The sequence below is a fragment of the Lodderomyces elongisporus genome, chromosome 1 (assembly GCF_030384665.1).
Source record: "Lodderomyces elongisporus chromosome 1, complete sequence".
Taxonomy (NCBI): domain Eukaryota; kingdom Fungi; phylum Ascomycota; class Pichiomycetes; order Serinales; family Debaryomycetaceae; genus Lodderomyces; species Lodderomyces elongisporus.
In genome coordinates this window covers 1-118,592 of record NC_083673.1, presented here as the reverse complement: position 1 = coordinate 118,592, position 118,592 = coordinate 1, and the positions used below count along the sequence as shown (strand labels likewise).

The 118,592-nt window shown below is 37.0% G+C and overlaps 34 protein-coding genes across 34 annotated transcripts; 17 read left to right on the top strand and 17 right to left on the bottom strand. All coding sequences in view use genetic code 12, as the record gives it.

The window, feature by feature from the left end:
* Nucleotides 1–2,636: 2,636 nt before the first annotated feature.
* Nucleotides 2,637–3,926, bottom strand: NAP1 (histone chaperone; the record flags this gene model as incomplete). Its single annotated transcript, XM_001527460.2, has 1 exon — nt 2,637–3,926. The coding sequence occupies one exon, from the start codon at nt 3,924–3,926 to the stop codon at nt 2,637–2,639; it is 1,290 nt and encodes a 429-aa protein (XP_001527510.2).
* Nucleotides 3,927–4,690: 764 nt separating this feature from the next.
* On the bottom strand, nt 4,691–7,150 carry PXA1 (ATP-binding cassette long-chain fatty acid transporter pxa1; the record flags this gene model as incomplete). The annotated part of the gene is made up of 1 exon (XM_001527459.2): nt 4,691–7,150. The coding sequence occupies one exon, from the start codon at nt 7,148–7,150 to the stop codon at nt 4,691–4,693; it is 2,460 nt and encodes an 819-aa protein (XP_001527509.2).
* A 2,495-nt stretch (nt 7,151–9,645) lies between these two features.
* Nucleotides 9,646–10,887, top strand: NMA1 (Nicotinamide/nicotinic acid mononucleotide adenylyltransferase 1; the record flags this gene model as incomplete). Its single annotated transcript, XM_001527458.2, has 1 exon — nt 9,646–10,887. The coding sequence occupies one exon, from the start codon at nt 9,646–9,648 to the stop codon at nt 10,885–10,887; it is 1,242 nt and encodes a 413-aa protein (XP_001527508.2).
* Nucleotides 10,888–11,079: 192 nt separating this feature from the next.
* On the bottom strand, nt 11,080–13,368 carry LEU1 (3-isopropylmalate dehydratase; the record flags this gene model as incomplete). The annotated part of the gene is made up of 1 exon (XM_001527457.2): nt 11,080–13,368. The coding sequence occupies one exon, from the start codon at nt 13,366–13,368 to the stop codon at nt 11,080–11,082; it is 2,289 nt and encodes a 762-aa protein (XP_001527507.1).
* Nucleotides 13,369–14,477: 1,109 nt separating this feature from the next.
* PVL30_000030 (uncharacterized protein) lies at nt 14,478–15,151 on the top strand (the record flags this gene model as incomplete). The annotated part of the gene is made up of 3 exons (XM_061119139.1): nt 14,478–14,497; nt 14,655–14,886; nt 14,990–15,151. 3 exons carry the CDS (start codon nt 14,478–14,480, stop codon nt 15,149–15,151), a joined length of 414 nt encoding a protein of 137 aa, XP_060975122.1.
* Nucleotides 15,152–15,193: 42 nt separating this feature from the next.
* Nucleotides 15,194–15,683, top strand: PVL30_000029 (uncharacterized protein; the record flags this gene model as incomplete). Its single annotated transcript, XM_061119138.1, is given in 3 exon segments — nt 15,194–15,198; nt 15,215–15,222; nt 15,436–15,683. The coding sequence occupies 3 exon segments, from the start codon at nt 15,194–15,196 to the stop codon at nt 15,681–15,683; spliced, it is 261 nt and encodes an 86-aa protein (XP_060975121.1).
* Nucleotides 15,684–17,767: 2,084 nt separating this feature from the next.
* On the top strand, nt 17,768–20,596 carry PVL30_000028 (uncharacterized protein; the record flags this gene model as incomplete). The annotated part of the gene is made up of 1 exon (XM_001527455.2): nt 17,768–20,596. The coding sequence occupies one exon, from the start codon at nt 17,768–17,770 to the stop codon at nt 20,594–20,596; it is 2,829 nt and encodes a 942-aa protein (XP_001527505.2).
* Nucleotides 20,597–20,939: 343 nt separating this feature from the next.
* Nucleotides 20,940–22,898, top strand: SWC4 (swr complex subunit; the record flags this gene model as incomplete). Its single annotated transcript, XM_001527454.1, has 1 exon — nt 20,940–22,898. The coding sequence occupies one exon, from the start codon at nt 20,940–20,942 to the stop codon at nt 22,896–22,898; it is 1,959 nt and encodes a 652-aa protein (XP_001527504.2).
* Nucleotides 22,899–22,957: 59 nt separating this feature from the next.
* Nucleotides 22,958–27,910, bottom strand: PVL30_000026 (uncharacterized protein; the record flags this gene model as incomplete). The annotated part of the gene is made up of 1 exon (XM_001527450.2): nt 22,958–27,910. One exon carries the CDS (start codon nt 27,908–27,910, stop codon nt 22,958–22,960), a length of 4,953 nt encoding a protein of 1,650 aa, XP_001527500.2.
* Nucleotides 27,911–28,892: 982 nt separating this feature from the next.
* Nucleotides 28,893–30,149, bottom strand: PVL30_000025 (uncharacterized protein; the record flags this gene model as incomplete). The annotated part of the gene is made up of 1 exon (XM_001527449.2): nt 28,893–30,149. One exon carries the CDS (start codon nt 30,147–30,149, stop codon nt 28,893–28,895), a length of 1,257 nt encoding a protein of 418 aa, XP_001527499.2.
* A 1,182-nt stretch (nt 30,150–31,331) lies between these two features.
* PVL30_000024 (uncharacterized protein) lies at nt 31,332–32,921 on the top strand (the record flags this gene model as incomplete). Its single annotated transcript, XM_001527448.2, has 1 exon — nt 31,332–32,921. One exon carries the CDS (start codon nt 31,332–31,334, stop codon nt 32,919–32,921), a length of 1,590 nt encoding a protein of 529 aa, XP_001527498.2.
* Nucleotides 32,922–33,502: 581 nt separating this feature from the next.
* Nucleotides 33,503–33,754, bottom strand: PVL30_000023 (uncharacterized protein; the record flags this gene model as incomplete). Its single annotated transcript, XM_061119137.1, has 1 exon — nt 33,503–33,754. One exon carries the CDS (start codon nt 33,752–33,754, stop codon nt 33,503–33,505), a length of 252 nt encoding a protein of 83 aa, XP_060975120.1.
* A 423-nt stretch (nt 33,755–34,177) lies between these two features.
* Nucleotides 34,178–38,002, bottom strand: rga1 (Rho-type GTPase activating protein Rga1; the record flags this gene model as incomplete). The annotated part of the gene is made up of 1 exon (XM_001527447.1): nt 34,178–38,002. The coding sequence occupies one exon, from the start codon at nt 38,000–38,002 to the stop codon at nt 34,178–34,180; it is 3,825 nt and encodes a 1,274-aa protein (XP_001527497.2).
* Nucleotides 38,003–41,642: 3,640 nt separating this feature from the next.
* On the top strand, nt 41,643–44,408 carry OPT2 (OPT super; the record flags this gene model as incomplete). The annotated part of the gene is made up of 1 exon (XM_001527446.2): nt 41,643–44,408. One exon carries the CDS (start codon nt 41,643–41,645, stop codon nt 44,406–44,408), a length of 2,766 nt encoding a protein of 921 aa, XP_001527496.2.
* A 1,046-nt stretch (nt 44,409–45,454) lies between these two features.
* Nucleotides 45,455–47,149, top strand: PGM2 (Phosphoglucomutase-2; the record flags this gene model as incomplete). Its single annotated transcript, XM_001527445.1, has 1 exon — nt 45,455–47,149. One exon carries the CDS (start codon nt 45,455–45,457, stop codon nt 47,147–47,149), a length of 1,695 nt encoding a protein of 564 aa, XP_001527495.1.
* A 257-nt stretch (nt 47,150–47,406) lies between these two features.
* On the bottom strand, nt 47,407–49,857 carry PVL30_000019 (uncharacterized protein; the record flags this gene model as incomplete). Its single annotated transcript, XM_001527444.2, has 1 exon — nt 47,407–49,857. The coding sequence occupies one exon, from the start codon at nt 49,855–49,857 to the stop codon at nt 47,407–47,409; it is 2,451 nt and encodes an 816-aa protein (XP_001527494.2).
* Nucleotides 49,858–54,324: 4,467 nt separating this feature from the next.
* Nucleotides 54,325–54,933, top strand: RHO1 (GTP-binding protein Rho1; the record flags this gene model as incomplete). The annotated part of the gene is made up of 1 exon (XM_001527443.2): nt 54,325–54,933. The coding sequence occupies one exon, from the start codon at nt 54,325–54,327 to the stop codon at nt 54,931–54,933; it is 609 nt and encodes a 202-aa protein (XP_001527493.2).
* Nucleotides 54,934–55,633: 700 nt separating this feature from the next.
* Nucleotides 55,634–58,114, top strand: APL4 (clathrin associated protein complex large subunit; the record flags this gene model as incomplete). The annotated part of the gene is made up of 1 exon (XM_001527442.2): nt 55,634–58,114. One exon carries the CDS (start codon nt 55,634–55,636, stop codon nt 58,112–58,114), a length of 2,481 nt encoding a protein of 826 aa, XP_001527492.2.
* Nucleotides 58,115–58,662: 548 nt separating this feature from the next.
* On the top strand, nt 58,663–59,037 carry PVL30_000016 (uncharacterized protein; the record flags this gene model as incomplete). Its single annotated transcript, XM_001527441.1, has 1 exon — nt 58,663–59,037. One exon carries the CDS (start codon nt 58,663–58,665, stop codon nt 59,035–59,037), a length of 375 nt encoding a protein of 124 aa, XP_001527491.1.
* Nucleotides 59,038–59,286: 249 nt separating this feature from the next.
* Nucleotides 59,287–61,119, bottom strand: RPC82 (RNA polymerase III subunit C82; the record flags this gene model as incomplete). The annotated part of the gene is made up of 1 exon (XM_001527440.2): nt 59,287–61,119. One exon carries the CDS (start codon nt 61,117–61,119, stop codon nt 59,287–59,289), a length of 1,833 nt encoding a protein of 610 aa, XP_001527490.2.
* Nucleotides 61,120–63,777: 2,658 nt separating this feature from the next.
* On the top strand, nt 63,778–66,525 carry ATG13 (autophagy protein 13; the record flags this gene model as incomplete). Its single annotated transcript, XM_001527439.2, has 1 exon — nt 63,778–66,525. One exon carries the CDS (start codon nt 63,778–63,780, stop codon nt 66,523–66,525), a length of 2,748 nt encoding a protein of 915 aa, XP_001527489.2.
* A 555-nt stretch (nt 66,526–67,080) lies between these two features.
* On the bottom strand, nt 67,081–67,908 carry AQY1 (Aquaporin-1; the record flags this gene model as incomplete). Its single annotated transcript, XM_001527437.1, has 1 exon — nt 67,081–67,908. The coding sequence occupies one exon, from the start codon at nt 67,906–67,908 to the stop codon at nt 67,081–67,083; it is 828 nt and encodes a 275-aa protein (XP_001527487.1).
* Nucleotides 67,909–73,376: 5,468 nt separating this feature from the next.
* Nucleotides 73,377–78,776, top strand: PVL30_000012 (uncharacterized protein; the record flags this gene model as incomplete). Its single annotated transcript, XM_001527436.2, has 1 exon — nt 73,377–78,776. The coding sequence occupies one exon, from the start codon at nt 73,377–73,379 to the stop codon at nt 78,774–78,776; it is 5,400 nt and encodes a 1,799-aa protein (XP_001527486.2).
* A 257-nt stretch (nt 78,777–79,033) lies between these two features.
* Nucleotides 79,034–80,065, bottom strand: PVL30_000011 (uncharacterized protein; the record flags this gene model as incomplete). Its single annotated transcript, XM_001527435.2, has 1 exon — nt 79,034–80,065. One exon carries the CDS (start codon nt 80,063–80,065, stop codon nt 79,034–79,036), a length of 1,032 nt encoding a protein of 343 aa, XP_001527485.2.
* A 577-nt stretch (nt 80,066–80,642) lies between these two features.
* Nucleotides 80,643–81,203, bottom strand: PVL30_000010 (uncharacterized protein; the record flags this gene model as incomplete). Its single annotated transcript, XM_001527434.2, has 1 exon — nt 80,643–81,203. The coding sequence occupies one exon, from the start codon at nt 81,201–81,203 to the stop codon at nt 80,643–80,645; it is 561 nt and encodes a 186-aa protein (XP_001527484.2).
* A 661-nt stretch (nt 81,204–81,864) lies between these two features.
* Nucleotides 81,865–84,246, top strand: PVL30_000009 (uncharacterized protein; the record flags this gene model as incomplete). Its single annotated transcript, XM_001527433.2, has 1 exon — nt 81,865–84,246. One exon carries the CDS (start codon nt 81,865–81,867, stop codon nt 84,244–84,246), a length of 2,382 nt encoding a protein of 793 aa, XP_001527483.2.
* Nucleotides 84,247–84,470: 224 nt separating this feature from the next.
* MKC1 (mitogen-activated serine/threonine-protein kinase) lies at nt 84,471–86,129 on the bottom strand (the record flags this gene model as incomplete). Its single annotated transcript, XM_001527432.2, has 1 exon — nt 84,471–86,129. One exon carries the CDS (start codon nt 86,127–86,129, stop codon nt 84,471–84,473), a length of 1,659 nt encoding a protein of 552 aa, XP_001527482.2.
* Nucleotides 86,130–97,526: 11,397 nt separating this feature from the next.
* PVL30_000007 (uncharacterized protein) lies at nt 97,527–99,287 on the bottom strand (the record flags this gene model as incomplete). Its single annotated transcript, XM_001523993.2, has 1 exon — nt 97,527–99,287. The coding sequence occupies one exon, from the start codon at nt 99,285–99,287 to the stop codon at nt 97,527–97,529; it is 1,761 nt and encodes a 586-aa protein (XP_001524043.2).
* A 2,739-nt stretch (nt 99,288–102,026) lies between these two features.
* Nucleotides 102,027–104,474, top strand: PVL30_000006 (uncharacterized protein; the record flags this gene model as incomplete). Its single annotated transcript, XM_001528805.2, has 1 exon — nt 102,027–104,474. The coding sequence occupies one exon, from the start codon at nt 102,027–102,029 to the stop codon at nt 104,472–104,474; it is 2,448 nt and encodes an 815-aa protein (XP_001528855.2).
* Nucleotides 104,475–104,745: 271 nt separating this feature from the next.
* POT1 (3-ketoacyl-CoA thiolase B, peroxisomal) lies at nt 104,746–105,963 on the bottom strand (the record flags this gene model as incomplete). The annotated part of the gene is made up of 1 exon (XM_001528804.2): nt 104,746–105,963. One exon carries the CDS (start codon nt 105,961–105,963, stop codon nt 104,746–104,748), a length of 1,218 nt encoding a protein of 405 aa, XP_001528854.2.
* A 2,248-nt stretch (nt 105,964–108,211) lies between these two features.
* PVL30_000004 (uncharacterized protein) lies at nt 108,212–108,667 on the top strand (the record flags this gene model as incomplete). Its single annotated transcript, XM_001528803.2, has 1 exon — nt 108,212–108,667. The coding sequence occupies one exon, from the start codon at nt 108,212–108,214 to the stop codon at nt 108,665–108,667; it is 456 nt and encodes a 151-aa protein (XP_001528853.2).
* Nucleotides 108,668–109,300: 633 nt separating this feature from the next.
* Nucleotides 109,301–111,151, top strand: PVL30_000003 (uncharacterized protein; the record flags this gene model as incomplete). Its single annotated transcript, XM_001528802.2, has 1 exon — nt 109,301–111,151. One exon carries the CDS (start codon nt 109,301–109,303, stop codon nt 111,149–111,151), a length of 1,851 nt encoding a protein of 616 aa, XP_001528852.2.
* Nucleotides 111,152–111,805: 654 nt separating this feature from the next.
* CHT1 (Chitinase 1) lies at nt 111,806–115,557 on the bottom strand (the record flags this gene model as incomplete). The annotated part of the gene is made up of 3 exons (XM_001528801.2): nt 111,806–113,265; nt 114,539–114,556; nt 115,521–115,557. 3 exons carry the CDS (start codon nt 115,555–115,557, stop codon nt 111,806–111,808), a joined length of 1,515 nt encoding a protein of 504 aa, XP_001528851.2.
* A 361-nt stretch (nt 115,558–115,918) lies between these two features.
* On the bottom strand, nt 115,919–116,671 carry PVL30_000001 (uncharacterized protein; the record flags this gene model as incomplete). Its single annotated transcript, XM_061119136.1, has 1 exon — nt 115,919–116,671. The coding sequence occupies one exon, from the start codon at nt 116,669–116,671 to the stop codon at nt 115,919–115,921; it is 753 nt and encodes a 250-aa protein (XP_060975119.1).
* Nucleotides 116,672–118,592: the final 1,921 nt, after the last annotated feature.

Genomic DNA, 118,592 nt, shown 5'->3' with positions numbered 1-118,592 from the left:
CACACACACACACCCCTTTCTTCTTCTTCTTCTTCTTCTTCTTCTTCTTCTTCTTCTTCTTCCTCCCCGAGCTTTTTTATTTGTTTGATTTTTATCACAAGTATCAGACAGAATGAACTACCAACTTTTTTTCTTCTACATCTTTGTTGTTGTAGTCGTTGTGATTGCAATTCATACCCTTAACTTACCTTTACCTACCCCTACCCCTTCCCCCCCTTTTCTCTTTTACTGTGAATGCGCAATTTGCATATTACCACTATTATTATTGTTTTTTTTTTTTTTTTTGTTCTTCTCTCTCTTTTGTGGCTCTCCAAAGTTAGCCAGATCTTTCTAATTTTACACGCACTTGTGCTCCATAGTAGAGAAAAAAGGCCAAAAAAAAACAAGAAAATAATTTCAAATTGTTTATCATGTGAAAAATTTAAGATTAGGGTGATATCGGAATAAAGCTGCTTATCAAATATTTAATGTAATAATACAACTCAAAATAATAATAATAATAAAATAATGAAATAAAATAAAGAGCAAAAGCAAAAGCAAAAGCAAAAGCAAAAGACACATGGCATAGAAAGAATAAAGAAGCATAGGATGACTCTTGGATGTTTTGGAATGGCTCTTTGTCTTTTTTTCTTTTGCCGAATGGGCTGTGTGTTCTATACTACAAGTGAAATACCCAGAGAACGTTTGGTATCATGATCAATATGGACCATGGCCTGTACATCAATCGTATGTTGTCTTTCCTCTGCTCTTCTTCAGTTAGCATTGCTTTGTCAGAGTTTATTCTCACTATGAGAAGACTCGGATGTATATGTTTGCAATTCCCAAAATCTGCATGTGATTTTTTTTTTTTTTGTTTTGTGTTGTCTTCTTCTCGCATCTTCTCAATCCTCCTCATAATCTATAAGAGCCACCTACACCTACACCTACACCTACACCTACACCTACACTTACACCTACATTTACACACATACAACATTAGTAACAAGTTACCTAAAAAATAATACATATAAGAATTAAATTTGGTAACCAAAGAGAAGTATCTCTATCGTCATACAACTTTCTTTCTTTCTTCCTTTTTTTATGTGTTATGATTCTCTTGAAATAACTTCTCTGCGGCGATTGCTATTGTTTTCCATATCCACTTCAACCAGAATAGAATAAAGATTGCAACATAGTAGACCATCCTCCCCCCCCCCCCCCCCCCATTATTATTCCAAAGAATCTTGAACAAGAATCTTGAACAAGAATCTTACATCTCAATATGCTCCGATGCACCGTAGTATTACCAGCATAACATAAGTAAATGCCACCAGTACAAATAATGTGCCATAAAAAAAAAGAGCTATATGTCAAAATAGTGAAAAGCCAAACTTTTCCAAAGCGGTGTATTCACACACACAGACGCTTACACACACACACACTCTCTCTTTTCTTTCTCTCGTAACCAAGAAGATAAAATGATAAAGAACATTAACAATTTGTTTACAAGTCCATATCATTTTGACTTACCTATACCTTTTTTCCTTGACATACAAGATTGATCTTTTTTTAAAACCAAAAACATCTCTTTTTTTTTATTTTCTTAAAGAAAACAATCTCACTATGTAAAACACTATTCTTCTTTTTTATATTTTCACATTTTTTATTATTCGAAGTTTAATAAACATAGAATTAGGTTCAATGCTTCACCTAAACAGTAATAAATTAAGGAAAAAAAACTGAACTACTTTTGTTATTGCTTATGTTCATATTCGGTAAGCAATAACCCCAATTAGGGTACTAAGTTCTTGTCACCTACTTTACCTACTTCTCTAAGTAAAATGAATATAAATAAATGTAAAGTATAAGACAGAGGGAGGGAAAGAGGGAGAGAGAGAAAAGGAGGGGAAGGTCTTTTGCACACAAAATGGTACAGATTTGCCAATACTAAATGCAACCTTTGCATATCACAGTTGAGTGTCACAACCAAAATGGATATTGCCAAATGCCATTCACAGTGTAGCTTCCATAAGACTCATCACTTGTGGACATATGCATCTTGCAGTGTACAATAAAATAAAGCCAAAGCTAATAAACAATAGCATTGCATCTGCATTGAAATGTGGACTAAATATACTAAGGAAACTAGAAACAAAGGTAGAAAGTTTACTCTTCTTTTTCCATGTTATTATCCATTTAAGGTTGTCTTATTTATCGAATTTTTCTTTATTTTTAGTTTTCCTATTTTATGGTTATCCACATACACTTCATTAAGCATTCAGATCTATTGTAAATCAGTCTCAAGTACATTTACACAAACAAGTTGAGCAAAAAAGACTTCAAAACATACTTCAATATGTACTTTAAAAAAAAAAATAACAAAGCTACTGACTTGCTCCATTCTACACTTCTCTTGATTCAATCCTGTTTCTTTATTATATTCTTTCGGTCTGTCAAGTATACTTTTAAGAGACAAAGAATAAAGTTAAAAAAAAAAGAGAAAACATAATTACATAATTACAAACTTGTTTGAATCTACATTCATTATTTCCTTCCAATCTGTTTATTGTTGTCTCTTATTTACGGAAAAATAACTCTTTCTTTCTTTCTTTCTTTCTTTCTTTCTCTCCTATTTTTCATTTTGCTCCCTCACCAAATTATTGTTGCTTACATTCAGGTGGAGGTTGTTTCTGACCAGCTCCTGCATCACCTTCACCATCGTTATCATCATCATCATCATCATCTTCGTCATCATCTTCATCATTACCATCCTCGTCAGAATATTCACCATCCTCCTCACCTTCAAATTCGTCAGGGTATGCAAAATCAACTGCATCTCCAGTAAACCAATCAACTGCACGTGGAATCAAACGATCTTTGATCTCTTCACCCAATTGATAATCCAACTCCAATCTAGCTTCCAACTCTTCATCTTCCTCTTCTTCATCATCATCATCGTCTTCTTCGTCATGTTCTTCTCCCTCTTCTTCACGTTTTGGTGGTTTTGGTGGGTCAAAGAAATTGAAAAACGATTCAGTAGGTGTCAACTTTTCAATTGTTCTTGTTTGCTTAGTGGTCTTGTTTCTCTGTTTCCTTCTCTCAATGTTGATGGTTGTATTGTTTTCCTTTGATGTCCACTCAATATCGCAACCAGTAGCATGATCATATACAAAGTCACCACTGTATCCCAACTCAGCTTGATAGTGGTATGTCTTTGTAAGCTGTTTGTTGGTGAAAAATGGGTTTTCCTTGTCATCAAACTCAAAAATAAGTTTAAAACCAGGGGTAGACAAGTACTCCATACGGATATCGGTCAAATATTGCAAAACCTCAGAGTCACGATCAGTGATTGTTTCAGAAACAGTAGTGAGGTTTTCCAATGAAGTCAACCAGAATCCTGGAATACCCTTGGTGCTGCTATCTTCATCACCTTCTTCTTCTTCTTCTTTCTCTTCCTCTTCTTCTTCATCCTCGTCATCCTCATCTTCCGCATCCAAGTCATCCAATGCCTTACCTTCTTCAACTTCAGTCTCAGTTGGCTCCTTTTCACCAACAATTATTTCTCTTCTCTTTTGATAAAGTGGTTCGTACTTTTTGAAAAACTTCTTTTCCAACTCCAATAACTCTCTTTGGAACTCAGCCTCTAGTTTCATTTGTTGTTGTTGTATACTCTTTAAGCCATAGATTCTGTCCTTAACAGCCAGTGGCAAATTAGCAACATAGCCACTGCTTTTACCGACTAAATCATTTAGTTTACCTTGCATCATACTGAGCAATGCTGGGTTGTTGGCCAAAGTTTGACCAATCTTGTCTTCATTAACTTCATCGATGGTGGACACCGTGGGTGGTTGCGATTTCAAGTATGAGTTGGTCACACTAGCGGGAGTGTTCTGAGGCGTTGGTGCTTTGGAGATGTCTCCGTTCTTGGACTTGATTGGGTCTGTCATCTGTGTGTATGTATTTTATTTATGAGTGTGTATAGGTATGAGGTGAATGAAGTGGTTGAAGTGGATGAAATGGTTGAAATGGTTGAAATGGTTAAATTGGTGGTTATTAATTTGTTGGTTGTTGGTTGTTGAGATGCTTTGATGGAGATAGCGGGAAAAAAGAAAAAAAAAATTAAGGACGTGTATGTTAAAGTTGAGCAGATGGAATGCGTTTTTTTCCTCTCTCTCTCTCTCCCCCTCTCTCGCTCTTCTTCTTCTTCTTCTTCTACTACTACTACTTTGCTTTGACTGTTTTATTTCAAAAAAAAAAAAAAATTATAATAAAAATAATAATAAAAAATATGTGTATATAAAAAGATGTCATAAATAACATTTATTCATTTATTTCTTTTTCTGTTTTTTTTTCTATATATTTTTTTTTTTGGTGCACATATTTGTTGGAGACTTTTTTTTTGCCCCAAAGAGTTGCTGGTGTTTTAAATTAAAATTCCAAATATAAGTAAACGTGTTCAACTATTAAAATACGTGTTTAAATATCACCTACTTTCTCTAAATATTGAATTTAACAGATCAACAACTTAATTGAGTTGTAATCCGATACAACGTGAAAGACAGGGAAAGACTACCTATGTTGAAACCCTCTCCCCCTCTCCCCCTTTTCCAAAAAAAAAAAAGAAAAAGAAGAGTAGTAGTAAATATACATATATATGTTTAAGTTTAATTTTTTTTTTTAGTGGGAAACATTATTGCTAACATATTTATCTCTAGGCTGAACCTACTTTAATATCTTTCCCAGAAAGATCAATTGAGCTTTCCATTGAAATATCGTCAAAATGACCATCCAAGTATTGGTTGATCTCATCTTTTCTCTTTTCCCATTTCTCAGTCTGAGCAATCTTCTCTTCAATCTCATGGATCTCATTATCAATACTCTTCAAGTTCTCTTCACTGGTCAAATCGTGTAATTTCCAGTTGCCACCTTCCTTTATCTCCAAAATAAAGTCATGATACTTCATAAGCAATGGTCTGTGCGAAAGTGTAATAAATGGAATCTTCTTCTGCTGAAGCAATTCAAACAAGTAATCTTCCACATCAGTACTCACGGCATTGGTACTCTCGTCCAAAACCACTAATTTGGGATGCTTAAACAATACTCTAGCAATACTCATTCTCTGCTTCTCACCACCACTAAACACATCCTTCCAATCCTTAACTACGTTAAAATTACCTTCTCTTTGCAAAAGATATTCAAGCTTTACTTCTCGTAAAATATGGTACAAGTAATCGTCATTATAGCCCATTTCAAGCATTTCAACATATGTGTGAGGGTAAATGATTTGATCACGCAAATTACCAGTTGTGAAATACGTCTTTTGTGGGAGATAGAAAATGTCATCATCATTTGGTTTCGAAAGAAGACCCCTGTACAATGGCCATAAACCAGCTATGATTCTTGCTATTGAGGTCTTACCACTACCATTGGATCCCAAAATCAACATGTTTCGATTCTTGATCTGGAATTTCAAATTATCAACCAAGGGTGGATATTCAGAACCTTCGGCAGTAGGAATAATCACAGGAATATTTTCAAATCGTAATCCATCGGGATAATTATTTTGTATTGTTCCATGGATATCAGCAATACCCATCTTGTCACCATAATCAAATCTTGGTGAATGCACACGTTGCAATTGTGTCAACAAATCAAACACCCTATCAGTGTACCCAGTTAATGTATTTACATCTTTAATTGAGTACATCAATCTTGATCCAGCATCGGCCAAGGATAACAAAAGTCTTTTGTTTGTGATAAACTGTCTCATATTCTTCCTTTCGCTAGCCAATTCGGAAGCCTGGTTTTTCCCACTTGCTGAACCAGAACCAGAACCAGAGCCAACTTCTTTCCCACCTGTTTCAGTCGAAGCCGCTGGCCAAAACTCATCTAAAAATACCGGTAAACCAGCAAAAAAGTAACCCCATGCTGACCAAGTATATTTCAAAACATAATCTTCAATTATAGAATACCAAAAACTCGTGTTGATCTCCTTACTCACATGACTCATCAATTTATCAAAGTTTTCCTTCAATTTTGTTTTTTCAATCAAAGAACCTTTATAAAAGCCAATTTCTTCACAGTTGGTCATGATGTTGAGGTGTTCATTAAAGTAAACACCTTCAAGGTGTGTTCTTTTAGCAGACAATTTACCAAATGCAGGAGTTGCTTTTTTCAACATGATTGCAGTAGCAAAATAATTGGCAAAAATACCGAGGATGGCTCCGCTTCCCAAATTATCTCTCAAATACACTGAAAAGAATATCAAGTCAATAAATGGCTTACCCATGGAGGAGAACAATGAGGTCAAGGATGAGCAAAACTTGGTGACGTCATCTGTGATGTATTGATCGATGTTCTGAATGTCGCTACTTCCCAATCCAATCTTATAGTATGCCATGGTCTTGTCAAGATACATGTCATGAATGTACCTTGTCAAATTGGTTCTAAAGCCAAGTGCTAATCTTTGATCCAAGTACTTTATTGCAGCATTAGTATAGGATGCTGGGAATGCAATCAATAGCCAATAAATCAAATCACGACTAAACTTTTTCCCATTTGCTGCAATCAAGTTCTTGACAATCTGACCATCTAGTTTAGCAACAAGCAAAGAAAGCCATGTTCTAAAGATTAAAAAAAAACACTGTGAAAGCAATAATGATGTATTTTTGCAATAAAATTTCGGAATCAATATCCGCCAAATGATGGCAAGCTGGTTCAAGAATCTTGAGCTGAAAAGTACATTTTTCTGCAGTTGCTGCAACAATTTTTGATTCCGTTCAAAGTCCTTGTACAAGTACTTGTCTGCAGCATATTGGTCGTTATTGGGTTTAGGGATGATGATCCTGGTTACTCTATCTTTGCCTTTATTGATAAAAATTTCTCTCGACCCATTTTTCAAGATATTGGAGGATTGTCTTATAAGACTAGGACGTCTCATTCTCCTATTGAGGAGGTACTCGTTATACTTGGATATGACATTTCGGATAGTGAAATAAAAGCCAAATCCAGCAGTGGCAATGATTGTACTAAAGAATAGGATCACGGGCCGTGATTGATAATTAAGCTTGACCTTGTTGTCCTTGTACGTAATGACAAACTCCTGTAACAAGAGAAGGATATTTTTGATATCCTCCTTGTTGTATCCTGCTAATCGCGAGATGTTAATCATAATGTGATTAGAGGCAAAATACAGAAATGGGACTGCAAACTTTAAAACAATCTTTGGTGACAATCTTTGCTTGACTATATTCTTCTTTAATTTCTTTTATTATTTTTTATTTTTTATTTTGTTAACTCTATTGTTGTTAATGCAGTTATTGGAACAATATTATCGTATTTTCTCAGGTGGTGGTGTTTTTTTTAAAGAAAAAGGTAGACTGGAATAGAAAGGAAACTGGATCGAATGATGTGAATGTACAAGTTGCATGTGAATCTCGTTGCAACGGTTACGACTTGAGAGAAAGAGAGAATGAGAGAGAGGGACAGCAAAATAGTGAGGAGTATGTGAATTATACACGACCTGGGGAGGGAATTGAAAAACCTATCTATTTAGCCGAAACGTGGGGAGTCGCGCGATGGGTAGGTAAAAGAAGAAGGGAAAGGGAAAGAAAGGGAAAGAAAGGGAAAAGAAAGGGAAAAGAAAGGGAAAGAAAGGGAAAGAAAGGGAAAAGAAAACGAAGGAAAATAAGGATAAAAGTTTTATAACAAATACTAATTAGATCTATAATAGTAATATTTAACCAAACTTGAACTTCAAAGAAAAACAAGGTCTGTTTTTTTGTCAAGTGGCTCATTGATGTCGTCTCTATTCTCTTTTAGCTAAGTGTTTCTTTGTCTAGTGTGAACAACAGATTGCTGATGGCAATTCAGCATTTATTGAGAATCGTTGATTGATTTTGGGGACAATAAAGACATTATTTTGCGTAAAGCTTAGCTCAAAGCGTTGATCCAAGTTAAAGTTAGCAATGCTTGGTGAGGATGAGTGATTCTGTATGAGGCTGGATGAGGATGGGTAATGCCCAAAGATTATACTGCATCGCTTTGTATTCTAATCCGTTTTTCAGTGTAATTCTATCTTTTTGCCATGTTTTCATTTACACAAGTTTTGAACCTTTGAAATTCTTGTTGGCAATCACCATTCTTTATCGTCTGGTACTTTTGTAAAACACAATTACCGTACTCTATACCATATTGTGAGCATTGCGAAGCAGCCGTAAGTAATTTTCTTGCTGGTCTAACTTTCTGAACCTTAGTCATTACACCTATACTTATAACAAACTTTCGGAGTTGATCTGTGTTTGTAAATTTCCCTCAACTTCCTCTTCTTTTTTTTTTTCGGGAGGGGGGAGGGGACTTTTGCCAAAGATGTGATGTAGAAATTCAAAGTGGAGAAACTGATTTTTTTTGTTTTTTTTTTTTGGCTTTTGTTTTCCGAGCGTTTTTTTTTTGAGAAAGAGAGAGAGAGAGGAGTGAAATTTGTTAGTATTTTTTTTTTTGGTTAATTTGCGTGCGGCATTCTCAAGCCCCACTTGGAATTTCCAAAGTTTTCAAAACACTTCTTTAGTTAATTGCAGTTGAACTTTGAAGAGGACAAAGATAAAAAACTAGTAAGATTGAATGTTGGATAATGAACTTGAGTAAATTTGTAGGAAATTTAAAACTTTAAGTTTACCAAAAAAACATTCTACAACAGTAATAACAGCTGTCCGATTTCTCCTAACCATTATTACTTTTACAAGTAGAAGATTGTTAAAAGGAACTTTGAATTATCCAAAATTCACATCTCCTTATATAATTGAAAAAAAAAAGAACACTCTTTGGAACACCAATCTTCTCATACCCAAGATCTTTTATTTTTTTTAGTTGTATCCAATGGCAGACTATAAAATGGTTTGTGGGGTTTGATTTTGATGCTGGTTAATGATTCTAGTAATGATGGGGCGGAGTTCGCCTTGTGTTTCATTGTGAGTGGGGGTGAATAGTTTCAATGTGTGTATGTGTATATGTGTGTATGTGTATGTGTGTGTGTGTGGTGATGAGAAGTGGGGGGGGGGTCTCGTGAGTTTCTCGTGAGGGTCTCGTGACATGAGTCAGAAATTATTGGTGCTTAACATTTCTTTTTTTCTTTCTTTCGCTTCCTTCCTTTTTTTGTATTGTTCATTTCTGTGGAGACAACAAGAAATTTTGTAAACAAATTGTGTCTTCTGCTGAAGAGGGGAGGGAGGGGGGATCCACAGCATTCCGAAGAAAATAAAAAATAAAAAAAAATAAAAAATAAAAATATAAAAAAAAATTAAAGATAACGTTTTATTATTGTGAACAAGAAGTTTACTACAAAACAAGAACAAGAACAACGAAAAAAAAAAAAAAGAAGTGAAAAAGGAGGATACAAAATTAAAAATTAAAAAATTTAAAAGAAAAAAAAAACCCTCAACCACTTCACTTTCCACGCGGATAAAGGGAAGCACAAGCTAAGCCAGAGCTTTATAGATACCCACAAACATTCAAAAGATTGGTATTTATTCATTCATATATATATATATTAAAGTATATATACATATTCATTCGAATTTACTCACTAACCATTCCTTTGGCGACTTCAATTTTGTAAAGCAACTTAAATCCTAGCAAAACCAATTGTTTTTTTTTACCAAGCTCTGGCAGATGGACCCAACAAACGATCCCAACTTCACTCCACCGTCACTAACTAAAAACTTTGAGCCTACTGCTCCACTGCACAAGATCCCCCACAATACGCCAATACAACCATTTGTAATGGAAGACTTGGGAGAGGCATTGGATGATCCAGCGCCACACCCGGCTGCCACTCATACAAGACCCAGCGCAGCCTCACACAAATCCTTTGATAGTGCATCCTACGATGCCGACTCCAAATATATTTCAAAAATACCTAGGAAACATACCGAGTTGATCAACTCGTCCTCTGACGAAGAAGAAGAAGAAGTCAAGAAGAAAGTTGACGCAAAAGAAAATGACGGAAAAATTTTTACGAAATACGAAGCGGATCGCCCGGATAAAGAGATTCTCCCACCTTCGATTCAAGTGAGATCTTCACAGATTGCCGACTTGGAAGAAGTGCCACACGGAATCACAAGACAAGCAACAGAGTTGAGCAATTACCATTTCCCAACACACCGGCTAGCCACTACATTGCTGGATGACTCCAAATCACCATTGGTGATTGTTGCGTGTGGTAGTTTCTCTCCAATAACATATTTACACTTGCGAATGTTTGAAATGGCATTGGACGCAGTAATGGAACTGACCAGATTTGAAGTTGTTGGTGGATATTTCAGCCCCGTATCATCAAACTACAAGAAACAAGGCTTGGCTCTGGCGCACCATAGAGTACGAATGTGCGAGTTGGCGTGCGAGCGAACATCAAGCTGGCTTATGGTGGATGCCTGGGAATCTTTACAACCAAGGTATACGAGAACTGCATTGGTTTTGGACCACTTTAATGAAGAGATTAATATTAAGCGAGGCGGTGTAATGACCAAGTCAGGCCAGAAAAGAGGCGTCAAGATTATGCTTTTGGCAGGCGGCGACTTGATTGAATCCATGGGTGAACCAGATGTATGGGCAGATTTCGACCTCCATCATATCTTGGGCAGATATGGCTGCCTCATTGTTGAACGCACAGGGTCAGATGTAAGAAGTTTCCTATTGAGTCACGATATCATGTACGAACACAGGAAAAATATCTTGGTTATCAAGCAATTGATCTACAATGATATCTCCTCGACCAAAATACGATTGTTTATCAGACGAGGCATGTCCGTACAGTACCTTTTGCCCAATTCTGTAATCAGATATATACAACAGCATAACCTATATGGCGACTCCGAGCCAGTGAAGCAGGTTATGTCCGATAGAGTAGAATAAATTTTATAGAAGACAAGACAGTGTAATAATAATATATATATATGTATATATTTATATATATGTATATACATTTGTGATATTGAAATGAGAGTGTGTGCAGTACAAACAGTATAAAATGAGACTACAAAAAAAAAGGGAAATATAATATAATGACATTAAATAATTAAATAGATACACACTTCAATGAATACATTACCATTCTGGAGTCTTGAGACCAAACTTGCTCTTTTTAGAACCTTTGATTGGCTTCACCAATTTTGATCCACCTTCAAGAAAAGAAAATTTGTCTCTTCTCTTGGCTTCATATTCCACAATGTGTTTTTCTTTTTGCAAAGTCAATCCAATATCATCCAAACCATTCACTAAACAATGCTTTCTAAACTCTTCAACTTCAAATTTCTCAACCAAAACCTCATCAGTAGTACCATCTCTAATTTGTTGATTTGGCAAATCAATGGTCAATTTGTTTTCGATATGTGGGATCAACTTCGATTCAATAACTTCTTGTGGCAATCTAATTGGGAGCAAAAAGTTTTTGAATGAGTTGTTGTAGAAAATGTCACCAAATGATGGTGCAATGATTGATTTGATACCAAAGTCCTTCAATGCCCATGGTGCATGCTCTCTAGAGGAACCACAACCAAAGTTGTCACCAGTAACAACCAAAATTTCGGCTTTCCTGTATGGTTCCTGATTAAGAATAAAGTCGGTTTCCACATCTTTACCATTGGATTTGACAAACCTAGCCTCATAAAACAAACCATCCTTTAAACCAGTACGTTTGATGGTTTTCAAAAATTGCTTAGGAATAATGGCATCGGTGTCCACATTAGCCTTGTGAAGTGGAGCTGCAATACCGGTGAATTTGGTGAACTTTTCCAATCCAAACCCACCAGTAGTTTCTGGAACATCATTTATCCTTTCATCCTCAACCGAGAATGAATCGTCGTCATCACTCATGGGTTCCTTTTCGTGGTCGTAAACTGCATCTTGTAATTCTTTATCTTCCTTCTCGTCGTTTTCATCATCACTAATAGCAATGTGTGGTTCATCATTACCAACATAGTCAAATTCACGGATATCAGTGAAATGACCCTTGATGGCTGCAGCTGCAGCCATTGCTGGTGACATCAAATGTGTTCTTGATCTTGCACCTTGACGACCTTCGAAATTTCTATTCGACGTCGAAGCACATCTCTCTTCTGGATCAAGAATATCTGGGTTCATTCCTAAACACATCGAACATCCAGCTTCTCTCCAATCAAAACCAGCTGCTTCGAAAATCTTGTCCAAACCTTCCTTTTCAGCTTGTGTTTTAATAAGACCTGATCCTGGAACAACCAAAACTTGCTTCACATTGGGCGCTTTGTGGTGACCTTTAGCCACTTTTGCCGCAGCCCTCAAATCTTCTATTCTTGAGTTGGTACACGATCCAATGAAAGCTTTATCAATCTTGATATCCTTCAATGGTGTATTTGGTTCTAAACCTTGATATTTCAAAGCTCTCAACATACCTTCTTTCTTAATTGGATCACTTACATTTGCTGGATCTGGTACCTTGGCACTAATTGGCAATGCATCTTGAGGTGAGTTACCCCATGTGATTGTGGGAACGATATCTTTAGCAGCAATCTTTATATCGTAATCGAACTTTGCACCTGGGTCAGAGTACAATGTCTTCCAGTACTTTAAAGCTTTCTCCCATTGCTCACCTTTTGGAGCCAATGGTCTTCCCTTTATGTAGTCAAATGTAGTTTGATCTGGCTTGATCATACCGGCACGAGCACCAGCTTCAATGGCCATATTACATATCGACATTCTTGCCTCCATGGACAAATCTTCAATAGCCTTACCTGCAAACTCAATAACACATCCAGTACCACCAGCAGTACCAATGACTCCAATAACATGCAAGACAAGATCCTTGGAAGTGATACCCTCACTCAATGACCCGTCAACAAATATCCTCATATTCTTGGATTTTGTTTGAATGATTGTTTGTGTTGCCAAGACATGTTCAACCTCTGAAGTACCAATACCAAATGCTAGAGCACCAAATGCACCATGAGTTGATGTATGCGAGTCACCACACACAACTGTGGTACCTGGTAGTGTGAAACCTTGTTCTGGTCCAACAACATGGACAATACCTTGCCTGTCATCCCTCATTCCAAAGTATGGAATGTTGAATTCCTTCACATTCTTTTCCAAGGTCTTCACTTGAAGTCTCGAATCATCCTGTTCAATAAATGTATCAACGTTTTTGAAATTCTTTCTCGAAATTGTTGGAATATTGTGATCAACAGTGGCAAGAGTACAGTCTGGACGACGCACTGTACGTCCTGCTTGTTGCATACCTTCGAATGCTTGTGGCGATGTCACTTCATGAATCAAGTGTCTATCGATGAAAAGCAAATATGATGTGTCCTTGAGGACCACATGATCATCAAAAACTTTATCGTAAAGAGTTTTTGCCGACATTATCAACTGTTTTATATTTTTCTTTAATTTGTAATGAGAGTTGTTGAAATAAAATAAGAAAGAAAAGTAAAAAAAAGTTGATTCACTTTCCTTTTCTTTTTATATTTTTTGGTTTTAAATTTTGTTCTCAAAGACTTGAAAACTTACTTTTTATATGTAAGATCTCGAACCGGGGAAATTTTCAATGACTTTGAATGAAAAAAACCCGTTCCCCTCACTTTACTCTTGTTTGCGTACTTTTGTTTTCTTTTTTTCCACAGGTCAGCAACGCCGGTTCCGGTGCGAATTCGCAGGTGACTAATTTACAAGCTATCATTGGAAGAGTGTATTATGCGACTTAATAAACGGCCCGTTCAAAGTCATTGGAAGGAAAAAGCGAAAAAGAAAGAAAAAATTAAAAATAAAAAAAATAAAATACAAAAAAAAAGTGGGTGGATAAATATTGGTATGTGTGCGAGTTTCTTTATATAAAGCGAATACCGGTAGACAGCGGTTAAAGACGGTCTAGTAAAAAGCGGAACTTGCAGCCATTCGAGAAAATGTATTTACATTGACATTTGTTCTTAATTGTACACAATTATAAGTTTAGCAGATAAAGTGTTATATAGTTGACTTTGAAAATCTTTTTTGAAGGATTTAGCATGGGTAGAGGAACAAAAGATTTAAGCAATATGTCGTATCTCAAACCAAGACACTAACTCATGGTCAGAGATGGATAATTTGTAAACTTCTATATTGTCTCATTCATATACTTTTATTTTATATTTCATCAGATTGTATTGACCAAGTCATACTTCTTTGTACCTAATTTATTTTCAATATTTTAGACACTTGAAATAAAGGCACAATGTCACTAGTTCATTGCACGTTGTGACTGTGAGACATCAAGACCAAATGGTATGTTAAGAATGGAGAGTCTCTAAATTGACAGAGTTGGTTGAAAAAAATAATCAAGTATCAGTATAGAGACACAAAATTAGGCCATCCAAAGTATAGTACAGGGTCGTGCTGATGAGCCAGGGATTATGAGAAGAATGATTTTTGAAGCAATTGACTTGAAGCTGCTAGTATTATGTAGATTCTAAAGAGATAACTCAGAAAATCATGTAATGTTGGGCTATGCTGCTGCGTATAACAGTAGAAGATATAAACACGAATAAGTTATTTCAAAATTGTTTAAATAAAGAGTCAGGAAAAGGCTTGTAGCCTCATTAATGCGATTAGAAAGGAAATTGCTGACAATAACAGCGTTGAGAACTTGTCCTATATTCAAAACTCAAGTAAAGAAATCGAGAAAAACCTTTATTTGCTGTCCATAATACATCAGCCACAAAGACTGATAAGTCACCGGCGGATGAGATGGTGTTGAGTAGGTATGATATGCTGAAGTTCTCCGGTCCTAAATCTAAGGATATCGAAGGTTTCTTTCATTGGTTAAAGAAACTTATTTGGTATAAGCATGTGAATTATATCCCTGATTATTTGTTAAGAAAGGATATCATATCAGCAGCTGTACAGGTTCGTAATGAGGGTTTGGAAAATTGTTATCCGTGATGCATGTAGGAAGCCTGATGAGATTGAATATGGTCCTATCAAGTACTACAAAATCCTACTGATGTAGCAAGGTAAAACAGATGAAGATGTATATGTTGATTTAGTAGGCGAGGTGAATAAGTTGAAGAAACTGGGGTGTGACCCCAGAAGTATTTTGATCACGATTCTGATTGAAGTTGAAAATTATTTGACTTACAATAAAATAGGTGATTTGCCTACTATCACATAAGTCCGGATTTTCAAAGCTTTGTTTGGGAATCAACAAAACATAATGCGGTAGATATTAAATCAGATGGATACGTGAGTGAAAATGAGAAAATTGACGGGAAGAGGAAAATTTGAAGATTCCTATCTTGACGGGAAGCTTATACGTCAATGTTTTTTTGACAATTGAAACCAGTGGGTATCAGGAGTTGTTGGGGAAAAAAATAAGTGCCACCTATGATGATATATGAGCAGCCACAAATGCCACCTTGAACCAGAAGATGTCAATGATAAGTTTTTGAAAGATAGGTCCCAATGCAAAAAAAGTCATACCAGTAAAATGTGACGTTTGTGGCAAAGCAGGTCATTCCATGGAAGTCTGTTTTAAGGTTAGGAACGCGGTGCAACGGAAGGAGTTAACTGCGAAAGGAGGTAAACTCTTCACAGCGGACAACATGGAATTGCAGATAAAAGAAGGTGAGACATACTTCTTAAAATACCAAGACTTATTTCCTACATTTGCTAGGCAACGTACGCAAACCTCAAAACAAGAATGAACGAAAGTGGTTTCGTGTGTGATGGATTTTATAAATCATCATTTTCAAATTTTGTTAATTCTTAAAGAACCCTTTTTTCTTTTATAATCTTCGATTTTTTATTTTTTCAATTCATGTTTGGATCTTCAATATTAGTCCATATAAGCAAAAGCTACGTGAAAAAGAAAAAAAGTTTCACAATTAACACTTAGCTAATTGTTTCTTTTTAAAGCTCGGCTCATTTTATTCCTAATCGTAGTATCCTTTCCTTATGATTAATTTGAGACGTCCTAATAGGAGACTCCACAATTTTATTTAATATTCGCGAGAAATGAATCGTACGATTTTATATTTTTCATTCTTGGTGTAATCACAACACCACGATCATTATCCAATTATCTGATCCTAAATCCTTTTGCTGGTTGGATACCTGGTTACTTTATAGTGATCCGACGATTTTGTTCAACATCAAGTATAAGTTTAAATCATATCATCTCTTACCTTTTGGTTCATTGGACTATGAAGCACATTAAAAGTGGGCCAACTTTTAGATTGCGTGACTTTTTACACATACTTTACTGGAAAAAAAAACTCACACCTCATGTTATTTTCAACTTTTATACTCCTTTGTGTTTACAACCTCCCTTCAATTATTTGAAAGATTAATATGGAAACTTAAAGTTTTTTTTTTCCGATTTTTTGGGAAAATGTATTTTATTCGGGAGGTTTTCATCTGTCAAAGTTAACCTCTCCGCATATAGCCGTAGCATGTTTGTAGTGTGAGACTACTACCCTGCCAAAGCTGTTGCTTCACTATTTTGTTAGTGCACATTATGATTTATGGGACTTCCACCCAATGGGAGTTTCCCCTCCACACTCGTGTAATTTTAAACACATCCCCCTTATTTTTTTTCTTCAGATAGGGTACTCTGGCTATATTATACTGAGTCGAATCCATTTTCGCGACAAATGTCACTCCTCAGTTTTTCTGTTTAACACTATGACACTAATCATCGCTGGATATCCATCCAGTTCGTGTTGGCATGGACATAATGTATAGAATTGTTCGGAAGGTAAAAACCTTCCTGCTAGGGACCACCAAAATGTCACATAATCACGGTATTTAACGTAAGTGTGCGACTGCTGTGTTCACAAAATATTGCTTCTCGCTCATTAGAAACAGCGATTACATTTATATGCTTAAACCATACACATTCTGAGAAAGTGTTCCAGTATCTGAAGATGCTGTAATAACAACACAGTGTTTAAGTGTGAGTTGTAGTTTTGTTTAGCACAACCTATGAGTGAAGAGATTCAGTAGGCTGATCATTTCCTCTCAATCTCCACTAGATTGTGCTTAACTTTGTTGTGACCATATAAACTGATATTTATTGATAATTCTACATAAATTGATACAAGTCTACAGAGAGTACATTTGTCTCATTTATATACTTTTTGTTTTCACTAAATTATAATGAACAAGTCGTATATTTCATTACCCAGTTAAAAAATAAGAAGGAAAAGAAAAATATTTTTTTTTTCTTTTTTGTATCGAATTCGTACTAATTTTTTTAGTTTCCACTCAACAAGTAATAATAAATCAGTAGTTTTCTAAGCAAATGTTTATTAATCGGATATAAGTATTAAATGATTTCCTTTTTTGCGTGGCCATGTTTTTAACTTGAGCCAAGAAGGTTTGCTATAATTTTTTTTTGGTTTTCCTCTAAACTAAAATCTTGGTCTTTGTTGTAAAACTTGTGACTATGGGGGAAGGGGGACGGGGGAAAAGCTAAAGAAGGGGGTCGGCGAGAATTGGGAACAGGGACGAGTGCACCAAGCTTTTGCGCCCGTCTCATTACTACTAGAAAGTGGCAAAAGGAAAATAATTAACGTTAGAAAATTTGAAAGAGACGCATTGAGGGAGGACTCATCTAAGTCCGCGCGCCTCAACCACGACTTGCTTCCCGATCCATCATCAATCAAGTACCCATTAAAAAAAAGAAACATCATCATCAGCATCAACATCTCTATCAACACCACTTTCACTGTTGTCACTATAGTCACATCTTTTTTTAATTAATCCATTGTTGAAATCTGATTCAAACATGACTCCGACAGGTACTAGGCGATCGAAAATTAGACCGCCAAGGAAATCATTGGCTAGTTCATCTACAGTTTCAAGCTCTACAGAAGCTGTAGTGGACTTTGATAAAAATTGGGAAATATTGCAAAACGCAATATCACAAATCCAGAATAAAAATGTATCCAACCTATCTTATGAACAACTTTACCGAAAAGCGTACCTCTTGGTGATACGGAAGCATGGAGAGCAGTTGTATGAAAAAGTTGCCGAGACCGTAAAAGAGCATCTTTTGCAACAGAGAGCCAATTTGCTTCAAACATCGGTAAATGCAGAGGTGTTTATGCAAGCACTTTTACAGGAATGGGACGAGCATTTGCAAAGCATGAAGTTTGTGGGAGATGTGCTAATGTACTTGAATCGAGTTTATGTTAAGGAACAAAAAAGACTACTAATATATGATCTCGGTATTCAACTATTCAAAGACAACGTCATAATGTACAACAACAACGAAGTCGGCTCTAAAATGACTGAGATCATTTTAGATGAAATCAGAAAGAGCAGAAACGGCGAAGTTATTACATCAAATATGTACATCACCAAGTTGATCAGTATGATGGAGCTGTTGATTGAAAACAATTACGCGTCTGAAATTCCATTTGGAGATAACTACTACCAAACAATTTTTGAACCTGTGTTTTTATCCAGCTCTGAATCGTATTTCACCGATCTTGTGAGAGAATTTGTTTCGCTTAACCTGGGCTCTAAGTATTTACACTCAGTAACACAATTTATCAGAAGCGAGGAGAATAGAATCAAGATGTACCTACCGCTGTCGTCACATTCTAAATTGACAAACCTTATGAACAATATTTTGATCAAGGATAAAATTGATGGAATAATGCTAGCATCCAATGAGGGCCTAGATTATTGGTTGAAACCTATTTTGCACAATGCTTTACAGAATAGAGGAAATCCAGAACTGTATCATTTCACCGATTTGAAGATGTTGTATCATTTGGTTGGCAGAATTGATGACGAGTATCAAATACTCCGACTTCGACTAAAAGACGCCATAACTGCACAGGGAGGAACATTACCAGAATGGGTGAGAAACTCACTTGATTCATCATCATCATCCTCCGTATCATCATCATCATCATCATCATCATCATCATCATCATCGGAAAGAAAGACGAGCTCGGCTAGTCAAACGCAATTTGCAATCAAATGGATAGAACTGGTTTTGAAATATCGCGCTCAAATTATGGAAATGTGGAATCGTTCTTTTGAAGTGAATTTCATGATTGAACAGACATTGGCGTTTGCTATAAGAGATTTTATCAATGGAACTAATAAAAGAGGCAAAAACGAGATAAATGCTCCAGAGTTGCTTTCGGTATATATAGATTATAACATCAAACAGCTTGGAAAAGGATCAAATGCAAATACCAAATCCAACACCAACACCAACATCAACACCAACACAACCACCACTATTAGGACCACAACCAACTCCGGTATCAACAATATCGGAACAGGTATTTCATCGCACTCGGGTGACGAAATTGAGAATTTGATAAACAATTCTATCCAAATCCTCCGTTTTGTAAAAGATAAAGATGCTTTTGAAGCATATTATGCCAATCATTTTGCAAAGAGATTTTTGAACTCAAAGAGCACTCTGGGCTCGGCTTTCAGCAAGGGCAATGACGTTGAAGAGATGATATTGTCGAAATTGTGTGAGGAAATGGGTACGACATCGCTCGATAAAGTGATTAAAATGAGTAAGGATATCAAGATCTCAAATGATACTACAAATGGCTGGAAACGCTATTTGGCAAAAGCTAATATTCCAGTTTCTAACTTGATTGATTTGGACTTGAAGATTTGTAACGTTGCAGTATGGCCAAAATCCTTAACAAAGGACTATAAAAGTTTTGAGAAAACAGAGCGAGCAATTGAAGATGGAACAGTAGCAGGATCAGGAAATAGGAATGGAAATGGAACCGAAAATGGAGGCGATACGGGAACAAAGTTTGTGTGGCCAAGACAGCTTCGAAATACTATACAAGAATTTGAAGAGTACTGGTCTTCTGGAAAAAAGAATGATAACAGAAGCTTACATTGGTCTCCAAAGTTTGGGTCAATCGATATGAGGATAACCTATCCTTCACGAACTTATGACATTAATTTACCAGTATTTGCCGCAATAATTATGCTCTTGTTTGCACCACAATCACTGTTGACGGATAAAAATGGACCTTGCAAACTGGCCTTTGAAGAGCGCAAAGTATTGTCTTATACTGAAATCGTAGAATTAACAGGTATTCCACTGCAAGAACTCAAGAGACACTTGCAATCAATTGCAGTTGCACCTCGACTGCGTTTATTGGTGAAGAGTCCAATGTCGAAAGAGGTTAATGATTCTGATACCTTCCGACTCAATGAAAAATTCAAATCACCAACACCTAAAGTGAAAGTGCTCACAGTGTCTTTGGCCTCTTCTTCTTCTTCGTCGTCGACATCATCATCATCAAAGATGTCTTCATCTTTGGCGACTGTCACAGCTGGCAAGAGTAACAAAAAGACCGAACAGGAGGAAGAAACAGCCGAAGTAAACGCGCAAATCATTGAAGGAAGGAAAATCGAATTGAACGCCGCAATTGTTAGAATCCTTAAATCTAGACGCACAGTGTCACACAATGAGTTGATTGAAGGATTGATCAGACAGTTGAGCAATCGTTTTCAGCCTACAGTGGTAATGATGAAACAAAGAATAGAGGATTTGATTGAAAAGGAATACTTGAAGCGAGACGATAATGATAGAAATTTATATCACTACATAGCTTAATCTAGTTGATTTAAATTTTACATAGTTGAAATATGTATCTTTTCTGCTTGTTTTGTTTGTTTTTTGTTTTTATGTTTTTTGTTGCTTTTTTTTTAAATTTTATTTTACATTTGTTGTGGTGGAGTTTTCCTTATATATTAAAGTATGAGGACGGACACTTTTGTTCACTAAAAATAAATTTTGAATAGATTAAAAATTTGGAAAAAGTCAATTTTTTTTTTTTTTGAAAAGCGCATTATTTTGGTTATCAAATAAAGTACAAACAATAAATACGTTTTAAACTCTTTCTTCCTTTACCCAATCTTTTTCATCCCTACTGTTCTTACGATTCTACTTGTTTACGATGTCAGCGAATGATGTGTTAGATGTACTTGATATTCAAAGGGACGATAAAGGTCCTGCTAAAAAGCGTCAGAAGTTGGCTTCCCCCGCAGTCGATGCCAATCAAAAACCATTAACTGGAATGGCTCGTGAACTTTATAATCTCATGGGGCCAAACACAGCACCTATTAGCGTGACCCCCTCAAATACTAAGGAGAAGAGGAAGTTTAAACCCAGTCCATGGACTAGAATAAGTTTCAAACCCAAAGAGCTGGATGTTGAGTTTCGACATTGGGTCAAAGGGTCAGAGAGTTTACTTACTCAGGAAGACCAGCTACTGAAACCATATTTCTTCGATAAATTCAATGTCGAAGTCGAGATTCCAGAACTAGTTGAGGAATCAGTTTATGAAGAACTTATGAGGATTGATGCTGAAAAGGAAAGTAAAGAAGTGGAGTCGAGAAAGGAGGAGGATAAGAAAGAAGAGGAGAATAAAAAAGAGGTAGAGAATAAGAAAAAAGAGGAGAATAAGAAAGAGGTAGAGAATAAGAGAAAAGAGGAGAATAAGAAAGAGGAAGAGAATACAAAAGAAGAAGTGAATACGAAAGAAGAAGTGAATACAAAAGAAGGAGAGACTAGAAAGGAAGAGGAGGAAAAGAAGAAAGAGGTGAATAAGAAAGAAGAAGAGACTAAGAAAAATGAAGAGAATAAGAAAGAGGAAGAGAATACAAAAGAAGAGGAGAATACAAAAGAAGGAGAGACTAAAAAGGAAGAGGAGGAAAAGGAGAAAGAGGAGACAAAAGAAGAACAGGAGAGTAAAAAGAAAGAGAATGATGAAGCAAAAGAGACTCCAGCCGAAAAGAATGAGAACTCAGAGTTGAAATCTTCGAAAGACACAGATACTCAAGCTTCTTCTACAGAAAATCCCACTGATAAAAATCTGCAAACAAATTCATTGCAAACAGAATCAAATACAACGAAATTGACAAAACCGTGGACATACACAGAAACAAAAGAGCTATTTGACCTCTGTCGAACATTTGAACTAAAATGGCCAATAGTCTATGACCGTTTCCTGTCTACTGGTCGCAGCTTAGAAGATTTAAAGCAACACTTTTACACTGTTTGCAGCAAAATTTTGCAAAGATCTGAAACTCCGAATAAAAACCTTTTGGATAGCTTGCAGTCTTTTTCCAAAGAGAAGGAGATTGAGCGGAAACAATACCTCGAAAACTTGTTACTCAGGACACCTGCAGAAATTGCCGAAGAGGAATCTCTCGTTATTGAAGCCAGACGATTTGAGTTGGCAGCTAAAAAGATGTTGATGGAAAGGTCAAATTTGCTTGTATTACTCGACTCACCGCAATCGGCGCATAATGTTGCCCAATACCAATCTTCGCAAGGAATCACAAATCTTTATAATAACCTCATGTTATATGATAAACAACAAAAGAAGAAGCAGCTGCAAAAAGTTTCTGCACCTGATCCGGTACCTCCCCCAATTCCACCAGCAGCATCATCGTCATTTAAACGTGAAAGAACATTCCAGACGCTGTTACAACAATACTTGTCGAATATGCTTAAACAGAACTATCACACGACCGCTGCAATGAAGCAAGAGGCAGGCGCTATTCACGACCTTTTATTGAGAAAGTTGACACAGAAAGAGGAAGAGGCGTATGGATTACATTATCATGGAACCGAAAAGTTGACTCCCGGGGTTTCGCTTCGATCTCAACAACGATTACCGGGTTTGCAACAAAAACAGTCTGTGTTGAAACTGGTTAGTGCTTTGCTTCAAGAGCTCGATATACCAACAGGAGGTGGAAGCGCAATGCGACCAATAATGCCAACACGAAAAACCATGGCAAAGTACGACGAACTCTTGAGAGCAATGGTGACTTTGCTTGACTTGAAGAAGGCAAGAGATAAGCTTGAAGCAGAAATTGGATTGATCAAAAGTCAGCGTGATTTACAATAATCGTTATATTTACAAATCATATATACATACATATACATATATACATATATATATATATATTAGTAGTCTAAGCAATAGACACTTTCGTTATTGATGTCGCTGGTGTTTTCCGTGATATCAACCGTAACGTTCTCATTGTTAATATTCTGATTTTGACCAATATCCAGTAATTCAACTCTTTCTAAATCATCAATAAGCTTTTCAACACTGAAGCTCGGACCAAAGTTGACGTTTACGTTTAATTTCAAGCCACGAGTAACGAGAAATGTTTCTAAGCCTTCAAAATATGCTGGTTCAGTGTAACCTTCGAAAAGGATGTGCTTGCACCAAAGTGCAAAACCGTAAATTGATCTTAAACATTTCTGATAATAAGGATTCATATACTGTGCGTCTCTATCATTTATTGACCAAAGAATTTCCAGAATCATTCTAATAAAACGTCCAAAACTCTCGTCACGAAAGTTATAATTGTACCCAAAAGCGTTGGTGACAAATGCTCTTAAAAGAGAAAAAACAATCTTCCATTTCGTATTTTGATTAGTTTCCCTATTGCGCTCCAAAAGAGTGCACAAAACTGCGAGATCACGAGTCTCCTCAACTAAAGATGCACCTACAGGTTCGTCTCCAACCTGAACTGTATTTAGTAAATTAATGGAATCAGCTTTTTGCTCAACTGTTAATTTGTCGGATCCAAAAGCGCTAAGATTCGTCATTCCTAAAAGCAAGGCAACTTCTTGAATAACACTTTTCACCGCATCGTTCAACTCGAATTTGAAATTTAATAGATTGGTGATGATAAAACATGAAAACTCTTTATAAGATGAATCAATGTTTTGAAGAACCTCCTGTCTAATTTTTTGTACTACTCCTAGCACTATCTTATTAAATGTTAGTACTGCTGAGTGAATCGAACATGCTTGTAAAAGGTTAACAATGAGTGATGCTTTAGATTTGTAATCAAAATGCAAAGGTAAAACGACGTTTGAAGACAAAACTTGCCAACCAGAATGTTTTATAGCACGCAAAATCAGTAAAAGATACTTTGAAGAAGATGGCAATGACAAGTTTTGCAACACTAACGCCATTATGTGCTCCTCATGGTTTTCCAATTTATCATGTTGCAATATTTGTGAGTAAAAGTGGAACGAGAAAATGTCCCTGGCATATTCATTTCCCATAAAACAAAAAGTCTGCAAAATGAGTTTGTCCCAATTGACTCTTAATATGCCATATGTATTCACCCAAAACTCAATGCACAACTCTATTGTGGAATCTGTCATATCTGAACGGTTAGTTACATTATATGACTGCATTCTAGAATTTAAATGACCAAATATAAAGTTGTTTGCATCCTTAAGTATTTGCAAAGCCCATTCCAGGTTTGCAACTGCCGCTTTATGTTCACTTGATAGTTTTTTAACAACTTTGCAACACAACAAAATTATATCTGCATAGCACTCTGGTTGCAAGTTGTCTACCTTTACCAAGGAAACAAATTGCACCAACATATAGTCATCCTCATTATCTATAATACTGTTGAGTTGTCGAATCAAAAATTTCCAAAGTTTATGGGCCCCAGGTATGTCAAACACTAGTGACAGCACCTTTGTGATAATCCCGTTTAAAGCAGTTACCGGTATTCTCATGCCCTTTTCCAAAGTGACCCTAGTAACTGACAATACCGCATACACTGCCAACTTCACAAATTGACGGTCACTTACTTGAATTAGTGATTGAATCATTTTGTCCACTTGAGATCGCAAGTCAATCTTGGTGATACGGTAAAGAACCAATATTAGATTAAACTTGTTAACAAACTTGACTTGATCTAATTGACGGTTGCCGTATTGCGTGTCATTAGAATTGAAAAACTTTATTGCAAGACGTTTCATCTGAGAGGCACTCTCTATGGTGGAAAAAAATAACACCAATACTTGCAAAAATCCTTCAAAAAAAGTAGTTCCAGGAATGTCTTGCCTTGTTCGAAAATCATCTAATAGAATAGGAATGTCCATCTCATCTTCAAAGTTTGCAAAATCTCGCGATTGAATTATTTGGTATAATTGTAATAATATCTTTTCTTCAAGCGGCCAGTCGAAATAAGTGTTCATATAATATATGGCTTGAAGGCAACGATTATACAAATCCAGTAAATTGTTTTCGTTTTCGTGAGAATCCTTTAGCCTGTCCAAAATTATTTGCAAGGGTTCCCAGCTACTTTTTTTCTTTGCTAGTCTAATAATACAGTATAAAGATTCCACCAATCTATAGTTGTCGTAAGGTTGATGAGCTCTTAATGCCGACGTCAAGCTAGCTAACCAAAGTCCTTTGGAATGCAAGATTGTATTAAGGATGTAAAATGATTCTGCTTCATAAGACGTGCTGCCATTTAAGTAGTTCATGGAGTAGTAAATATCATGGTCGAAATTCAAAAAGTATAAAGTCCAGAAGTACCTAGCAACTTCGAAAAAGCTTCGTTTGTTATTTTGAACCTCAACCCCATTTATTTCGCCAATAATCTCCATAACATATTGAAGAAGTAAAATATAAGGCGTTCGAAACATGATTTCAATTCCGTTTGGTTGCTCAACCCATGAAGAGCTGACTAATCCTAGTAATGAAAACTCCCTAGTGGTTGGCTGTTTCTGCAGTAGTAAATACCACGAAATAACGCCACGGATCAAGTTGAGAAATGCTTGCCTTGTATAATGCTTTGCTTTAGTTACTAAACGAGATAAAGCCTCCTCTATTACTGGACTTGAAGCTTCAACATTTAACAATGTCAAAGTTACCAGTTTATCGCCAATATTGAACTGAACAGGTTCAGTAATACCACTAATAGCTTTTCCACTCTCTAGAATGTGCCTTAAATTCTGCAACTGGATTTTATTCACAAAATTATCTACATTGAAAGAAGGTGCACTGTGAAGTGCTCGATGATCTCGAATACTAGACGACAGAGCGTATCGATGTGCATCTTTGAATTCTTCTGCTTCCACATCAGTAGTAAACGAGCTGGGGTCTCTGCTCCATAATTTACGCAAAGGGCCCCTTTTGAAGCCAATAACATCGGAACGCTTGATATGCTTTGTTTTTTCTTTCCTGACATCTTTTGGGTCTTTTGGGTCTTTTGGGTCTTTTGGGTCTTTTGGACCCGCCAACTTTGTATTCGGTGGTTGCGCAAATTGTCTTTGCTCAATAGAATCAGCTATTTCAAAAGATTCCGGCAAATAGTCAAACAGGAATATATTTCTCCTTCTAATACCAGAATTAGGCATAAATATCTCGTTTTGTTTATAATTCATAAGTTTTCGTCTTTTACTGATTTCTCCTCTACCAACACGCGATGTAGAAGTACTCTGGCGACCAGCACCAGAGAAAGTCCTAGTTCTCCTACTTTCGATTGTTGTATTTCTTTTTCTTGTCCTTGCTTTAGCCGCTGACACTCTTCCTAAGAGATTTTCCCTATTTAATCTCCTCTTCTGAGGACGAGTCGCGGAGACTTGTCGAGGATTGTGTGATAACATACGGTCAAATGAGTAATCCTCTTTAGCTTCATCTCCATCAAAATAATCAGTAGCATTGTATAGTTCATTTTGATAATGCTGCAAATGCTCCAAATCCTCCTCTTCATCGTCATCATCATCATCACTGTTCTTGTGATTGTTGTCGTTGCTGAGGTTGTTGTTGCTGATGTTGTCATTACCATCTCTGATAATTTCCAGGGTGCGAGTCCTATCTGCTACATCAACCACATTGTCGTCATCAAAGTCTCTCGTCAAATCCACATAATTGTTAGGTGATGCAAGTAATGGATTGAAAATGGGTTCATCGATATTAATTTCAGTGTTGTCATCAACAAATTCAGATAAAGTTTCCATTGGAGCAATTCTTCGAGTTCTCTTCCGAATTGCCAATCCTTTTCTTTTTTCAAGAGGTTGCTTTGAGCTATCCACTTTTCTTTGCTTCTTAGGTTGATAAATGGGTAAATGTTTTGCAGATTCGGGTAAGACACCTCGAAGTGCGGACTTTTCTTTTCTGTACCTCCCACCGACTCTGATGAATAGTTCATCCTCCGACCCAGAGTCTGATTCGGCTTCACTGTCTCCCGCACTCTTTGCAGCTCTCTCGCTCTCACTTTCGCTTTCGCTTTCGCCTCCACTTTCGTTTTCATTATCACTGTTGCCACCAGCAGCAAGATCATAATCAGACATATCTGAGTCCAGGCTATTGTATGCGACATCATCAAACCGTGCAAACGCTTCAATATCACTTTGTGTGTTTTGGCGCAGTCTTTGGCTGCCATGATGATTATCCAGTACTCCATATCCACCATCATCCTCATCATCATCATCTTTATTATCTTTATCTCCTCTATGAACTTCACTCTCCTTCTGTTCTTGGTCCTGTGCGGCTTTTGATTGCATTCCCAATATTGAAAGAAAACTTTTGTGTCTATACTTGTCATCACGAGGATACTTTCTCTTAAGTTCCATGTAGTTGAAGTTTAGTAACTTAATGATTGCCTCCAAATCTTGTCCATTCTCTTCATACAAGTCATTTAAATATTGCACATCTGAAAGCCCCAAATAGTAAGCTTGGTCGGCAATGTATGGGTGCGTACTAGCAAACTTGCGCCGTCGTAGGCTTCTCCTGGAAAATAGACGCGTGTAATAGGCTTGCAAATTGTGAATGTCATCATTTTCCACCTCGGCGTGAAAATCATTATTAAGATGATTAGAGCCATGATTGTGGTCATTTAAATGATGGTCAAAAGTGGCAACGGAATCAGATCCCGCTGTGGCAATAACATTATAATTGCTGATCCTCTGGTATTCCTCATCCTCTTGTGGGCTCAAGAAGTTAGCAGGAGCATTGAGGAGGTTTTCCAACCGCTCCTTTAGATCTTCTCGAAACAAAGACGAAACTTTCGAGAGTCGGTTCCGCAACGCTGTTGAGGAAATGTATTTGTAATCCAAAGTGCCCTCATCCTCAGAATCAGATATTTGCATACTATTGATATCACAGGTCCAGCTGGGTATCGATTTTAAACTTTAGATCTAGTATAGTGAAAAGCATGTAGTTGAAAGAAAATATTGTAGATATTAGATCGAGGTGTAAGATCTAGGCCAGGAAGCTTCTGATTTTCTACTCTATTCTTTCTCCGTTTTGCCTTTTTTTAATCTTTCTTTTTTTTTTCCCTTGTTTCAAGCGAAGGCTATTTTTTTTTTTAGAGGAAAGAGAAAACAGATGCGTACACGTCTGATTTATATATTCAATATAAATATATATCTATATCAAGCTCTCCCTCTCACACATACTTGCTCTAGTTCTTTATCGATGTCTTTTTTTTTTGTCGCGTAGTAAACTCACCTTTTATCAGTGTGAGGATGCTGCACATTACATTCTAACCACATAGCTTCACCAATACTAACAACATAGTTTATAACCAAATGACTATAATCTGGAAAAGCGGTATCATATTTGAGTACAATAGTATCACAGAATAGTATCTACCTGTAAGCTGTGAATCGATATATGATGCAATTCATAGTTGGAGAGATGTCGTAGAGTCGCTATTCTTTACTTCGATACACATTCAATCACAGTGAACTTTATCACTGCAAATAATTTCTTATTTTCAATTCAATTTAATTCAATTCTTAATTTCGATCTTTTATTATCTTTTCTTTTTCTTTATTTTTCTTTTGTACATTACAAATCTTTTAGAATTATGTGATGGATGTCTAGATTACAAGTCCAGTCCGCTCTTTTGATTGTCAACACCCTACTCACGATGCTTGATTGTTTTTTCAAGACGAGCTAATCCAATTTCAAGTGATAATACGATTCTCCATTTTATAAAAAATTAAAAACAAAAGGCTCAATAACGACAAATTTAATTTATGATGCACAATGTTATACGCCATATAAGTATGTTTTTTAAGCAATTGTCTATGAATTAATTTCTACTTATTTGAAACATTGTCACTTTCAAGCAAGGGGCACGCCTTCGCGATTCAACTCGCTGTCTGTGAAAATCAAGCGATTTGAATCCAATTGTTCATCTATGTAATCACCATAGGTCAAGTACCCATTCAACAGGTGGGTATAGAAAAACTCTCTTTGATAATTATCCAACTTGAAGTTTTTTCGAAGCCTCTCAACAAGGTCTGGGTTAGAAGTAAACGGCCTTGAGAACGCAATTAAGGTTCGGTCATCGCTATTGACATGTTCAAGAAGCGAGGTGTTAATAGTATTGACTTGAGCTTTATAGTTGGTTGCGTATCCACCTGCACGAATAAGAATTCCGCTCCATCGATTGATCAATGGCTCATTTGTATGATCCTTCGGGTCCTGATCAGTTGATCCTGATACTCTTGGCTCTGAGATGGAGACATATGCAATTTCGTCACCTTTATTTTTCTTTTGCTCAAGGTATTCAACAATGTAGTTACAAAAAGTTAATGGCGGGTGATCAGTATAAACATTTTCAGGATAAACCATACCAAAATGCTGGGACCATGCGCTAAGTCGTAAGCCAATTCTTGAAGCACCAACATGTTCAATCAACTTTTCTACAATTTCTATAAGAAATCTGCACCTATTTTCAACTGAGCCTCCATATTGATCATTTCTGGTATTGGAAATCGGCGAGAGAAACTGTTCTATAAGGAAACCTGAAGAGCCATGAAGCTCAACAAAGTCAAAGCCTGCTTCTTCAATGCAGTTTATAGCAGCTTGTACAAAATCGTCTTGGATTTCCTTAATCTCCTCGATGGTTAGTGCTCGCAAAGGATAATTGTGTGTTGTTGCTTGTTCTTCCTGGGTTTTGGAATGGTAAATGGAAGAAGGTGCAGTATAGGGAAGATTTTTTTCCTTCATTTCTTCGATATTTGCTACTCTACCAGGAGCAAATATCTGACACGAAACGTATGATCCATTTGCGTGAATCTTGTCGGTAATTTTCTTTAACGCTTTGCAACGATTCTTGGACCATACTCCTGACTTATAAGGAACAAGTCCACTGCGTGGGGACACTAAACAAGATTCAAATATGATGAGGGTACCTTTACTTCTTGACCTTGAGTCATAGTACTCAAGCATCAAATCGGTCGGGAAATGACTTCCATCGCCTGTAGATCTAGATCTAGATGTTGGAGCATGTACAACCCTATGATTCAAAGTTATTTTCCCGTCACCCACTTTGATTGGTTTAAACAAGTTGCTATCACTAAATCGAGGTGACATTGTAAAAAGCTTAAAGTTAAAAGTACCTTGATTCAAAAAGGAAAAAAAAAAAAGAAAAGAAAAAAAAGAAGTACTATACTTATTCACCAAGAATGTAAAATATAGAGCATACTCTGTAATGATATATGTATAGAGTATATTTTGTCATATAGTTTCAGGAATATATACATATACATATATATGAGAATATATATATATGTGTGTGTGCGTGAGTCTATGTGTATATGAAATATAAATTCTTTAGCGAAACCAATAAAGGATCCCATGTTAGACAACGTGGGTAAATAAAGTTGTTGGTCTCTCTACGCAAATCTTGTAGAATATATTTATTCTTACGGGCCGCGTGAATCGATCCGAATTTTCAACTACACCTATCTGTCTCGTTTGACTGTCTCTTATTTTTGTTTTAAAATTTTATATTTATCAAATTTTGGTTCCTACTTTTTTGATTCTTGATTTGTGTCTTTTTTTTTCAGAGGACAGAACAGAAATGGTTCCTGAGCGGAAAACTTAAAGCCACGTCTGAAATTTTTTACTCCTTCTCATCCCCCCTGGATCCAAAAGCCATTCAGATCTAGTCAACTGTTTTGCGGGTGTTTTTTTATTTCTTTTCTTTTGGAAAAAACAACAAGGTGCTCCTTTATGTTTTGATTGAAATAAAAAAGAGAAGAAGCAAGAACGAAAAAACGAAATCTATTCCTGTTCAAGACTAAATGAAAAGAACTGGAAAAGAGAAACAGTAGTAGAAAATGAAAGATCGATTGAGTTCGAAAAGTATTCCTTCAATACAGTACTCTACTGCTCTTAACTATTAAAACAAAAGATCTATTAGACTGATCAATTCGCATCCCTAATTTATCATACTTATGTATTCTTGCGAGCTTTTACCCATTTCATTATTAATTCCAAATTTTTTCTTTTTCTTTTTTTTTTTGCTTCGTTTTGCTTTGTGAAACTCCCAGTCGCTTTGTTCCACTCTATGCACTCATCAATCCTCCCTTGTACGGAATTTTTATCAGATCCAACGCAGAGCGATTAAAATAGTTCGTGTAGACATCACAATAGTATGTATAGTTGCGGAATATATATTAATACACTCCTCGATATTTGTTCATTGGAAAAAAAAAATCTAATAAAGAAGATGGAGACCATGTTCTTCTTTTTCATAGCAAAAAGAGCAATATGAGCAAGGATCAGCTAGCCGATATCAATGTCGGAGTTACCGATGGACTCTTGACACCCGATCAACAAGATTACGATCATGAAAATGAACACCAAACCCAGCAACAACAAGAACAACTACAGCAACAACTAAAGCAACAGCAACAGCAACAGCATCAACCATCACATGTACCAGTGGGTCTCGTTGAATTTGAGGGTGAGACCATACTGATAGATAGCGTCGATTGGAGAAAATCAAAGTTACTCATAATCCAACTAACAGCCTCCTTTCTTGTCTTTATCTTGTTTGGTCTTGGTGACCAAGCAATAGGAACCTTGATTCCAGAATTGCAAAAACACTATAAAATCAATGATCGAGAGATTAGCTATATATTTCTTATGAATGTCACCGGGTATTTGGTGATGGCAATATGCAGCAATGTTAGCCATGTGAATTTGGGTGTTGGTGGGGTAGCCGTTATGGGGGCAACACTCATTACATCAGCCTATCTTGCTGTTTCCATGAAACCACCATTCGCTGTCCTATTGATTTCCTATTTTTTTGCAGGATGTGGCTCGGGATCTTTGGACGCATCTCTAAACTCATGGATTGCTAACCTCGTTGACTCTAATCAACTATTGGGTATATTGCATGGATGTTGGGGGATTGGTAGTCTCATCACTCCAAGTCTCATTACGTTTTTGCTCGAAAAGCCCAATAACCCATGGAAATGGAACACCTACTACATACTCCTTGCAGTTATTGGAGCTTCAATCTTAATATTGATTGCATACACATTTCGACTCGAGACCCCTAAGAAATACAAATATCTTTCGAAAATTCGCCACGAAACTTCCAAACACGAAATAGAATTGGATGATTTGCAAGATCTGTCTTCAAGTCAAGATGACTATGACTTAAACGAAATGTCTTCTTCTTCAGGGCTGGAAGATCTTGATAACAATAGTGATTCTGGTGAAGACGATGTGCACCATGTTTCATTTAGCGAGGCACTCAAGCTGCCTCTCATTTGGGGTTTTGCATCCATTTTGTTTATATATGTTGGAGGAGAATCAGCGTTTGGCGCCTGGTTGGTGACCTACCTAATGAGGCTGAAGGACTGGAAATACACTGCTTCATCGCATATGGCTACAATGTTTTGGCTTGGATTAACCGCTGGTCGAATTGGTCTTGGCTTTGTTACTGCTCATTTTTTCAAAACTGAACTAATAGCAAACATGGTCTACATTGTGTTGTCTTTGCTTGGATACATTGCATTCTATATGCTTCTGTTCACTCATGCGGTGATTTTATTATTTATTGTGGTTTTTGTTACTGGTGCGGTGGTTGGTCCTATATTCCCCACCACAATCGTCGCTGCACTGGCTATTTTGCCAGCACGTTTGCAAACCGTTGGTATTGGTTTTATTTGTGCTTTTGGTGGTGGTGGGGCAGCAGGGATCCCTTCTTTAATTGGATTATTGGCGCATTCGAGTTTGGGCTTGGCTTCTTTTCCAGGAGTGATTATCGTTATGTTTGCCTTGCTCACAGTGCTGTGGTTATTAGTGATGCTTAGATATAGAAAACAGTATAAAAGGACATTTATTTAAAGGGCAATAAAATGATTGTGAGACGGATAATTTTAAAAAATATTTTGTTTTTTTTTTTAAAGAGGAAATTGGTGGAAATTGGAGAAAACTCACGCTTGAATGTGCGAATAACCTTTAAATCTGTTGTTAAAGTATCCTGTAACTGATTTTAACAGCTTATGATAGATACATATATACAAATATATACACATGCAGTTCTTGCTGATTAAAAGCGGACCATGGAATTCGATATTTTTGTTAGTTGTTTGAGTATTAAGCTTACCTTGTATATCTTATTCAATTCCACAACGTTAATGAAAACAAAAAAAGAAGCAAAAAAGAAGAACAAGGAAAGGGTGGTGGAAAAAAAATACGAAAAGAAAAGAATGTTAACCTCTTTTATTTCGATTTGAAACTCGTGCAAGACTTGATGAGCAAAATACAGATGATATCTTTTGCCGAACTCTTTACTCCCTCTCCCTCTCCCTCTCCCTCTTTCTCCCCCCCTTCCCCTCTTCCCCTGAAATAGAACTAGAACCTTGCTTCCTCTCTTCTTCGCATCTTTCCAGTGGTCATCTTCCATCTCCATACTTTGACATTTATCAACTACGCTCAGCTGCTTCGTACTCTTCTGGGGTATAAGTCTTTTGTGTAAATGCATGAATAGCAGCAATCTCTTCCTTTAGCTCCGAATTGACCATTCTGTGTCTTGCTAATTTATTCTTTCCATTAAACTTGTTGGATACAATCACTACTGCAAATGCTTGACCACAACCACCCGACATGTCCTGCACAAGCACCAAGTCTGCACCGAGTCTCTCCTGTATTATCTTCTTGAAATCTTCCAGTTCCATTGAATATGTTATTGTAGAAGAGCTGTCGTTGGTGTTATTTGTTACCTTGTCGCAAAAGATTAAGAACTCAAAAGAGATGAAGAAGTCTGCTAAATGTCGTTGTGTGAGAGATTGTGGGAGATAAAAAAATAAAAGAAATGTTTGAGCACACAAAAACGTCGAAAAACAGGTAATGGAAATAATAATCAAAAAAAAAAAAATAGAAAAGAAAGAGTACTAAATTTTTGAAAATCGTGCACCAAAACATTGATAGAAATATTGTTAATATCCTTTCCATGTAGAAATCACATCCATATTTCTCATTTATTTTTTGTTTTGTTTTCTGCTTTTGCCAAAAAAGTCAAACAAATTTATATGTGGTCACAATAAAATCCGTCAAGACCTACAACAGTGAACACTTTATTCTCATTGGATTTTATTCCATTACATCTTCTCTTCCTTATATAGACTATCTAATTGAGCAAAAATCTCCTTTGATGATAACAGCTTATCATTTGCATCAAATCCGCATGCATCAAATGTTTGTAAAATATCTGTTGGTATGATACTCAATTCCTCATGGTTCTCAATCAACTGATTAACAACTTCAATGGCGAGAAAGTAATTGTCTCCTTGCTCAGTTTGATTCGAAGACTGTTTAGTAAACAATATATTTGGAGCGATAACCGTAGCGAGATTGTGGGTATCCATTTTCGAACCACTTTCCTCGTCGACTTCGGCAAATGAGGCAACCCAACTGAAAAAGTATAAAAGAACTTCTAGTAAGTTGCGGTGATCACGTGGTAATAAACAATATGCCAATTGCAAAATTCTTTTGCGGCCTTCTGCTGTAGGGTTTGATTGCGACATGATCCACAAGTCATTCAAATCATATGTTAGTAATGGTGTTGGAAGCTCACGCAACCATTTCTTCATCAACGCTGCAAGTTGAACAGCGCTTTGATTGCTAAAATCCGGAGATTTGGCAGGATTCGAGTTTATTTGCTCTGTGAGCTCACGCAACTTCTTGATGTTACCATTCAACCTAAATATACCCTCCACAGACATATCCTTTTGCTTTAAAGCATTAATCACATCATCAATCACTATAGGTATCCTCAATTTAGAAGGTCCCACGCCTAGATCGGAATCCACCCCAAACTTTTTAGTCAAAACACTCAATTCAATACCAAAAACTCCGTTGGTTTTTTCTTTAGTATTTGCCCCACCTATTCTCAATTTTTCCCAAAATGTAAGCTGTTTTCTGGTTTGAATATGAGCAACTAAGTCATCCTTTACCAACTCTTTATTCATCTCACACAATGCTTCGATTGCAATATGCCTAATGATGAAATGGTTCCTTTTGGAAAGTTCTGAGTAAAAAATCTGTCTATCGCTGGGCTCTTCTTTTTGCTGCAAACTGGTGTTCAATATATGATTCAATGCACTACTTGGAGTTGTAGCTGTTGATGCACCTGCTCCGCCTGCAGATCCATGGCCTCCGCTTTTCAACATATGGGAACTACTTCTTTGATACAATTTATTATGGTGTTTGAATGCATTGGGTCGTTGGTCCCTGGCTTGTTCTGCAGCAACGATTCGAGGAATATCATCCAATGTCAATGATTTCTCATTTTTCAATAGGTCTGAAGTCCTATCCAACTGCACCGACGTTAGTTGGCGTTGTGGCTCGTCTCTAATTTGCAATTCTTTTCTCGCAACAAATGTCTCTTCTCCTTCGAACGAAAGTTGAGACGCTCCACTTTCTTTGCGAGTGAAATTAGTGTTGTTGTTGTTGTTATTGTTTTTGTTGTGGCTACTCAAATTACTTTTGCTGTTGCTATAGGCTATCTCCAAAGAACTTTGTGGAGAACCATCCTCTTTTGTACGAATTATATCTTCTTGCGCATAATTTGCTTCGGGTGCAGTAATTATAACTGATTTTCTTGCCCGCTTCTTCACAGACTTTGAAAGCTTTTGGCTCAGTCGACTGCTTCGTAAACGAGTGACATCGTCTAAAGTTTGTACGTAGGTGGCACGTTCAATATCTGGTCTTGCTTGCTGCTCTTCGCCTAAAGGTGCAGCAGCTTTGTCAAAGTCAATGCACATTACCGACTTGGATCTTTGCAATGCAATCTTTAGTAGATACACTAATTGACTAAGGTCTGACACGTGTGAAAACCCCTTTATACTAACGTTTTCGCCGATACCTTCATCAATACAGTTTTTACACAAAATTTGATTATCGCGAGTCCTCCGACATTCGCTTGCTTCATGTGAAACTTCCCTGTGGCAATGGTAACAAGTAAAGCACTTCAAATGCCATCGATCGTTTTGAAATTTAATGCATGCCTTTTCTACACTCTTCAGACACTTGATACAAGCATCTGTAGATCCCAGTGGAACAGAAAGCGATTCAATAAAATGTTTAGCATCTCCCACATTTTCCGCACTCACGTTGGCAATCTCCTCGTATTGAGATATATCATTTAAGAATTCGTCTAGTGCCTCTGAAGTGCCGTATGTCTTGTTCAATAATAGCGCGTCCTTAAGACCAATTCGAATCAATAGTTTGAGGTAATGTGCACATCCAGTAATTACTGCTAGTAATTCTGCAGACAAGCTACCAGAGCTTGAAATGTTGGTTGATTTACGTAAAATTGCCAAGTAACTCATGATTTTCCCGGTGATATTCCTAGGCTCTTTTCTCAATTGCTGAAAAAAGGACGACTCGAGTGAGTCTTGAGTATCGGCTTTCAGTAGAGTAATAGAAGCTTGCAGTGGTGTTTGTGCTTGCATATAAGATTGTGCCTTTTGGCATCTTTCCATAACTGAATCCAAAGCATTAAATAAAACCTCAACACAAAGCATTAATTTCCCAGTAACCACTAATCCGCTAAACTTATTGGCAGTGCAGGCATTCAATAGCATATCTGAAATGCATCCTGCAGTGACTTGCTCATACCCAGAAAGTCGTAGCCAGCAGCTCATAACCACTTGCTCAATATGTTGCTCCATTGTAATTAGCTGGTTGGAATCGATAGAAGTATCTGATAATTTGACTTGCCGTAGATTGGTGAGCAATTCGTTTGACCAGCCATAAAGCTCTTGAAGACCCACTGAGTCGGCTGTTATATTCACGTTCCAAAACTTATGAACCATAAAACATTCAGGATGCCAATGTTGGGTTCTACCGCCACGGAAAAGTTCAACAAATTGCTTTATTATAGATGACTGACAACCCTCACAATGTGAAGCATATAGTTTTGAATAGTGATAATGGCACAAGATATTGTTCTCGTGCTCATAGTAGCTCTCATCCGTATCAAACACATGTTGACAAACTGAACATTTAAAGTGCTCGAGGTGGTATTTATTGCCCAAAGCAGTGATATAGGGTCCTCTTAAAGCACTGTCGCAATTAAAACAAATTAAATCCAAGCGCTTGAAATAGTCATATTCGCAAAGTGGCACTTGTATAGCAGTCTCGCTGCCATTTACATTTGCTGGGATTTCATGTGGGAAAAACTTTGCAGAGCATTGCACACCACACTCGTGACAAGTGAAACACTGCACGTGAAAAGCGTTTTGCAAAGCTCTCACAAATTGTCCTGTAATTTCAAGCCCACATTTCCGACAAACTTTTCGTGACTTTTTTCTAGGAACGGGCAATACAACAGGGTCTTTATCTTTTGGAACCTGCCTTGCCTCTGGAGTGGGTGATATTGCAATCGAATGTCTTTGCGAAGGATCGCGGCTCAGCTTGGTGCTTTGACTTGACGAGCTATACACACTAAGTTCATCCTTTTGTTTTGGGTTCCTATTGGGTAATGGTGGAATTAATGTAGTCCATGGCTGGTTTGGGTTGGGGTTTGAATTTAGATTTGGGTTTGGGTTTGGTGGTTTCGATTTCAATTTAATGTCCCTCGGCGACTGAGGCGGTGCAGCAGACGGAATTGGTGAGAAAGTTCCTCGTTGATACAACGGAGCCGGTGAAGACAACAACGGCGATGGTGATGACGGTTGATCATGGTGTTGAGGATAAAATATTCGTTGCCTCGAAGACAGATGTAAGTCATTATTTTGTGACCTCGACCGCGAGTGTCTACTATAGGATGAGTCGATTGTGGCTGCGGCAGTCCTTGGTAACACTGGCTCTGGTGCAACCACCTCCGTTCGATTCAAAGTCCAATCCTGTTGTCTAGATGGCAAATGAAACTCTTTGTTTCGGTCCGGCTGAGTTTGTTGTTTTCGACCTGGGTGTTCCATGAGCTTATAAACGTGTAATTAATTTTATTTATATATATATATATCCTTCTCTCTATTTTTGAATAGTTTTGTTTTTACTTATTGTTACTTATTTGAAGTACCCTTTTTTACCAATTGATAGTTGCCCAAAGTTTATTTTTTATATATTTTTGTTTTTTATTTGATTTAATTTTGCTTTTGCTTTTGCTTTTGTTTTGTTTTGTTTTGTTGTTTTTGTGAATGAAAAAAGAGTGACTGAAAGTTGGATTCTTTGGGTATTAACGTTGGAAAAGAAAAGGGGTTGGTTAAATGTAATCAGAAGTAGCACATGAATATGACTCTACTCTTTACGAGCAAATAATTGATTAGTATTCAAATATGTGTATATATAGGTGACAATAGTAGTGGTGAGAGTCTTAATGGTCTTAGTAGTGGTTGTGGTTGGTGTGGTGGTGGGTGGTGTTGTTGTTGTTGGTGGTATGGGGTAACATGTAGAACATGACATTCGTGTATTTTCTGATCTATTTTTGTTTGTAGAATTTTCGTTTGTTTTTTTTTTGTCTTTTTTTTTTTAATATTGTCTCGTTTTTTTGTCTCATTTAATGTCTCATTTCTTGTCCCGTTTTTTTGTCTCGTCTACTGTTTTTCCTGACCCTCTCTTAAAATTTAAATCAGCATTTTTTGGACTAAGAAACGAGGGATGATAAGGAGGAGAAAAGAAAAGCTATTTGTGAAGAATTGAGAGGTGAATGTCTACGAGGAGCTGCAGAGCAACAAGCAAATGTTTCGTGTATAGAGTAAATGGATTTAGTTCATAGAGTGGATACAACCCCATTTTTGATACTACAAGTTGTAAATTAGACTTGATGAGGGAAGGGGGGGGGGGGGGGGGGGTTGGGTGATGTAAAAATAGACTTTTCTTTCAAGATCACCATTTTTTGTTCTCATATAAACTTATTTAACCTAGAGGTCGTGTACTCTTGCACTCTAATTTTGAAACTCTTGCAACACAAATGATAATTGTAGGTCCTTATTTTTTCATGCCCTTGCCGCCACCTTTTAACTTATTGCAAACGTGTCAGAGTTTATGGCAAATGATCAAAGATTGTTCAAAAAATAAAAAACAAGTAGAAACAAAGGTAGTAATGTTTCTTTTTTCAATATAAATGGTGGTGATGAAATAATCACTGCATGTCTAAACCATCTTGAAGTTATTGCTTAAACACTTGAACTCAAATGCTTTAACTATTGAAATTGGACGATGAGAATGGAGCTTTTCCAGCTCCACTTGATACTCATTAGTTCTTAATTTAAGACTTTGGACTTGTGGCTTGAGACTTGATGCTGGTAATGTGCAATAAAACAATGATACAATAATACAATAATACAATAATGCAATCACGCCGTACCGAAATGATTTACTATTTCAAATCAAAAGAGCTTAAAATGCTCATGCACTTGTTATTGTAACTTACTCAATCCAATATGTATTGCTTTTCTTTTGAAGAACAAAAAAAGAAAAAGAAGAAAAAAAAAAGAAAGACAAGTACAATAAAACAATAAATTGAGGGTAAAGAGGGTGGGTGGAGTTTGGTAGTATGCGCAGAAGAAGGATTTTCATGGTGAACAACTGCTAATTTTGGAAATGAGACATTATTATTGTGAAAAGGTGCTGCCGAGCGCAGAAGGCATGGTAGAAATTAGAAAGGTGAAATTGACGCATCAACAACATCTGATTTCCTGAACCGGCATCTTTTTCGTTCGTGAATATTATGCGAATTATAAAAAAAAAGATACAAAGTTTTTGTTATTTGTTCAATATTGCAAATGCAATTTGATAAAAGTTTGCAGTGATTGTACTCGGTATTTACCGTATTTCTCAAGAAATTGTTTATATTCATTTCCATGTTTGTGTCCCAAGCTAGTGGAGAGGAACAATTAAAGAAATGGAGAAATGGAGAAATGGAGAAATGGAGAAATGGAGAAATTGAGAAATTGAGAAATCAAGCAAGTGAGAAAATGAGAAAGTGATACAAAAAGTGAATGATCAAAGGAAAAAGGAAACAGGCAACGAAGAAAGAATGTCAAAGTATTGGGGGGGGAGAGAAATTCATCAAGAGAATCGCCTTTAAAGTATCAGCATAAGTTTATTCGAAATCAAGTATCTAAATTGCTTATCGCAAATATTTGAATGGCTTATCAAAAACTGTGGGTTATTGTTGCGGGCAACCAACAGGAGGGGTCATGAACAATAGCAAGTTTCGCTATTGGACTAATCATTTTGGGTAATAGAATGTTGTACACACGATGGAATGGCACCAAAATTTTGACAGGCGCAAAAGATAAAAAAAATAAAAAATAATTAATAAAATAATTAAATTTAAAATTTTTTAAAACAAAAAGAAGAAATAGAACAAAAAAATAGTAGAGAGGGAAGGAAAGAGGGAGAGAAAAAAAAAATAAAAATATACATATTTTTCTCCTCGCAAATACGCTATTTCAATTTTGCGCTCTTACAACAACAACTGTGATCTTTACACAATATGAATTAAAGAGGTGTAAGTGTGTGTGTGTGTGATTCCCAACACGTTCTCCTAGCCCACTATTATCCAATCAAAATCAAGAAAAGTAAGTTTGAAGAATTTTTTCGAACTAGAACCCCGCTGAACTTCACTTCTTCTTTTATTTCTTCCCCCCCCCCACAAACACCTTTCCAAATTAACTTCATCCTGAGGGGTTAGTTATTTCTTCAATATTTTGTCCTTTTTTTTTCTTGTCTTGAGAATATCCATGCGGCACCAATTTTTTATTCAATTATGGACGTGACAAATTGTTATCTTTGTATTGGACTGATAGGATGTGGCGCCGATAATTAATTGACACAATTTTATCACTTTAGCATTGATGCATGCTTCAAGAAGGTGGCTGCGAAAAAAAGAAAAAACAAAACAAGAGAGAAAACTAAGGCAATCTTTTTAACCGAAAAATAGCAAATTCCCTCAATTTTGGTGACACTACCCTTTCACAACACAATACAACTCAATACAACTCAATGCAGAAAAGCGTAGCACAGCATAATATCAACTTAACAAAACTAAATAGTTGCAAATAAATTATTGTCTGTTGTGGTGTATGTTCTCCTCACAAGTTAATAGATAGGATGCAACATCGGGCATAAGAAAAAAGTATCATGACCAGATTTCAATTTCAATTCAAAGTGCATGTATTGTACTTAATCTTTGAACCACACTGATCCTGAAGCGGCTCAAAGTCAAAATTGTTATTGTTGTTATCGTTGTCGACGTCGTTGTTGTTGTTATCGATTAAAGCACATATACACACATATACATATACACATATACATATACACATACAAACATACACATACAAACATACACATACAAACATACACATACAAACATACACATACACACATACATACAAACAGATCCACAATGAATCTGGTGCCGTGTGTTTTTCTTGAGTATAAAAGTTGATGGTCTTTCCTTTCTTCTTGGCAGAGCATTATTGAAAGTCAAAAGCCTGTTTTTTATTTCTTGTTTTTTCTTTTCCTTTTCCTTTTCTTTCATCTATCTTCCTATCTTTCTTTCCTCGTCACTCACAGTTTCTTTTACTTTTTCTTTTCTTGGACAATAACGCCATGAGTGAAAAGAACCAAGCAAACGTTACATCACTTGCAAGTGTAGGAAGTCACTTGTCAGTCGCTGATCATGAAGTTAATCTTGATGCTGTTTTTTCGAATCCATTATCAATCGGGGAGGTTGGTACTACTTTGAGTAATGCTCAAAAGGAATTTGTATTGAAGAGATTGCATTTCGATGTATTGGACTCTTTTACCGAGTTGCCTCCACAATGTACATTTATCTTTGAAAAAATTGAACAAATGTCTACAGAAGAAGCTGTCCAGATTTTGAAAGATGCTATTGAAGAGCACGACCATGACGTGAATATTCCTCATCAGGATTTTGAACTTTGGAAAGAGTTGGTTGCTGCCGAAGGTTCACATGGGAATCATTCATTACCGGAGTTTAGATCTGGATCTGGTGCTGGATCTGGATCGAGATCTGGATCAGTTGATTTTGACGAGAAAGGACATCCGGTGAAAGTTTCTGCATTTTCCAAGACCAGTGATGAGTTTTCCAGTGATGGTGAGCATGCTATTTATGATTGGGATTTACAAGTTAGATTAGAGGCGGTGTTGATTGCTTACTGGTCGCCATACCCTGAGGTCAGATCTGTTACTGATCCTTTTGATGACCCAACTGTTTATTGTGAAACCATTCGTGTTTACATTCTTGGAATTGTTTGGACCGCTATTGGTGCAGTTATTAACCAGTTCTTTACAGAACGTCAACCAAGTATCTCCCTTGCCATGAGCTGTGTTCAAGTGTTTCTTTACCCATGTGGAGTGTTGTTGGAATGGATTTTGCCCAAATGGAAATTCAAGATTTGGAAATTGAATGTCGACTTGAACCCAGGACCATATAACTATAAAGAGCAAATGCTTGCTACTATTTTCTGTTCCGTCACTGGAGGTTCCACATCGTATGTGTCGTACAACATTTTGATGCAAAAGTCAGAGTTGTTTTATGGCAACAAGTGGGCTGATTTTGGTTACCAGGTTTTGTTGATTCTCTCCACCAATTTTATGGGTATTGGTCTTTCGGGTATCATGAGAAGGTTTGCTGTGTATCCTGTGGCTGCTGTTTGGCCAAGTATTCTTCCAACAATCAAATTGTCGAGAGCATTAACTACACCATCTACAAAGGAGAAGATTAATGGATGGTCTATTTCCGGTTACAAATTCTTTTTTATTGTATTTGCAGCCTCGTTCCTTTGGTTCTGGGTTCCAGATTACCTTTTTGTTGCCCTTTCTCAATTCAACTGGATGACCTGGATTAAACCAGATAATCTTAACTTGGCAGTAGTTACAGGTTCTTTTGGTGGTTTGGGATTGAATCCAATTACCTCATTTGATTGGAATATCATCAACTATAATGCGCCATTAAATTATCCATTTTACAATCAAACAAACATGATCACTGGTATGTTTATTGGATTCTTTTGTATTCTTGGTGTTTGGTACAGCAATTACAAGTGGACAGGTTATCTCCCAATTAACTCGAATGGTTTGTTTACAAATACTGGTGAGCCTTACTCTGTGAGGGCAGTTGTTAATGAAAATAGTCTTTTTGATAATGCAAAGTATCAAGAAGTTGGCCCACCATTTTATACGGCTGCCAATTTGGTGGTTTATGGTGCTTTCTTTGCACTTTACCCTTTCCATTTTGTTTATGAATTTGGAATGCATTCCAAGCAAATGATTCGTGCTTTCAAATCCATGTTGTCTTTATTCAAGAATTGGAGATCCTCTACCTATGAAGGCTTCAATGACCCACATAGTGTTATGATGAGAGCCTACCCCGAAGTGTCTGAGATTGCATACTTAGTGGTGTTGATCATTTCGATTGTGTTTGCAATATTGTGTGTCAAGTTGTATCCAGCAGAGACACCTGTTTGGGGTATTTTCTTTGCCTTGGGAATCAATTTTGTGTTTTTGATTCCATTAACCACCGTTTATGCTAGAACTGGATTTTCATTTGGTTTGAATGTGTTGGTTGAGTTGATTGTTGGTTATGCTATTCCAGGTAATGGTCTTGCTCTTGCCTTTATTAAGGCTTTGGGTTACAACATTGATGGCCAAGCTGAGAATTTCATCAATGATTTAAAGCAAGGTTTCTACGCCAAGCTTCCACCAAGAGCTACATTTAGAGTTCAAATCTTGGGTATTTTCATTGCCTCGTTTATCCAATTGGCTATCTTGAACTTCCAAATTACTGGAATCAAAGATTACTGCTACCCAGATAATAAGCAGAAATTCACCTGTGCTTCCACGAGAACTTTCTATAGTGCTTCAGTGCTTTGGGGTGTTATTGGTCCAAAGAAGGTGTTTGACCATTTGTATCCAATCTTGAGATGGTGTTTCCTTATTGGCTTTTTACTTGCCTTCCCATGTATTGCTTTGAAAAAGTATGGTCCAGAGAAGTATCTTAGAACATTTGAGCCAAGTATCATCATTGGTGGTATGCTTGGATTTGCTCCTTACAACTTGTCTTACTATCTTCCAGGAGTTTACGTGTCCTATGCGTTTATGTACTACATCAAGAGAAAGTATGAGGCTTGGTGGCAAAAATACAACTACCTTCTTTCAACAGGTTTGACAGCTGGTGTTGCATTCTCATCAATTATTATTTTCTTTGCCCTTCAATATCATGAGAAGGATCTTCTCTGGTGGGGAAACAATGTGCCATACGAAGGTTATGATGCCAATATGGTTGGTAGATTGAATGCAACCTTGCAGGCACCAGACGGATACTTTGGACCAAGAATAGGCCATTTCCCTTAGTTTGAAACAGAGGGAGAAGCAAGAGTTGGTATAGGTGTTTTGTGTCGAAATAAAAGATCATTCAAAAAATGAAAACAAAAACAAGAAGAACAAGAACAGGAACAAGAAAGTTTGTTTTTTTTTTCGTGAGGTAATTTGGTAAGTTGATGGTTTGGTATTTGTCTTTTTATGTATAGTTTTTGCTTCTAAGTTGATAATTAATCTACAAACGTTTGTGTGATGAATAATATTTTTTTTTGTCTGTTTCTATAATAAAGCCTTGCAAGATAAATCGATAATATCCTGGTAGTTTGATATATTTTCTGTTATCACGTGACCTTACCATTTAAGTATATTTGTTCATTTCGATTCCTTATATTGCTCTTTTGTTCCCTTCTCGTTCTTTGCATCCCCCACCTTCTTTCTTTTAACCTCCACCTTTATTTCTAACTTTTATTTCCAATATACTCTTTGGTATTATGACGTGAAGAAAGTGGAGGCACGCAATATAATTTTTGCTACAAACTCCTCTTATTATACTCCCCCTCACCCTCCAATTAATTAATTCACACAGTCAAAGCGAATTTGATATTAAAAATAAAAATAAAAATAAAAAATAAAAAATAAAAAATAAAAAATAAAGAATTTTTGCTACTACTTGGTTGTTCTGATTTTAAGGATCAATATTTTTGTGTCACTCCACTCTTGCTCCCTTTTAAATATTGCGCTGGCATTGCACCACGCTCAACACCAATAAAACCCACAACCCGCGCACCCACCACCCACTATTAATTGCGCATAAAATTTTGAATCAATTTAATTGAAATATCAAAACATCCTCCACCCAGTTTGTCCCATAAATCCACCTCACCTCTCACTTCTTATATAAAAGAAAAAAAATAGCATCTACAGTTGTTTTCTTTCCTTTTTTTTCATCAATTCAATTGAATCAATTGGGATCTAAACAATACAATTCTATTGATCACAATCAAAACTTGAGGATTTTACATTATATATTGCCAAATTAAACACAACCTTTTTTTCTTTTTTTTTTTCGATTTTTAAATATGTCAGACTTCAAGGTGCAAACTATTGAAACCACGCCATTTTCAGATCAAAAACCAGGTACTTCTGGTTTGCGTAAAAAGGTCACCGTGTTCCAACAGCCACACTATACCGAGAATTTCATCCAATCAATTCTCGATGCCATCCCTGAAGGTGCCAAGGATGCAACTTTAGTTATTGGTGGAGATGGTCGTTATTACAATGATGTAGTTATCCAACTCATTATTCAAATTGCCGCAGCCAATGGAGTGCGTAAAGTTATTCTTGGCCAAGATGGAATCTTGTCTACTCCAGCCACGTCCCATGTCATTAGAAAATATGGGGCTACTGGTGGTATTATCTTAACTGCAAGTCATAATCCTGGTGGTCCAAAAAATGATTTAGGAATCAAGTACAACTTGGGCAATGGTGGACCAGCACCAGAATCCGTTACAAACAAGATTTTTGACATTTCAAAGACTTTAAAGAGTTACAAGATTGTGGAATTGCCCAAGGTTGACATCCACACAATCACACAAGGTGAGGAAGATGCAAAGAAAGTTGGACCAATTGAGGTTCAAGTCATTGACTCCACAAAGGATTACGTTGATATGTTGAAAGATATTTTTGACTTTGACTTGATCAAGAAATTCCTTGGTGAGAGTGAAAAAACTGGATTCAAGGTCTTGTTTGATGCATTGAATGGTGTCACTGGTCCATACGGATACAAGATCTTTGTTGAAGAGTTGGGTTTACCTGAGACATCGATTCAAAATTATGTCCCCAAACCAGATTTTGGCGGATTACACCCAGATCCAAACTTAACTTATGCACACACCTTGGTTGATAGAGTTGATAAGGAAAAGATTGCATTTGGTGCTGCATCAGATGGTGATGGTGACAGAAATATGATTTATGGTGCAGGTACATTTGTTTCGCCTGGTGACTCTGTTGCCATTATTTCTGAGTATGCCGATGCTATTCCATATTTCAAGAAACAAGGTATTTATGGTTTGGCGAGATCGATGCCCACTTCAGGTGCTATTGACCTTGTTGCCAAAGACAAGGGACTTGAAGTGTACGAAGTGCCAACTGGTTGGAAGTTTTTCTGCTCATTGTTTGATGCAAAGAAATTGAGTATTTGTGGTGAAGAGAGTTTTGGCACAGGCTCAAACCACATTAGGGAAAAAGACGGGTTGTGGGCCATCGTTGCATGGTTGAATGTGTTGGCAGATTACCACTCAAAGAACCCTGATTCCGATACATCGATTGAAATTGTGCAGAACTCATTTTGGGACAAGTATGGAAGAACTTTCTTTACAAGATACGACTATGAAGAGGTTTCTAGTGAAGGTGCTAACCAATTGATTGACTTGTTGCAAAACATTGTTGATACCCACAAGCCAGGTGATGAATTAGCTTCAGGTTATGTCATCAAGCAAGCTGAGAACTTTTCGTATACCGATCTCGATGGATCAGTTTCTGCAAAGCAAGGTTTATTCATCAAGTTTGAGAATGGCTTAAGGTTTATTGTTAGATTATCGGGAACTGGTTCAAGTGGAGCCACTGTGAGACTCTATTTGGAAAAACATTCCAACGACAAGTCGCAATATAAACTTTCTGCAGATGAGTTTTTCACTAAAGATGTCAAGTTTGTGCTTGACTTGTTGAAGTTTAAAGAATTATTGGGTAAAGATGAGCCAGATGTGCGTACTTAAACCAATGAGTTGAGAAGTGAGTATCAAAATTTATTACATATTCAGATAAAATTCATATTTAAAACTAAAATCTATTATTCTTTATTTTAATAGTATATCGCATTTTAATGTTATATTACATTTACAAAACAATGGGGAAAGTAAAAAAGAAGAAGAAAATTGTTTGTAGTTTTTTTTTTTTTCTTTTCTTTTCTTTTTTTTTACTTTTTCTTCCAACTAATTTGTATATACTGATCCTAAGTATCTAGATTCTAAAATCAACTAATATTTTTTCTCTTGTCAATAGTGTTTCCTTCGTGATCACGTTTCAATGGTGCAAGCATAACTCCATACTCATTTTGGTGATTGTACGATGCTGGTGTTGTGCCAGATTTGTTTTGAAAAGAGGGTAACTGGCTTTGGTGTGGTTGATGATTGGGTGATGTTGAGTCAACGCTTTGTTCCTCTAGTCTTTGTTGCTGCTGCTGCTGATGTTGTTGCTGTTGGTGTTGTTGATGTTGAAGCAAGGTACTTGCTTGTAAATTCATCACTTCATCTAGTCTTTTCCTCATTGAATTTTCTCTCAATCTAGCAGCCTGTTCCATTGCCTCAAGTTCCATTATTCTTGTTCTGTACAAGTCATTGACCAACTCCAACTCAGAGATTCTTGTCTTGAGTAAAGTAATCTCATGTGTAGATGTAAATGTTTGATTAGATGAAGGTGGCGGCGGTGGCGGAGGTGGTGCTTGTTGTTGCTGCTGTTGCTGTTGTTGCTGCTGCTGTTGTTGTTGCAAAGTATTATTACCGTTATTAGTATTGTTATTATTACTATTAATACTACTTCTGTTATCGTTGTTTCCATTATTGAACGAGTTGGAACTGTTTTGGTTGCCTTGATTACTGCTGTTTTGATTTGTTGCACCATTAGAGTGCATCGACATGGAAAGTGAGTCAAATGGCTTTGAAACACCAGCATTTCCTGAAGTAGATTGACCATTGGCCATTTCGTGCAAGGGTGGTAAAGTTGGTGTTGATGCTCTACTAATACCATTGCTGGTGTGGCCGTTGTGGTCGCCATTAACGCCACCAAACACAGGTGAGTTCTTGTTTAATGGTGGTAATCGAGGTAAATGTGGTGCTGGTGTTCCTGTAGTTGAAGTAGTTGTTGGTACTGCTCCAAACAATGAACCACTACCATTTTTCGAATATTGTTGGTATGGTTTGTTACCCTTTTTGTTGAGTAATGAGACTCCTCCTTTGAAGGTAGCATTTGGTCCCAACTCATTTGACATGTTTGATGAGTTAGACAAATTCTCCAAAACACCAGCTGCTGCTTGTAATGAATTCAATTGGTGATCAGCCTCGTTTTTCACTGCTGGTGAGGAGAGTAACAATGGAGATGTAATTCTTCTCAAGCCCGGTGCAAATTGTGCTGGTGTTGAGGATGGGTAGTGTAATGGAACTTGAGAATGCATCAAGTGATGGTTTTGCATACCCATGTTAACAGGTAAAGCAGAAGAAGAAGAAGAAGCAGTAGTAGTGGTAGTATTAGTGGTGGTGGATAATAGGGAAGGATGGTTGTGATGGTATGATTCCTTATTGGTGTTTGGCAAGAGTGGAGTCAAGTCAGACTTGTTTCCGCTTTTAAATTTCTTCAATTTTGGCGATGTTTGTTTTTTGCTCTTTGACTCTTTAGCATCTCTCGAGTCTTTTGATTTGAGTTCTGGAGTGTTTGCGCCTGAAGTTTTTGCTGAGGAAACAGATTGATGTTGTTGTTGCTGTGATTGTGATTGTGATTGTGAATTATTAGTATTTGATCCACTATTGGAATTTCCTCCTGCTCCGCTGTGTTTAACTCTATTTCTCGACTTTATGGTGTCTGTCTTTAAGCTAATGGGTCTTGGTCTTCCGTGTAATTTAAGAAATAATCCACAAGCGTTACACAAGACCTGTCCGGTCTCGTCTCTTCTCCAAAGTGGTGTAGTTTGAGTTTGGCAATTTCGACAAACTGGTGATGACATTTTTTCTTCAGAAGAGTCGTTTTGGCTCAAGCTTTGTTGTTTTTGGAGTTGGATAGAAGCATTTGGCTGACGTTGCTTTTGTTGTTTCTCCTTTTCCTCCACTTCCTCTTTTTGTTTTTGTTTTTGTTTTTCTTCTTGTTCTTCCTCATCTACATCCTCTTCGTCCTTGACTTTGGTTGGTGGTGTTGGTAAAGAGGTCAGTATATCGTCGGGGCCGCGGCCTATAATACGATAATTTGGGGAGTTGACTGTACTCGTAGAAGCACTAGAGTCACCAAGTACATTTCCATTTCCATTAACATTTACACTTCCTAGTTTGGCTTTAAAAGTAGGAGTGCAGTACAGCGGAGTGTAGTTCTTTGGGTCTGTGTGGTTTATAGAGTCTTGTGAAGAAGACACCAACTTTGCTACTCCTGGTAATTGAGTTGAATTCATTTGGGAAGCCAAGTTTGGTCTATTGTGGTCATGGATATTCTTTCTTGTCTGTTCAAAAGATGGTAAGCTGGTATTAGTGGTAGTAGTAGGAACAGCAATACTATTATTGTTGTTGTAGTTGATGTTGGTACCAGAAGAGGTGGTATTTTCGTTAGTGGATACAACAGATGGGCTGTTTAATCGAACAGGTGCAGAAGATGTTGGTGGTGGTGATGGTGGTGATTGTGGTTGTGGTTGGGGGTGTGGGCGTTGTTGAACTTTGATATCAGCCATTATGTTTTATCTTTTTTTTTTTGCCTTCTTTCTTATTGATCTTGTTGTTATTCTTTCTTTAGCTATATACTAGGTTGGTGTAATTTTTCAAAACAGAAAAAAAACCTTTCAAAGATAGCTAAATCAAATATGAAATCAAAAATGAAATCGAAAGACAAAAAAAAATTTTAATTGTGTGTGATGGGAAAGAATAGTCGTTGGTAAAAAACTTCTATCTCCAGTGTGTAGGTTGATATGTACAATGTGTAGTGATTGAGGGGAAGAGTTTTTAAAAGGACATGTAAAACCTTTATGTCTCTCTATATATGTGTTGTGTATTTGGTTGTGAATACCGTGTTGTTGGTGGATAATGAGTGTGTTGGTGAAAAATTAAGAGCTATATATATATATATTTATATAGATAGATAGATAAAAGAAAGAGAGTGAAAAAAAAAAAGAAAAAAATTTTGGGAAAAAGAAGGGGGGCAGAGAGAGAGAGAGAAAGAGAAAGAGAGAGATATAAGTCAATAATAGGGTTTATTTATCTCTGTTTGTTATCTAATCAGTGCTGACTGCTGAAAAATTTTAGCGAGCGTGCAAACGAAAAAAAAAAACAAAAAAAAAAAAGAAGAAGAAGAAGAAGAGGGATAGGATAGGAGAGAAGAGGATAGAAGAGAAAGAATGGAGAGGAAGAACCAAAGGAATGGAGAGAGGCTCAAAAGTGTTAAGGTATCTTCTACTCAAGAAGGACACGATATAGGGATACAGATAGTGGATAGTGGATATAGAAAAAGTGAAAAAGTGAAAAAGGAGAGTTTTAGTCTAGTAAGGATGTAGAGGGGGGGGGAAGATGGAGATAACCAATGACAGTATAAATGTATCAATGTATTTAAGTGTGTTTGTAGTCGTGTGAAATGTGTGAAATGTGTGAAATGTCTTGTCGTTATAGTCGTGTACTTATGCACAGATGAAATGACTATCAAGCTACCCACTGTAACTGTAACTGTAACTGTTGCCGTGTTATCTGATCTTTGTCTCTCTCTCGCCCTCCCTCCCTCTCTCTGCCTCACTTTTCTGATTGTGAGACAGAGCAGAAAGATTAACTAATCGGGAAATAATGAATGACCCAGAACGAGATAGAATGCGATGGAACAAAGATAACGATAGTACAGAATATATTCATATATATATATATAAACAGTGGTACTAGATTGGAATGTATAAACTACAACACGTTAGAAGCACCATCCTTACTACTACTCTACATCCTATACTTCTATCAAAAAAAAACAAGATAAGATAAGAAATTGGGGGGAGAGAAGGAAAAAAGAAAGGTAAATAGTGGGAAATGAAAAGAGAAATATTAAAGAGAGAAAGATATATAAGAATAGTATACTTCACTGGGTAGTGCAGTGCTCAAAATTTATAGAGACAATAACAATCTTGTTTTTTCTTTTCTCTGTCTTTATTTTCTTGGAAAAAAAATGGTGGGTCGTGCACAATAGTTCAAATATATATTCAGCAACAATACTTTGTTTTCAATTGTTCATTATAGTAGTATTGAAAGTGTTACTATGTTGGAAAAGAGAGCAGTTCAAAAGAAAGAGAAGTAGATGATGATGAATATAGGATAAATTTGGCTAAGCATTATAAAGGATGGTGATAGGACAAGATACGCAAATACTTGAGGGTTGACTTTTCTGTAAACCCTGTATTTAACTTCAAGTTTTATGCTTTTTTTTTTGTCTTTTATTTTCAATAAAATTGTAATAAATCTGTTTGTATACCATTATAATGTTTAAACGATTTAAGACATAATTTTGGTTGCAAAACTAAGCAAAACATTTTATTTTTTTTTGAAAACACCAGAGAATGTAGAACTATATATATATATGTAGATACATATAATTTTATTTTAGTTTCAAGAAGACTCAGTCCACATTTAAACACTTGGTTGAACTTTCGGAGTGAGTACTTAAGGGAAAGAGAGCAAAAGGGAAAAAAGTCTCAATTTAAAGCACACGTATACCACAATTTGGCAAAGAAAGGAAAAATGTCTATTCATATTTGACTTTTTAAAATTGCGCTTTTCTTCTTCTTCTTCTTCTTCTACTTGTTCTTCTATCTACATACTTAAGATATACATATATACGTGTGTGTATATATATATAAAGATATGATCACGTGACTAAATTACACTGGAAATTCCATAAATGTTGTTTTTATCAACACTACCAAATATCCAATCCTAATTTAACTTTCTCTACAAATAAAGTTGTGAGAAATAGTTATATAAATTAAGATGCTATGAAAAGAAGTGAACTTAAGTGAAGACAAGAGAAAAGGAAATAAGAATACAGGTGAGATGGGAGTAAGGGTTTGAGTGATTGAGTAGTCGAGGAGGTGCAGGAGGAGGCTATGCTTATTTGATTCGCGTACAAAGTGATGAGGAAAATTAAAACTGTGTTGATGGAAGAATTTTTTTTTATTTTTATTTTTTATTTTATTTTTATTTTATTTTTATTTTTTATATTATATATTTTATTATATATTTGTCGCGTGTGTGTGTCTCTCACTGTCTGTCTCTCACTCTCTATCTATCTTGTGACACTTTTATCATTTTGGCTCATCATTTTTCCTTCCTCTAACATTTTATTTTATTTTATTTGATTCTTCCTTTTGTTCAAGTTTCTTGTATATATATATATATATATATCTCTAACGTAATATTTGGTAATTGAAGTATATTCCCATGACGCGTGTACAATTGACGTGTAGTAAGAGTAGCAGTGGTAGTAGTACTATTAGTAGTACTATTAGTAGTAGCTCTTTGTTGTCCAGATCATCGTGTAATTGTAATTGTAATTTATGCATAGTGTTGTTTGTGCAAGAACAAACCACTAACTAAAACTAACAAACACACAGTTAACCAGACAAACAATTAAGAGTAAGAGTAAGTGTAAGAGACGGAAACGGAAACGGAGGAAGAGATTTGAACAAAACAATCAGCCTCCTTTCTCTTTTCATTTCATTTTGTTTCCCTCTTTTATTGTCCATAGTTTTAATTTTATTTATTGATTCTGAAATTGAGTTAGAATACCTGGAATTATGTTGCCCTCAGAACAAGAAGGAGGTTAAAATAAATATATGGTTCAAGTTTAATGGTATAAATCAACAACCAAACGATGTAAAAATACACGTTTTCTTTAAAGTACAAATACAATACATGTATATATATATATTCATATATATGTATAGTTGCTATTGAGGATCATGTGACTTTTTGTAGTTTAACTTATGAACTAACTTGGAATATACATGTTTAGTGATAAGAGTATGAGTGTTTTGTTTGTTGCTACTGTCAATAAGGCACAGTTTATTTAGATGGTGTATACGGCACTAGATCAGTTTCAGATATACATATATATATATATATACATGTATATACAAAACACCACTATTATAGTCTATACGATTGAAAGTAAAGGAATTGCTAAATATAGAGGATGGAACGAATAATGAGAAACAGTGCGAAGTGAAAGAAGTAGCTTGCACTAAATCAGTTTCACAATTTGGATTTTTTCTTTTTGGAACAGGCAAAACAGAATTTAAAATAAATAAAGAAGACAAAATTCAACACACAATACACACAATACACAATATACACAATACAAGATACATCCCATATACAAATATTGATTTGTTCACTTTTCAAACGCAAATTCTTTTTTTTTTATTTTTATTATTTTTTATTTATTTTTAAAAAAGGAAAAACACAATACTACTCTCTCTCTCTCTTAGTGCAAGAGAGAAATAACACTGTAGGGGAAAAGTAAGAGAAAGAGAGCGAGAGATACTGAATCAAAACAACAAAAAAAAAAAGAGACAAAAAAAGAAAAAAGTTGGTGAGATTGTAATATCAAGCACACACAACAACAAGAACAACAACAACAACTACCACTATTACTCCTTCTTCTCCTCACAATCACACAATACCTTATCCAAAGTCAATCCATCAGACAACTACACATACACATCCATCCAACTATATCTAGCATATACAATCAATCAATCACTTACTTACTTACTTTCTCATCGTTTATCTGATTCTTAATCAACACACAGAAGAAAGTATTGAATACCATATCGCTGGAATTTAGTAACATCAACAATAAACAACAAACAACAACTTACAGTCGCCTACTAATACATATATATATATATATATACAAACACATATATATATATATTTATATACAAGTATTACACCCAGAAGCATTTACAACATACATACAAACTTTGTTTCTGTCTGTTTTAACCAATAAGGCAACAAAAAACGCTTTAATACCTATCTTTCACCCGTTTATTTCCATTTCATTTCCATTTTCATTTATTATTATTTGTTTTACAATAAAAAAAATAATAATAATAATAATAACAAAATAGAAAAAGATCAATCAAGCTCAAGTCATATTAAATCAAAGCAAAATGGTTGTTAACGGTCCAGCTGAACTTCGTAGAAAGTTAGTCATTGTAGGTGACGGTGCTTGTGGTAAGACATGTTTATTAATTGTCTTCTCCAAAGGTACTTTCCCTGAAGTATACGTCCCAACAGTTTTCGAAAACTACGTTGCTGATGTCGAAGTCGACGGCAGAAAAGTCGAATTGGCCTTGTGGGATACCGCAGGTCAAGAAGATTACGATAGATTAAGACCATTGTCTTACCCTGACTCCAACGTCATCTTGATTTGTTTCTCAGTGGACTCCCCAGACTCATTGGACAATGTGTTGGAAAAATGGATCAGTGAGGTATTACACTTTTGCCAAGGCGTACCAATCATCTTGGTTGGTTGTAAATCAGACTTGAGAGACGACCCCCACACCATCGAAGCATTGAGACAACAACAACAACAACCAGTCTCAAGCTCCGAAGGTCAATCCGTAGCTCAAAGAATCGGCGCTGCTGACTATTTGGAATGTTCCGCAAAAACCGGAAGAGGCGTTAGAGAAGTCTTTGAAGCAGCAACAAGAGCAAGTTTGAGGACCAAGGACAAAAGAGAAGGTAAGAAGAAGAAGAAGAAGTGTGTCATTGTTTAGAGAATCTTGAGTAATTATTATTATTATTATCAGTATCAGTATCATCATCATCATTATTATTGTTATTCTAATCTTTTTTTATTCTTCTCTTTTCTATAATTAAAGAACCATTAGTTTTAAATTTTTTGAGTTAATTTTTTTTTCGTTAAATCTAATTTCTCTTTTGATACTACGAATATGACTCGGTATTCACCCAAAGTTTAAAGTTGAGTACTTGAATCTCTATGGATTGTACATGTATTATTAAAGACTATTTGTTTTCCATTAGCTGAAGAATAAGTTTTCACTTTTTGATTCCCTCCTTTTTTATTTTTCGCCCCCCCCTTTTAATTCCTTCTCTTTTTTTTACGGCGACTCGTTGTGTTGTTCAAAATCAAAAGTTTCGGCAAAAGAAAAAAAAAAAAAATAGAAGAAAAACAAAGGAAAAAAAAAAACAACACTAAACACACACATACACACACACATTCTCTCTTACTTACTTACTTACACAACTAGTGCGAGTGGATTGGGAAGGACTTTGAGTGTGGGTGTATGGAAAATTAGATACTCGTATTTGCAACACAACAACAACAACAACAACAACAACAACAACAACAACAATTACTACTACTACAACGACGGGAAGCTAAATAAGAAACCACTATTTAACACACTAACTACACAATCCCTCACCCCCTTTTTTTGTTCAAACTTCATCTCCATGGGCTCACTCAGATCATTCATCAAGGCTGTGAGAAAAGCCAAGACCATTGCAGATGAACGTGCAGTCATCCAAAAGGAATCGGCCTCAATCCGTACATCCTTTAGAGATGTACAACTCGACCACACCAGCAGACGAATAAACATATCCAAACTCTTGTACCTCTACATCATGGGCGAAAAAACACACTTTGGCCAAGTTGAATGCTTGAAATTATTAGCTTCTCCAAGATTTGCCGATAAACGATTGGGGTACCTTGCATGTATGTTGATTTTGGATGAAAACCAAGAAGTACTCACATTGTTGACCAACTCCTTGGATAACGATATGCAACACCCCAATGCATATATTGTTGGATTGGCATTGACGTGTCTTGGTAACATTGCATCACCAGAATTGGCGAGAGATTTATACACCAATGTGGAAACGATTTTGGATTCAAAAAATACATTTTTGAAAAAGAAGGCATGCTTTGTTGCTGCAAAATTGGTGGAAAAAGAACCGGACCTTGCCGAATTCTTTGTTCCTAAAGCATTAAGCTTGATTAATGAGAAAAACCCTTCGGTGTTATTAGGTACTCTCTGCTTAATTCAAGCATTATACAATAATGCATCCGATGAATTTGGAGACGAATTGGTTAATGTTTTGCCCAAGGTTGTTAACCATTTAAAGAGAGTTACCACTAGTGGGTACCAACCAGATTATGATGTTATGGGCACCACCGATCCATTTTTGCAAGTTAGTTTATTGTCGACTATAAGAACTTTGGCTGTGGGAGGAGCTAGTTTAGGTTCAGGTTCATATTCAGGTTCAGCACCCAGTCAGAAAATCAATGAGGAAATCAATGATATTCTTACTCAAGTTGCTTCCAATTTGGATAGTGGCAAGAATGCAGCACACGCAATACTCTACGAATGTGTCAAGACCATATTTGCAATTAATTCTGACCAATCATTACGTATTTTGGGTGTCAACATCTTGGGTAAATTCCTTGCAACAAAGGACAACAACACAAGATACGTTGCATTGGATACATTATTAACGATTGTCGCTATTGAGCCATTGGCCGTGCAAAGACACAGAGCAACCATTGTCAATTGTCTTACAGATGGTGATATCTCCATTAGGAGACGTGCGTTGGAATTATCATTTGGTATAATCAATGAGCAAAATATAAGAGTATTGGCAAGAGAAATACTTGTGTTTTTGGAAAATTGTTCCGATGCAGAGTTGAAGACGTATGTCACGTCGCAATTGACAATTGCTGCAAACAAGTATTCTCCAAATGACAAGTGGCATTTCGACACTCTTATCAGAACATTAAAGGCTGGCGGGAGCTCGGTTACTCAGGATATCGTTTCAAATATCCTTGCATTGATTTTACAATGCAATGACTCTGAATTAAGAAAACACGTTGTCTCGAGCTTGTTATCGCATTGCTTGGATGATCAGAACCAGTTTGGGTTGTCATTGATTACTATTTGGTCCTTGGGTGAATATGGTGATATAGTATTGGGAACCCAAGTAGAACTAAATGCAAAACAACCGACAAAAGACTCATCAGTAGTATTTGTGGAAGAGTCGACTATTAGCGGGTTATTTGACAAGATCTTGGATAACTCTGTTTATACCGAGCACGAGCGCATTCAACTTACTGCATACCTCTTGACAGCGGCATTGAAACTATCTGTCAAGTTCAAAAATAGCAAAGTGATTGAGCATTTGAGACAGCTCATCAATTCAAAAACTTATGATTCGAATTTGGAAATACAGATTAGAGCAGTAGAGTACCAGGAGATTTTTGGTCAAGATGCAGCATTAAAAAGAGGTCTTTTAGCAAGAATGCCACCACCTCCAGTAAAGATGAGGCAATCGCTTTCCTTGCACCTGACCAATAATAATAATAATAACAACAACAATAACAGTTCTACTAGAAAAAGCGGTGCTACAACTGGTGCCAAAACTGGTGGACTTGCAGGTAACGCGTCACAACAGGATAATTTGCTTCTTGATTTAATAGATACTGGTGACGACGATGTCCCTGCTTCAGCTCAAAACGATGTGCTATCGGACATTTTTGGCGATAGTACACAATCGTCTTCACACTTTACTGCTTCAACACCACCCAAAACGGCAATACATGCATTTGAAAATACCAATATCAAGGCCATGTTTGTGCCACGAGAGTTTTCTGGTCAAGGCGAAGCCACAATTGAAGCAATCATCACCTCAACGAATCAAAGCACCAAGATTGAACAGTTTCAGCTTCTAATTGCAGTACCGAAATCACAAAAGCTAAACATCACTTCGACTTCTGGTGGAGATTCTCTTCGTTTTGGCCAGGACCAAATAAATCAAATTTTGAAAATCTCGGGTAAACCCGGCGCCAAATTAAAACTTCGTGTAAAGCTCAAGTATAGGATGAACGGCAACACTGTTGAGGACCAATTTGATTTTGCTGGGTTCGAAAAGACTTTGTAACTAATGTTATTGTGTATGAAATTTAATATAGAAAAGAGTGGACTATAAACTCGGTGTAAAAACTTAAGCGCAATTTAAGAAACTCCCCTTCTCCCCTATTTGCAATATGAGGTAGAATATGACATAATATGTGACAAAGTTATCCGCGCTTTATTTCTTCCATTTTTTTTCTTTTTTTTTTTTTTTCTTCTTTTTTCTTTTGCAACTTTTTTTTTCAGCAATATTTTACCCCTTATTGCATCATCAATTATTTCTTCTACTGGTTCTTTAAACTTCTCGAGCATAGCAATTATAGACTTTCGTTCACAAAAACTTTTGCAATGACATTTGCCAAAATTCCCCATCCCACCATACAGTTAAAAACAGAACCTTAACCGTTGTCGGTGTTTAAGTTGATTTATATATATATATATATATATATATAGAAAGTCCCCGTAATTTGGTCTCTCTCTATTTACATATTCTTCTTCCTTGCTTCCTCCAAAATCAACTCTTTACCATATTTGAATTGGAATAGAAAGAAAGAAAGAAAAATTGAAGAAACAAAAATGTTTAGATCTTCTGTTAGCAACACATTACGTCATACACGCACTACACCAACCCTTCAGTTTTCTCGAAACATTGCGTCCAACATTGCTAATGGTCAAAAAGGTCAAAAGACATGGCCCAATGCTCAAACAGTCAAAAATGTCTTTGTCCGTGATATCAAGGCCATTTTCGGTTGGGGCGTTGCCTTTTCTGCGATCATGATCTGGGGTCCATACTTGAATGTCAAGACATCCGATTACATCGATGATGTTCCAAAAGAAAAGGGCGAACAAGTTACATTGAAAAGAACCGGTTTGGATAGTTATGAGACCAAGGTTGATATTCCACAAACGTATGTCTCATTCGATAAGGAGGAGGAAGATGATGATGAATAAGAAAATAAGAAGTTGGGATTCTGCTTCCTATTTTTTTAGTCTTTTTGGTACGGGTTACCCAATTTGAAAAATTGTATACAAATGTGTCTTTTTATATATTAGATTCAATTAGAAAATAGTATACAAGTGTGTGTGTATAAGGATGTAGCACCCATACAATTGATTACTTTTGCAGCAAACTATGTCGATTATGTTTAATGGTAAAACTTTTGCTCCTCTTGCTTCCTAAATTTTTGTAATGGTCTTATTTTACAAGGTAAATATATCCCAGAGGGATCTTGTTCTATTGAACCTCACTAGATTCATCACCTCGCGGTTTTGCAACCCATGCAATGTTTTCAACTCAGAGTCAAGCAACATCTCGTCTTCGTTACCTTCAACGTCAACACGGTTACATTTATCCAACAAAATCTTATTTTCCATCTTGAAGTTTTGTATATTTCTCACAATCTCGGCCATATTGTATACTAGGCAATTGATCAAGCTTTCAAATCGATGGTACTCTTTATACTTTACCAAATAGAATGTTTTCGATGCAGCACGGTCAACACTTCGTGGAATTTCCTGGATTTCAACCACATTGGCCTTGATCAATTGATAAACTTCATTACGAACTGTTTTCTCCTTGAGCAATACCGCATTGGCAATTGATTTCTCATCTGCAAGTTTGAGATGCTTGATGCATCGCAATACACGGAATGCTTGGTCCTGGAGTGTTGACTTTACGAGCGATTCGTAATGGAATTGCTTGAGCTCATTCGAAAGCTTTACAAATGGGATTGCGTACCTGCCAGGTGAAATCTCATGAACAAATTGTGTATTTGTTCCCGCAGCAAGAAGACGAAGATGCTGTTCAATAATGCTCATCCGATCCTCATCGGTAAAAAAAGATGATGCTGTAAGATGATTATTACTGTTGCTGGTATTGGCACCAGAGGCGCCGCCGCCAGTGTTGAATGCATTGCCGTTTTCGAGCTTGATCTTTTTATTTGAGGTTTCGGGATTGGCATTGATATCATTAAATGACCGCTTGCTATTCTCTGTGATTACAGAGTTTTTAATATCGAGGAGTTTTGGGAAATACCGCATCACGTCCTTTACCGTAAATACAATCTTCTTTTCGGCAGTGAGCGTAGTTTCCAATGAGTCTTTGAAATCCTTGACATCAGTTGGATTGTTAATGAGACCAGGAATCTCTAAAAATGGATGAGACAAATCAGGAGATCCATTTTCCACGGACTTCAAAGCGGCTTCGTATACCTTGGAAGTAATCAAACCAATCCGCGATTTGGCCAAATTGGTTAAGGCCACTGTGCGGCTACGCTTTTGAAACCTTGTTAAATTAAAAGTTAGCACCAAGTTTGGGTTAAGTTTCTTATACCCATTTTCAGTTATGTACAAGTCCAGTGGTTGTTTTGTCTTTTCCAACAATGCCATAAGCTTCTCTTTACATACAGATTGCGCCTCTGCCAATCGCTTGACTTCTGAAGTAGTTGATGACCTTGGCGTGTTTCTTAATGTATCATCGAATAGCTTCTCCCAAATGTCGTTTATATGGTGGAAATCATTAAGACTCAATATCTTTATCCATCCTTCATTGTATAATTTCAAGAAAATCTTTTCCTTTTCCAACCTCAGCGACGCCTCGTCACTTTTCTCGAGATCATTATCATATTGTCGTAAATAGTCGTCGAGTTTCAAGTGACCATTCATGATTATATTTTGGATGATTTCCGCTTCTTCATCACCGTACTCTTGTGTAATGTGGTTCAAGATATCTCCACTATAGACCAACGTTTTTAATCCTGTTTCATTAACAGAGTAGTAGAATATTGTTGGGTTCTTGTCATCTTGCCAGTAGTATAAACAGTTTAGTTGAATAAGCGAGACAATTGCAGATTTGATTGATTTGATGGCTAGTTTGGTCTTTACACTAATTTGCTTGATGTTGAGCCTACCACTTGCGAGTAAGGTAGTGATGATTACTGAAGCAACCTCACCGAGATGCGTTTCTGCTGTTAATGCATACAAGTATGTTTTTGGTGACTGCGCTCGTACTGCGGAATAGTAATCTTCGTCCATGGTTAATTATGATGAAAATTATTATTTATTGGTCTTTTCTTTTTTTTGTTTATATATATATATATATATTCTTCTTTTTAGTTGAAAAGGAAAATTGAAAAGACCAAAATTAAAGAAAAAAGGGATAACAAAGTGAAATGGTTTTGTTCAAGAACTGGTGTCTCACCCTTTTTTGTTTCTTTGATGACAGCTAGGAATGAAAATGCGGGTAGTATTTCACCGAGTAAGGTGGAGGGAAGGAAAGAAGTGTTGGTGTTGGTTTGAGGGTAGATGTGAGCAATAGACTAGGTATATGTATATGTAAATATGTATATATGATGGGTTGTTTGTGGGTCCAACTAAAACTTAGAGATCGAGATGAACATGGTAGCTACGATGATTAGAATTTTTTTTTTTTTTACTATTCTTTTTGGTGCGGTTACAAAATCAGAATAACAACTAGAGGTGGAAGGTATTTGTATGTATATATAAGGAACATAGAATAGGAATGTATCCATAAGAAGTACAGAGTGCGGCTTTCAACCTGAATGCTTCCAATACGTTACCGGTATCAGTTATTGTATAAGTTACGTCACACCACTACACTTTATCACCACGTTGGCCATTAACCCATTTCCATCTCCTCCACCTCTTACTAATTTTTTTTTTTTCCAATTTGGAGAGTTAGAGAAAGAAGTAAGAAAAAAAATATACATACTCGACTTGGAAGTTGGTGATTGAGAATGGAAAGCTTCAGTAGAATTGCGGGGATATTGAAGTTACAGTGACTGAATACTTAGAGTAACAGCATATATATGATCATTAGAGAAAGGTATTAACCAAATGACTTTAGGTGACTCAATGTTTACATATACGTCATCGATGTTGAAATCTCGGTCAAACGGTTCTCTTCCTAACCGCTACATCCCAACTTTTTCTATCTCTCTTTTTCCCTCTCTATCTCACTCTCCACTATAATAAGAATGCAAAAACAGTATACTAAATAAACAGAATAGAGATTGCTATCATTGAGTTATAGATCGCATTAATAAGAGCAACGACAAAAATAAAATAAAGAAAACAATAATAATCATCAAAGACATATTCATGCGTAACCCCACCATTTTATTTGTAGATGATGAGTATTTTCTAATAACTGAAAGCGTAATTATGCTGTAACATATTATTATTATCCAAGAGTCAAGATCAAGTCACAGATTCGCACTTTGTATTTGCGTGAGTTCAGCAAATGTTTATGGCCTCTCCTCTTTAGCCAAAACACGATTAGAGAGAGAGAGAGAGGAACAGGTAAAGAGACTATGTGTGTATACGTCTCTTTGTGTTTATGTGTGTGTGTGTGTGACAGAGTCAGTAGTAGTAATAGCCCTGATACACTCAGGATAAACTCAAGACAACCTCAGAATGAAGTCAAAATATTCGTGGCTTCAACATAATAAAGTAAACTTGTTCAATGCTGCTGCGGTTGTCGATGGTGCCGTTGGTTGTGCCGTTGTTGATTAATAAAGGCAAAGGGATGAAGAGGAAGAACAAAAGAAATCGTTTTTGCTGAGACAATCATCTAGTGTCTCACTTTCCTATTCTGTCACTACCAAATTCTATTATAAATTTCCTTATCTATAAATTTGTTAACTAGTTACATAGTAGAGATAGCAAGAAGACACGCCACAGTCATCTTCCCCACCCCACACACCCCCCCCCCCACACACATACCAAGACTGTGTTTACTCTATTTATTGAACAGTAAGAGTTTAAAAAGTCTTGAATTCAGCTTCTATACGCAGCTAGTATATAGTGCTCTAAATTCTTCTATATGTATACTTATATACCTTTCACATTGGTTTTGTTGTATCAATATCTCAATAAAAAATTAACATCTGATAAGGAATTGCTTTATACGTTTCATACACGTTATCAGACAGTACAGAGAGGATAATTTCTATTTTATCCGGAGCAAAGGGAGGAAATCATAAAAGATTAAGATATTAAATTATTATCAAAAAAACAACAACAACAGGACAAACTCAACTTTACAACCAAAATAACGCTTTGCTTTTAGCCACACACAACTTTACACAGGACAAAAGTAACGTATCAACCACCACACCTTACACCTTACACCTCACACCTCTATTGTCATTACCAGTACTATACAGATCATAGTATAATATATATTCAGCACTGACTCACAAGTTTAACCACTATTTCACCTACAATTTCCAAACCCCCCCTCCATTATTTTCAACCGAAACTCGCATTTGAATTAGTCAGAGACTAAATTCACATATATACATATTAATATAAATACAGAGCATTTTGACTCACACTCATACTCACACACCAATACTCACACTGAAAAAAAAAACAAGCCAATACCGTTTTGCCATCACCTTAACTATACTATGAACTTTAAAGTGCCCTAGTGATTGGCAGTATTCTACTTTAACTTATTGCTAAATCGATCAACTCTCATTTTGCCTGCCACTGCTTATTCTGAGGGGCTTTCCTATTTTTTTTTTTTCTTCCGCGACTCAAAATATAGATTTGAATCACAGAAAACTCGTTTATCTCAATCACGTCTTTTCTGCTCACCCTGCTTTCCCGCTTCCTTTTCACTTCCCCCTTCCTCCCCTTCCCCACTCCTTTACGCGCCACAAACCAATGACATCAGATCAGCTATCTTACAAAGAACAAGGACAAGGACAAGGACAACTCCATACTAGTGCTGATGCTCAGACTAGAAAGCAAAATGCCAAGTTAGCACAAGTGTTGGTCAACTTTTTCACTAAAGCTGCCAATATCATTTTGGACTCGCGAACGGGCTCTGATTGTACATCATATGGAGATATCCACACCATTCCGTATAGTCATGACAATACCAACACCAACACCACCATTCCTGGCACGGATAATACTACTAGCGAGGAAACAACCGTTCGAATAAACAAATGGTTCAATTTACACATGCCATCTACACTGATACTGATACTGTCCAAAGATGATTTAAAGTTGTGGAAGTCTGCAGATTTGGGGGCACTACCACCAATGATTATTGAAACATACTTGGACTTGAGACAATTACCTGCAAACCAAACTTTAGTTTTATTTGATGATGAAAAACATCCATGGACAGTGGTCAAGTCACCAAATGGAAAAACCAAAAAACAAGAAGTTGTGTTGGAAAGATGGTTGATTGAGTTTGACCAATCTTTGCAACAACAAAATCAACAGAACCAGAACCAGAACCAGAACCAATTGGGTGCAGATGAGTTGCCATCAATGTATAAACAGGCAATTGTATTATTTCGTACCATTTATGGATTCTCAAGACTACTACCTGCTTACAAATTTAAAAAGAGAGCATCAACTAAATTGCCATTGGGCAATAAGATCCTAGATGGTAATCAACCCATAAGCTCCAAAGGAAGAATAGGTTTATCCAAACCCATAGTCAATAACAATCAACCAGATGAACAAGATCCACACATGACTCAAAGGAGTTTTAAACCAATACAAACGAGTTTGGGATTACTCAAAATCTCAATTGCATATAGAAAACACTATGATTTTGCATTGCAAGAGCAGGAAGAACTCTTGTCTGATCATTTCAGTAAATACGACGAAGATGCAAAAAAAAAGTACCTGGTATCACCAACAACTTCACTACCATCATTCAAGGATAACAAAGGTAATAATAATAATAATAACAACAACTTCAACAACAGTAACAAGAGTGGCAATGATACTGCCAGTTCTTTACAGTCAATGAATAAGGAGATGTCGACATCACCAAAGAAGACTTCTTCACGTAATACCACTTTCAAAATTGGGTCAATTGGAAACTCTCCTCCACCTTCCCTTCCTCCACAACACCAGCAACAACAACAGCAACAGCAACAGCACCAGCAACGACAAGGCACACCAACTGCATCAACAGGTACTGGAATACATACACAACAACCACAATCTGTTCCCATACCACAACCTATTCCACAAACTACCCCTCAATCAATATCATTAGAAAGAAAAGTATCAACCACCAGCAACAAATCCATTTCCAATGTATCCTTGGCTGCATTTTTACGAAACCCACGTGGTAGCACATCTTCAACCTCAAACATACCAATTGTTGGAAGTAATCACAGCAATAGCAACAACAACAACAACAACAACAATAATAATAATAGTAGTAGTATCAATAATAATAACCCATATGGGTCGTCATTCCCTAGATCTATTAGTTCTTCAATTGGGCACGATGACAATTTTGCTAGTCCGGATAGTGCTGATAATACACCAAGGTTTTCCTCGTCGTTTGGCTCAAGAGCTAGTAGACGCTTTAGCAATACTAGTATTCGACAGCACACACCACAATCTGATTATTTTGCACATGGAAACAATAGCGTTGATGCTGCATTGAGTGGGTTATATGGAGATGATGATATCAGTGAATTCGTGAGGATGATTGATAGCACCTCCGATCTCAAACTTGGTGGTGCTAGTGGTAATGTCATTTCTGGTGGCCAAAACTTGCATGAATCAGAGAGTAGGATAAAGTCTATTCCCGAAGATGAGACAAGTGGCGGTAGCAATATCCGTCTCGGTATAGGTAGTAGCAGTGGTATTGGCAGTGGCAGTGGCAGTGGTATCGGTATCGGTAGTGGCAGTGGTAGCGGTAGTGGCGAAGACGGTATCGGCAGTGGAAATGCAAGTGGTAGTCGATATGAATTGAAAAAATATCAACTGTTGAGAAGTAGACATCAGCAAGTGAGCGATAGTGTCAATGCCAGTATCATTTTGCAGTCGAGACAAAGCAGCCGCAAGAGTTCCTTGACGTCACCTCCCGGCTCATATGACCCAGGTAATATAATTATATCTTCGAGAAGAGATAGCTCGTCGAGATCTAATAGCTATGAGCCTAATAAGCCATTGATTGTTTCAAGATTGAATTCAGTAAATTCCGCAATACCATCATCCATATCACCAGCTTCAGCATCAACTACTGCAGCGTCGCCAGCACCTTCGGCAGCACCATTACCTGCAACACTAGCACCCACCTCAAGCAAAGTTGTAGCAGAAGCTACCATGCAACCAAACAAGTTATCGTCGATACACTCTATCGCTACCACCAGTAGTATCAATCGAAGCAGCAGTGTAATGCCAACAATAAAGAGTGGCCCAACAACGGTTGTTTCTGGTTTAGCTACGAGTCCTTCAGCATACGACTACAAATCCTCCACTCCAACCTCATTATTTAGACGCGGAGATGATCTCTTTCAACACGAGGACCATCACGATTGTGATGAATTACAATCTTTGCTGCAGGGCAAATCTAGAAAGTTAAAGAGGGATGTCGACGAGGATGAAGATGATTTATTGTTCACAATGAGCGATATGCATCCAAAGTGAGATTGCCTCGAGATGCCATGTATACATGTATATATATATATATATATATATATAAATGTTTGTTAGTATGTTTGTTTTAGCTTTGGTTTGTCTATAAGTGTATAGTTAGAGGACTTTATTGATATTGTGAAATGAGATAAATTCTGTGAAAGAAAAATAAACTTTTAAAATGTTTTCAAATTCTAGAGGTTTAGAGGTTTGAAAAGTCACAATAATGTTGTTAGCTTCAAAATTGTTTAGATTATGATTATTAATATTATTAATATTAGTATTATTATAATTATTAGTATTATTATTATTATTAAATATATATATTATACGATATTAAAACGCCATAAAGGCATCGGGGATTGTACCAGTCTGACTTTTGCTTCAATTCAACATGGTTTTGAATTATGCTTAAATTGAAATTGACGTGCTGTTGCCCCTTTTTATTTTCTGTTTCTGCCTCTTGTTCCTTCACCGATATGTGATATTAAGCGTTAAGTGCAGTTGCAGTTGCAGTTGCAGTTCTTGTTGTTGTTGTTGCTTGGTTCAAAAAAGGAAAAAGCTTCTTTACTCGTCAGAATCTTGGCCTGGGTTACAGTACTTGTATCCCAAGAATGTCAACAATCTCCAAACACCCCATGCCAAGACTGCACCCAAAATAGGTCCGACCCAGTAGATCCAGTGGTAGTCTGGGAATGATTTAGCAGCGATACATGGACCAAATGATCTGGCTGGGTTCAAGCCTGCACCAGTATAGTAAACACAAATCAAGTGTCCCAACATCAACGAGATACCAATAACAAATGGGGCCATAAATGTAGCTCTTGACTTCTCAACAGCCATCATCAACACGGTAAAGCACAAGATAAAGGTACCAAACGCCTCTAAAAACACACCTCTTGATCTTGAAGCACCGCCGCCCAAGCCATTGGTGAATTTGATTTCACCTGGGGTCATGGCAGAAGCGGCACCAGCAGCAGCCATACCGGCAATCATTTGTGCAATCCACATCACTACACCACGAACTGGAGGCACTGCACGTGCGAGCATCAAGGTCAAAGTGACTGCGGGGTTGAGATTACCACCGGAAACTCTAAAAAACATAAATACACCCATCATGACACCAAAACCAAAACCAAATGAAATCATAATGAGTTGCATTGGGTCCGAGCCTTGGCCTGGTTCTGGAATAGTTGGGTCTTCATTTGCAATTTGGGCAATAACAAAGGCGGTCCAGAGGAAAATAAAAGTACCAAAGAATTCACCCAAGAAAGCAATCAAGTGGTTCTTGAGGTCACTGTTTGTAACTGTTCCGTCGTACTCTGGTTCATAAAGGGGACGTTGTGCCTCAATTTCGTTTGGGGTGGGTTCAGCGATAGATCCAGCAGCTGTCATAGTTTATTTATTATTTATGCGAACGAAAGTGTGTGTGTGAGTGTGAGAGTGTGTGTGTGTTTGTGTTAGGGGGTGGGGAGAGCAAAAACAAAGAGAAAAAAAAAGTGGGATGGGAGACAACTATGAAGGTGGGACGACTAGTGGTAGTTAAGTAGATTGTAATTGAAATTGAAATTGTCAATGGATACTAAATAATAATCAGTAGTTATTCTTGAGAAAAAAGGGGGATGGGATGTGGTATTTATACTGTTAAGTTTCAGGTTATGTATTATAACGGGGGAAGGAGTTAAAGAGGAGGGGGTAGAAGGGGAGCGGCCGGTTGAATACAAAACAAGAGAGATGTGCTGTTTTAAATATTGAGTGGTCTGGGCCAATGGGCTTTTACGTTACAAAATAGTATGCGATTCATACTACTTACTAGTACATATTGGTACTAAATAGGAATATTCCAACCATTTCCTTTTTGCAAAGAGTTTTTTTTTATTTTAATTTTTTTTATTTCTTTTTCTTTTTGTATTTCTGGTTAGAACTGAAATAACCTAAAGGATGAAAGAAGAAGTAGAAAGAAGAAGTGGAATAAGAAGGAAAGGAAGAGTAGGAGAGGTGGTGGTTTGGATACTTTGTTTGGTTCTTTCTTTTTTATGCCATTGGGAACGAAAAAAAATTGTAACTATTCTGGATTTAAGTACGAGTACATGCAAAAACATGTAAACACATTTATCAATAAGGTGAGGTGTGCAAATGCAAATGTAGTTGGTATTAAATGCCTCTTGTACATTCAATCTTGTTCTTCGTTTTGTATTTGCATTTGTATTTGTATTTGTAGTACTCTCTTTCTCTATAAATTCTGTATTGGTTCGTTGCTCAATTGTTCCTAACCATTACTGAAATTTCATCATGCACATTAGGGCCAAGGTGGAATGCAGGTAATTAAAGTTTGTACTCTTTTTCATTTTTTCTTTCTTTCTTTTTTCTTTTTTTCTTTCCTTCTGCAAAATAAAAGATGGAATACAAACCCAAGTTGAAAGTTTCATCTACAGTATTGAGTAGACTGCTAGTGCTGGTTCATTTTAAAATAAAATAAAACAGAAAAGAAAAGAAAAGAAAAAGCTTGACAAACAGCTGGCCATCGCATGGAACTAAGAGACAAGAACCAAAGAATCTTGAATAGAAAAGAGATATACCAACCTTAAAGTCAAACTTTGTGGAGAAGTAATATAGAATAATAGTCATGTTCAATTGAGCTAGACCTATAATTGTTAAATGGGAAGAGGAGGAGAAGGGGGAGAAGGGGGAGAAACAAAGAGCTACAAAGGATATAGTATAATGCAATAAAAGCTATTGTTTACTTCTTACTCTTTTCTTTTCTTCCTTTCTTTGTCTTTGTTTACATTTCATTTTGGTTTTGAATGACCATCTACAAAGTTAAATACAAGAACAAAGGGTAATAAGAATGGGAAAGAGAGAGGGAGAGAGTACCAATTGAACTTTGGATATCTCTCCTCTTTTTTTTATTGCCTGATGATAGAACGCATGTAGGAGCCCCCTTTGAAAAAATTCAACTGCGTTTTCTAGTTATATATGTACCTCTATCTTTCTTTGTATAACTCTTGTACAGTGATGATGAGGATGGGTAAGTTTTTTGTGTTTGCAAGGCGAGACGGATTTATTGTGACACCTTCAGGGAGAGGTGGGGGGAATTATATTTTTACAACTTGTTTTTTTTTTGTATGATCTGTTTTCTCTGTTTTTGTTTCTTCAATTCTTTGAGAAAGGAGGACTTGGTGGGATGTAATGGTAAATTAGGGAGTGTTTTTATCCAAAGTATGGGTATGGAATATGATCCAAAAGGTTATAGATGGAGCACAGGGTATGGAGTTTCTTAGAAGAACCGGAACAAATGAATAAATTAGAAACAAAAAACAAAGATAAACATTACAATAAAGCAATTACATAATCACCATTTCATGTAATGTTTAAACTCAGGTGTACAACAATAGGCTGTGCTGAGAGGACAAAAGAGCAACTTTTATTGTTCATAGAGAAACAATGTAAATAGAAAATAGAAGAACAAAGACAAGGAGAATTAGAACGATGATAATAGGCACAATTGAAAACTATGAGATTGAGTGAAGGTTTTTCTCTTTTCTTTTTTTGTATTGGAATTCGTAATTTAGGCAAGAGACTTGAGCACTTCCGGTAATTCCCATACTGGACTATGCGTTTGTGCACACTCTTACGCACACTTCTTTCTTTGTTTCTTTGTTTCTTTGTTTCTTTGTTCTATTTTATTTTCCTATTATGTCTATGAATGTGGCTGTAGAGACGCATGCTCTATATTGCTAAATTGCAGAATAAGAATTTCATTAATGTGTAAAATAGCATGTGTGTTTCTCCTCCTCCTCCTTCTTTTTCACCTGCTTCTTTTGAATATCGAACCCAAGCCTTCAATCCACATATGTGATGTATACTCTCAATTGAATTGTTAAAAGTTTTGGTACATAACTGTATATATGTTGAAGAATAAATCAAAATTAATCAAAACTAAAAGAAAGAAAAGAAATTCCAAAATTCAATTTGGTTTTTTCCTTCCCAAAAAATTCGACTCTTGCGGCGGATTCCAATTACTTTATTGAGAAATCTTATTGAATGCATTGTCGATCATACTGAGATTTCGATCCCCCTCCCCTCCCCCTCCTCTCTCTTTCTTTTTTTCCTTCTTTTTTACTTATTTTACAAAAAGAGAGAAAAAAGAGCAAAAAAGAAAAATTAATTGGCTGGTGCTTCGTAATTCACTGTGAATAAGCAATCCGGACAGAGATTAGAAAAAAAAGAAAAAGAGCAAGAATCGCTAAATGGTCAAAGGGGGAAGCGGCGGAGGAGGGTATTAGAGGAAAAAAGATGAACATACTGACAATTACAATCTTAAGAATCTGCAGTCCAAGTGATGCTCAAACATACGTTTCAATCTTTTGCTTCCTCTTCTGTTGTCTTTTGTTTGTCATCCAGATTCTTTTAAAACTATGTGGTGGCAACAATTTTTCTTTTTTACTTTTTCACTTTTTCACTTTTGCTTTGTTTTCTTTGTTTCCTTTTCTCTCTTGTCCAGTAAATTTCCTTTTGTTACGATGTCTGGGACAAGTCGCCTTTGTGCATGGTCCATATTTCATGTTTTGTTTCTTTCTTTTCAGTACTTTTAAATAATTTCAAGTAGGTCGTAGAGGTGGGCGGTGTTAGTGGCGAGAGCAAATGTACGTAAAAAAAAAATTCTTTACGGAAATGTGCACATGACTTTGTACTCAACACACACACACAAAGAGGTAGAGGCAGACAGAGGCAGACACAAAAGAAGAAGGAAAATTCTCAAATTTTCAAGAATTTTAAGACGAAACAACAGAAATGAAAAAGGAAAAACAACTACAAAACTACAAAACTACAGAACAACAAGACGACAGAAACTTGAAACGAAGAAGAACGATTCTTTTTTTTTTCTTTTTTCTGTTGGTTATGAGGGTTGAGACCTTTGAATTAGTCGTTTCAGGTTAGTTCATACTCATCCTTCTATTCAGTAAAAAAAAACAAGCAGAGGAGGGTTGCTGATGATTCATCTAAAAATAGAATTGAGGTTGAAATTAGAGAAGACAAACAAGTTACTAATATTAACTCACTTTGGGATGTAGGTACAGGATACTTTTTCTTTTTTTTTTTTACTTTTTGGTCTGTGCAGATACAGATTCTGAGGCGTGATTATACCATCCTTGTTTTCTTTGTATTATTTCACTATTATTATTATTGTTGTTGTTGGTGGTAGTGGTGTTTCGTTTTTTGCCCTTTCCGATGGTAAAGGTTGACGAATTAGTCAAGAGTTCTGGGTCTAGACACAATCCACAAGTTCCCTGTCCCCGTCTCTCTATTTCTCTATCTCTTTCTCCTTCTTTCTGCTTATCTTCTGCTTTTAGCCAGCCGCATATTTCCGCATTGCAACCTTTTTCTCTTTTTATAGACTCCTTTTATTCCCTATCATTCTTACCGTCCTTAGATAAACCTACTCGAACGAAAATGTGCAAGAAACAGCTTATCAAAAAAAGATATTGACCACAATTTCGCAACAAACCAATTGAATTTGTAGTTTCCTTTGTTTCTTTCTTTCTTTCTTTTTGACGTGCGTGAAATTCGATATTGCTAACCCAACTCATAACTCATAACTCACGTCGATCGACAACATGAAACTCGGACAAACAATACGTTGAATTTGAAATTGGAAAACCAAAAAAGAAAAAAAAAATTATGTATGAATTTCACTAGAATTGTTTATTCTAAACTGCGTTTGAAACTTTCTTCTTTTTTTGAAATTGCATAAACTCCATTACCTGCAAAAATTGTTTTCTTTTTTTTTTCAAATCGCAAGCATTTGTGTGGAATGCAAATTATGGTGATGAGATACCAATTGGTTCTGTTCCAAACTTTCATAGGATTGGGGAAAAAAATAATAAGATAATCAAAGAGTCACAACTTTAGCGAATGTAGTTTCGTCTAAATACACCACAGAAAAAGGAATGAAGAACCAAAAATAAAATAATATTCTTATGTCAGTAGCGAGGCTTGTATAAAGCAGCAGGGATATTCTTTTAGATAAGTGTAGTCTTTTCTAAGTTTTCATTATTTTTTTAAGTTTGTTTATTTCTTTTGCAGCTTTACTTTTCTTTCCAGTAGATCAGATGCTTCATGCAATGATATTGGACCCTTGATCACTGATTTTATGTTTCTGTTTTCTTTATAATATATTTGATTAAGAATTTTCAGTGTTATAAAGAAGATAGATGAATTTTGTAAAATGAATTATGGGACAATAGGTCTGAAACACAATTGGTTGCAGAATAGGCAAGCTTTTGTTTGATCATTTATATGAAGCCTAATATGTAAACTAGAACACAGCTCTAAGTGCAATCACTCAAAATTTAAATGGATTATTCAAAAAAAGAATAATACCAAAAACTAATATGGTTCTGGCCTCAGGTTTCAATGTGCCATATCGAGCTCTTGATTGGAATTATATTTGAACTTGTACAACTTTGCAAAATACTAATTTGGCTACATCTCAAACTTATTGTCTCAAATTAATGTCGCATAAAGAACTGAGACAAATGGGGTAATTCACGTGATGTTCTTTTTTTTTGTTCTAATTTTCAAACGATTTTTTTTTTTTGTTTGGCTTTGCATTTACGCGGCTAATTATCAAAATGATTAATTCTTTTGCTTTTCAAAAACAACCACTATTGGTATTGTTACTATTCCTGTTGTTATTATAAATTTATTGATTTATTTGATTAATTTTTTTTAATTTTTTAAATTTTCTCATTATTGATACCATTGATAAATATCTCATTGCATTGCAAGAACCAAGCAACTACATTTAGCTAGTCACTACATCTACGTTTTTGTCTACCCTTGAATTGGTTACTTTTTAAATGAGTTATAAGAACCCTTTTTTAAATAGCAAGTTGCTGCAGAGTCGAACAGCAAATAATGATCAACTGAATAAGAAACAGAATGGCAACACCAGTTTTGCCAAAGGTTTTGTACCCCAAACATCACCAGCGTCAGTATCGTCATCATTCATCAATGGAAGAGTAAACAATAGCATCACCAGCAGCAGAAATGATACCAGCTACACTAGAATATTTAGGCAGTCACATCGAGAGATGAGTTCAGGGGTGAATCCTTCAACACCAAATGCCGATGAAGTAATAAACAGGATCAATAAACTTCAAAATCGATATAGAAGCTTAATCTCGCACCAGGAGCAAGAGATGACTGCCTTGAGAGAAAAACACCAAATGGAAAGGAAAGCGCAATTGCAAAAAGATAAGATGAGAAAAGTGACGTTTGAAGGGGAAATAGTCAATTTGGGGAGGTTATTACAACAACAACAACAAGTTGAAACCGAGGGCCTGAATGAAATAGGAAAAGAGAAACAAGAACAAGAGCAAGTAGAATATGAGGATGATGAGAGTGATGAGAGTGATGAGGACGAACAAGAGGAGGAAGTAGCAGAAGAAGAGTATCTGGATAATGTTAAGCAGGAGGAACTGAATCAATCTGCCGAAGATAGTGACATTGAAATCATCAGTATAAGTGATCTGGACAGCGAGGAAGAAGACCAGCCTGAATCAGTACAGTCTAAAATTGAAAAGACCGATGAAGTTAATCCACCTTACAACCATGTAAACTCAACCTATACAAAGAGCTATCAACATGACGACGAAAATGAACACGAATGTGAAAGTGAAGACGAAGATGATGATGAAGTTGTCGATCTAGACATGGATGAATACGAGGATGAAGAGCCAGAAGAAGAAGAAGAGGATGAAATGGACGAAGAAGATGAAGATGAAGGAGAAGACGAAATGGACGAAGAAGAGGATGAAATGGATGAAGAAGATGAAGAAGAAGGAGAAGATGAAGAAGATGAAGAGGATGAAGAGGATGGTGATGATGAACAAGAAAGAAATAGTGCCATCAACCCTTATGACGGACTCGGTCCTAATAATTCCAATTTGTTTGCTCAGAATTTGGCTAGCTATGCAATTGGAGCCCATAATACAGAACACGAGAATCTCAATCAGGCTGCTTCTTTTTATAATCCATCAGCAAACCTCTTTGAATCCAATCTATACCAATATAGTCCAAATGAACAGCACACAGGATGCGACTCAAAACCAGCATCTTCTCAAGAGCTCCAAGAATTGATTAAAGATCCGTCAGCCGGTGATTATGATAAACTTAATCAGAACTTTAATCAAACGGTTAGGAAACAAGACGAATTGAGATATCAACTGATGCATGATCCATATGCAAACCATGGTGAGCAATTGAAATTAAGGTATTCAGAGCAGCCAGCATGGAATCTTCAGTATAGGAGTGAGTATCCTATTCAACCTTTACATGAATACGATGATGATGATAATATAGGCAAAGATGTAGATGAAGAAGTTGATGAAGACGAGGACGAAATTGAAGAAATTGGCGAAGAAGACAGTGGCACTAGAAGCGAATCTGAAATTGAAATCGAAGAAACCAGCAGAGAGCAGGAAAATGCTAGCGATACAAATAAATTCACCACTCAATCTCAATCCCATCATGATACAGGCAATGCAACAGGTGGAAATAACGACGCCGAGGGAGAAGCTTTGAATAAAGTAGAATATACCACAAAACCAGAACAACCTGTTAAATTTGAAAATTCAGAACATTTTCAACCATCTACATCGGAAATTGAGGTAAAGTACCCGGTGCCACTTTTCTTTGATCAAAAAAACGAAACTACGCATAACAATTCAAATTACATTGATTCCCAAGAAGAAGACTATGCTGACCTGGAAAAGGAAGAGGAAGATGAAGATGAAGATCAAGAAGCAAACAAGGCAGAGGGTGTATATAACTCGCACTTGGTGTCCACATTTCCCGAAAGTACATCAAAAATCCTGCGACGATTTCATGATTCAAATCAACAATCTGGTTATATGGCAGACTCTGAATTTACAGATAATCCAACTTCTTTCAAGCATACTTTTAAAGAAGACGAGCAAGAAGGAGGGGAACAGGGGGGAATAAAGCTTGGGGATAAAGAAAAAGTTGAACCACTTGAAGAAATGCAAGATGGCAATAATTTTGGCGCAAATTTTGCACCACTACCAGAAGCATTTTATGCACATGAGTTGAACAAGCCATTGAAACCCCGAGACCGAGATGATAATCACTCTGATGCATCATTGGCCGATGAAAGTCAATTTGAATCTGCCAAGAGTGATTATTACAATCTCCCTGTTATTAAAGACTTTATACTGTTTACACAAACTTTACCACAAACAACAGAAATCAAGATGGACGAAAGCGAATTGAAACAAAATGACAGTTATTCAGATTCTACGTCTACTCCTCAATCCGAGAGTGAATTACCACCTGCACCAATTTTCAGATCAATTACCCCTGAAGAACCAGTTACGACATTGAAGAAATTGAAAGAGGCTGAGAAGAAATACAATATCAAAATTGAAGCAGTAGATGATTTGGAGCGGAGCTTGGGAATTTCCTGGGATGAAAATGATGAAGAACATAAAACCAAGAATGAAACTGAAGGAAAACAAACTGAAGAGAAACAAACTGAAGGAAAACAAACCTTGAATTTCTTTGAAATACTATCAGCTCACGAGCAGATTGTAAAGCCTATACTTGAACCAATCGATTCTGACCTGAACATTGAACAGGAGATGGAGCTGGATCAGGACACATCTTTAATGATTTCCGAAAACCAGTCCTCAGAATTGGAAGATGAAAGTAGAGTTGAAGTAGAGGCCATACCTGCTCCTGAACTTTTAGATGTTGAAGTTAATGGTTACGATAAAGAAGATATAGAAGGAGATTCAGATAGTTTTGATAAACATGATAATGATGTTATTGATGTTGTTGATGAAAGTGATTACGATACGATGACACTTGACTCTTTAGCCAGTGACGATAACCAAAACCGGGATGCCGATATCACTATGGAGAATGAAGATTCTAAAGTGTTTAAGCCCGAAACTGACGATAATGAGACGACGGAAAATATCGAGTCAGATGCAAGTACAAATTCGGATGTTACAATTCAAGCATTTGAGACTTCTCAAAATGACTCAAGATCATTGTCTGAGTCTATTGCTGATTCCAACAAGCAGGACATTTTGAAGAGTAGTACCCCAGTACCAATTGATACTAGTAAAGTGTGCAATGATGATAACAGTAGCATCGAAAAAGATAACAAAAATGGTATCGATATTGATATTGATAACATCGATGATCATTCTATGAATCAAGTTTATCCAACAATAAGTGAAGATGTGCAAAAAGATTTTGGCAATTCGAAGTTGAATGAAGCAACTGAAAGTGAAGAACCGAACTTGGTAACTGATATTGAGGTTGCAGAAACCAATGAAGACGCAGAGTCTGCTGCTGAGGAGCCTTTTAATTTTGAATTGGAAAATAGTAACTTGAAAGTGCTTTCACAATCGATTCTGGCACCAGTTTTGGATCCGTTGAGCGAAGAGGAGAATAACAGCAGCAGTAGCTGCAACTCTTCAATAATGTCAGAGGACTCTCATTTGGATGTCGTAAACTCAGAATCGAAAGAACCTGAGCAAGCTGCAATACAAACAACTGATGAAAGTGGATCTGATGATAGAATGGCAATAGATGTCCTCAATGTAAGTGAAGATCATACAGAACCTCCACTTGAAATGGAAACTATTCAAAGAGCAGAAAGTAAAGACTCAGTTAAGCCAAAAGTAGAAGGACTGGCTTCAAAAGAGGAATTTTCAAATGAAATTGATAATAAAATTGATAATGAAATTGCTGTTTCAAATCAAACATCTGCAAGTGTCGACGAAATCAATAAAAACGACCCTAAAGTTGAAAATGCTTTAGCTTTACCAGAATCTTATGAACAGTTTGATAAAGCGACAAATGACATTGTAGAAAAGAGCTTTGAGGGTATTGCCTCCAAATACGAAGCCAATTTTGAAGAGTCAGAATTGCCAGTAGAGCATGCTTTACCAGCTTTGATTTGTGAAGATGGTTTAAAATATGCGGAAGGGAAACCTGGGGAACAAATTGAAAGTGATAAACAAATATCAGTAGAAGAAGATAAACAAGAAGAACAGAAACAAGAAGAACAGGAACAAGAAGACACAAACACAGAGAATATGGAGAAGGACAATGATTTATTTGAGGAAGTTGACCAGGAAAAATTGGAACCGCTGGTCAATGATGTCGCATCAAAGGGTGAAGTGGACTTTAAAAAGGAAAGTAAATTAGTAAAGCCTATTTATAATGCGTTTACACATGTTAGTAATATCTCGCAAAGTACAAGAGATTACTTATACCATGGGAAAAATTATGTTGCTTCAACTTACCAATCCGTTGGCACTCAATATGCCTCATCAAAGAAATTAATGTCCAAAATGTGGCAGAGTATACCTTCAATAGAATTACAAATAAGCAAAGAAACTCCTGTTGTTGAGATTGAATACAAGAGACCCTCAAGAAGAAGGAGACGGAATAGAAAGCATGCTCATTTGTTATTGAAGAAAGCACTTTACAATTTTGAGGCCCCAGAGACCCAAGCTGCACTTCAAATAATCACACAAACGCATTTGAATAGTGATGGAAATGATGAAAAGAAGCATTTGAAATCTAGTGATTCTGAATCTTCAAGTGTAGAAAATGATACAAAATCTGTTAAAGATGGGTCAGAAGTTGCATTAACAAAGCCAGGTTTTGAAATGGAAAATATCGAGTTGCTGTCAATTAAACAGGAGCCAAAGTCCACTCGACTTGCAAGGAAATCCTTACCCTCACAATCTGTTCAAAAAACTACTAACGTAGTGGGAAGTCCTTCAAAGAAAACTCCTCACGCTCGTCTTTCTACTTCTTCTGGTCATCATAACCAACAACAGCAACAACATCATCATCGTCGTAACTTGTATGGCCTATTGGCTTCTGACATAGAGCCAGTCGAACCTATTAGAAGGCTACGTAATGGACATGTTTACGGCTTAGACAGCCAATCGCCAGCTCCCGTATCATCACCAGCTTCTCCTTCTTTGTCACATCAAAGTCTGAGACGGTCAAGCTCGCAACAGGAGGAGCAATTGCAAGTTGATCATCCCGCTTCGCGAACAAGATCAAAATCACCTCTAAAACGAACGCTTCAAGAGTTGGCTGGGCCAATTGAACAAAATAGACATAAAAAGAGAAAAGCTTCTGACACTGCATCACCGGCACTTACTTCTGCCAATGAAGAAGAGCGAGGAAGATCAAGGGAAAGGTAGCTGTGAAGCAAATTAATCAATTAATCAATTAATCAATTATTAAATAAATGAATTAATAAATAAATGAATTAATAAATAAATAAGTACTCTCTAATAATATATATAATTTGCAAAAATGCAGAGAATAAAGTGTAAATTAGTGGAAAAGATATATATAGAAAAGAAGAGAAAGCCAAAAGACAAAAGACAAAAGACAAAAGACAAAAGACAAAAAACACAATAGACAGAAGAAAAAAAAAAGAAAGTGTTACCTATGTCTATGCTAAATACGTCATTCCCAATTCGTATACACCAAAGAATACCAGATTGGTGACAAAAGATCTTGCAATCGATACACCCAACCCCCTGTAAAATGATTTTTGCTGCGAAGACAAATTCGCAAGCTTTAGCAGCCCGCTTCCAAGTCCAAACCTCTTGCGCACAATCTTGTCAACTGCATCCTTTTGCACTAATGATTTTGCCGTGTCAACAGGGAAAATCATTATCCAGCTAAAGACCCCGGAAAGTCCACCGGCAATTAATACTGATAATGATTTTGTCATGGTCGAAGTCGAGTCCATTGCTGCATTAATTGAGTATTTCATTGTCTCGTAGAATGTATAGTACAAACCTGACGAGAGCGAGTCTCGAAGAAAATGTTGTGGAAACCCCGAGTATAGACTAGTCCATCCACCATGTTTTACAATTGTGCGTACAATCCTTAAAGTAGACATATCTCGCAACTTGGATGCCGACTTTAGTTTTGCTGCCTCTGCACTTGAGATGACCTTGTTTTGAACCAATTTTTCCAATTGTGCAAAAACCTTCATAAATTCAAACGGACATGCAAATATAGAAACGCATCCACCGGCCACGAGCCCTGATAGAAAGCACACGGGGACATTTCTCCATAGAGGATTCCTTTGATCATCTTCTATCCATTTTCCAAATAATGATTCGTAGACATGTGGCTTTGTCCATGTAAATATTGAAACGCTCATTGATTTGGAAAATGAAGTGGATATCAATGGAGCCCATACTCCTCTGAAAAACCCCTTTAAACCTTCTCTATGGTATGTTTTCGAAAAGCAGTCAAAGTAACTTGTAAAATGTTTATGTGTTTGCATTCGCACCTTAACCGTATCCATTGGGTACCCTACCAATGTTGAGGCCAACGAAGCACCATATGAAAGGATACTGGAACGCAACGGTTGAAGCAGCTGTGGAAAGATGTGGATCGCATGGTTGGGATCAATATCACCAGTTATCGCTGGAAGTCCTCCTCCATTTGTCAGTGGCTTGGCGGACATGCAATAATCCTCTTGTTTTCTGAGATGTAAATTATATAGTTGTTAATTGTAGTGATAACCAGTTAGGTTGGTAGTTTTAAAGGGAAGTGTAAGGTGAACTGTGAGATGTGAGATGTGAGATGAGGTGTGAGATGGTTTAAAGATTAACTAGGTGAACATTTTATATATTGTGAAAAGTGGAGAAGTCAGACATGTGGGTGGAAGTGAGTGAGAAAATATATGAGAGAGAAAGAGAGAGATAAGCATTTTTCGCATCCATCAGTATACAAAGGAAAATTATGGTCCGTATTAAAGGACAATTGAAACGAAACAATAACCAACTCAAAAGTTTCATCAACACAGAAGATGCATAGTTGTGACGACTTGATTTGGAATAAAAATATATAAGAAAGTAAAACACCAGGTTCATTATACAAAAATTGTTTATCAGATTAAAAACTAAGACATGTTGACACACACATATAATTATATATAATTATATACATATATTTATACATACATATATGTATGTATATATAAGTGTATATACACACATGTGCATACACAAGTAAACACTATTTACAACTTCGTGCCCAGATTAGTAGCCTCTTCTTCTAGCATCATTGACTTGGCTAAGCATATCCCTGAACCCACTCTTGAAATGTCTTCTCCACCATTCTCTTCTCAATTGACCCTTGTACTTTCCTGGACGGATAAATCTCTTTTGTACTTTAGCCAAGTATCTAATCTTATTTTCCTTCACGAGTCTTCTGTTCATTGCTAAACCTTGCGAGATATTGTTGAACTTGAGATCTACTATTCTTCCTGCATTGTGGTCGTTGACTCTCATACGCTTAGCAACTAATCTTGGATCTGCCTCGACATCTAGGAGAATATCATCAGTATTGGCCTTTTCAAAAGCAAAATCAGGAATGGAACTCCTCAAAAGCTCGTCAATGTCAATCTCCTTCTTGGCTATAGAATCGTTTGAGTCCAAGGTTTGCTCTTTGCTAAGATTGTTTTTGTTTCCAGTTCCCTGTGTACTAGCTGGACGCTGAGAATCGTTTTGGAAAGTTTCATTATTATTTGATGTTGAATTAAATCTGTTCATGAGCAAAGAAGATGCTACTGGACGCTGAGCACATGGCCTAAGAGGCATCAGTATTTGTCTTGAAAAAATCCGCGATAGCATTGATAAACTTTTATTTAATGATCTGTGTATAGTGGTATTTGTGGAAAGCAGGTTCTGGAATACACGAATATTCTGTCTTGATCCTTTATTGAAAATTCAAGGTTTTAGGTTTTCCTTTTGGTTTTGGTTGTCCTTTTTCTTTTCCTTTTCCTTTTTTTTTCTCAACTCAAGGCTTGTCTAGGTTTTGTTGATGAAGGGGGAGGAGGAAAAAAAAAATTGAGGTTTTTCAAATTTTTTTTTTTTCTATGTGATTTTTCATTTCTCGGTTTCTATTGTGGTGCACAAATGGCACAAAACTGGACTGGAAGCGGAGCTTTTCAGATAACCGTTGGTATATTCATACACAAGTGAACCATAACCAATTGGGGTAACAATTTCATCAAAGTGGAGAACAACACACTTTACGCAAAAAAAAAGAAAAGAAAAAATCGTTTGCTTGAGATATAATTAGACTATATTAGAAGGGGTTTGGTAAAGAAAATCAAAAAACGAAAAGGATTTCAGAAAAAAAAATAAAAGACACTTGTGAATGCAGATTGAGCAAACGAAGCAGAACTGATAGAGCTTACACATTTTCATACAATTGAATTAAGTTTCCCACTTTTTATTTTTGGTTCTCACTTTGAAAATGACTGCTAACCCATTAACAAATGTGGCACCGTTTCTTACTTCAGTGTGTCCTGGATATACTGACCTTGAGGAAAACATTCATCATTCACTACAGCTGTTTTCGATTCCAGCAGCATCCAGTAAGATCAATTGGCCATTGAACCATAACAGCAAGGGACATATAACGTCAACAAATTTGGAGTTGGACCTGACATATTTGAATATCGCTCGTCCACCTTTGGCCAAAGTTGAATCAAATACTTATGTGTCATTGCCACTTCATGTTGTAGAGGAGTTTAAAAAAAGAATCAAGACATGCGATAGAGTTCAGGAGGGAAATATACACATTGGTGCAAATATCAACCCTTTATTACAGGACCCTTTCCGAAACGTATCCATGAATCCAGGGTCCATCACTCAAGTATTAGAGTTACAAAATATTAAATTCCTGTCCAACAACCCATTTGCCACTGCTGAATCTGTTTCAAGGGGGGTTGTTTGTGACAAGTTCCCTGGCTTTCAGGATATTCACAATAGTCTGGATATACGGGTTTTAGCATACAATAAGGATGTCTTTGATCGATGTCAAAAACTCGTTATAACATCGCATGTTAATGTCTTGAATGTATTGGGGTTGGACAAAGAGTCCAAGTATGCTAATACAAAGCATTACAAGCAGGTGGATATGTCAGGAAATGTTGCTGAAACTTCTGTTGAAGTTCCACTCCTTCGACTTCAGTTTGACGAGTCGACTATTATAACATCGATGCATGCTTTTGTGCTACACAAGGAACCCATCATTGTTATTGGATTACTGTCGGGAAACATTGTGGTTATTGAACCGCGAACTGCAAAATTTAGGAAATTCGATTTGGGACTCAATAATATTGCAGGAGCACTTGAAGTTATATGTGTATCGTCCCTCAGTGTGATATGTCATCCGCAGTATGACTTTTTGATTGTTGCTGGGTATTCTAATGGAGAAGCGGTTATTATAAATCCCCTTGGCTCTAACGACTCAACATTGTGCGTCAAAAAAGATAGGAGTGTTGTAATTAGGGATACACACGGTATATTTTTCAAAGTGACCGATTTGAGTGCACCAGCACTGCAAAAGCAAACTGCAACTATTCTTTTCCATTTCAAACTCAGCCATCATCCAATCACAGCCATTACCTCGACGTTGGAGATACAAAATAAAGCGGCTGGAAGAGCAACAAGAGATAAAGTTGCAAAAGGAGGAGAAGGTGAACCCAGTAACCAGCCGCATATTATTGCATTTGCTTCTGCAGATGGGTTTGTCAAATTCCTAGATTTGATGTTTTCGTATGGTTACGACGATACTGAGAGAATTGTATCTGATCACACAATAATTACCGATATAATCTCTACATACTTCAATACTAGTGTTACAGATGTTGCATTTAGTCCAGACTACAAGTTCTTTTGCATGCTGGGCAAAGGTGACTTGATTGAATTGTTCAAGTTGGCATACTATAATGTCGATGGAGTTTACAAAAACAAGAACCGTCCATCAAGTGGACGATCTAGAAGTGGTACTATTAGCAGTGGCTACCGTCGTCAATCAGATGCTGGAGCTGCTCTTGCTTCTGAAGTTACTGAACTGTTTCCACCAATGATCAAGAGTATGCAAATTGTGTGTCGTTTCAAAGCCCACACTAGCTCTATAAAGTCTCTAAGGTTTTGCACAGAGCAATGCGCATCACCATTAGGGACATATAGAATATTGAGTTGTGGCAACGATGGGAGAATTATACTTTGGGAATTTGACCATAAAGCTATACCAAAGATAAAAAAGCCCACTACAAGTAATCAAATTTCTAACCAACGAGGAAGAGAGCCGCGTAGATCTATCCATGAACGGAGACCAGGTGCCTCACCAATGGCCACAACGTCTTTAACAGCAACGACAACAGCTGGAGGAGGAACAACTACAATTATCGCACATAGTCCCAGCCCTATTCGACACCCTAGATCATCTCATCGAAGAAACAAGTCGGAAGATCCGATCTTCAAAAATCCATCGCTTACCAACCTTTTATCAGTTCAAAACATGAATTTGAACAGCGTATTGAGCAATGGCGAACAGCAGCAGCAAGAGAAAGACCTGCAACAACAAACGGAAGATATTGTTGCATTATATAGAAAATTGCAAAATCTTCGAAATAGAAAGAACCCACAGCGGTACCATCAACAATATGGCACAATCATTGCACCCATAGTAAATGATAAGTTGGTACCTACCATCGGTATCCCCTTGGTTACGATTGATTTGTCAAGTCTTATCCCCAATGGTAAAATTGATAGTGTTGAAGTAGATCAGAACGCATTGTTTTGTTTTTGCAAAAACGGCGATATCTTTCGGTATAGCATTGTATAGAATAGAATAGAGGAAAAGAGAAAAGAGGGAAGGAGAAAGAGGGAAGGAGAAAGAGAGAAAGAGAAGAAGAAAGAAATAGAATCAAAAATACAAGAGTACAAAGAATAAAGGTATTTCAAAAGTTTCAAAATCCAAGTCTAGATAAAAAAATGCTTTGATGCTTTTTTTTTTTGTTTTTGTTTTTGTTTTTGATTTTGTATTGTTTTTCTTCGTTCTATTCTACGCTAATTAAAGTCAAGAGTATTTCCATCAAGACCAAACCCGAGATCTTCTTCTAACTTGTAGTAGTCTGCACCCAATACCGAAGGATTGAACTCGAAATCTCCTTGGTCGTATTCGTCATGCATACGCAGGTCATATTGATTGTTATTGAGATTGGAATGATTTTGATGATGATTAATACCCCCGATACCACTACCAAGACCACTACCACTACCACCACTGGCAATACCAGCCAGTTCTAAGTTGGAGAATGAAAAGTCAGTCAATTCCTGTGGTCTAGGGTATGCATCTTCCTCTCGTCTCTCTGCTTGTTCATAACCATCTCTTCCCCTCGACTGGTTCGAGTTATTAACATCGATTGAAACATTACTATAGGAAGGTTGCGTTTCTTGGTTTCTAAATCGTTGAGATTGTTTTCTTTCCTCTTCTTGTCGCTGTTTTTGTTTCATTTGATATTGCAATTGGATTTGTTGTTGTTCTTCAATTGGTTTCCGTACAAATTCCCTAAAGCCTTTGACTTCCTCCATTATTAATTGTTTCATATCGTCCAATTCTTCAAATGTTTCAAAACTCTTGAAATCAAACTTGATTTGACACTCGGGTTCATCTCTTGGATCGTGCCATATTTCGAGGTACTTGTGGTTTAGTGCATCATTAACACTTATTCTTTCATGTGGGTCTAGGGTTAACATTTTTTCCAATAAATCGAGGGCTAGTGGGTTGGCATTAGGAAACAATTGTGAATAGCTAATCTTTTTCATGTATGGCAACGAGCGCACATAATTCTGTGCCCTTTGTGAACCAATTTTGACCAAAGTATCTTCTGGAGGTGTACCCAAAATCATCAATATTTGATTCAACTGGTCGACATAGTCTTTGCCTCTAAACAATGGCTTACCGCCCAAAAGCTCGGCGAGTATACATCCTACTGACCATACATCGATTGCCTTGGTGTAATTGCTAAAGCTCAACATAATCTCGGGTGCTCTATACCACCGTGTAGCAACATACTCTGTCATGAATCCTTGATTCTGTTCAGGGTCTTCAGAAAACCCTCTTGCAAGACCGAAATCACCGATTTTTAACTCGCAATCGGCATTCACCAATAAGTTACCCGGCTTCAAGTCCCTGTGTAGCACATCGGCCGAGTGTATATATTTGAGTCCACACAAGATCTGGTAGATGAATGATTGATAGTGCAGATCTGTTAATGGTTGTCCCGATCTGATGATCTGGTGCATATCGCATTCCATCAATTCCTCGTAAACGTAAATTTCATTAAACTCTCCTGTTAATGGGTTAGGGATAATGTCCAAGTCATACAAGCAAGTGATGTTCTTGTGGCCTCTAAAGAATTGTAGGAGTTTAATTTCTCGCAATGCTCGTTTGCATAGGATTTTTTTGCTAAAGATATTGGTGATCTTTTTTATGGCGACGTAGGAGCCATCTGCAGAAGATGACAAGTTGCTGCCATCACCTGCGCTGCTAGCCGAGGCTGTTGAAGAGTCTGTTGATCCGTCATCGTATTTAGCAGAGCACACTATACCGTAAGCTCCGTGGCCTAGTTCCTTGATGATTTTGAATCGGCGGTCGATTATAAATTCTTGATTGTATACTTTGTTGACTGTGCGGCCATAATAAACAGGGCTTTCTTCATTCATTGTGAAAGGTTAAAAATAAAAAAAAGATGAAAAAGAAATTAAATTTGAGAATAAATAATCTTATGATAGAATAGGAACAGTAATAATAATAATTCAGGAAGGAATGAATGAAGAAAAGGAAAAAAGAAAGGGGGGTGGGGGGGGGGGGGGAAGTGGCAACAAAAAAATAAAGGGTGGTGATAATTTAGTGAAACTGATTTAGTAATGATTTGACAAAAAAATAAAAGGAATATAGATGGCAAGTGGGTGGGATGTATCAGCCGTATTTATAATGGTGCCCTCGAAAGTCTTTGTAGTAGCAGTAGTAGTAGTAGTTGTTGTTGTTGTTGTTGTTGTTGATATTCTTTAATTAGGATCAAGAATAAAAGGGTCTCTAATTTATTTAATTTTGTCTGTTTCAATGATGGGGGTTTTGTTAGTGTAGGAATGTATGTATGAATATTTTTTTTTGGCTCTGGAGAAGATTCGAAGGGGGGGCTTTACGAGAAGATCCCCTTCCTCTCCTTCTCAGTCAAAATGTTTTGTTTTAAAAATAGCAATATTTTATTTATTTATTTATTTATTTATTTATTTCAACTACCAAACACAAATACAAACACAAACACAAACACAAAATGTATAAAGATTCACACTTGCACTCACAAACAATAGACAAGTAGAATGTGAAAGAAGAGATGGTCATACAATAGCCCAGGAGCTTCTTCCCCTTTTCTAATTTTTATAACTTCGCTTATTCATCATCCACGGCGTTTTTCTTTTCTTCCGTTTTGTTCTTTATCCTTTTGTTGTTTTTTTGCAAAAGGGTACAGGAACCAATAGGAGTTTCATAACGGTTTGCAATGTGTTTTATATCAATGCGATGGAAGAGGCATTTGTTACTATACGGCTCAAAAGAAAACAAAAAACATTGTTTCTGTTTTGTCTCTGTTTTGTTTCTGTTCTTTGTTCTTTACTTGCTTCTAAAATTTATTCCGTTCATCTCATTTCACTTTAAGGAAGAAGATGTAGAAGAAGGAATTGATTAACTACTGGTAATCATTTGTTATGCTAGATGTGGTTTTGTTATTGTCTAGGATATGTTCTATTTTTGGCCCTTGCCATAATATTTATTATCTGCAAAAGAAAAGGTGAAAAGGTGGAAACAGAAGTGGAAACATACTATAAAGAAGAAAGAGATGTTTGGTATACGTGGTTTCTACGCAATCTTTGGGTAAAATTTTGCAATCTAATTTGTTGTTTCATTTTTCTATTTATCTTTGGTCCATCTCTAGATTTAATTTCTTGCTGATAATTAAGCATTTGCTAAACTATTTAAAAAACATGTTTCTGTTTAGAATGTTTACAAAATAGCAAAATAGCCTTGAATTGCAATAGTGGTTTCTCTTCTTTATTTAAATTATACGAGAGAATAAAAAGGAATGATTGATATATCGTGATAACGGTATTATTCGATATGTATGTCAGTTCCTGTGGGGCCATTCCTGTTTTCACACTTTTGGGTCGTGTCTGTGTCTACAAATTGGGTCTGCACCTATATTTTGTTTCAACACAATTTTTGTTCAAAACAAAGTCAAAAAATAAAAATACATAGAAAAAAGAATAGAGGAATCAGGTAAAAATGGGGCCCTCTATACAGCACGACGTTTTCAAGTCGTACACCTTGTTTATTTACCTTTCACTATTTTCAAGCATTACATTGCATCAAAGCCTTTGTTATAATGCTTGTCAAGTACTAGCACCTTAAAGCCTTGTGTGGCTACGACACTGATATAAGATGTACATAAGTATATATTTTTGTATCTGCAATTTTTTCTCTAAAGTGGTAGCGTAATTGGTGATGATTAAATAAAGAATAGGTTTTATAAGCGATGATGCATGGAATAAGCTTATCTCGTGGCTGAATACATATAAAAGATGAAGAAATAAAAACACATAGACAGAGTTGGAAACGTAGAAACCACCAAAATGTTTGGTTAAGGATTGTGAAGTATAAAAGATAAACAATAAGTTCACATGGAGGACCACAATCATGTGGTATTTTGTTATATCTCCGTTCAATGCCTATAATGGTACATACATATTCCAAGAGATGGTTATAAAGAGAGGGAGCTGGGGAAGAGGAAATATACTTAAATTGCAAGGTCCAAAGTTAGAATTGTAGGAATTTAGCGCTGTGTATAAAATCACGGAGATATCAGTCGTCACAACAACAACAACATTATCAATCATTACAAAGCTATCTATTATAGCCAATGACAAACAGAAAAGAAGAAAAGAGGAGTTTTGAATTTACCAAGAGCAATGATAAAACTGTGTTTGAATCGACCGCCGTGCTTGTCTTTATACTTAGAAAAACAACTTTCCTTCAACTTTTTTCTTCTCCTTTTTTTTTTTTTTCTTCATTTTGAAACTTTACTCCGTACCGTAATGTTTGAAATACCAAGTTTACTTATCTATTATTATAATTACTATTGATTTTATCTTTACCTTTTTTTTTTTGCTTGTATCTTTTCTTTTATGTTTAACTTGCTTTAGCTTGTATCAGCCCCACCTGGGTTTAGCAAAGAAAAGCTATTGAAATGGAAATACCCCTGTTACTTCGTTTGCTCTAGACTAAGCTTATTCTGTCATTTGTTTTCTTTGCCTTTAGACAGAAGAATAGATCCAAGTGCATTGCAATAGTTTTATACTTTAAAGTAAAGTGTCAGGTATACATTTAGGCTTAAGTTACATTCCATGGTTTATCTAAAGTAAAGTTTTCATTCTTTCCAATACTAAATGGTTTTTTTTTGTTCGGGCAAAAGTAGGTTTGTCATGTCAGAATTGGATAAATGTACTTTGATGCAACATGATGCAATCGAACAAAAACGTCTCTTTCAAAACTCAAAGTATAATAAAACAGTTCATACAGCTTCAAAAAAAGAAGGAAAAGGAAAAGGAAAAGGAACAAAGAAGGAAAGGAAGGAAAAGAAGGAAAAGGAGAAAAGAAGGAACAGAACACGTATGTTTATGTATATGCTTCTATGTGCTAGTTGTAGTGCTGGATATGCTTACTTTGGTTTCTAGTATAATATTATGGCCAGAAAAAAAAAATAATTTGAATATTTCATTTCATCATCCTCAAATTATTCTGCTTTCTTTGTTTATTTATTCTTTATTAGTATTATTATATCTTAAACTTTAGCAAGTAATAATAAAGAAGAAGTTAGAGCTTTAGAATAAGCAAGGAGTATCAATTCATTCATCTTGGCTTTCTCTTTGAGCATATTGCTGCCTCCTTTACTGGTTTAAACGATTATCCGACGTTAAGAAAAGAGAGAGAGAGAGAGAGAATGAGAGTGAGAGAATGAAACAAAAAATCTGGTAAACTATAACAAGTCTATAGGAGTAAGTCTAATGAGAATTGAGATAACGGGCAGATGTTTAGTTCATTGGTTATCAATTTTTTTTTTCAATCTAGAGACCGGAAACCCAATTCCTAAACATTCAGGACCCAACAGGATGCAAAAAAAAGTTCATACTTCAACACTGGCGAGTTGTGATTGATATATAGCCTCTGGTGCATTACTCTCCTGTGACATTGTCCTTTTTAATTTTTATTTTTTATTTTTTATTTTTTATTTTTTATTTTTTATTTTTTTATTTTTTTCAACCAAAAGGAAGCGAAACCTCCATTTTACTGCGATTAAAGGAGAACAGGTGATAATAATAAACGGTGCTCGATAGTTATTCGCCTAATTGTATAGGACAGAAAACCAAACAAAAAAATACATTATTATTCATCATTTTCTACCATGTGCTTGCTTAAAAGTATTTGGCTAGCAAATACTAAAGGACTGAAAAGTAAGAAAAAAAAAAGCAAAAATCAAACTCTTAAAAGTCATCCAAGAGTATCGTATTAGGAGACTTGTAGCCCAGTAATGGTTATTATTGTACTTTTCTTAATACTCAACAAACAAGACTGAACATACGCTATACGTTATGCTCTTTTTTTATGATTTTTCTGTTGGTAAACTCCCATGATCTCAAATTCAACATTTGCACGTAAACATAAACACACACACACACACACACACACACACACACACACACACACACACATGCACACACGCTTTTCTTGCCGATGCCTGACAAATGATATTGTGTAGGTATGTTTGCAAGAGTTTATGAGTTATTGTGAGTGACTATGTGGATATATGAATACATTTGGTATATGTTTGATCAAAAAAAAAAGTGTGTGTCAGAGCATTAGCTTGGCAGGAAAACGTATTAGTCTAAGAATTTTTCATTCAACGCCGTATTGGCAAACTGCAGAGACTGATCAACTTGTAACAGCTGAAACCCACACGCACATGGGTACTTACACCGATTTGCTGGCCAGAAGACATCTCTTTCCACACAGATAATAAGAAACATGAATGGAAGACATTTTCATCAGTTTGCCTTATAGGTTCAATCTACTCTCTTTGCCTCCTAATATTTCTTTTTTTCTTTTTCCAGATACAGCAAAGTTGGGAAATAGTCTGATATCATAACCCACAATTTAAACTAGATGAAACTAAATGCAATTATTTAGACACATTATTGTTGATTTCGATTCAAAACTCGAACTCGAACTTGAACTCGAAGAAGAAGAAGGAAAAGAAACTAATACATTTTTTGCTCAAATTTTTTTTGGGTTTTTTTTTGCTTTAACACTTTCAGCATCTACGCGGACCAATACCCGGAATCCAGACTAAATATACAAAGATTGATTACCAACAAAAAAAAAGTTTTAAATTAAAACTGATTCAAGCATTCACATTGTTAAAAACAGCATTTGCAGTGTCAAATACTTTGACGTGATGATCTTTTTATTTCTTCCTTTAAGTCGATTTGCAAAAAAGAAGTTTTAGCCTATTCAACTTGTTATAAAAAGGCAATTTGTTTTTAATATGTCGAGAAAGCTGATACAACTATCTTGTGTTTACTAAAGCTGAAACCAGACTTGAAGAATATAAAAAAAGTGACAGTTTTGTGATTTAACCTAAACCATACTCAAGTCCATTTATCCTCTTTTTTTTTTCATTTTAGTTACTTTGTTACTTTGTTTCTTTGTTTCTTTGGCATCTCACAGTAATTTCAAGGTTAAAGTTTGGCCATTTTAAAAGACAATAGTTGTTTTTTTTTTTTCTTTTGTCCACCACTGATTGCTATCCAATGGTCTCGATCAAAGCGCAATTTGTTACAGATTAGACTAAGCATTTTGGTTTTTGTTTTCTTTTTCTTTTTCTTCACTTTTCTTCAATTTTCTTTACTTTACTTTTACTGTCTTTAGAATTCTTGTATCCAATTTAGCTTCTGCAGGAGCTATTGTCTTCCAGAACCTTTCCGTTGTCTTGTCTTCCCCCCTCCTTCCCCACTTCTACATCTTTACATACACACACACGCATCAACACACGAAACAACAAGCTTTTTTTTTTTTTTGCAGTTTTGTCACTAGAGACACACTAGCATAACTTAACTTTTATTGATTCTATTGCTTTGACAAACAAGTAAACAAGTAGCCCACGAGAGCAAGAGTAATAGCAGCAGCAATTGAAAACAGGAAAACTACCTTAAAAAAAAGAAAAATTAACCTTTGCTCATTCTTGAGTTGAGTGAGCAGAGTCCCTAATCTATTTTTTCTATTCCAAAACACAGTAAAATAAAAAAATATAGAGTCCTTTTTCTTTTTAGCTTCTTCCCTGGAAACTATACTTTGCTTGCTTACCTAGCTAGCTAACTGACTACCTAGCTAACTAAACTAAACTAAATCATACCACAAACACACCCTGGAAAATCACAAATCAGAAAAGGATTGGAATGAAAGCAGAATGTAAATGTAAAGTGAAATCAAAAGAAAAAAAAGAGACGGAGAAACTTCTTTATTCTCTATATTATTAAAAGACAGGTTTCAGACACACACACACACACACACAGACGTCATAGCTATTTTTCTTTTCCTTTTCTGTTTGGTTGGACTCAAAAAGGAATTGTCGAATCACCACGGATTTACGCATCGTTTTCTTTTTTTTTTATTCTGCTGCTCGATAGTATCTGTACTGGTGCCTAAATAAAAAAATAATTAATCATAAATTAAACATTAAAACAAAAGCCAACCAATTCAACTTTCTTGTCTCGTATCCATAAAAGGTCATCACAAAGCATCTCGCTATAATATTCATTCTCTAACCTTTTTGTTTTGCACTGTTAGAATAAAAATAAACATCCTATTTGTCGCATAGCACTGTCACAAGTAACAAGTGTACGACTGCTGAGCATCGGTTTGAGCTGGTAGCTCACCGATACCAGCGGTTTGAGTTCGTGACTTGATAGGCTATATTCCAACTAAGTGTAATTGTCAATGATCGCACCTATAAAGGTCTCAATGCTCATAAGTTAAGAGAGTAAATTGTCTCATACAAAGTCACTAGTAAGGAGAATCGTGAGAGTATACACTCTGCACGTTCACCTAGTGATTTGTGTTCAATGTAGTTGACCGTATAAAATCTATATTTTACCGATATTTCTATATAATAGTGATAAGTTAATTTTACCACTTCTCGTTCCTATTTATATAAACTCATCTTGTTTGAAGTTTCAAGTTTCCTATGTCGTGCAATATTCTCCAAATATTCACTTAGCGGAAACGAGGGCACAGAGCGTCCAATGTGTGTCGCACTGTGACATCCTCCCCCCCTTCAGAGTCTGAATGAGCGATACGGCCTTATTTTCATTGCATTTCGGAAAAAATTGATTTGAGGTAAAATAACTGTACAAATTGATGATAACCGTTGTGGCCTCCCCCCCTGCAAAGTAGAAAATCATTTTGTAGTACTAAGCGGAGCGGCAACAAACGGTTTCAACATCTCCCTAGTATACTGACGTTTCATGGGAATGCCTTGGAGGTTACTAAGATAGTAAATCCTCGACAGCACCTTCCGGACAACGAAAGGACCCGACCAATTCAAGCCCATCTTGTTGGTAGCAGCATCGTAAACTAAGACTAAGTCTCCTTTCTTGATCGGTATATTAGTGTCATAACGTTTGTCAAAAACTTCCTTCTGATGATCCCGATCGCGGCGTTGAGTTTCCTTAGCAGAGTCTTCCTGTTGTTTACGGAAATAAAACTGACCAACGCGGAACTTGAATAGTTCGTCCTCCGTGTATTGTTGTATATCAGATGGTGTTTGCATCAATGATTGGAGCAGATTATTACCTTCAAATCCAAAAACCAAGTATTGTGGTGTGAATCCCGTACGTTTACGAACCGTAGTACGATCCACCCACAATGCAGCATTCAAAACTTTGCTCAAATTCTTATTCTCTGGAACCAGTTTGATGAATCTGATAAGTCGTTTGTGCGACGCTTCGATCATCCCATTCCCCTGCGGATGGTACGGTACAGAATAAGATGGAGAAATGCCATAATTTGAGAGCAATTGCTGGAGGACCTCATTGTGAAATTCACGACCATTGTCGGTTTTCAAAACACTAAAGGTTCCTACACGAGCAATAAAGTTTGAATAAATAAAGTCGGCTACTGCCTCTGCAGTAACCTTTGGTAAAACCTGAGCTTCGGGCCATCCCAGAAATTCGTCACGTGCAACGACAACAGTAGCGTCACGGAGCTTAACGCAGTCACAGACGATTGTATGAAACATACCAGCCGGGTAGTTCAAGTACAATGGATCCCGCTGCCTAGTTGCAGGTTGGTCCTTTTGACAATAAACACACCGTTTGATATAGTCGGCAAGTCTGCGATAGAGGTTCGGAATGTAGAATCCAGTATTTATTAGATTGAACGTAGTCTCAACTCCTGGGTGACCACGATCTCTATGAGCAAGATTGAATATGTGTTCAACCTGATTGTTCTCATAAACGACGCGTCGAGTGTATGAACCGGTCCGACCTAACTTGTAAAGGATTCCATCATGTAAATAGAACTCTAGTGCGCGGTTGATGAAACGTCTGGCGTCAGCAGGTGCGTTGTGCGAAACGGGAATGGTACGTGCCTCAAGGTACTTTCTAAGCGCTTGAAGTGGGATCTTCTTATAACTGTTATTAGGCTCAGCTTCAATGGTAACAACATTAACTTCTGCTAGTACTTTAGGATCCAACTTCGCCCTAAACTCGGCAATAGCTTCTCTGACCTCATAATGATCAGTCTGCGGAGTAGACGTGTGGCATCGGCTAAGAGCATCGGCAATGATGTTTTTCAGTCCATCAATGTGATGGATCTGATAGTTGAAGGTCCTGATGAAGTTCAACCATTTGTAAACCCGATTTACAAAGTGTGAATTATCGAGTGGTTTATTCATCACAAGGACAAGAGCTTTGTTGTCACAGTACAAATGAATGACCCCAGTAAATCCAAACAAGAGTGGATGGATTGCATCAAACGTCTTATAAATACTGAAAAGTTCCTTTTCGTAAATAGTATAGTTCTTTTCAGAACCATGGAACTTTCCAGAATAGCACAGGACTAGTTTCGATTCTCCAGCCGCATTGGTGTTTTGCAACACACCACCCCAAGAGTCTGTCGAAGCATCAGTGTGGACAGTAATGAGGTCCTTAAAATTAAGGGGTTGGAGAATCGGTTGGTTGGTTAGTACTGTGATGATTTGGTGGAAAAACCGCTTAGTTGTAGGATCCCAATGAATCTGATGCTTGGGTTCCTTCCTTGCTTGATTGACTAAGTTGTAGAGGGGAGCAGTCAACTCAGCATGCCCTACAATCAACTGTCGGTAATAATTGACCAAGCCAAGGAAACTTTCTAGCTGTTTGACCGTGTTAGGGAGTGGGTAATTCAATAATGCATCCACTTGACCCCTAATTAACGTTTTCCCTGCAGGTGAAATATGGTATCCAAGAAAATCACATTCAGGTACAGCGATCTTTAACTTCGCAGGGTTAATCTTCAAGCCAGCATTGGTTAGAAGACGGAACACTTCGACAATCTTATCTAGGTGTTCTCGAACCAGTGAGTCGGTAAGTTCATCTACTTTGGGACCCACGATGGCAATGTCGTCAATAAAACACATCACATCCTTCGCAACTGGGCTCAAAATCTTTTGTAAGATAGAACTAAACTCACTTACTGAATTGATATATCCTTGAGGAAGGACAGCATACTTCAACAAACCTAACGGGCTGTTAAAACTGGTAACATCGCTAGTAGCAGCATCCAATGGTATTTGAAAATACGCATTCTGCACATCAATAGTACTTATAAACCAACAACCACTAATCTCTGTAGTGAGATCATCCACGGAGAGTGGGTGACCCCCTTCCAACTCCACATTTTTGTTGAGTTCCCGAAGGTCAATCAACAATCGATGCCTTCCATCCTTCTTACTTATGAGAAACCATGGGTTCCGATAAGTCGCATCACTATAGACCAATTGCCCCTGTCGTATCATTTCTTGGAGAATCTCTACTGCAGCGGTACGTTTAGATCCTAATGGGATCGATTTCATCCGCCAGTGAACATTCGGATCTCGCAAGTTGATACGAACGGGAGGGTGTATTTCAGGCTTAAGTCTGCCAGGGTCTCCACCTTTAATGTAGAAGACATCAGACACCTCAGCACATTGGTCCACGAAATACCGAATATCATCTTCGCTCGCCCTAGACCCGGTAAATGCAGGTCGAAGCATCTCTGAAAGGGGAGGAATGACGACGGTTTGACTCACTTGGACAGTTGGAAATGAATCGATGTGGTAGTTAGAATCCCCATCGTAACGAATAGGGAATTTATGAATGTTGCCATTCGCGCGGAAACGTAACTCTCGTTTATCACCATCATCAGTAAACCCAATGGAGAGTTTGTGCGCATCTTGGAATGGCAACCCGAGTAGTACCTGACCAACAGGAATTTGCTCGTGCAAATAGAGGATTGCAGGTAAGGAGATGAAATGGACAGTAACATCTAAAAACACTCCCTGAGTAATTGCTTTGGTGTCATTATTAACACCTTGAACAAATACTGGCTGGCTCAAGGGAAAAGGCTTAATTGGTAACCCTTTTAGTGTTTGCGGGTTGATCAAACTCAACTGGGCCGCGGTGTCGTATTTCATTTCTATCCTACGGCCATGTATGGATGCGGGGAAACAGAGTAGTTCTTGAGTGACCCCTGGTTGGTGGTAGCCTGTCGAAGTGGTCGTCAGATTTACTTCAGTAACAACTGGTTTCTTCTTGAACTTGGCAATACCATCCTTAAGGGCTTTCTGCAAAACATCTCTGTCAACCAACATAGCTTTAGTACTTTCTCTCATCATGGCTCGAGCATCATCGTGCATTCCCAAATACTTCGAAAGATCCATAAACACGAAGAAGTTATGTTTCATGGCATCTTTGAATGCAGCCTGTTTGTCTAGTATGGTCAATTTACTAGTACGTACTCGGCGCTGACTTTTCCGCTGTGGATCAGTGGAATCGTCAGCAAGGTGGTGTGGTTGGTCGGACGTTGCACTTAATTTGGCAAGCTCATCTAGCTGATTCTCTCTCAAGATGTCTTCGACACTAAAGAGTTTAATTGAATCGTCAGCCACTGGGGAGTCAACTCCATCATCAGCGGTAGCATTTGCCTGTTCCTCATTAAGTGGTTCATTAACAACAACGTCAGATTTCACCTTAGGCACTTCTTCTTGAGGGTGACTCATCATGTTTCCATTCTCCGGTGGCGTAGAAGTCTGTTCAATTCCTTTTCCTTCGGATAGGAATAACTTTAACTCTTCATCAGGATCTACGGTGTCCTCCATGGCTAGGTTTTCTAATTCCCTATCCATTGTCAGTGCGGAGGGTTCGAACCGAATACCAGCCGAGCTAGGTTCTTCATACTCGTAGTCTGGGTCTACGTCTATGTTTTCATCTGGAAACTGGAGTTCCAGGAATGGTAAATGTGAGTCATAGGGTGGAGACTGCTCTCCGATCGGCGGGGACTCAGTGTCTAATTCCCGTCGGGACTCCTGCATAGATTGCTCTGTTACAGGGCTAGGTGCGCTTTCACGCTCCACTCTCTCCATCTCCTGCCGTTGTCTAACTGCTGCATTGAGTTGCTGTTTCACCTTATCAGCCTTCAACTTATTGTGAGCATCTTTTCGCGAGCTAGGGAGATGGGCTTTCTTCGCAGTCCAATCCTTCACTACCTTCTTAGCAGATTGAGCATTGGCTGCGTGCACCAAGTAAACCGGGACGTCATCAATCATGATGGGTCCGGGTTTAATCACTTCATCTATTGAATCAGACATTATATGAGAATTAGATTGCATCACTTCTGTCGGTAATCGTTCGTGGTGGGTATTTTCTCTAGAGTTACTAGTGACTGTACTCTTAGGAATAACCTCTACCTCCATAACTTGTGCTGCCTTGGACTTACTTTGTTGGGGGCGTGCGATGCCTCGCATTAGAACTTAGAGATTTCAAGCTCAGGTGTTTTAAAAGGGGACACTTATAGAAATCCATGACCAACGGTTCACCGTTTGCTAAGTAATACTTCCCATCGACTTTCTTTACCAACTTTTCATCCAAAGCAGTCACCAATAAGTGGCAACTATCAACAGTGTGTCTGTACTTTCCACAAAAATTACATTTAGTAGTCTTTTGTGATTTGTCACCTTTAGACACCAGTGTAGTACCGGCATCTTTTTCTTCGTCATCTGAGATAAGATGCATCCTCGTTTGAAATGTTGCATTAACAGCATCCCAGATCCTCTCAAATGTCAAATCGTATGATTTGACACCTTGAATGATTTTATCGTTAGGTTTATTCTTGAGGAGTCCAAGGCCAATCTTTATGATCGACGCATCTTCAAACGTGACTATTGGTCCAGTCCTTCCCGGCTTTTCGATTTTAACTTCCGGGGTCATATACATGATTATTTGATCCATGACACTACCCATCCTTTCGAAAAGGGTCTTAAAGATTGAGATCCATGTTTCCTGTGCTAGGTGAGATGTATTGGTGATCCTCAAATACTTTTTGACAGCAATACCAATAATGGTCATTTTCACTCTAGGATTATGTTTCTTTTTCAAAGCATCATGGATAGCAGTCATAACATCAGTAACTTGGTTCGTTTCTGGAGGAGTGCCCCCATTGCCCAAGATAGGTAAGTAATCAACCACCGGTTGTTCAAAGGGGCCCTCACTCTTACATGACATCTCAATCATGTCCTTCAACGACTCTGACTTCGTCAAATTAGCTCCGTTCCTTAACTCATTAATGATGAGCTTATCAGGAACACCGTAGGTGTGTTTGTGCCACAAAACCGACTTTAACCAGAACATGAAACCTTCCTCATCGGAGAACTTCAAAGGGACACGTTTTGCAATGTCATACTGACCGAGTGCCATATTGTCATTTTGAGTTCTCCCTTGTTTGGCAAGGAGTTTGTCGTAGTACGCCATGAATGCCTTTTCGACAGCTATGTCTGGGACTCGAATGTATGGAATTACCCTGACGTCTTCCCCATGAGGGTACCTCTGTCTTGCCTCGTTTATGATTTGACAAGCTTCTTCATGGCCTTCAACCCAGAATCCGCTATGGACTACTTCTCCATGGTAAAGGATACCATCGTAAGATGCAACAGATCTATCAGATCCATAAGCACTAGGAGTACCACTTTGACGGGATTGGTGAGTCAAGGGTGAAGCGAGTGAGTGTGGCCTCGAGGTAGGGAAGTTACGTCCTGGTGAAAATGTGTGTTCTTCCGGATGAACTTTCATTTGCACGTCAGTTGGCAGGGTTATGCTGTTGTTATCATCCGAAATCTGGGCCTTGTTAGCCTCATCGTTCCTAGCTGGTACAGGAGTGCTAAGTTGCGGGACTGTTTGAATCATAGCGGCTTTAAACATAGCAGTCATTTGTTTCATCTGCTCTTGCATCATCATCATCTCAGATTTCAAGTCTAAGATCTCGTTAATCTCAACCTGATTTATTTGAGGAGCTTCTGTCCTTTTCAAACCAGGAGATTCATCTTCACCTTCGCTCATATCGGCTCTTCCCGAGGTAGAAATAGACTGCCCGGAAATTGAAGATGAGTCGACACCAGCAAGGTCTGGTTTACTTGGACCAGGGTTGATACTCCTTGGAGTAGGATTAGAGGTCTTAGAATCTTTTGTTGAAGATGACATTTGTAGTAGAAGTTTTTCAAGTTTTTGGAATAATATTTTGCTTGAATGTAATATGTGATATACTTGGTGTTAAACTTTTTGGTGAAATGTTTTTATGGTAGATAAACCCTTTGTTCCAAATTATCAAGGGTTTCGTTCAATCAATCTCGGGAATACTTATAGTTCTCGTCACGCGAGTAAGAGGTCGTGGACAACAATTTTTGTTGAGTAGGGTGAAAATTTTTCACCAGCGCATAGTCGTGTATCCTGGCCTCATCTTAAAAATTTTGTCGACAATAAATGAGTGCCTCGGATTTGACTCCTCCTATATAGCAGGCGCTAAGTCAGTATCTCTAATAAAGTGATGATTGAACGACCTATTGAAACACTGTAGTTTCATAATAATAATTGGTTGCTTCTTTCGGGATGCAATTCTGTCTTTCTCTCAAGATGCTATATAGTCTTTCTTGCGAGATGCAATTTAGTCTTTCCCTCGGTAGTTACCATCTCCGCCGTTTTTATCTGGTGTAATTCTACCTCACCGATAACCCGTGTAGTTTGTTTAGTCTGCTACCATCATACTCAGATGAGTCCGTAGACAGTAATGATGATTTCTTAAACGCTGCTTTAACGGTGCTTATTTACCTTCTAGAATGTAATAAGTCTTTTTTAAAAAAATGATATAAACCCAAATTAGGGATGTGGTCATTATCCTAAAAATACTTTCCTCGATCTTTGCACCAATTGAGGGTAGCCACCTATACCCGTGCAATCTTCGGTACTCGTTTCAACGCCATGCCTATCACACGTACAGCCTTCAAACTATAGCCAAGTCAGCAGACACGACTCTATTCGGTCTATAGTTGCACTCTGTCTAACGTCTACAACCTTCGCCCTTTGTCAACTGATGGGTGAATATTCCATCATAAAGTGTTGACAGTATACGCTATTTGATATTTTCTGGTGTAGTCTCGGATACGTCCCGATGACTACGATGCATTATGTTCCATTGGACTAAACTCGCATAGTTCTCCAATGAGGAGTAGCTCCTCCTTTAAACTGTAGTTCACAATAGTGAAGCTATTAATTCGTGGATAGGAGATTTACTCTTCCACAGGTCCTTCTCATAAATGATATTGACCAAATGTTGAAATGCCAAGGTATTGAAATGTCATGATCATTCAATATCCTGGTCGACAATACTGCTTAACAGTAGCCTCAACCAATGTATCAATTACTTGAAATATTAGGTAACCATATCAAATCATTCAAACAACATGATTTGCAAGGATTTGAGGTCCTCACTCTGGTCGCCATTCTGTCGCATAGCACTGTCACAAGTAACAAGTGTACGACTGCTGAGCATCGGTTTGAGCTGGTAGCTCACCGATACCAGCGGTTTGAGTTCGTGACTTGATAGGCTATATTCCAACTAAGTGTAATTGTCAATGATCGCACCTATAAAGGTCTCAATGCTCATAAGTTAAGAGAGTAAATTGTCTCATACAAAGTCACTAGTAAGGAGAATCGTGAGAGTATACACTCTGCACGTTCACCTAGTGATTTGTGTTCAATGTAGTTGACCGTATAAAATCTATATTTTACCGATATTTCTATATAATAGTGATAAGTTAATTTTACCACTTCTCGTTCCTATTTATATAAACTCATCTTGTTTGAAGTTTCAAGTTTCCTATGTCGTGCAATATTCTCCAAATATTCACTTAGCGGAAACGAGGGCACAGAGCGTCCAATGTGTGTCGCACTGTGACACTATTGAAAAATTTATTATTTTCAATCCAACATCCTCCCCTCTCTCTCTCTTTCTCTCTCTCTCTATTTCTTTTCCCTCTCCCCCAGCCAAAAACATTTGACTGCTTCCGCTGTTTTTTTCACTACCTCTTTTAGTGGGTGGAATTTTGGATTTTATTTTATTTAATTTTTATTTTATTTTATTTTTATTTTCTTACGGCGTAATTTATATTCTTTTTATTTTTTATTTTTTATTTATTTTTTTTCAACACTGCGAGAAAGTTTAATCTGGAGAAACACAGATCTCTCTGACACAGTGGAATTTATAATATTATACACCAAACTACTTATATATATATATATATATATATATAAACAAGCATAGAAACATAAGGTATAAAACATATAAGAAAGAAAGAAAGAAAAAAGGAGGAGAAGAAGAAGAAGAAGTAGTAGAAGAACAAGGAGAGCAAAAGCATATCTTCTACAACATTCCCTTTCCTTTTTATACTTCATTACACTGTCTTAGATTAGAACTAGTTCTGGTACATCAACCACCAGCACTAAGGTTTAGAGTTGGCATTGGCATTGGCACTATCATTTGAATTTAAGCAATCCACTTTAGAAACAAAAGCTAGAAATTAGCATCAACCTTCGCAGTTAATGCAAGGGATATAAAGTCAACTTTATTCATTACTGGAGCTCCAACAACAACTTTAACAACAACTTTAACAACAACTTTAACAACAACTTTAACAACAACTTTAACAACAACTTTAACGCCATTTTTAAAAAGCCCTTTCTATAAATATAAAAGAAAATTTCTACTACACCCCCAACCTCTCCACATCTGGCTCGTTCAACTCATTTACTAGTTACATTATACACTAATCTTTTTATCCAAACCCCCTCCCCCCTTTTTATTTGATTGATTCATTGTTGATTCACAAGTCATCTTTAGATTTTACATAAATAACTTTTTTTATCCCGTCTTTTTCTTCGCCAATAATGAGCTCATTGAACAACAAGAACGACCGCATTGACGATTTGACAGCATTGTTTTTGCCAGACACCCTCCAGACATTACAGAATACACCAGTACCCCATTCCGACCAGCTCGGGAGTTCAAAGCAGTCGAATGGAGACTTTATGCTACCCAAAGACAACAATAACGGTATCACCAATAATGGTGCACTGACAAACTTGGAGGAAGACGCAAACAGGGGAAATGGAGCAAATATGGACCTTTCTACCTCGACGAGCTATCAAGACTTTTTGAACAGCAATAATTTCATCAACAGACCAACAACAGATATTGAAAATGAGCAACTACCATATTCACACTCAAGCAGCAGCCACTATGCACCATACTTGCCTTACGAAACAAGTGCAAACAACATACAGCACTATTCAAACTTTCATAATCCACTATTCCAGCAATATTTTCCCCAACAAACTTTTCAACCACAATTAATGCAGCAACTGCAACTGCAACCGCAACTGCTGCAGCAAGTAGTACCGCTCCCAATACAACAACAACAACAACAACAACAACAACTGCTACAGCAACCTCTGCAATACATGGGTGAAGTGCCACTTCTGCAGTTTCAATCTCCACAAGGATTCTCGGGCCTTCTGCATACAAATAGTAGCAGTTACTTGCGAGGGTTTGGCGAGTACGGCGAGTGGATTAATAACGGGTATACCAATAATCAAACACCTCAGCTACAGCTACTGCAACAGCAACAGCAGCAACAACTATTACTACAGCAACAACAACAACTGCTACAACAACAACAGCAACGGCCGATTGAATCTGCTGGAGAACTGTACCAATCCACTAGTACCCCCAATAGTCCAAAAAAGAAGAAAATAAAGCACCGCAAACGCGATACTAGACAACCTTTTGATTTCCATATTGACTATACTCCAGCAAACATCCGCAGATTATTAGACTTTCAACAATCTGGTGCTACGAGTATCAATGATTACAAGATTATCGATAATAACAACAATGAAATCGCTGTTGATTTTTGTGGCTTCTTAAATGGCCGGTTCTTTACCAATGACACTGATAACAACAACTATATCTTCACAAAAAACGAATTGCAAAGAACAACTGGAGCTTTAACAAAAGAACAGAGCTCCAATATTCCAACTACAGAAAACCCCAAAGTTGTCTCGTGCTATAGAAGAAACTATATCCAGATATTGATGAATATGAACCTTGCAGGGTTGAAGAAGGGGTTCAAGTTGTTGAAATTACAAACAAGTGAATATGGTTACACTACAACGCGGGTAATCAAATATTTCAAGATTGAAATCCATGCAGTAACAAACATGTCCAACTCCAAGAATGTGCCTATAATTATCCGCAATGACATTAAAGATTTAGAAAGAGAACGTGAAAAGGAAAAGAGAGTTGCTTCGAATTACCAAATGGAAACTAAGGATGATATTGTACAGCCAAATGTTGTATCAGCACAGGAGCACGTGGTTGTACTAAACGAAGTGGTTCCAACGTATTCGGATGATGTAGCAGATAAGTTTTTTGTGGTAAAGAAGCTACAATTCAAGAATGCTACACCGAATAATGGTAATTTGACTTTTCAAAACTACTACCATTTGAAACTAAAATTAAGCTGCATTGTTGCTGACATTTATTATGATGATTATGTTGATGAAATGGAGGTTGCCACTGATTTGAACAAGGGAGCTAACAATGAATTTTTATTAGCCGAATTGGTGAGCGAGCCCATTATTGTTCGTGGAAGAAACCCTAGTTTCTATGCTGAGCGAAAGGATATTTTGATCAAGTGTCGTAAACCAAATTCACGCAAGAGTTTCAAGATGGCATCGCAAGGAGCAGAGAGGGATGGAGGTGGCCAACAAGATGATCTTGATGATGGCTTGGACCACGGTGGTGATAATATGGAGGACGATTCTCATACCGACGATGGTGAAGGCGGTGAAGGTTTTGGTGGTGGCAGTGTTGGTGGTGGAAGAAGTCATGGAACGCGTGATTTTGCAGATGAAGATGATGGCGATGCTGATGCTGAAGATAATCTGCAAAAGCGTGGGGACTTTGCCTATGGAATGAGGTATACTAATCAAGCACATGAAGGTGGCGAACTACAACAACATCGACACCAACCTATAACTGTAAATGGACAGGAATCACCCTTGGATGAAGCTAAGAAGAAGCAACAAAATGAGCAATCACAATCACAATCACAAAACCAGCTCATGTCAAGCTACTCTACATCTTCGCTTGATCTAGAATCAATGGGTAAATACAAGTATTTTCCAATTTCAAGTCATTACTATTTACCACCAGTCAATGTTGTTTGGTTTCCTCATAGAGCACACCACCCAATAGATAAAGAGGAAGGAGAGAGTGGTTCAAGCATGGAACCCAAGATTGAGAGAAAGAGCTCCAACGTTTATTTCAAATAAAAAAACAAAACAAACATTGGACATTGGACACTTAACGTTTTGTTTCCAATTTTTTTTTTAATTTTTTCAGTTTGGCCATGCTAATCGTTGTTATTATTACTATTATTTTATTTTTATTATTATTAGTTTGCGTCCATTTTTTATTGAATTTATAGCCATGTATTTTATAACAATCTTTTCAACCATTTTAGTTTCCCCCGAAAAGATAAAATTTTACATTTAAAGGTGAACTAGATACTTAATAATTTTTATTAAAACTAAACTATGTAATTTATTCTCTCACCAAGACTGATGCTGCACCCATACCAGTACCGATACACATCGAAGTCACACCAATTTGACCTGGTTCTAACAATCTCAAGATGGTAGCGTATTGTCTTGCTCCAGTCACACCCAATGGGTGGCCAAGGGCAATGGCACCACCGTTCTTGTTCAACTTCTCCTTTGGAATGTTACATTGTTCAGCACTGTAAAGACATTGTGCGGCAAATGCTTCGTTGATTTCGTAAACATCAATGTCTTCAATGCTCAAGCCTGTTCTGGACAAGACTTCTGGGATGGCGTATGCTGGACCAACACCCATGATTTCTGGTGGGACACCAACTGAGCTGCATGCAACAAACTTGGCAACAATTGGGTATCCTTTAGATTCAGCAAGTGATCTCTTCATCAAGAGCACACCGGCAGCACCATCACTGATTTGTGAGGCGTTACCTGCAGTTGTGGTACCGTCAAATGCTGGTCTCAATTTGGAAAGACTCTCGGCAGTGACACCTGCTCTTGGACCTTCATCGGTGTCAACAATGATTTCCTTTTCAACGACATTACCATCCTTGTCTTCGGTTCTAATGATAGATCTGATTGGCAAGATTTCATCTTTGAACTTGCCCTCCTTAACTGCAGCTGCAGCTTTTTGGTATGACTCGGCACTGAATGCATCTTGAGTTTCTCTTGAAATGTTAAACTTTTCAGCAACATTTTCGTTGGTGATACCCATAGGGATCATACATCCGGCAACGGCTTCGTCGTCGCCCAAGTGTGGGTCGACGGAAGGCATAGCCTTCTTGTAGTATTGTGACATGGATTCGATACCACCACCAATACCGCAATCGATTTCACCAGTGGAAATCTTGTTTGCGATATCTGAAATGGCCATCAAACCTGAGGAGCAGAAACGGTTGATACCAATGAAACCAGAGGTGTATGGGATACCAGCAGCCAAACATGCACCACGATGTTCCATTGCACCAATAGCTTGGTTACATACGTTACCCATGGCAACATCTTCAATCAAGTTAGGATCAACTTGGGTTTTCTTAAGAAATTGTTTGAGAAACTCGGTAAGGATGAATTCTGTGCTCACGTTTCTAAAGCTTCCTTTGAAACCTTTACCGATAGCAGTTCTGTATGCTGCCACGATAACGACATCGTCTGGGTGTTTTTCGAGAACTGACTTTTTGCCTGCTGCACTTGTCTGATTTAATTGCATTTTTGTGAATATTTGTATATGTATATAGATATATATATATGAAGGTTTGTGTTGAAGAAGAAAGAATTAAAATTGCTTTTCTATGCTATCTACTAATAGTGTCGATAGGGTTTTGTATATATATGTGGTGGAGGGTGTGAGGTGAAATAAAAGTATGTTGGTAAGATGAAATGGGAAAAGGAAAATGGAAAGGGGAAGAAAGAAAGAAATAAAAGAGGGGGGCGGGTCGGTGGCTATATATATATATATATATTAATAAATTTGGAGTAATATATGGGGTTAATGTATATACGGATATTTAGTTTCTACGGTTACTATTTTTTTTTCTTTGACTTTTGGCAGTGTGGGGAAAATTTTGGTGCATTACTTTTTTTTTTGTGCCAACGGTTATTGAAGAACCTTTAGTAAAGAAGTAAAGAGTAGGTAGGTGTCCCTCTTTCTTTCTTATAATTTTTTTCCACCTCCTCCTTTTTTGTGTGACATTTGAGAGAATTCATTCTCGTTAAGTATGGGAAGTTGCCTGTGAAATAAAACAGTGAATTTAAAAAAAATTGAGTATTTATGTGTGTACTTGTATATATGAATATTAATGGGGAAGCGAGCATAGCAGAGATTATGAAACCAGTTGGGATTGTAGTGTATCATCGGTTAAATAAGAGACAGCGGCAGAGAGAGAGAGAGAGAGAGAGAGATAAAGAGACACACACTGTAAGGTTTTCTGGGGGCAAGAAACCATAGTTGGAGAGGGGTTGGTTGAGGGGTGGAACGGATATAGTACGTCATCGATTACAATTATCTACATCAACACATGTAGAAATATTGGAGTGTCTTTTATTCAAAGTGTGTGAAGAAATGAAAGATGGGAGAGACCACTGGACAAGTAACTATTGTATATATGTCTTTATAACTGGTCTCATTCTGACTAAGTTGCTGCTGAAAGGAAGTGCAAGTTCTATCAAAGTATTTGGGGGGAGGAAGGGGAACATTTCCTGTTGTTGTACCGTGGATCATCTACCTTAATTTCCTATTCATGTGTGGTTGCGCACGACCTATTTTGAAAACTACCGAGGTTATAATATTCAGTTTTTTTTATTTTTTATTTTTATTTTTTTAGGTTAGAAAGTGACATTTCAATTCACACTCTGAAATTCCCGCTTACAATTTGTGTATCTGTAAGCTCTTATGTAAGAAAGTAAATTATTCTTATGTAATTGATTATCAAATTGACTATGAAACACTTCCCCTCTTTAAAAAAGACATGAAAGAAGAGAGGTTTGTTCCCACAACATATAAACCATGTCCTAGAACCTAAACTCAAAAAACTCATTTATTTGTTTAGAGCAAAAAAAGAGGTAATGTTTATACCCGTTGCTACTCCTCAGAGGTGAGTCTTTTTTGTTTAGAATGTGCTATACACCAATTGTATTTAGAAGCACATCCGCCACCACCTCACCATCACAAAAAGTTCCCCAAACCATTGCATATGAACACTTATTTGTTGTTAACATTGATAAGTTAAAACACTGTTTTCTCTGAATCTCAATTTTTGCATAAATTTATAACAACCTTATCGTGGCATGGGGTAAAACTAACTCAATATAGGAATACCTCTCCAGAATCTAATAGATTACCTCGAAAGACCACAATAACAACCACTAACATAATCATTAACATTATCATAATCAACCTCTTTAGTATTTCGCAACTATTTTTTTTTAGCAGTGTCGCGAAAAAATGTCGCCCCCACCATCGGTACTCCCTCTTTCTCTCTTTCTCGCTCGCTCGCTCCTCCACCTCCACTATCATTGAAGAAAAAAATATTGTCGGCGATAAATTCTGCGACAACACAGCTTAAGGAACTACCAACACTTTTTTTCTCTATTCTCTTTTCCCAAATTTTTTTTTCCTTTTCCTTTTGTGTGTATGAGTGGTAGTGTGTGAGTGTGCGAGACATTCTTGTGAGAAGCTTGTAAAACATCCATGTAAATAGATATCAATAGAGAGGATCAAGTATACGTTGGAAAGGGGTTATACAAGAGAGTTCAAACTTTTCAAGGTCCTCACAAGTGGTTATAAATTATGCACTAGATATTGAATAAGTCACATATCTATACCACATTCTTGTATACAATATATTAATCTTCAGCAATTCTTAGAGTTTAGAGAATCAGTCCACTTGATCACAATCTTTATCAAAACAAAACAAAACAAAATAAAACAAAACAAAACAATCACTTGGTATCCAACAATGTCTTCAACAACAGCATCAAGCACAGCTCCTACATCAGTATCGCTGCTACTGGAACAGCAAGTAACATTTCAGTATGCAAACGAGTGCGACTTGGAAATCCATTGCTCTCCCTTTGGTCTTAGTGGATTATACATCAGATTGGGTGGTACAAATATCATGGGTATAGGGTCAACAATGGGGCTAATAACGGGAAGCACAAAGGGACTTATACACTATAACAATAGCAATGATTTCTTGGGCAAGAAATACAAGTTATATATTGTTGTTGAAGGAACCAGTTTAAGGATAGATTTCACACCAATTATGGAAGAAAAAGCCAGCTCTTCAGTTGCAGAAGACGACGATAAAGAGGAAGTACCCACCTTGGTGTTTAATGGACCATGTCCTGAAGGACGACCGGATGAGATTGAGCCGTTTATAGGTATCTTTTCCTTTGAAAGAGAAACTGAGTAGATTAATATTAAATTTTTTAGAGTAGAAAAAGATAAATTTGTAATATATATTTAAAGAAGAAGTAGAAGAAGAAAAATAGAAAGTATAAACATTAGACACTAGAACTAGCTTTTAGACCTACTCCTCTTATTTTCTTACACCATCCACCTCTCAAAAGTTCTGTTGCATCCACTCACTATCCATTCATCCAACTCGTCGTTGTTTTTTTTTTTCAGAAAAGTTTGGTGCACGTTTGTCAGACTCTCAGTACATGTATATATATGTATATATAAGTTAAAACTGTGGCTTCACCCTTTTTTAAGTTTTTATTACTCAAATCCATAAAGGTAGCGACGTTTCACAAAGCTTTTGCAACATAAAAAAAAAACGGTAATCCCAACAATCCGTTATCTAATGTTTACAAATCAAAGAACTACATTTATTTTTTCTTTCAAAACCAAACAACTTTTTATATATTAAAAGAACATTTCTTTATTTCTTTCACCAACTAGAATACTACTATATATTATCGTCATATCCCTTGGTTCTTTAACTTTAATTCTACTTTAACCACTTTACTGTTATTCGTTCTCCACCCTCCATATTCCCACTTCAGCCCTTAAACCCCCCCTCACCCCACACCTCCTCTTCACAATGACATCAATAACTAAACCAGTCCAGTTAAAACGAGCGAGTGTTGCTTGCAATACATGTCGAGAAAGCAAATTGAAATGCAGAAACAATGGAGACTTTACAACTTGTCAAAGATGTATGACTCTAAATACAAAGTGCTCGTACACTTTGAAAAACTCACAACTTAAACGGAAACAACCAGGCACAGGCAGAAGAGCCAGTCACAACAAGCATGCACAATACCAGCATCTACAACAACCCATAGTGCAGTTGCCAAGTAAAGAATTAATCATTCAAGTAGTTATCATTTTCTTTGAAAACCAATACAAGGGCATATTCCCAATCTTCCACAAACCTACTTTTCTAACATTTTTAAGGTCAGAGACATTTGACCCAAGTACTTTTATTCAAAACCCACCAAAGACAATTACACCACTACAGCCAGATCCTGCAATACTCTTGAGCATACTTGCGCTATGTGCTCGACTACATCCCGAAATGCCAAAAATATACGGTGCATTTGACGAAAAAACCGCAGCTACTTTCCAACCCAACTTCATTACATCTACTGCTTCACTCTCTGCAAACTCGGCATCGAATGCTTCAAACTACTTTGGATGGCATGCACGACGACTATTGGCAGAACACTTTGAGCTGCCATCATTGAGCCGATGTCAAGCCTTGTGTATATTGAGCAGTCATGAATGGGGCGAGGGAAATGCATCCAGAAGTCATATGTACCTGGGAATCGCTGCCAGGATGGCAATGATTCTCGGTCTAGATGAGGAAAGCACAGAATTGATGCACGATGGTCAATTATTGGAGTTGGAAGTGCGAAGAAGGGCTATGTGGAGTATCTATATGATGGATAGATGCAATGCAAGCGGAAGAAGTAGCCCTTCTTGTGTTTCTCTTAAGGATATTCATATAAGGTTACCATGCGATGAAAAGAGCTTTATCTTTGTTAGTGGGCAGCAACAATGTTTTCGGGAAGATGTTGGCAAGTATATCCAAGAAGCAGATACAAAGCGTTTAGCAGAAGTTTCGTGTTGTGGGTTTATGCTATACTTGTTTGAACATTGGCGAAATATTTCCAAATGGGTTGGCGAGACTGGTGGTAAGTTGGAGAGGTGTGCACCGTGGGATGATAAATCGCCGTATTATAAATTCTCAGTTGATTTGGATAATTTTGAAAAATATTTACCCAAGCATTTGAGGTTTGAGGCGATGGATGCACATATTGCCAACGGACTGGCGGCAGACTTTGCCTATTTCCATGGTCTTTTCTTTCTTTGCCGTATTTTTCTTTGTCGTGAGTATTTTTACTCGTCGCCCGATTCTTCTCCCACTGGATGGTGGATAGAACAGGCCAAGAAATTGTTTGATAGTTTGGACAAGATGGACCTGATAACAAAGATCTTGAAGCCAATGAATCTTATGGTGATTGCACCATTTACGGGGTTCCATGTATTTACAACAGGCGCCACTAGTCTCTATATTGCTGCATACCCGAGAAAAGTGTTGATTGCGCAGTTTAACCAGGACATTGCCGCCAAGTATCTGAAAATGGCCGAGGACTCGGTCGAGACACTCAAGAGTTGGCGTACATCTTGGGGGTTGGGCAAGAATTGGATAGAGACTTTAAGGAAGTTGAAGCAGATTTTCGTTCGAGTGTCTGATGTCCAAGATGATGATTTGAGACACAAGATGCACGATTACGGTAATATCGATAATAAACAATCGATGAAGATTTCCAATTTGGTTACTGAAGAAAGAGATGCAGACAAGGAGGATATTTTGACGATGGACTTTATAAACAACCTCGATCTCGTTAATATATTCCCCGACTGGAGTGACCCAATGAATATATGAGGATTTAGGGATCTGAAGCAACAATTGATTTATATATATGGTAAATTGCTCATTTATTTATTTATTAATTCATTTACTAATTCATTTACTAATTCATTTACTAATTCGTTTATTGAATCACTTATTTACTCATTATAATAATATTAGACAATTGAAGAAAAAAAAAATTTGTTCATCCCTTTTTTTTTAAATAAGTCAATGATATGTGTCGGAACCAGACTACCTAAATGATTGTTTCACCTGAATGTTTCACCTCAACTAATGCTGTTTTGCCGTTAAGAAGGTAGAGGTTTGGCCAATACTCTACACAACCTTAATGGGTGCAACCTCATATTATAACCTAACATGAAACAACATGACCAGTAAGAGTCTTGTCTGCAAGTAATTGACTGTAGCAACTCTACTCAATTACCCTAAAGACTTGAGCTTGTCAGAAAAATATAAACGAGCTTCAGAATGCCATTCGATAAAGAACGTTTATATCTTCTTAAACCAACTTTAGATTAAGTAAGCTTTTATATCAACTTTAAATACGATAACCTTATAATAACATATCTCTAGTTCAAACACACTAAACTCAGTAATATTACTATTACTGCGCAGACTTTAAGCATACCGAACACTACTTAAGTCTGACAATATGTGTAATAAAAATCACAAGTATGAGAGAGCTGTGAGCAATCCCACAATTAATAGGTATCCTGGATGGAAGTGAGATGCGCTGGAGTCGACGGCATCTACTGATTGTACTTGTCTCTTGTAAAATCTTGTTGGTGCCACAGTTGTCGTGAGTGTCACGTAACTAGTGACCTCAACAACTTGTGCTCCTTGAGAAATAGCAGAAGAAGTGATTGCTGGGGCTTGAGTTGTGGAAGTAGTCGGCGAGTCAAAGAGACCAAACCAATTGAAACTAGATGTTGTAGTTGGCACAGCAGCCACGGGGGTAGATGAAGTAGTTGGTTGTGCTACTACTACCGGTGCAGTTGACGCCACAGGTACAACAGCAGCAGCAGTGGCCGTAGAAGAAGAAGGAGAAGAAGAAGATTCTGCAAACAAATCACCAATCCAACTCCAGAAACCTCCTGTACTTGAGGTTGTAGTTGCAGTTGGAGTTGAGCTTCCAACTATTGTTGCAGCAACTCCGCTGCTTTGAACAGCTGAGTATGTTGGAGTGCCTACCAAACTTGTGTATGGATTATAGTTTGAAGATACTGTACTGAGTGTCGATAAACTAGCTGCTGGCACCGACACAGAAGCCGAGGATACTGAGGAGCCACCCGATAATGCATTTTTAATTTGACTCAAGAAGCTCGTTGGTGCTGAGGAGATATCCCATACGGAAACACCTCCAAACGCCGAGTCTCCTTGGATTTGTGCAATTGTGCTTGCAATAGTTGATGCGTCAACATAACCTGAGCCTGCAGATGATGATGAGCCTGGAACTCCCAAGTACAATTTGATGTTTTTACCACTGGCATACTGACTCCAAGTGTCCCAATTAAACTGTTTGTCGATGGAACAGTAGTTGTTGTAGAATTGGATAAATGCAAAGTCCAAGTCAACCAGTGCCATCAAGTCTCCCACAGACTCGTCAGGGTATGGACACTGTGGGGCTGCTGATAAATAATACTGTCTTGAAGAGCTTGCGAAATAGCTCTTCAACTGTGTAGCCAAAGCAACGTATCCCGTTTGTTGTTTGTTTTCAATATCGAAATCAAAGCCATCGATAATGGCATCTCCAAACGGTCTTTCGTCATCGGTACCTCCACCGAATTTGTTCCACATTGTAGTGGCAAATGATTGAGCTTCAGAGTCAGAGGAGAATCCATAAGTCCCAGATTCTCCTCCTAACGATAACAAGATGATTTTGCCTTGTCCTTGGCATGTAGTGATATCGGCACCAATTTGTGGGCAGTCCAAGAGTCCGTCACTGAATGTTTGAGAGCATTGGTTGGCAAAGTTCAAGCCCAATTGTGGAAAATTGTTCATGAATGACAAGATGATGATATCTGCTGCCGATGACGAACAGTAGCTAGCTAAAGATTGTTGTGATCCGCCAGCATTTTGACCCCAATACGCTGCAATATTAGCTGCGTTGGTTAGGACTGGAAGTACTAGCAATAGTAGTGAGAGTGAGACCTGCTGTGATAATAATGAATGTAACTGCATCCCCCTTGTTTTCTTCAACTTAGTATAATACTGATTAAATGTTGATGTAGATGTAAATGTGGATGTAAATGATTGTTGGTAAAGTGGGAAGACGTCTATATTTCATGCTATTGTTTGTTCATGGGGGTGGGCATTTCCCCGGTATATATATATATATACACAATTGCGTGCATCACCACATTGTCAGTCTTATGGTGGTGAAATATATTTTGCAACATCTACATCTTCCCAAGATGGTTTCATTATTTCGATTCTCTAAACACAAATTTCTTGTTTCATTCTGTCCAATGTGTTACGTCTAATGTAAATACAAAATAATTTTTTTTCGTTTTTACTACTTACGGTCATACAAAAGTGGTGTGCGCAAAGGGGGGGCTTACGTGGAGGGGGGCTTTAAGGGGTGTTTTGATTTTGCCATGGAATAAATTTTATATTTTTTTTTTGGTGTTTTTTTTTCCACTTTTTTTATTTCTCACCTTTAATTTAAGTTGTGACATAAAGGAGGTTATTATAATACGCCAAATAGATGGTGACATCAAGTCATGGAAGAATGCAACCTCAAAACAAAAAAAAAACACGCAATCAGAGAAAGTGAATGGGAGAGTAAAAGTGAAAGTGAAAGGGAGAAGGAGGTTTAAAAGTGTATACACATGAAAAATGATGTTGCAAAAGAAGACGTTTCAGAGAGATTGGGTTTTTGCAAGTGTAAATGTGTGTGTATATATGTGTTTCTATAAACTATTTCGCAAGTTCCAAACTTCGTGTATTGTGTCTACTTTTCTTGCTCTCTTGCCAACTGTCTATGAACTTTATACAATTTGTTCCTCGTTGGGAATGCTACATACTTGATTGAGGAATTTTTTTTCTTTCTTTTGTTCACAAGTGTAGAGAAGGTTGTGAGTTGAGAAGCTAAGTAAATAAAACCATCTGTATTGCACTTACCTTTGCCCCCACCTTCCTGTGTCTATTCAATATCACTTTGGGCTTAGTAGGATGAATAGTAGAATTTGGCAATTTAGGTGGTAACTCAAACTTTGTTAACTCAATTAGGAAAAAAAAAAAGAATGGAAAAAAAATTAAAGTATCGCACAACACGAGACTGATGATGTGTTTGTAACAACACAAAGAGAGAAAAAAAAATGAAAAAATATAAAAATATAAATTAACAAGTTGAATAAGAACTAGATGAAGGGGAAGGTTGAGAAGATGAAGAAGAACTAGATGAAGTAGACGACGCTGAAGAATAGAATAAGTAGGTGAATATCAGTTAAAGACTCACAAAGCAAAGGGTCTGTGTGCTGAAAATATTCTTCATCTACTGTATTGTTTGGATAAAATTCTATCTAAGATTTCAGTTTCCTCCTTTCATTTATAATTGCGCGTTATTATGCTTGAACTACTTCAATGACAACAACAACAATAGTAGCAGCAGCAGCAAAAACACCAGAAACAAAGCACTACGACATTTTGATCAAGCAAACTACGAGACAAGACTATTTTACGCGATTGTTTTGTTTTGGTTTTTTTCTTCTGTTGTCTTGTTCTGTTGTCTTCCTAATTCAATTCAACTTGATGTTTCATATTTGTATCAAGGTTAACAACGTACAATACGGCTATATTAACATCAGTTATTTTATTGCAAGACACGCAATTAGACTATTCTGCCAGGAGTCGTTTTTGCAAATGAATATACCAAAAACAAAAAATTAATTGTAAAAAACAAGGGGCACTCTGGATATCCGTGGTTATCATTATGATGCAATTCACATCTCTAGTTCAAAAGGAGTAGTTGTGTAGAGCTAAAGTAAAATAGTTACGGGTGTGTTAAAGGGGAGGACCCTTGTCAACTCTTTCTCTCTTATTTGTATTGCATCTAATTACATGTACTTACACTTCTTTATACATCTTGATACATCTTGATACATCTTGATACATCTTGATACATCTTGATACATCTTGATACATCTTGATACATCTTGATACATCTTGATACATCTTGATACATCTTGATACATCTTGATACATCTTGATACATCTTGATACATCTTGATACATCTTGACACATCTTGGGACACACGCAATCACTTACAAACTTTCACTTTCTCCTTCTCTCTCTCATTTTGCCACACTTTGTCTATCACCAGAGCCAAAACTAAATTGAGATAGCAAGGGGCATTGAGTCCTTTTGAATATCCCAAACCATCTTTAGCCAGCCTTGCTCCTCTTGGTTGTCCCATTCTTATACAGTAGACATCCTCCAATCTATATGAAAAAATCAAAATCAAAATCGAATGATGTTTAAGGAGTTTACTATCAAACAATACGAAAGGTGTGCAAGAAATAAAACACAACAGAGTGTATCAAGTCACCTCAGTTTCAAGGGCAAAGACAATCTCAAACTAAAATTTTTACAGAATATGACGTGGTCTCTAAATTTCCAACATTGATTAAGGAATTTTGAAAAGTTTAGAAAAAAAAACTGTAAAGTAAAACAATTTAGTAAAAACTATATATCTAAGCAGTGTTTAAAAGAAATCGGAGAATAGGACAACGAATGGAAATGAACTGGGTCAAAATCAAACAATGACTCTTCCACTTCTACAACAAGGCAAGAACAGCCAAAGAGAGCAATGAACCACAACCTGCAACTGTAGCACCGACATTTTGTGTTGATCCTGAAGTGGTGGAGCTAGAATCAGCAGCAGCAGATGATGATTCGGATGAAGATTCTGAAGCAGATGAAGATGTGGTTTTTGATTGTGAACCAGAAGAAGCTTTAGAGCTGGTTTCACTAGCAGCAGCAACTGCACCTCTGGTGCTTGAGCCTGAGCCTGATGCAGATGCAGATGCAGTGGAACTAGACAATCCAGACAAGGTGCTCAAGATAGCTGCAATGGCTGAAGATGGGTCGACTGAACCAGTAGCTTCTGCAAACTCGGTCAAGTCCTGAGCCAATTCAGACTCAGTCTCCAATGGAGCATCGTCGTAACTGTAGGTTGAATAGTTTTCAATTATTGAAGAATAACGCTCAGCAGCGTTACAGTAAATTTTTCTCAAATCGTCTTCGGAAGGATTGTAGCCCTCTTCGCCACAGTTTTTAGCACAGCTTGCCAATTTGCTCCAGTATTCGTCATCGTCCAAGTCACAAACACATTGCAAAACATTTGACTCTGACACGTCACTGTTGCCTTGACATTTGTCGTCCAAGATCTGGGCTGCGTCGTAACAGTCCTGCGAATCGCAAGTAGCGTCACTGCTATCTGCTCTCTTGAGAAAAGCGTGAAGCTGGTTTGACAGTTTAGCTTGCGTCAATGCAATGGAGGCAAGAATGGCAAATGATGAGATCTTCATAATGTTGAAAGTAGATGTTTAGTAAGTTGAGATGGATGAGTAAGGGTGAATAATGATCAGGAAACGTATTTGCTCTTTTCCGTTTCTGTTTTTTTTCTCTAATTTTTCTTCGTCAACTTCTTTTGTAAAGAAGATGAATGGAATTTATCGTTAATTTATATATATTTGTACAGTTTAGATTCCAAACCCGACACCCGCCCACGTTTAACAGAATAGCGTTTACATAAGGATGCAGTCCAATTTCACTTTGCCAAATGCATAATTTCCGTAAATGAAATTTCTTTTTTTTTTCACCCAAAGAAATTAAGAAGAAAAATAAATATAAATAGAAATAGAAAACACTTAAGGTCAAGAAAAAATTGTTTTAACTTGAGGGCCCTCTCTTTTGTTTGTGTTTTGAATGTAGCTAATCACGTCCACTATTGTTTGGAATGGAAGAGCTGTATGTAGGTATTTCAACATTTTCTTTTCACCTCCATCACATGCTTTAGCATCTAGTAAAATGGGTAAGTTATGATGAAGCTATTTATTGGCTTATGAAGAGGAATATTGGAGAGGACATGAAAATATGGTACTTGTATTACGATTTGCTTGTATAGTGTGGGGGAAAGAGAAAGAGTAAGGGAAAGGGGAAGGGGGGCTCTTGGGTCCAATAAGAACATTGACCAAATATAAACGTTGGGTGTTGATGCATACAAGGTTAAAGTGAAAAATTCTGGTTTACTGCTCGATAATTTTTTTATTTCCTAATTAGGCACAAATCATTCGAGGCGAGGCTTACATCGTAAAAAGTTCTCTCTTCTTATTTATTTCTTTTCTTTTTTTGTTTCTATGGTCGCTCCCTTAATTTTGATTTCTATTTAGTTCACTGAAATAATAGAGTAAAAGCCAGTCGTCTATGGGGAAGATGATGCAGTGTCATTCGTCAAATACGTCGTCTACTTCGAATTATATATGGTATTAGTAAAGTGAGCAGTTGAACAATTAGAAAATGAATTGTGCATTCTTTGCAAAATATTAGAGCTGTGTTCTAGTTTGGGAGTTTGGAGTATCACGTGATCAACTTCGTATATGTAGCCGTACCCCACTTTCTAATGGGTTATGAACATTAGAACGAAGTTTGTTGTATCATGTCGAATGAAAACATCCTAGGGATTCGAGAGGTGTAGTATATGAGTGAGTAATGAATGTTTTTGTAAGCACCTACTAGTAGAGTTAGTTGAGATACCTTTTGAATTTAGGGTTTCGATTTTATTTGGTAAGTGAGTGAGTAGTACATTTTCAATGGAAACAACTTTGCTTTAAAACAGTGCGAAATTTTGATCCCATACGTAAAATATTGATTATATACACTGATTACAAGGTAACAAAGAAAATACTGAAATTCTGGTAAAATATAATCCAAAATATGTTAAGACCACTTTATATGGGCATTACTAAGTGGTATCTAGTGGTTTGGTTCGACGGTGGTGAAGAAGTAAAAAGTGGAATCTGTAAGGATGCACTTGAAACTCGGTGTAAGGATGCACTTGAAACTCGGTGTAAGGATGCACTTGAAACTCGGTGTAAGGATGCACTTGAAACTCGGTGTAAGGATGCACTTGAAACTCGGTGTAAGGATGCACTTGAAACTCGGTGTAAGGATGCACTTGAAACTCGGTGTAAGGATGCACTTGAAACTCGGTGTAAGGATGCACTTGAAACTCGGTGTAAGGATGCACTTGAAACTCGGTGTAAGGATGCACTTGAAACTCGGTGTAAGGATGCACTTGAAACTCGGTGTAAGGATGCACTTGAAACTCGGTGTAAGGATGCACTTGAAACTCGGTGTAAGGATGCACTTGAAACTCGGTGTAAGGATGCACTTGAAACTCGGTGTAAGGATGCACTTGAAACTCGGTGTAAGGATGCACTTGAAACA